The sequence below is a fragment of the Microcaecilia unicolor genome, chromosome 3 (genome assembly GCF_901765095.1).
Source record: "Microcaecilia unicolor chromosome 3, aMicUni1.1, whole genome shotgun sequence".
Classification (NCBI taxonomy): Eukaryota; Metazoa; Chordata; class Amphibia; order Gymnophiona; family Siphonopidae; genus Microcaecilia; species Microcaecilia unicolor.
In genome coordinates, this window is record NC_044033.1 from 218,046,653 (window position 1) to 218,165,614 (window position 118,962).

The 118,962-nt window shown below is 43.2% G+C and overlaps 1 protein-coding gene and 1 pseudogene across 1 annotated transcript; both read right to left on the reverse strand.

The window, feature by feature from the left end:
• Positions 1-9,976: 9,976 nt before the first annotated feature.
• Positions 9,977-45,130, reverse strand: LOC115464366 (vomeronasal type-2 receptor 26-like). Its single transcript, XM_030194753.1, has 5 exons — positions 44,919-45,130; positions 39,170-39,461; positions 25,081-25,308; positions 15,136-15,262; positions 9,977-10,875 (listed from the first exon to the last, which is right to left on the reverse strand). Exons 1-5 carry the CDS (start codon positions 45,128-45,130, stop codon positions 9,977-9,979), a joined length of 1,758 nt encoding a protein of 585 aa, XP_030050613.1.
• A 12,928-nt stretch (positions 45,131-58,058) lies between these two features.
• On the reverse strand, positions 58,059-118,365 carry LOC115464367 (annotated as a pseudogene).
• Between the last annotated feature and the right edge of the window lie 597 nt (positions 118,366-118,962).

A 118,962-nucleotide genomic window follows, 5' to 3' on the forward strand; every position in this document is an offset into this window, starting at 1 on the left:
ATAAACTGGTTATCTTTTACTTATCTTTATAGTGTCAGGTCCCTTAGTCAGCATCAAATTGGCATGTAGTCTGACATATTAGAACCCCTTTACAGCCTCTATTGGGCTCATTTTCAAAAGAGAAGGATGCCCATCTTTCAACATAAATCGGAAGATGGACGTCCTTCTCCCAGAAACGTCCAAATCGGTGTATTCGAAAGCCGATTTTGGACGTTCCCAACTGTACTCCGTTGCAGAGACAGCCAAAGTTCAAGGGGGCGTGTCGGAGGCGTAGCAAAGGAGGGACTTGGGTATGTCTAACACTTGGACGTCCTTGACCCATAATCAAAAAAACAAGGACGTCCCTGATGAGCACTTGGACGTTTTCACCGGGCCTGTTTTTATTTCAGTGAAGGCACAAAAAGGTGCTCGAAATGAGCAGATGACCACCAGAGAAAATCGGGGATGACCTCCTGTTTCTCCCCTAGTGGTCACTAACCCCCTCCCACCCTCAAAAAACATCTGTAAAAATATGTCGTGCCAGTCTCTATGCCAGCCTCAGATGTCATATTCAGGTCCATCACAGCAGTAGGCAGTTCCCTGGAGCAATTTTAATGGGTGAGTGCAATTCAGACAGGTGGACCCAGCTCCACCCCCCCTACCTGTTATATTTGTGGAGAAAACAGCGAGCCCTCCAAAACCCACCACAAACCCACTGTACCCGCATCTAGGTGCCCCCTTCACCCGTAAGGGCCATGGTAGTGGTGTACAGTTGGGGATAGTGGGTTTTGGGGGGTTTTGGGGGGTTCAGCACACAAAGTAAGGGAGCTATGTTCCTGAGAGCATTGTATGAAGTCCACTGTAGTGCCCCCTAGGGTGCCCGGTTGGTGTCCTGGCATGTCAAGGGGACCAGTGTACTACAAATGCTGGCTCCTCCCATGATCAAATGGCTTCCATTTTGTCTTTTCTGACATGGATGTCTTTGGTTTTGAAAAATCGCCGAAAATCAGAAATGACCATGTCTAGGGACGCCCAAATGTAGGGACGACAAAATTTAAGGATTTGGACGTCCCTGATGGTATATTTGAAATGAAAGATGGACCAGTTTCCCTGCCCCTGGATTGGGACTTTTTGCAAGGACGTCCAAATCAAAACTTGAACGTCCCTTTCAAATATGTCCACATGGTGCAAGCAACCACAGCATTGTAATCTTTGAAGTCATTGGTAACCCCAACGAGGTAAGATGACTTTTAAAATTTGGAGGGAGGTGTACCGGAACTCAAAGGAAGGGAGGGAGGTTCCTGGAGGGAGGAATGGAGGGGGGCCCTGCAACTTGGAGGGACCCTAGAACTCGGAGGGAGGGGGGCCCTAGAACTTGGAGGGAGGGGGGCCTGCCCCGGAACTTGGAGGGACGAACCTCTGGAACTTGGAGGGATGTGCTTGGAACTCAGAGAGAGGGAGGGAGGGAGGGGGCCTGGAACTGGGAGGGAGGGAGGGAGAGGTGGGAGGTAGGGAGTCCTGGAACAGGGAGGGAGGGGGCCTGGAACTCGGAGGGAGGGAGGGGAGGGGGCCTGGAACTGGGAGGGACTGGATGATGCAGTCCCAAAGGTGTTTTAAGGGATAGGGAATATTCACATAACAAAGTCCAAGATAGCAAGGTCTGTCATGTTTTGGAATACAGTACAAGCAAATGGACTATCACAGTTCACAATTCAATTTAATTTAAAATAATGCAATTAAAAATAAATTGACCCGCGCGAGGCAGGCCAGCTAAGAACCAGAATCGGCGCTGAGCCTGGATATTCAATGTCGGGTCATTTTCAGTAACCAGCATTGAATATTTGGGGGGTTTTGGCTGACTTAAACTTAACTGGCCAAGTCAATATTCAGTGCTGGGTGATTAAGATTATAATGGCCAAAGATAGGCCTGCTATTTAGGAGGCCCTATTTGGCTGCCAAATTTAGCTGGCCAAGTGCTGAATATTCGCTGCTATCTGGTTATATCATGCAATATAGCTGGTTAGCCACTATGGGCTAGATTCTATATATGGTACCTGAAAACTCCGCACAGATAATAGTTACGCCTAGGCGCATTCTCTAAAGTACGCCTAAATTTTATAGAATAGACTTAAATTTCCATGTTAAATTTAGAATACACCGAGGGGTGCACCAGGCTACTATATTTGGTTGCATCCATTAAGGCCACGTTTTACTTGGAGTAAACTTCCATGCCTAATCTAGGCACAGATCGGGTGTATTCTATAACAACATGCATAGATTTTAGAAATGCCCATGCCCCACACATGGCAATGCCCCCTTTTTAACTATGCAAATTATCATTTAGGTGCATCACGTTATAGAATACACTTAAGCCAGTTGTGCACATAAATCTCAATTAATGCCAATTGCTACTGATAATTGCTTAATAACATCCAATTAACAGCGCTGATTTACTCGGGAGGTGGTGGGATGAAAACGGTAATGGAATTCAAACATGCGTGGAATAAACACAAAGGAATCCTGTTTAAAAGTGTATATCATTAGGACCAGATGGTATTGACTTCATAGTTCTGAAAGAATTCAAATATATTAGTAGCAACCTATTATTTAAAACAGTCGCAATATCTAATAGCTGGAAATTAGCCAATATAACCCCAAATGGAAAAAAAAGACCTCCAAGGATGAGTTAAAGATCAGCTCAGGTAAAACTGATAAAAGCTGTTCTAAAAAAATAAATTATTGACTATAGTTCATTTCAGTAGGTAACAGATTGTTATTACATGTTGCTCTTTTACATCCAAAATTAAAGATATTGAGGGATTGTAATATACCAGGGGGCATATTGTATGTTGTCCTGCACTGCCTACTTGAAAGTGTAGGCAGAGGAATACCATGTCCACAGTTCTGCTTGCAGAATTAATACTGATTTCAATCCCAGTCCCACTTGCTGAAAATGCAATCCAAATCCAATTCACAGATGTGCTTGCCAAAATGCAAGCCAATTTGAACCCCAAAAGAGATTGTTCTCTCTTTTGGCTTCCTTCTGCCAGAGAATCCTGTATCACCACTGCCTTTCCTCTCAGGGTGAGGAAGAGACAATCCAAAAGTTCCTCTTGTACTGGCCAGGGGAGAAACCCCCAAGGGTCCCAACAGTTTCTCTGACTTCTGGCATCTTTCTCTGAAACTCCCAGATTCTTTTGTCAACCCTCAATGTTCCTCATATAATTTATCCATGCAAATCTCATTCAAAAGAATCTAGGCTGTTTCAAGGGTTCTTGTAACATAAATCAATAAATGATATAATTGTCCTTTCAAACGTACTAGAATTTCTATAAAGTCAACAGCAATGTTCTGTTAGCAAAAGAACTGCCACACAGTCGGAGGAAATGGACAGACTGAATTGAAGACATCCGCAAGATAGCTAGGAAACGGGAAGTACTACTGATAGGTGACTTCAGTATGCCAGATGTTGATTGGGGTGTCCCGGCTGCGGGGTCGTCTAGAAGCAAAGAGATCTTAGATTCCATCCAGGAAGTATTGTTCTGGCAGTGGGTATTGGAACCGATGCGGGATGGAGCTGTTCTGGACCTGGTATTTTCGAATGGTTAGTACGTTTCTGACGTCAAGGTGGCAGACCATTTGGCATCTAGTGATCATCGTATGGTATGGTTCAATATTAAAACAGAAGAGAGGGCTCACTCGAGATGGGGGAATTTCTCAAGGATCAGTTAGCGAGATGGGAACAGCTGAAGGATGTAGAACAGCAATGGACAAGACTGAAAGGAGCTATATTAAAGGCGATTAACTTTCATGTTAGAAAATTACATAAAAGTAAGAGGAAAAGAAGGCCTCTCTGCTACTCGAATGTAGTAGCTGAAAAGATAAGGGAAAGGAGGCTAGCCTTTGCACGTTATAAGACGACTCAGAAAGATGAAGACAGGAAAGAATACCTAAATAAGCAAAGAGAGGCTGGAAAAGCTATCAGGATAGCGAAGCAGCAAATGGAGGAAAAGATAGCTAATACGGTAAAATTGGGGGGAAAGACCTTTTTCAGATATGTAAGTGACAAGAGAAAGTGCCATAATTGTGAGGCTCAAAGCTGAGAGAGAGAAATATGTGGAAGATGATAAGGAAATGGCTGAACTGCTTAACAATTATTTTAGCTCTCTGTTCATGAATGAAAGACCCGAGGTAGGGCTGCAGAAAACAAAGGCTAAAGGGGATGGATGTATGGTAGACCAAGACCCGTTTACAGAGGACTGTGTTCGTGAGGAGCTTGTCAAACTAAAAGTAGACAGAGCGATGGGGCCTGATGGGATACACCTGAGGGTGCTTAAGGAACTCGGAGAAGTTCTGTCGGCTCCGCTGACGGACCTCTTTAATGCTTCCTTAGAAACTGGAGTGGTCCTGATGGACTGGAGAAGGGTGGATGTGGTTCCTTTGCACAAGAGTAGATGTAAGGAAAAGGTTGGGAATTACAGACCTGTCAGTCTGACCTCACTGGTGAGTAAGCTAATGGAAACGCTTCTAAAAAGGAGGATTGTGACATTTCTTGAACTACATGGAATGCGAGACCCGAGGCAGCATGGCTTCACTAGTGGCAGGTCATGTCAGACGAATCTGGCTGTCTTCTTCAACTGGGTGACCAAACAGTTGGAAGTGGGAGGGGCGCTTGATGTGGTATAATTGAGTTTCAGCAAAGCCTTTGACTCGGTTCCGCATAGGCGACTGATAAATAAATTAAGTGCCCTCGGTGTGGGACCTAGAGTAACTGATTGGGTAAAAAATTGGTTGAATGGTAAGAGACAGAGGGTGGTGGTAAATGGAGCTTGTTCTGAGGAAGAGGAGGTCGTCAGTGGAGTACCGCAAGAATCGGTCCTAGGGCCGGCTCTTTTTAACGTCTTTGTGAGTGATATTGCGGAAGGGCTGTCTGGTAAGGTTTGTCTCTTTGCGGATGATACTAAACTCTGCAACAGGGTGGACACCCTGGAGGGTGTGAATGACATGAGGAAGGACCTATCGAAGCTAGAGGAATGGACCGATATTTGGCAACTAAGGTTTAATTCCAAAAAATGCAGGGTCATGCACTTAGGTCGCAAAAATCAGAGGGAACGATACAGTATAGGGGGTATAGTAGTGTGCGAAGGAAAAGCGAGACTTGGGGGTGATTGTGTCTGATAACCTTAAAGCTTTCAAACAAGTAGAAAAAGCGACGGCCAAAGCCAGAAGGATGCTTGGGTGCATAAAGAGAGGCATGACCAGCAGGAAAAAGGAGGTGATAGTGCCATTGTATAAGTCTCTGGTGAGGCCTCATTTGGAGTACTGCATTCAGTTCTGGAGACCGCACCTACGGAAAGATTTAAACAGGATGGAGTCGTCCAGAGGGCGGCTACGAAATTAGTAAGCGGTCTTGAATGCAAAAATTATAGGGACAGGCTTATGAACCTCAACATGTATACACTGGAAGAGAGGAGGGCGACAGGAGACATGACAGAAATGTTTAAATATCTCAAGGGCATTTATATACATGAAGAGAGACTTTTTTAAATGAAGGAGAGCTCTGGAATGAGGGGGCACCGGCATACGACAAAGTTAAGAGGGAATAGGCTTAGGAGTAATCTAAGGAAGTATTATTTCACAGAAAGGGTGGTGGAGGCATGGAATGGCCTCCCGGTGGAGGTGGTGGAGTCCAGGAATTTAAAAAGTCATGGGATAAGCATGTGGGATCGCTTAGGAACAGGAAGAATTAGGGGTTACAGGGGATGTGCAGACTGGATGGGTCATATGGCCATTATCTGCCATCATGTTTCTATGTTTCTACAGCTTTTGTGTATAATTCAAAAACCCCTGAATCAGACTGTTCGCGAAAAATGTTATGTTGTTTGTCCCTGAATAAATGGTTTTCACTATAGAAATACAGAGCTCAGTTGATTTCTTCTGTTTGCACTCTGTTTTAATCATATTTTCCTGTGGTGCACTTGCATCTATTTTTCCTAGCTAAATTTAGTTGGCCAAATTATAAGCAGATCAGGGAAAGTGGTCAGGTCATGGCAAATTTGAATAATAATAATGTATTAGGAACAGATAAGATTCTTTCAATAGACTCCCAATCGAGGGTCCTTGGTATTATACTAGATTCTAATTTGACTTCTGAGGCCAAAATAATCTTTAAAAGATTTAAGCTGTGTCAATCAAGCAGTATTCGATCATCTCTGACCCAAGACAACTTTAGAATTGTGGCTCAGGCTGTTTATTTATTTATTGATTGATTGATTGATTTCAAATGTAATAACAAGCATAACTTGTTAGTGAAATACAGCCAAAGAAAAATACACAGTCAATGTCAAATTAACTAATTTACCAAGAAACAATTTGGCTTCCTCAGACCACTAAATTTAGAAAATGGGGACAAATGAATAGAGAAGTTTACATGTGGAAATTATAAATGTATTTATTTATTGCATTTGTATTCCACATTTTCCCACCCATTTGCAGGCTCAATGTGGCTTACATAGTTTTAATAACATTGTCATTTTAGGGTATCAGATACAGTTAATATTGTGCCAAGATTAAGTAGGGAAGAGAGAAGAGGAAGGGAGTGATTAGGGTAGTAATAGAAGGTGGGTTTTTATAACTGAGTAGGTTGGTGAGGTGGATTAGTGAGGTTATCGGTTCTCGTTGTAGGCTTTGTCACAGTCAGTGTCTTTCTCTCTCTCACTCTCACAAAGTCTTTCACACTATATCACATTCACTCTCTATGTGCAGCTTTATAAGACATGGATGCACATAACTTTAATAGACTTAACCAACTGAAGGAAATTTTAAGGGAAAGGGAAATGGGACATGATATGCTGCCTTTCTAAGGTTTTTGCGACTACATTCAATGTGGTTTACATATATTCAGGTACTTACTTTGTACCAGGGGCAATGGAGGGTTAAGTGACTTGTCCAAAGTCACAAGGAGCTGTAGTGGGAATTGAGCTCAGTTCCCCAGGATCAAAGTCTACTGCACTAACCACTAGGCTACTCCTCCACTCCAACTTGACCTCTTACTAGTTCTCTATTTAAAAGAGAGAAGAACCCAATAAAGTGGGATGGAGTACCTCATAAAAGCACTGAAAGACCGTACAGTACAATTTAAAATAAGACCTCGCTACCACAGATAATGAATTACGTTTAAGAAAATATGGAGATATTGGTTCATCACAACATAGTGAAAAAAATTAATCTAATCGCTAAATTTTGAACTGTCTGAAGTTTTTTCAAAACCATACTGTACATCCTATATATATAATGTTGCAATAATCTAACTTGAAAAGAAACATTCTACTACAAGTCTGAAACAGAATAAGTCAAAATTTCTTTGTCATACTTTTGTCAACAAAAAGAACTCTTTACAACTTTATTTAATGATCTATAACTAAATACAGACAATATACATGTCATTTTATAAGTTAAACATATAGCGGTCTGCTCCCACCTGCCATGATCCATCGTGGCTGCTTGGATGGGAGCACTTGGTTTCTACATGGCTTGGACTAGAGGGAAAGGGAGGAGAAGGAGGCTGGGAGGGGGATCATGGCAATAAAAGCACATTAAAAAATTTAATCGGGTGCTGGCCAATATTCAGTGCTGGCACCTTCATCTCTTAGTGGCCTAATATATGACAGCTTTTGAGCTGGCCTAAATTAGGCCACTGAGCAATGAGGGTGATAGCATTGAATATTAAAGGCACCCACATAACACCAGACTGCCCCCTAATTCAACCTCCCATACTGTCCTTGACCTCTGAATTGTTTTAATGACAGTCAGAGGTAGAACCGGTCTTAGGCCGAGGCGACCAAGGCGGCCGCATAGGGCCCCGCGCTTAGGGGGGCCCCGTGCGGCGAGCCTCAGTCAGCCTCTTCCCAGGGCCGGTCCAACACAGACGGTAAACAAGCAAGGTAAGCATGGCATGGCGCCACCGCGCCATGGTTACCGCCACCCTGCCCGCCCTGGCGCCCTCTTCTTCTCCCCCCAACCAAGGAAGGATTATTTTTCTTTTAAATTTACCCTCCATCGCTGGAATCCAACTCAGCAGCATAACTGAAAGCGCTCCTCCCCTCCCGAGTCCCCCCGACGTCTCTAGCAGAATGCAGAAGCTCTTCCTGATTCTTTCATTCTCACTGTCCCGTCCTCGAGGGACATGGGTGGATGGCAGGAGAGGGGGGTTTCCTGACATAGGTGGATGGCAGGGGAGGGCAGGGAGGACAGGAGGGTCACTGGACATGGGTGGATGGCAGGGGAGGGGGGTTTCTGGACATAGGTGGATGGCAGGGGAGGGCAGGGAGGACAGGAGGATCGCTAGACATGGGTAGATGGCAGGGGAGAGGGATTTCTGGACATAGGTGGATGGCATGGGCGGGCAGGGAGGACAGGAGGGTCGCTGGACATGGGTGGATAGCAGGAGAGGGGGGTTTCTGGACATAGGTGGATGGCAGAGGAGGGCAGAGGGGACAGGGGGGGTTGCTAGACATAGATGGATGGCAGGGGGGACAGGAGGGTCACTGGACATGGGTGGATGGAGGAGAGAGAAGAAATGCTGGACATGGATGGAGGCGAGGGAAGAGTGAGGAAGGAGATGAGGTGAGGGAAAAGGAAGAGAGGAGAAAAAGTGCATATGGATATAGAAAATAGGCAGAAGCTGGATCCACTAGACAGTGAAGTCTGCAGAGGACCCAGCTTTTACTTGTGGATGTAGGGCAAGAAATGAAGAAGAAAGGCGGAAAGTAAAGAAATAAATGGAAAGGAAGCCATGGAAACGGAGTTAAGAAGACAGATAGCAGCACAATTGGATACTGAGCCAGCATGATCAGAAAAACAAAGTCACCAGACAACAAAGGTAGAAAAAACTATTTTATTCAGGATTTATTAATTGGAATATGTCAGTTTTTGGAAATGTGCATCTGTGATATTTTTCATGTAAGTTTCAACTTTTGTAGTATTGCTGCATACTGATTCTGACTTCTTGAGGTTACTTTCCAGTTCAGCATTTTGCCTTCATGTGTTTTTCAGGTGTGATCAAGGAAGGTGCAGTATTCTGCTAGCGTATAGTTTGCAGCCATTTTTGTTTTGTTTTGTTTTGTTTTTTTTCACTAGGTTATGCACTGGTGTTTTAGAGCCCGGTGTAATTACAGTTGGCTTTCCATGCCACGCATAAGGTTGTAGATCGTCTTGTCCTTGGAATTAGTGCTGTTTATGGTTTCATGATAGCATTGTGCTTATTATTTCAATCAGTTTTTTTGTACAAGTTTAGCGTCATTTGTCTTTATTTGAAATTTCATAAATAAAAAAAATTTCTAAAAATGGAATAATCTTACCAATGGGGTGGGGCTAGGGTAGGGGCGGAGCCAGGCTAGGGCGTGGCTATGGTGGGGTGGGGCTAGGATGGGGCCCCACCAAATTGGTCTGCATAGGGCCCCGCACTTGCTAAGTCCGGCCCTGGTCAGAGGAAATAATCAGCGGTACTTTCTGGTTTAGTGCCACTGAATATCGGGTGATATGTGGTCAAAGGGAATTTAAGAGGGCAGGAGATTCTCTTACCCATTTAATTTGCTTTGAATATCGGGCCCTTTGAGTAGTAGGGTTCTAGGAGTGAATTCACTACTACTACTAACTAACTAACATTTCTAAAGCGCTACTAGGGTTAAGCAGCGCTGTACAATTTAAACATAGAAGGACAGTCCCTGCTCAAAGAGCTTTAATTCAAGACTAAGGGATAGAAAAACATAAGCATTAATTATCATATGAATTAAAGATCTAAATCAAAGACAGTTTCACAAATTTGAATAAAGAGGTGTGGTAGCCGTGTTAGTCCACTTTTAAAGGTAATCAATAGAAATAAAACAAAATAAAACATGTAAAAGAATTACATGTTTTATTTTGTTTTATTTCTATTGATTGCAAATTTGAATGAACACAGCTTTATCTTCCATAGAATTTCAAAAAAACATTCATTTCAGTTGTTTTTTGTAAGATATTTCCTACTATTCATATCAGGCCACAATAGGATAATGCAGCATTTGGGTATAAAAATGCATCCCAGCAGTCCAGCACTGGAAGCTTGTATGGCAAATATCTCCACTGCTACCATGTATTTTCCTCTTGTGCTCAAATATGTTGGGATAAAAGTCAACCAAACACTGCAGAACACCAACATGCTGAAAGTAATGTACTTGGCCTCATTGAAACTGTGGGGTAGATTTCTTGATAAGAACGCAGTGATGAAGCCAATACCAGCCAGAAATCCTAGGAAACCCAGAACACAGTAAAATGCAATCATTGATCCTTCATTACATTCAATTACTATTGCCCCAGTTTCTGATTGCATGTTATGATATGGGAATGGGGGAGCAGTAAACAACCAGATGAGACAGAGAGTAAATTGAAAAAGAGAGCAGGAAAGTATTATAGTATATGAGATCCTGGAACCCATCCATTTTCGGAGCTTGCTTCCAGGCTTGGTTGCATGAAAGGCCATAACCACAGTGATGGTTTTTGCCAGTATGGAAGAGAGTGAGATAGAGAAAATCATCCCAAAGGTAGTATGACGGAGAATGCAGGTCACGGGTTCAGGACGGCCAATGAAAATCAAAGAGCATAGAAAGCAGATCATAAGGGAGGTGAGGAGGATATAGCTGATGTCTCGGTTATTGCCTCTCACAATAGGTGTGTCTCTGTAATGAATGAGGATTCCCAGAATGATTGCATTGATAAAAGAGAAGAAAATGCTGCTGGTAGTCAAAGCCATCCCCAGAGCTTCTTCATCGGACAGGAACATTATCAATTTTGGGATACAGGTATCTCTCTTGTGATTGGACCAGTGGTCTACTTGACATTTCATACAGTTGTCCATATCTGAGGAAGATGAATATTGTCTCAATATCTCATAAACATTATTGGTTTTGGGATAGTGCATGAACATTAAATTAATTCTCTATACTTCAGGCTACAGCAGATAATGTTGTTCTTATCCTGATGTTTAGAATGGTGAAGCAGTTTTGATGCACATCAACCAGTTACAAATCGAAATCGGTATGTACAGTAGACAGACACTTTGCTAAGAATAATTTCAACTCATCTCACTAAATAAAAAATACATAGCTGCTATTGTTTCCTCTATATCTTACTCCTTTTTTTACTTTTGTTTTTCATCTATTTTCTAGAAAGTGAGCAACATTAACACTGTAAGATTGATATCCAAAATGATTTAACCAGCCGTAAAAGGCTTCTGGATGGTTAATTCATTTGTGCAGGGCTATCTGCTGATATTCAGTGGCACTGGCTGGTTAGTGGGTCCAAAAAGGGGGCACGGCTATAGGAGGGTCATGGGAGGATCAGGGGTTTTCCTTTAATTTATATGCATTATTATGCATTAAAGAGGGTCAATACCTAATTTAGGCACAGGGGTTTATAACAAGTTTTTATTGGTGTAAATGGTCACGCCTCAGTGTAGTTGTGTATCTTTCCACAAAGTGCTATTCTCTAAATGGCACCTAACTAAGCACTGGACCCGATTCTATTTATGACACATTAAATCTAGGCACGTCTTAAATTCAGATGCGGTTTATAGAATACACTTATGCTGGGTGGATGTTTATAGATTTATGTGCGGCTTTTACGCTAGTGCAAAGCTGGTGTAAATGCCTGCGCTTAAATCTACGTGCATATGCCTGAATAATATAACAACACATATAGATTTTTTTAATATTTTATTTATCGTTTTTATACATAGTAAACAAGTATAAACTTGTAAAGAAAAATCAACTATTACAATTAAATCTAAAGATATTATTCATAACACAAATTAAATATTATAGCTTCATTTAAAGTCCACAACAGGAGTCCAAGATTCCTAAATAGGAGAAAACAGGTAATAAACTTTAGAAATCAAATTTTGAGATACAGACGAGTTTCTATTCAACTTTACTTAACTAGGAGCTCTCTTAGATGTTAAAAAAGATGACAATTGGTCAGGATCAAAATAATCATATTTCACGGCTTGACAGGAGATTAAACATTTACAAGGATATTTAAGGTAAAAAGTTGCACTAAGTTGAAGTGTCTCCTGTCTCATCTTTAAAAACTTTTGTCGACGCCTTTGCGTTTCCCTCGCTAGATCTGGAAAAACACGAGTTTGCAAACCATGAAAGGTTTTTTCTTTATTCTGAAGAAACTTCTTTAAAATCCAGATCTTTTCCGAAGGTAACGCTACTGTGGCCAACATAGTAGTTGGTGTTATCTGTTCTGAATCCGACATTTCAAGAAGGGCAGAAACATCCAATGGTTGTGCATTCTGAATATTATTCCTTTGTAAAGGATCCAAACCCTTCACAGGTATATAAAAAAAACCTGTGAAAAGGGTGGCATATCTTTATCTTCTATCTCTAGAATTTCTGAGGTAATTTTTTAGCATCTCCCGAGGGGAAATAAATGGTTGTCGTGGAAAATGTATAAAACGCAGATTATTAGATTTTGAAGTATTTTCCAGCATTTCTGATTTTCTCCTTAAATTAACCAAGTCTTTAAGCATTGTTGTTTGCTGTGATTTCAAATCTAAAACATCCTTGTCCTGTTTAGCCAGATCTGCTTTAACTATTTTCAACTCATTCTCAATTTCTGTTACCTTCCCATCTAATATCACAACTTCATTTCTTATTTTCCTCATCTGGGGGCACAAAAACTTCCCCATTTCTGCAATCAACTGCCATAGATTATCCAATGTCACTTCATCTGGTTTCTGAAAAAGTTTAGCAAATGCAATGCTCTCACTCTCTTCCTGTGAAACATGTTTCTCACCTTCCAATGTCCCTTGCAACTCCTCCTGTGTTTTTCCGGCAGTGTGAGATAACAGGAAAGAAGCTGACAAATCTCCCATGTTCTCTGTTAAGGCTAACACTGCCTCCTGTCCAGTTCCACCCTGTAACACTTCGGTATTCAGGGCTAAGGACTCCGCCACCGGAGAACTACTTCTCACAGGCTGGGGAGAAGGGGCCCTTGCGTCAGGGCTCAAAGAAACTTCCTGTTCAAGGTTCAGCTCCTGGTCTCCTATCCTGGGCTGTTCCAGCGAACCGCTCACCGAAGCTGCTGTCAAAACCTGAGCTCGTTGCAGATAAGATTCAATCAAGCCAGAAGATATCAAAGGTCTTTGCTGCTGGGTTGCAGTAGCAGCAGCTCTGCCCCTTCTCTTTGGCATTACAAGGTAATTAGAGAGTAACAGTAAAATCTGGAGGAGCTCTAAAACACGTCAATCTCAGTCAGCGACCATCTTGGAACCGTTCACACATAGATTTAATTGATGGAACAGAAACACCCAAAGCTCCTTCTCTGACCACACCCCCTATATTGGCTGCACCTATTAGAATTAATTAAGTCCAATTAGTGATAATGGGTTTGGGGGGGGGGGTCTTTTACTGAACTGAACATTGCTGATCATTTTAAACTGCACCGTTCAATATTGCTTTTTGAGAGTTCTCTGGCATTAGGAGCTTCTATGGCTAAACAATATACGACTCAAAAGACAGTGACTGCCTCTTGCTATTGTTGACAGGGTTTCAGATTTGTTAGCATTTGGCTGCTATTAATCCTCTGATGCAGACACTCATTTTCATTCCCATCGAGAGAGACAAGGAGAGATGGATGGTTGATAAGAGGGTAACATAGCATAAGAATTTCATGGTTTATAATGGGATTTTTAAAAAAACAGATCTTTGTTAAGTCCTGTGTTATTATTATTTATTATTTATTACATTTGTACCCCACATTATCCCACCCATTTGCAGGCTCAATGTGGCTTACAGAGTGTTATTATGACATATTCATAATGTTGTGGGAATTATTATGTAATGTAATTTTCCTCAAACTACAAAATAAGAATGATCTCATCAAGAAAAATGGATGAGTATGACCAATACAGATTTTTTAGTTTCCATAATGTTTTGAATACTTCTGAGTTTCACACAGCAGGAGCTATGGAGGGGCATTTTCGCTATAACATCCATATCTGAATCCAGACATTTTTCTGAAAATATTTCAATCTAATGTCTAACACACAGGCATAATCAAATGAGCAAAGCATCTAAATTTCTGGTTTGATTATGGCTTTGATGACGCCCATTTAGGTGAGAGAAGTGTAAGGGAAGGGATGATTTGGTGCCCTTGGAGGGGAGGGGAGGGGAAGGAGATGATGCCTATGGAGTGGAGGGGAAGGGATAGGAAAGGATGAGATGGTGCCCAGGGAAGGAGAGGGAAGGAAGGGAGATGGTGCCCATTCATATCATGAGATAAATTGTGCAAATAAAAACATTATTTGCACTCAATTGTACCATTGAAACTTTTAATTGATGTACAGCCCTAATATATATTTAAAAGCTCTAATTACTGACACATTAAATCTGGACTTAGTTCATGGGAAGGGAGGACATGGTGCCCATTGAATGGAGAGGAGAGGAGGGCAAGGAAAGGAAGATGATAAAATAAAATCAGATAATAAAGGTACTAAAAAATACATATTATTTTGGTAGGGCTGCACAATTAGTGCTGCCACTCAGAGCTGCCAGGGGACAGGGAAATACGTAGTGTACATGGCTGGTATATATAATTTCTGTGTTGCAGGAAAACTCACACAGCTGTCGCAGAGCCATGTATTTACTGTCACTGTCACATCTTTGGGGGATGGGAGGGGTCAGTGACTATTGGAAGATTTAGGGGGAGTCATGCCTTCATCCCTACAATGTTCAGTTGATCATTTAAGGCAATTTTTTCAGACTTATTCATGACTAGAAAAAGTCTAGATAATAACTTATTTCTATTCTGCCCTGTTTTTTTTTCTGTTCTGCCCTGTTTTTTTTTCTGTTCTATTATAGCAGAAAAACATCCAGATGTAAAGCCAACCCAAGTCTCACCTAAAGCACACCTCCAAGATGCCCCCATGCAATTTAGATGAACTGCAGAATGAAACATCCCAATTCTGAGTTTTGAACATCATGATTTAGATATTTTGGTGAGAAAAGGGTCCATCTACCACTTTGTGCCACTTTTGAGAAGTTTTTCTCTTTTGAAAATGAACACCATAGCAAATAATCCACAGTCACTGACATGCCACATGATATCACTCACCACTTTGGTTTGAGATTTCTCCCTGTGGACACGGAATACAGTCAAAGCAGCAGATGGGCTCTCCTTTCCTGGTTAATTTCATGAAGCCAGGAGGGCAACTCTCACTGCATTTGGCTTGTGGAGGTGTCTGAATATTGAAAGAAAAATCTGGGTTATTTGACATAACCTTCACCAATGATTGTTAAAATGCAGGTTGCTATATCTATCCACCTATGGAACAATTCATGCTTTCAAGCATCTGGAATCTGAAATTTAGCTTGAAATGGCAATGTCATGTGTACTGATCTTTCTTATTTTACAGGTTACTGTGAGTGAACAGTGTGTAAAATGTCTGTAAAATGTACTGGGTGCTTTCTGAAGTGTATACTGTAGTTTGTCCAGTAGGTGGTGCATGTTTATATTTCGAAGCTGCTGCAGATCCACGGCTAATCTCTTTCTTTAAGCCTTTTGAAAAGGCAATCTGCAGTATACTTTTAAAACTTCCTGACTGGGCTCTGAGGCCCATAAGCTTTTTTCATTTGGATTGTATTGTTTTTTCCCCCAGTCTCAACTCGGGAGAAGAGAGAGAGAAGGCTCTTTGCTGAAGCCCTGTAAAACTGCTATATTTGATAACTGGTGAGCAGCTATATATCCTGATCTCCCCAAGTACTTTCGAAATATATTTTTTATAGAATAAACAAAATTGTTTGTTCACCCTGCTTGCCTGTACTGATAAAGAATTCTGTTGGTTAGTGTGTTGGGTCTGTGAGTGCTTTCTGGGAACTGTGGGACCACTAGGAGTGAGGCTTCAGGAACCTATAAACCACTGGGGATAATTGGAGAGTGGGAGACTCGCCCAAATGTGGTTGTGACCCAGTCGGTGGAAGGAGGGTGCTAGGACAGCTGCAGGTGGACTTGAGCTTAATGAGAAAGCAGGAAAAGAATATGCACATTGTCCCCTTCAACTCCTAAGCAGCTTGCAGATCAAAGGAAAAAACTCAATTTGGAGTGCCTGAATACAAATGCTAGAAGCCGAAAAAATAAAAGATGGATAAGTTAGAATATATGGAGGGGCATAATTGAACAAAAACGTCTATCTCCATGGGCGTTTATGTCCGAGAACGGGTCCGTGAAGGGGCGGACAGAACCGTATTTTCGAAAAAAATAGACGTCCATGTTTTATTCGACAATTTGTGAGCTGGGCGTTTTTGTTTTTCAGTGATAATGGAAAATGAAAGCGCCCAGCTCAAAAACGAATAAATCCAAGGCATTTGTTCATGGGAGGGGCCAGGAGTCGTAGTGCACTGGTCCACCTCACATGCCAGGACACCAACCGGGCACACTAGGGGGCACTTTTACAAAAACAAAAAAAAAGGTAAAAGAGCTCCCAGGTGCATAGCACCCTTCCCTTGGGTGTTGAGCCCCCCAAATCCCCCTCAAAACCCACCGCCCACAAGTCTACACCATTACTATAGCCCTAAGGGGTGAAGGGGGGCACCTACATGTGGGTACAGTGGGTTTGGGGGGCGGTTTGGAGGGCTCCCATTTACCAGCACAAGTGTAACAGGTGGGGGGGATGGGCCTGGGTCCACCTGCCTGAAGTCCACTGCACCCCCTAATAACTGCTCCAGTGACCTGCATACTGCTGCCAGGGAGGTGGGTATGACATTTGAGGGTGAAAATAAAAAGTTGTGAAACGGCATATTTTGTGGTGGGAGGGGGTTTGTGACCACTGGGGGAGTCAGGGGAGGTCATCCCCGATTCCCTCCAGTGGTCATCTGGTCATTTAGGGCACTTTTTGGGGCCTTATTCGTGGAAAAACAGGGTCCAGGAAAAGTGCCCTAAATTCTCGTTAAAAACGCATATTTTTCTTCCATTATCGGCGAAAGGCGGCCATCTCTGATCGCCTGATAACCACGACCCAGTTCCGCCTTCACCACGCCTTCGACACGCCCCCATCAACTTTGTCCGCATCCGCGACGGAGTGCAGTTGAAAACGTCCAAATTCAGCTTTCGATTATACCGCTTTATTCGTTTTTGTGAGATAAACGTCTATCTCCCGATTTGGGTAGCAATATAGGCGTTTTTCTTTTTCAATTATAAGCTGGATAACAGTAAATGCTGAGGTATATATAATATTAAACTTCAAAACCAAAGACAATGAACAATAGTATGCGCTAATAGTACTACATACACTATATGAGGATGTTATTTCTTAATATTCTATTTTTCTTTTTTTCTCTTTTTTTTCTTCTCTTTTTTCTTTACTAATAAAGAGAACCCTCAGGAGACACCACTGTTTAAGGCAATATCATTGATTTTTGCCCAGTGGCTTAGCACCTCTTCATAGGGCTATCTCTTAAGTGTGAATATAAGTGCTATTGCAAACATACAAGAGTGCTAAAATTCAATGTGCTCAAAATAGGCAAAAAATAAATAACTTATCTTAAATACATGCAAACTTCTTATTTGTTTTTTTCTTTTGTTATGGAATCGCTGTACAAAGTCTCTCTCCGTCTCAAAAGTTTACAGTCCACAAAGGCTTCCCCTGGTTGCGCCCGACACCGCGGGTTTCAATAATTTCCTAAGGGACTCGGGTTAATCGCCATATCAAATACTCCATTCAACAGAGTCCTGTAAGCTGAGACACCAACACTGTTCTTCCGGGGCGCTATTTAAAGGCTATAACCAGCTGTCGCTTTGATGACGTCACTCAGCTAGGTCACAGCAGCTAGACGTATTCAGTAAGGGCATAGGCTTGGGCTTCAGTTCTTCCTTCACTGGAGGTATATAATAGGCATCTCAGAGACTTGGTGGAAAGAGGACAATCAATGGCACACTGTGTTAACAGGGTACAAATTGTATCGCAATTATAGAGAGGATTATGGAGGGGGGTTGCACTATATGTTAAAGAGGGAATTGAGTCAAATAAAACAAACATTCCACACGACTCACATAGCATCGTGGAATCATTATGGAAAGAAATTCCATGTGTGAAGGGAAAGAGTATTCTAGGGCTGTAGTACCGTCCGCCGAGACAGAACAAACAGATGAATGAAGAACTGTTTACAGAGATTAGGAAAGTTGGCAAATTGGGCAATGCTATAATAATGGGTGATTTCAGTTACCCTAATATTGAGTAGATAAATGTTACGTCAGGGAGTTCCAGGGATATAAAATTTCTAGATGCAATAAATGACTACTTTTTGAAGCAGCTGATCCAGGAACCGATGAGAGGGGGAGTCATTTTGCATCTGGTCCATGGTGGCGTGCAGGGCATAGTGTGAGAGGTGGCGGTGTTGGGTCCCCTGGGAAACAGTGATCATAACATGATCAAGTTTGAGTACTATCTGGGATGAACCCGCAAAAGAAATCTACTGTAGCTGCATTTAATTTTCGAAAGGGTGACTATAATAAAATGAGGAAAATGGTAAAAAAGAAACTAAAAGGATTGGCTGCAAAGGTTAGGACACTAAACAGCTTATTTTCGAAGGAGATCGTCGGCCACCTTCCAACACAAATCAGGAGATGGCAGGCAATCTCCTGATCCCGGCCAAATCGGTATAATCGAAAGCCGATTTTGGCCGTCGCCAACTTCTTTCCGTCGCAGAGCCGGCCAAACTTCAAGGCAGGGTACAGAAGGCAGGACGGGGGCGTGGTTACAAGATGGACGGCTTCGCCCAATAATGGAAAAAAGATGGCCAGCTCAGACAAGCATTTCTCCAGCTGCACTTGGTTCATTTATTTTTAGGACCAAGTGTCGCGTCCCTTACATCTGACGCTCTCCTCGCGGCGATGCCTCGCTCAGGGTCCGCAGGAGGAGGCGCTGGCCAGAAGGATCGGGCCATCGCTGGCCATTTGCGGCGCTCCAGAGGGGCTCTGCCAGCCACCTGGAATACACCGGCTCGTTGCTACTGGTCGGTGGCGGTTGGGGAACACCGGCCATCTTGGCAGCGCCAGCATCCCCGAGGGAGAGAGTCTCTTCCGGGCGCGGGGCCCGGGAGCACCAAGGACACTCCTCTGACATCCGGATTGGCCGTTCACGGCTGGACACCGCCCCCATCTTTTGGCCGGCCAATCCAGAGTTCCTTGGGCTGGCTGAGGGCTCCACCCCCCGTCAGCTGTTTCTTGTCTCTCTGATGGGGGGGGCTATTTAGGAGCAGCTTCTGGCAGCATTCATGGCTTCGGCTTCTACTTGTGTGGATTCCTGGGTGCTGTGATTCTTCTTTGGACTGATTCCCGTTCTTTGAACCCTTGCTCGGACCTGGACTGTGTTTTTGCTTACTGCCTGCCATTTGGACCTTTGCCTGGAACTGGACTTTGCCTTTTGCTTGCCGCCTGCCTTTGAACTCTTGCCTGGACCTGGACTGTGTTTTGCTGGCCGTCTGCCTTTGACCCCTTGCCTGGACCTGGACTGTGTTTACTTGCCGCCTGCCTTTGTAGCCTTGCCTGGACCAGGACTGTGTTTTGCTTGCCACCTGCCCTTGAACCCTTGCCGAGACCTGGACTGTGTTTAGCTTGCGGCCTGCCTTGAACCTTGTCCTGGAACTGGACTGTGTCAGGTGCCTGCTGCCTATCCTGAGTTCAACTCGGACCTCCGCCGGGGTTCCAGTCCTTTTTCCTCAGGTAAGACAGGGATTGTTCGGCTGCTGAACGCTGTTTGGCACAGGGGCTCACATCTTATTACTGCAGGGCTTGACACCAAGTCTCAAAAAAGTGCCCCAATTGACCAGATGACCACCGGAGGGAATCGGGGATCTTCTCACCTTACTCCCCCAGTGGTCACCAATCCCCTTCCCAGCCTCAAATGTCATACCCAGCTCCCTGACAGCAGTATACGGTCCCTGGAGCAGTATTTAGTGGGTGCAGTTTACTTCAGGCAGGTGGACTCAGGCCATCTCTAAAGCCATGCCAAATTCTGACATATGGCCGGCTCCAACCATATTATCGAAACAAAAGATAGCCGACTATCTTTTTCGATAATACGGTTCTGCCGTTGCTTTACAGTGCTGGCCATCTATTTGGCCGGCTCCGTTTGATTATGCCCCTCCACATCAGGCATGGACATTATTCAAAAATACTATCTTGGAAGCCCAGTCCATATGCATTCCACGTATTTGCAAAGGTGGAAAGAAGAGAAAACGTCAGCCTGCATGGTTAAAAGCTGAAGTAAAAGAGTACATTACAGCCAAAATATTGTACTTGAAAGAATGGGAAAAGGACTCAAATGAAGAAAATAAGAAGCAACATAAGCACTGGCAAGTCAAAAGGAAAGCATTAATAAAGAAGGCTAAAAGAGAATATGAAGAGAAACTTGCCACAGAGGCTAAAACTCACAGTAACAACTTTTTCAGGTACATCAGAAGGAGAAAGTCTATGAGGGAATCTGTGTGACCGTTACATAATGAAGGAACAAAAGGGGCGCTCAGGAAAGACAAGGCCATAGCAGAGAAACCGAATGAATTCCTTCTGGAAGAAGAAAATGTAAGAGATCTGCCTGTACCATAAATGGTTCTCAAGGGTGATGATGTGGAGGAATTGAAAGAAATGTCAGTGAACCTTGAAGATGTACTGAGCCAAATTGACAAATTAAAGAGTAGTAAATCATCTAGACTGGATGTCATACATCCAAGGGTAAACAAAGAACTCAAGCATGAAATTGCTGATTTGCTGTTAGTAATATGTATCCTCTCGTTAAAACCATCCATAGTACCTGAAGACTGGAGGGTGGACAATGTAGCACCAATTTTTAAAAAGGGTTCTAGGGGTGATCCGGGAAATTATAGATCGGTAAGTCTGACGTTAGAGCCGGGCAATATAGTGAAAACCATTATAAAGAATAAAATGATAGAACACGTGGAGGGGCATAATCGAACGCAAACGCCTATCTCCTTGGGCATCTATGTCCAAAAACGGATACGTGAAGAGGTGGGACAGACCGTATTTTCGAAAAAATGGACATTTTTGAGCTGGGCGTTTGTTTTTTTAGCGATAATGGAAACTAAAAACGCCCAGCTCAAAAACGTCCTAATCCGAGCCATTTGGTCATGGGAGGGGCCAGGATTCGTAGTACACTGGCCCCCCTGATATGCCAGGACACCAACTGGGCACCCTAGAGGTCAGTGCGGTGGACTTCAGAAACAGCTCCCACATGCATAGCTCCCTTACCACGGGTGCTGAGCACCCAACCCCCCTCCCCCCAAACCCACTACCCACAAATGTACAATACTACCATAGCTCTTAGGGGTGAAGGGGGCACCTACATGTGGGTACAGTGGGTTTTGGAGACCTCCCATTTACCAGCACAAGTGTTACAGGTAGGGGGGGATGGGCCTGGGTCCACCTGGCTGAAGTGCACTGCGGTACCCACTAAAAGTGCTCCAGGGACCTGCATACACACAGGCCTCTAGGACTTGTTGCTGCTATATAACATTGGCACATCAGTTGACACCTGAAGACTAATCTCTCCGAAAACGTCCTTTATTGGAATAAGCACGCTTACTCACAGTTAACTGCAGATCAGAGGTTGTGCCCCACTGGCAACGAGGCTCCCTGGTACTGAGAAGAGCAGTAGGTCAGAGCTGGCAGAATGCTGTACAATGCCCTCTTTCAGCCACATTCAAGGTAAGAACTAAGTTCTGTAACGTGGCTAACACGTGAAAGAGATTTAAAACTGGCTTACAAAAATGGCAACTACCTCATGGACTACTGGAAACAAAACAGGGCACACTCTGACCCAGTAAGCAGGGGGAAAAGCACCATGGGAGTACAGCATACCAACTACCAACATCGTGAGCATTTACCACAAGCTAGTGGAATCACGGAGCCCAATACCCTACACCCACCACAATGCATTGCTGATGTGACTCTGCAGTGCGCATAACAGAAAAGGTGTCACACTCACCCGAGAGCCACATCAGAACCAGGGAAAGGCTGTCACAGGATAGAACACATTATACTGTCATGGAGGTGGGTACGGCATTTGAGGCTGGCATACAGGCTGGAAAAAACATTTTTAAAGTGGGTGTTTATTGGTGGGAGGGGGTTAGTGACCACTGAGGGAGTCCGGGGAGGTCATCCCCGATTCCCTCCAGTGGTCAACTGGGTAGTTGGGGCACTTTTTTGGGACTTGTTCGTGAAAAAAAAGGGTCCAAAAAAAGTGACCCAAAATCGCGGGTAAAAATGCCTTTTTTTTCGATTATCGGCTAAAGACGCCCATCTCTCCTCGGCCGATAACCATGCCCCAGTTCCGCCTTCACCACGCCTCCGACACGCCTCCGTCAACTTTACCCAAAATCGGCTTTCGATTATACCGATTTGGGAGCCCACGGGAGAAAGATTCCTATCTCCCGATTTGGGTCGCAATATAGGCGTTTTTCTCTTTCGATTATAAGCAGGATAGACAAACTTGGTTTAATGGGACAGAGTCAGCATGAGTTCAGACAAGGGAAGTCTTGCCTCACCAATTTGCTTCACTTCTTTGAAGGCATGAATAAACATGGATTAAGGTGAGCCAGTTGATGTAGTGTATCTAGATTTTCGTGAAGCTATTGATAAAGTTCCTCATGAGAGACTCCTGAGAAAATTAGAGTCATGGGGTAGGAGGCAAGATTCTGGTGTGGATTAACAATTGGTTGTTCGACAGAAAACAGAGGATAGGGTTAAATGGTCATTTATTTCAATGGAGGAGAGTGGAGTGCAGCAGGGATCTGTATTGGGACCGGTACTATTTAACATATTTATAAATGATATGGAAATCGGAGCGACGAGTGAGGTGATCAGATTTGCAGATGATACAAAACTATTCAAGGTTGTTAAAACATGTGCGGACTGTGAAATATTGCAGGAAGACCTTAGGAAACTGGAAGACTGGGCGTCCAAATGGCAGATGAAATTTAATGTGGACAAATGCAAGGTGATGCACATTGCAAAGAATAATCCGAATTACAGTTACCTGATGCTAGGGTCCACCTTGGGGGTCAGTGCTTAAGAAAAAGAATTGAGTGCCATTGCAGATAATACGCTGAAATCTTCTGCTCGGTGTGCAGCGACGGCCAAAAAAGCAAACAGGATGCTAGGAATTATTAGGAAAGGGATGATAAATAAGACCAAAAATACTAGAATGCCTTTGTATTCCTCCATGGTGCGTCTGCACCTTGAGTATTGAGTTCAGTTCTGGTCTCCGTATCTCAAAAAAGATATAGCAAAATTAGAAAAGGTTCAAAGAAGAGTGACTAAAATGATAAAGGGGATGGAGCTCCTCTCGTATGAGGAAAAGCTAAAGAGGTTAGGCCTCTTCAGCTTGGAAAAGAGAAGGCTGAAGGGAGATTTCCTTGAGGTCTATAAAATCCTGAGTGGTGTAGAACGAGAAGTAAATTGATTTTTTTACTTGTTCAAAAGGTCAAAGACTAGGGGACATGCAAGGATGTTACATGGAAATACTTTTATAACAAATAGGAGGAAATATTTTTTCACTCTACGAATAGTTAAGTTCTGGAACTCTTTGCCAGAGGAGGTGGTAACAGTGGTTAGCTTACCTGGGTTTGAAAAAGGTTTGGACAAATTCCTGGAGAAAAAGTCCATAGTCTGCTATTGAGACAGATATGGGAAAGCAACTGCTTGCCCTGGGATTTGTAGTATGGAGTGTTGCCACCATTTGGGTTTCTGCCAGGTACTTGTGTATGTAAGTGGCAGTGTTGTAACCCCAGGTGGGTGGCTAGGCATTTTGTGACAGTTACATTTAAAATTGAAGCCCCTCCTCACATCCACTCATGCTGCACCCTTCTTCCTTTCAATAATTCAGAACAGTCCCAAGTTAGTTCTGAACTGGCAAGTTTACTTGAAATTTCAGTACTTATAACATTGACAAGAATTAGGCAGAGGCCAACAGCAACTGCCTATTTAAATGATATTCTCCTCCTCCTCCTCCCCTTCAACTGTCTGTAGGGATGGACAGCTCAAAACATGTTGTTTGTGTGTGTGTTTTTTTTAAATAGTGTACCTTCTTTCCAAAGAATGGGCACAAAATGCAAAGATGGCTTAGTATTTTAGAAAGAATGTACACGCCTGAAAATGTTTTACATGTGCAATGGTTGACACATGCACCTTGTTTCATTCATGTCCATGCTATTGGAAAAAAATGTGCAATCTTTCTAAGAGGTCAACTAGCCACTGCAGCTGCCACAGCACAATGGGCTACTCTCTCACGGACTACTAGACTACCAGGGAATTTGTGTGTGAGGAGGTGGAGGATGGGAGGGATGGGGCCATTAGATCACCAGGGCAATTTTTTAATGTTAGTGGAAGGAGGGTTAGGTCAGGTTGGAGTCATTGTTAAGCTGGGGAGGGGGATTGTTTAGATAGGGTTTTGACTGGTACATAAAGAAGTCCAGAGAATGGTAGTCAGGTTGTACAGAAAGAAGGGGTGCTGTTAGACAATGATCTTCTCAACCAACTCTTCTATGCTGCCCCAGACCTGGTGAAAAGTTTCCCTTGGCCAGGGAATAACAAATGACCACATTAGCATATTTTTAAATGTTAATACCTGTAGTGAAACCCATTGCTTGGATTTTAAAAATGAGTTAAAGCAACGCTTTGTGAATCTATCCCCTTTTGTCCAGATCATCCTTCTATACCACTTTAACCATTCTGAACCTTACCCCTTAGATCCAACAAAGACCGCCATATCAGATGCAATTTTTATAGACTTTTGTCTATCTAGCTAAATCTTTACTTTGACAAATAAATCGGTTGAAAACTGATCTTCTCCTCTCTAATCTAGTCCCTTTTGGAACTTTTCTAATATCCTCATCCAGAATTGTTCTTTATCAATTCAAAAACTAATTGCAAGGTCTAATGCTCTATTATTTTTGCACCAAGTAAAATTGTGATAATACGGTTAACAACATGTAAGATTCAACACGGTCCAGTGTCTTCCTTCCTTCTCTAATATTTCTTAAATCTGACCTGGGTGAATTTACTGTCCCATACAATCGCCTTCTCATTGATGATGAAATCCTGCCCTTGGGAAGCATAAGGATTATAACTTCCAACAATTTCACGATGCTGCTCTCGATTGGGTAGATAGACCACATTTATAATATTGTAATCAGTGTTCATTTCTCTATTCTCATTAAAACAGATCTCTTCATCCAGATTGTTCTTAAAGTGGACATTCTTCAGATAATGATGAAGCTAAAAATTAGAATTTCAATAGAGAACTTGTCAAGTGAACTTCCAACATCAACATATTTCTGCTCAACTTTATTGCTATTATTAATATTATTATTATATAATTATGTGCACTGTCTACTAGATTTTAGAGATTGGATGTAGATGTCTAGGTATTGGTTCAAAGAAGAGCAACAAAAATGATAAAGGGGATGGAACCCTCTCAAATGAGGAAAGGCTACAAAGGTTAGGAATCTTCAGTTTGGAAAAGAGACAGCTGAGGGAAGATATGATTGAGGTCTACAAAATCGTGAGTGATGTTGAACTAGTAAAAGTGAATTGATTGTTTTACTCTTTCAAAAAGTACAAAGACACACAATGAAATTACATGGAAATACTTTTAAAAACAGGAGGAAATATTTTTTTCACTTGGCAAATAGTTAAGCTCTGGTTAGGGGTACTCATTGCTAGAGAATGTGGTCACAGTGGTTAGATATCTGGGTTTAAAAATAGTTTGGAAAAGTTCATAGTCAGCTACTGAGACAGACATGGTGAAGCCACTGCTTGCCCCAGGAATGGTAGCATGGAATGTTGCTACTATTTGTGTTTTTGCCTTGTACTTGTGACCTGAATTGATCACTGTTGGAAACCGGATACTAGGCTAGATGGAACATTTGTCTGACCCTGTATGGCTATTCTTATGCTCTTAGGTATCATCATAGGTATGGTTTGTGCCAAGTAGTGCTGCTTTTTGAAGTTTCACACTACTGTATCTTTATCTAAACATAAAATTGAGAGCCACTTTGAACCGAAACCAGTTTTAATGCATAAATAAATACATTAATTAATACCTAACACAATGGAGGACAACCACAGTCCTCGAGGTCTACAAACCAGTCTGGTTCTCAAGGTCTCCACAATGAATATGTATATGTTTGATTTGCATGTAATGGTTCCACTGTATGCAAATAGATCATATGTATATTTGTTGTGGAAATCTTGAAAACCCGACTGGGTTGTGGTCCTCGAGGAACGTGGTTGCCCACCCCTAGCCTAATTTGTTTAGATAGTGGTCCAGATTATTGGGGGTTGCACCAAAGGTATTGATTACTATTGGCATTACTGTTGCCTTTTTCCTCTACAGACATTTCTCTTCAGCTCTTCTGTCACTCAACGATTCATACCTGCTTTTTCTTATCTTAAACCCACTGTTAAATCATGTTTTATATGTGCTAGGAACTTGTCCATTTGTATCCTAAAATCCCTTAGCACATAATATACCAGACTGAGCAGTGTTTGAAAAATAGTACAGGCAGGTATGAATCATTGACCGTATGATTATTATGAAAATATTTTTAAAAAATAAAGAGAGAGGGCTATAGAAGAATTATATATTTAAAATCTGATCAGATTTCATAGTCTGAAAAATGGAGAGCATGAAAGAAAAAAGAAAAACAGAAAGAAAGGGAAAGAAAGAGAGTGATAAAAGCTAGTAATATTGAGGGTGATTGTCAAAGCAATTTAGCAGGATAAACAGTCATTTACTTGGGTGAAATAGATGAGCTAATAATCACCATTTTCTGGCTTGCTAATAGTTCAGAAAGATCATTTTGCTAGAAAATTGCTGGATTTGAATTGCATGTGACTTATGCTAACAAAACTACCTTGTGTGTAGAACCAGAAGAACTACAAAAATGTATAGATGTAATGTGCTACATCTATATTGCAATGCTTTGCCTACTTTCTCTGCAGCAATTTCTCCAAGTGGATTAGTTTTGCGCATACCAAGACAGGAATGAACCTCAATACTAAACCAAAGAGAGCTTCTTTCTGGAGTTTATAAGACGTAGCATGTATAGGCAACTTATCCAAGTGCACTTAGAAGTTCTTTTTGATCAAGCCGGAGGCACCCAAAACAATGGGAAATATGTCTGCATCTTTCTGCCTCGTTTTCTTAGTTTCAGACTGCATTTCTTGATACTTGAGGATCTCCCCTCTCTCTCCATCATTCACCAAGTAATCACTTGGGACCGGCACCTCTAAATCATTGCCATTCTATTGTTTTTCTCTTTTACTACTAAATCTGGTTTTCTGGCATCATTTTCTCTGCCATTAAGATGAATCAACATGTGCAATCGGTATGATGGCAACTACCTCAGGAGACAAAGATGAATCATTTCAATATACACTATATACCTTCCTAGCACTTTAAGAAGAGCATGTACTCAATATGTGGTCTGTGTTTATTATCCAAACAATATTTTATGCCCACATCTATACACTCTGTTGGAAGACTTTAATGATTTTCTTTCTTGAATAGCTGGACCTTATTTTTCAGTGATATATGACCCTCGATACTGTCAACTCAAACTGGAGGTCACTGTGAATCTTTATGTGGAATATCTACCTTGCTTTGGAACTGACTTATGTAACATACTATAAGTATACTATAGATGGGTTTTTGGCATGCACCAAATGCAGAATTAACGCCAGGCGTACGGGCTTGCCCTTACGTGCCTATAGTGCAGTGTTTCAATTTCGATTTCCTTGAAAATGTTTGGTGAAATATGATAATATACAATATTTTTTTCATCCCTCAGAAGACATAGATTGTTTCTGAATGTTAAGAAATTTGCTTCTGATGGAGTAGCTCCAGTACCCACTGCCTCTGCTTTATAAGGCTGGAAGAGATTATGGTCTGTTGTTTGACTGCGAAACCTGCTTGCAGTTGGTTTTGTTTTTGTTTTTTCTTTTCTCCTTATTTAGCTCCCTGGCTATTGCATTCTCTGTACTCCCCGTTATTTATACGCTAAATTTATATAGAAAACAGTACCCCCCTGTTTATTAAGCTGCACTAGTGGCTGGTACTATGCTAATGCTGACACAGCCCATTCATGTAATGCAGCTTAGTAAACTGGAGAGGAGGGATAGTATTGTTTTTGTTTATAATAATATATACTTTTTCTTTTTTTATATATTTCTAATATGTTTTTTCTTCACTAAGGGCCCCTTTTACTAAGCTGCGTAGGCACCTAAGCACGTCCAACATGCGTCAATTTGGACTTACCACTCAACTATCATGTGGCCCTTGCGGTAATTTCATTTTTGATGCGCATTCACTACGCGCACAGGAAAATAATTTTTATTATGTGGCAGAAACCATGCGGTAAACGCCATTCTACATGCATAGATGATTACTGGACAGTTAACGTATGAGACCTTACCGTTATAGCTGGTGGTAAGGTCTCAGACCCAAAATGGAAGCACACCAATTTTTATTTTGCCACACGTCAATTTTCAACAAAAACAAAAAGGCCTTTTTTACAGGCGTGCTGAAAAATGAATCTACGCATACCTGAAACACTCGCCTACATTAGCGCAGCCCATTTTTCAGCACACCTTAGTAAAAGGACCCCTATATTTCTCGTGCATGAGTTACCTTGTAATTATTTTCAAAAATTAGTAAGTACAAAAATAATCACGCTAACTTGCTTATAATCGAAATAGAAAAACACCTATAATGTGACCCAAATCGGGAGATAGACGTTTATCTCACAAAAACGAATAAAGCGGTATAATCGAAAGCCGAATTTGGACTTTTTCAACTGCACTCCGTCGCGGATGCGGACAAAGTTGATGGGTGCATGTTGAAGGCGTGGTGAAGGCGGAACTGGGGCGTTGTTATCGGCCAATCAGAGATGGGCACCTTTCGCCGATAATGGAAAACAAATATGCGTTTTTAGCGAGAATTTAGGGCACTTTTCCTGGACCCTGTTTTTCCACGAATAAGGCCCCAAAAAGTGCCCTAAATGACCAGATGACCACTGGAGGGAATCGTGGATGACCTCCCCTGACTCCCCCAGTGGTCACAAACCCCCCTCCCACCACAAAATATGCCATTTCACAACTTTTTATTTTCACCCTCAAATGTCATACCCACCTCCCTGGCAGCATTATGCAGGTCACTGGAGCAGTTATTAGGGGGTGCAGTGGACTTCAGGCAGGTGGACCCAGGCCCATCCCCTCCCACCTGTTACACTTGTACTGGTAAATGGGAGCCCTCCAAACCGCCCCCCAAACCCACTGTTTCCACATGTAGGTGCCCCCCTTCACCCCTTAGGGCTATAGTAATGGTGTAGACTTGTGGGCAGTGGGTTTTGAGGGGGATTTGGGGGGCTCAACACCCAAGGGAAGGGTGCTATGCACCTGGGAGCTGTTTTACCTTTTTTTTTTTTGTAAAAGTGCCCCCTAGGGTGCCCGGTTGGTGTCCTGGCATGTGAGGGGAACCAGTGGACTACGAATCCTGGCCCCTCCCACGAATAAATGTCTTGGAGTTATTCATTTTTGAGCTGGGCGCTTTCGGTTTCCATTATCGCTGAAAAACAAAAACGCCCAGCTCAGAAAAAGATAAACGTCCATGTTTTTCGAAAATACGGTTCGGTCCACCCCTTCACGGACCCGTTCTCGGAGATAAACACCCATGGAGATAGACGTTTCCGTTCGATTATGCCCCTTCACGTGTGTCACATTATCGGCACTGATTTTTAGGTGCTCCTTATAGAATTCACCCGAATGTGAATGAATAGTTATGAAAAGAGTCTCTAAATTATAAAGAGAAACCAGGTGCTGGATAACATGAAAAATACAATGTTCCTGAAATTGGAACTAAAGTTAACTTTAAATCTTTCAAGAAATATAATCAAATATGGCAGTTCTGTATCAATATTAGAGATCATAGAAAGAGGCCCATGAAAATAATTGTAGCAGTAGGTTACTTTATCAAAACCACCAAGTTCACTTACATTTGCCTTTTCTCATTTGTTGGTAGAAAGAAACAAGTTATGAGAAAAGTTAAGTGAGCTGTTGACACATAACTATAAAGTTGTGTATATAATACAAATAGCGAGCTACATTAATTTAAATCATATTATAAAGAGAAGTATTAGAACATAAATTAGACTAGATTTGTTTTTTCTAAGGCCCAGATTTAAGTCTAGTCTTAACATAGAGAGTATCAGAATGCCGAGTCTATTGCAGTGCAATCCAGCATAGTGGGCAGTAGTTAGATGATGAAAACGTGAGAAGCTTGATTGTATTCAGTTATGAAATTCATAGATGGTTCTTATAATATCCTATTGATTGTATCAATGAAACCGAATATAAAGTAGTCACGAGCATTCTCGTTGGATAAAGCAACCCAAAATTTGTACCCAGATCCTTTAGATTAGCTCTTATATTTAAAAAATTCAGAGTGATTGTCTTAGCAAGATCAGGTACAATCAATATTGTCTTATCTTGAAACAGAAACAGATTTTTTGTTTTTTTTTTTATTTTTAGCCATTGTTAAAATCCTTCAAGTGTGCTGGTATTGCAGGACTTTTTTCACTATGGATCTTCGATGTCTATTTCCTGTAAGCAACCTAGAAGGAACTAAATATGCTCTTTCTATTTCCAGTTCAGGTTCAAAGGAGAGTTCCAGAATTTTCGGTAACCATGCGATTAGAAATATAATCATATCATTTCACTCAGATAATGCTGGTAAACTCAAGATTCTGATGCTACCTCTTCTGCATCTGATTGAAAGCTCTTCCAGGTCTAGTTGTAATTTTCTGATCAATGTTCTTTTATTTCTTAATGAGTTGCATGCTGAACTTGGCAGTTTTGTGTTCCAGATCATCTAATTTATGATGAGAAATATTTAGTTTTTGTTTATGTTTTTAGCTCTTTTTGTATCTTATAATGTCTTTTGCTTTAACACCATTATATAATTCACCACCATGTAACACAAATCTTCTGTAAACCTAATGTATATGCACTCCTATTTCCAGTACCCATGATGTAGTGTAAGCCACATTGAGCCTGCAAAGAGGTGGGATACGAATGCAATAAATAAATAAATAAATGAATATCTCTGGTGAGCTCTAACTACAATATCCTTAAGCAGCTGTATCTCAATAAGGACTGGATCTTCAGATTTAGCGTTCTTGGACTCAATCATGATAGAAAAGAAGGGATCTTATTTGTTAGTATGTTTTGTGAAAAAAATCCAGCAATTTTTCTAGGACAATTGTCTCTGTTCAAAGGATCTCATAATGATGTCTGGGTCAAGCTCCCTAGCAAAGCAGAGTAGAGTGAGTTTTTGTTGAGCTAATATACTAAAGTAAATTACTATTTATCCTGGTAAATTGCTTTGACAATCACCATCAATATCTCCAGATTGATCCCTCTTTTTCTTTCCCTTTCTTTCTCATGTCTCTGGTTTTCTTTTTCGTTAATTCTCTCTGTTTCTTCTGTAGTCCTCTCTATTTTTTTAGTGTTAACATAGTAACAGATTGCTGAGTCTAACACAGTGCAGTCCATCATAGTGGCCAGTAGATAGAAGATGAAAACATGAGAAGCTTGATTGTATTCAGTTATGAAATATATAGATGATTCTTACAGTATCCGTTTAATTGTATCGATGAAACGGAATATAAAGTAGAACAATTGAAAAGTCAATGGCAGCAATGATAGAGTTAGCCAATTATACAAAACAGGAAACTTAAAGTAACCAGTATGGAAAAAAAAGTTATTTTTACCTGGCAGTAGAGCCATTGAGCTGGAGAAAGGGTCTGGGCTGCATTTTGTGCCAGGGGGCGGGTCCGTCACGGGATCGCGATTTCGTCGCATTCCGCATCATTCCGAGATCGCCTTTGGTGAGCCAGAAACAGGACAGGCCTGAAGGAAAAGCTCTGAGATCCTTGGGGACATAGGAGGCCGCTGAAATCGGGTCTGCAGCGTGCGGATGTGCGATGATGTCATCAGTGACGTCAATCGCATAGGAGTGACATTCTGATGTATACCAATGATCCCGTTTATAATTTGGAGAAATGGGAAACACTCAACCACAAATGTTTTAATAAAAATAGTGTTGTGAAGTTTGGGATATCCCTTAAAAAGGGTCAGATATAAAAATAAAAACAGCAGATGGAATTGGGGGATGTTTGTAATTGCGCATGCGCGACGCTCGTGCATGTTGCACAATTTTAATTAAAAATGTCTTAAAGATCGCTGGGAGTGCAGGGGGGTGTTTGAAGCACCCTTAGTTGCCATGGTAATGGGGGAAATGGCACGAATTCGGATGCATGCGCAGCAGTGTCAATGGAGACCTGCACTGACACTAGCAAGTTTAAAAGTACTGAAAATGCATTTTAATATTATTTGCATGGGTTTTAATGGTGGAAGTTAGCTGGCTGATACTGATACTTGTTTGCTATAAGGTTAATCAAGCTTAGTTGGCATGCAAATCAGTCCGTTTTTGAAAGGTTCTAGTTTGGGCAGTTGAGGTTCAATTTTCATGAAAGGTTTTATAGAGTAAACATCAGGGCATGACTATAATCTATACTGTGAAGTTTGAATCCAAAACAAAGGTTTTATATATGGTTTTTATCCTAAAATACCTAATAGAATCTCTGTATGGAAAACTGAGCTTGAATAGAGCTTTCTGATTGGTTACACTGCTCTTGTTAGAGATCTGCTTAGTGACAGTTAGAGGAGATCAACGGAAGATCCTGATGAAGGAAGATCTGTTTCCTAGTGTGTCTGTGTGTGAGAGGTCTGTCCAATTCATTGTATTTTCTATAATTAAACGCATAACCCAAATCCACACCCACGCTCTACCCTGAACCTCCCATTAACCTCCGATTTTTATGACCCCTTTTCCAGGACGTGCATAAAATTTAGGCAGAGATCATGCACCTAAATTCTTGAGTGTACATCTTGATTGATTCCAATTAGCACCAATAATTGCATGTTAAAAAGCCAATTCTTGGTGCAAATTGGCTGAGATGTACACTCCTTTTATAGAATGAGGGATATATGTGTAGAAAAGGTGAAAAGAATTCCATTAGGCATGCTTTTTATACTTTCCCCAGTTCTTTATCTATTCTTATAAAGAACCGTATCATGAAAAACATTCTGTGATCGTGGGGTTTCAGTGCCTTTCTGAGATCATAGAGTCTCCTTTTCCTCAGTCTTTCCTTTCACATTTTGTTTTGTGTCACTTTTTCTTTCTTCTGAACAACACAACAAATGATCATAGGTGGTCGGTGGCCCAACTGTTTGGGGAGGCTAAAGGGGGCGGGGTTAGGGGTGGGACCAGGGGTGGAGCTTAAATCCATAGTTGTCTGATAACACATAGAAAAAAATAAATAAATAAAAATAAAAGTCACAATTAATACCTTTTATTAAATTTAGATATTAGATATGTATCATATGTCAAAGAATAAAGTGGTTGCTCGAAGCATATTCTAAGCACAATCGCTCAACTGCAAAACACTATGCACAACTTTGTGCAAAAACACACTCAGAACCTTACTGTACCATAAATATTACACTGGGCAGAACCTAATACACCAATATACCACCCATACGCAGGGCCAGTCTTAGCAAGTGCGGGGCCCTGTGCAGACCAATTTGGTGGGGCCCCATCCTAGCCACGCCCCACCTAACTCCACCCACCCTAGCTCCACCCCATTGACAATTAATACATTTAATTAAATTTAGATATTAGATATGTATCATATGTCAAAGAATAAAGTGGTTGCTCAAAGCATATACTAACCACAATCGCTCAACTGCAAAACACTATGCACAAATTTGTGCAAAAACACACGCAGAACCTTACTGTACCATAAATATTACACTGGGCAGACCCTAATATACAATATACCGGCCATACGGAAAATGCAGACCATCAACAATATGAAATAAGGGATCATGTCAAAATTCTCATGTAGAGCCACAAAACACCTTTTTAGGGTGTATAGTGTTCACAATGAGCTCCTTTTATTAACGACCATATATAGATCCTTCAAGAGGTAGTGTGTCATGATTTAGGCTCTACACCCTTTCTGATGTTTTGGTGCCACCTCAGTAAGGCCAACACACAATCTCTCCACTGCAAAACACTATACACAAACTTGTGCAAAAACACACTCATAACCTTACCAAACCATAACAGCACTAATTCCAAGGGCAGGACGAGCTACAACCTTATGCGTGGAAAGGCAGCACTATAATTACACCGGGCTCTAAAACACCAGTACACAACCTAGTGAAACAAAAAAAAAACAAAACAAAAAAGGCTGCAAATACTACACGCTAGCAGAATACTGCACCTTGATCACACATGAAAAACACATGACACAACAGATATGAAGGCAAATTTCTGAACATAGTAACATAGTAGATGACGGCAGAAAAAGACCTGCACGGTCCATCCAGTCTGCCCAACAAGACAACTCATGTGTGCTACTTTTTGTGTATACCCTACTTTGATTTGTACGTATGCTCTTCAGGGCACAGACCATATAAGTCTGCCCAGCACTATCCCCGCCTCCTAACCACCAGCCCCGCCTCCCACCCACCGGCTCTGGCACAGATCGTATCAGTCTGCCCAGCACTATCCCGGCCTCCCACCACCGGTCAAGAAGTCAGACTCAGCATGCAGCAGTACCCCACATGCACTCCATTCACACAAGTCCTCTGCATGCACTCTACTCCCCACCCTCCAATGTACCCTTCTGACGTCAGTCCTCTGTATGCACCCCATTTCCACCCTCATGCACCCCACTGACATCAATCCTCTGCATGCACCCTCCATGCACCTCATTCATTCACTGATGTGAGTGGGGTGCAAGCAGATGACTGATATTAATGAATCAGTCATCTGCTTGCACCCCACTCACATCAGTCCTCTGCGTGAACCCCACTTCCAACCCCTGTGCACCCCACTTCCCATCAGTCCTCTGCGTGCACCCAACTCCCATCCATCCTCTAGGAGATGAATCGCACTCCTCATCTCCACTCGCATCGCTTCTCCATGTGCATCTCTCCCCCTGCAGCCCCCTCCCCATGTACCAGATTTGACCAGAACACCTGCGATGCGCCTGGCGGAAACTCACGTGATCCTGAAGAAGGGTCTCTCTGTCCTCACCATAAATCTCGGGATCCAGCGGGGTCTCCCCACAAACCTGTGGCACGGCAGGAGCAGGAGCCCGCAACACAGGCAACAGCAGCAGCAGGCAGCCACCAAGAACACAACAAACGGCATGGGAGCTCCGGCCGCAGTGCCCTGCCCTGCCCTCTCATTCCGCAGCCGGAACCAGGATCGCACGCTCATTCTGCATGCAGAGCGGGCCCGCCCCCTGCTAACCTGATCGAGGGAGCTGTGCCACCAAGCTCGCCAGCTTCAAGTTCTCCCTTTCCTGTCTTTACACAGTGTCCGTCCCGCCTTCGCGGAAACAGGAAATACGTCATCGTAAAGGCGGGACGGACACTGTGCGAAGACAGGAAAGGGAGAACTTGAAGCAGTGTCTTCACGTCGCTCGCTGCTACTGAAAGAAAAAGGGTTCAGCACTCTTGCGGGGGGGGGGGGGGAACGGAACGGAGGAGGAGGAGGGAGGAACGAAACGGAGGAGGACTGCCGGTCGGGCGAGAAGGAGGCGTGCCACGCAGGGCCCCCTTGACCGCGGGGCCCTATGCGGTTGCCTCGGTCGCCTCGCCTTAAGACCGGCCCTGCCCATACGGAAAATGGAGACCGTCAACAATATGAAACAAGGGATCATATCATCACAATTCTCATGTAGAGCCACAAAACACCCTAATTCATGTTTAATGTGGGATAAAATGCCATAAATAAGTAAATAAATATAAACTTTTAATGTTGAGCACCTGATTCTCAAAGTGGACATATTCCAAACACTATAATGAAAATAAAATGATCTTTTCTACCTTTGTTGTCTGGTTGTCCGATTCTGATGCTATCTGTTCTCAGTGCAGGTCAGGAAGTCATCCTCCTTAAATATATCCCTGGCTACCCAGCCAAACCCCCCCCCCCTCCCCCTCCTCTCCCAGCAGTAAGGTAAACAAACCATAAACCAATTTCTACAACTGGTTACACAAGGCTAGAGAGCTTTCACTGCAGCTCCTGCTGTGAGGAATGAGGTAAATCAACATTTTAAACCTCTCAGAGCACAGCAGGGGAGGCTTAGTCTGTCGGAGCCTCTTATACCAGGCGCCTATGCAAATGATGTTACCTTCCATGGCAAGTAATCAGATAATTTCCACATTTCTGTAGTCCTTGTGGTGGTGTTTCTAGAGCCAGACATGAGCATGTCATGCAGTGCGTGTGCCAGGGAATACACAGCGTTATATACACTATTGCTCATCCCAACATAGCTGGTGTTACAAGGTAGAACATATGACAATTTTACATCAGGACTGCAGGATCTTTTGATGTTTTTTAGACACTGGCGGTCACATAGGCCTGTCCACCACATCTTAGTGTGATGATCACTTGGAAGCAGGGTAAAGTTCACCTCCTGTATAAATTTTGTAAAGCTTGGTATCTTTTTCTTTACAATTGCAAATGATAAGATGGTGTTCGTTATATTAAATTTTTCTATAGCTTTCAAAAAAAAATTCAGTTCAGTTTTGCAGATCCATATCTTCCCAGGGTTAAACACAAGAAGGGGTAGATAGAATAAATTGTCTTCATTAGAACAGAGAATGATCACTTTAATTGATGGCATGTCCATTATTATTTTATATATTTTATCCATTGTCATTAAATTGCTCCCACTGAAGGTTTCTATGAATGCAGCGCAGCCACCGTTTTGCTCAATCCCTTCTCTCAGGATTTGAAGCATCCTCAGGCTGTTTTCATCATCAGATGCAATGATACCAACCCAGGTCCATCCAAAATGCTTCAATAAGCTGACAATCTCAGCACAAAGGTGCAGTTCACTGGGGACAGTTCGGTAGAAAAAAGGAAACTTAAATGTGTCACTCATTAAAAGATTCTGTGAGATGAAACTGATCTGTAAATAAAAATAAATTAATAATAATATTTATTTATTTATTTATTAGGATTTTTTTTCCGCCTTTTTGAAAGAATTCACTCAAGGTAGTGTACAGTAAGAATAAATCAAACATGAGCAATAAACAATTACAGCAGTAAAAATATTCAAATAACAAAGTATGGCATAGTATACTGCTTAAAATGTCAACACAATACGAAATAGAACATTAAAATTGACATCGTAGGATGTAAGCAAAGATGGAACATATAGATAGGAAAGAGAATAATTAATGCAACATCATCTTTGCCATGTTGATATCACATTTTAGATAATTTCTATAAGTTTTTAAGCTCCTATATTTAGGTGATTTTTCAGCAGAAACATTAGGATTCTATATTTCACTAAAACTAGGTTAAAATGTTACGAACCTAATGAGTCCTTTCACAAAGCGGCAGAAAGCCCACCATGGCCTTACCCCATGCAAATTTGGAGCTACTGCCGGCCCAACGGGAGCAGCAGCAATAGCTCTAGCCCAGCGTATGCCATTTCCCACGCTGGGGAAAACAGAGCAGTATTTTTTAGCAGCGCTAACCCAGAAGAAATTGGTCAGTGCCACATGGTACTCGGTTACTGCTGGGATAGCGTGAGGGCCCTTACTGGCACTTCAGTGGGTGGCAGGAAATGATTCCCCTCGCATGGCCACACGGTAAGAGCAGTCTTAACACATGGCCATGGCTATCTTCAGCCTTTTTTACCTGGAGCCCGCCTCTAGTGCTGGGCCTTTTTTACCGCAGCATGGTAAAAGGACCTGCAAATTAGAGAGAACCTGTGAGACCGCTTTATCCACTGCCTTCTGACATCATACATTGATGTGGATGCCTGTTCCAGCTTGCCACGCTGTGGGGTCCTGCATCCTGGATACATCTGGTTTGAGAATCTGAGAGAACGCTTTATCCACTGTCTGTGCATAGTTCTCACTTATATGAGCCCCAAATTTTTAGTGCTATTTTTTGAATTCCCTCCTTATTGATTAGCGCAGGAATAGTATAAGAACATAAGAGTAGCCATATTGGGTCAGATCAATGGTCCATCTAGCCCAGTATCCTGTTTTCCAAACAGTGGCCAAGCCAGTTGCATGTGAGTTCTTAAATCCTAATTTTTTAAACGCTGCACACTAATGACAACATCAACGCATGGTCATTAATGCAAAAATTAGAAAAAGGCCATTTTATGACTGTGGTAAAAGTCCATCAAGCCCAGCATCCTGTTTCCAACAGTGGCCAATCTAGGTCACAAATACCTGGCAAGATCCCAAAAAAGTACAAAATATTTTATACTGCTTATGCCAGAAATAGTGGATTTTCCGCAAGTCCATTTAATAATGGTCTAAAGACTTTTCCTTTAGGAAGCCGTCCACGCCTTTTTTAAACACTGCAAAGCTGACTGCCTTTACCGAATTCTCTGGCAATGAATTCCAGAGTTGAATTATACGTTGAGTGAAGAAACATTTTCTGCTATTCGTTTTAAATTTACTACATTGTAGCTTCATCGCATGCCTCCTAGTCCTAGTATTTTTGGAAGGCATAAACAGACGCTTCACATCTACCTGTTCAACTCCACTCATTATTTTATAGACTTCTATCATATATCCCCTCAGCTGCCTTTTCTCCAAGCTGAACAGCCCTATCCGCTTTAGCCTTTCCTCGTAGGAAAGTCATCCTATCCCCTTTATCATTTTTGTCGCCCTTCTCTGCACCTTCTCTAATTCCACTATATCTTTTTTGAGATGCGGTGACCAGAATTGACCTTAGCACACAGGAAAAATCCATGAAAGAGCATTCTAACTCCACTTTGTAACACAGCTTAGTAAAGGGCCCCTTGGTAAGCCAAACGTAGGCACTGAAAAGAAGACCTAAATGCAATTAGCCACACTGCCTCCTCCCAATGGTCTTTTTAATTCAAACTGATGCATCACAGGTTCACCATTTTTCACTCTTTCCTAATGGATTATACAGTAAAAGAAAACAGAACAGGCCCTTTACCTGTGGATAGTGGTACATCCTGAACATATTGGACATCTGTCTTGATTCCTCTGATTGAAGACCTTCAATGATAGCGGCCAATGTGCCAGATGTTTTGCAGCGATAATTAGGAACCCATACGTCCATACCAGTAAATATATTTATGGCAGCCCCAAAAGCAAAGAATGAATTGCGGTAAGATTCATAAAGATGAAACCCTAGGGTGATGTCAGGTAAGAGCTCTGAGCTATTGTTAATCTCCTCCACTGCAGAAACAAATGCCAGGTAGTCAAAATAGTTTTCTTCATTATAACTGTATGGACAATGAAGATCAGATAATTAATTAATCACTCACTGAAAGAGGAAAACAAACTGTGGAACTATTTTCAAAGCCAGTGGTCAGTGTGTGTTTTTAAAAGCCAGCTGCAGAGATTGAAAAATAAATATATTAAGCACTGCTATATGGATAGGCAGTGACACTGAATATACAGATTAATCTCAGGCTGTCAGCCATTATCCTTATAGTTTTAGGCCTAAACTTAAATGCACAGACTATCTGTATACAGGATGAATATCACCACTATAGGAGCAATTCTATAAAGCAGACCCTGAACATAGATGACTGGAGGGCTACTGGTAGTCGCCTGCCCTCCTTTATAGAAAACTAGCATAAGTGAGTATTTACTTTTATGTGTACATACTTCATTCACAGAGCCGGGGAAAATACTCACACCTAAATTGTGGAGATATGCACTGTAGTTTCATTGTGGATATATGGAAGACTGGCTGGTGTGCCTCCAGGACCAGGTTTAGGAACCACTGAACTGAAAAGACATACATTACTGACTCCAAATCATCATGATCTAAAAAAACTTTAGCCAACAAATCATTTACAAGGTGGCAAAAGAATGTTGAATCATTCTTGATATTTTGAAAGACCTAGATCCCAAATATCTGTGGCCCAGTTGCTTAAACGTTCCCTGAGTTCCAACTACTTGTGTCAAGGCAGGTACTGGCTCTGGATTACTGAACTATAAAAATCCGGACCTCCTGATATTCAGTGTTTAAGTTGTAAATCAGAAACCCAGCCCTGCACCAAAGACATCCTTGACCTAACTACCTCATGTAAAACAGCACTTCCCTTAGCATCTAGAGCAAGTACCTGAATATTGTCATCATGCATATAAAAATGCATATGCATAATGGAGCCAAATACAGATTAAACAAAAGGACAACAATGAGCTTTGCATAAACCTACACAATAATGGCCATGCATGGGAACAAGCCATACTCACTGCAACCTCCACATTAAAAACTGCAAAACTGACTCCATGCTGCTCTCCTTTTATGGACACACTTCATCTAGCACTTGCAACAGTATAGAATGGTTGATAGCCTTGATGTTGTAAATAAATGTATTTAATAACACAAAATCCTCTGTCTAGCCAGCAATCATTTGTCATCAAAACCCGTATCAAAAAACTTCAATAATTGAGTAGCCACCACTTTCTTGATTATATTCCCTATGAAAGGATGCTTAGAAATTGGCTGGTAATTCTCTGCCCTATGGAAGTTAAAAGTGGGTTTCTTAAGAATAGGACAAAGTGCTGCATATTTTAAATCTGAGAGAAAACTCTCCTTTAGTTCCAGACTCCGTTCCTTTTGTCTCGCCGCACCTTATGCCTGGAATGAGCTTCCTTAGCCGTTACGTCTAGCTCCATCCCTGGCCGCCTTCAAATCCGGGCTAAAGGCCTACCTGTTTGATGCTGCTTTTGACTTCTAACTTGTCACTTGCTCGTAACTTTTATCTTGTCTTCCTCTCTTCAATAGTTCCTTTCCCTATGTGTCCTCCTGTCTGTCCTACCCTTATCCTTATTGGTCCTGTCTGTCTGTCTGTCCTGATTTAGATTGTAAGCTCCTTTGAGCAGGGACTGTCTTTTCTTCATGTTCAATTGTGAAGTGCTTTGTACAACTGGTAGCGCTATAGAAATGATTTATAGTAGAAGTAGTAGTTATCTCTCTAATTCTGTAAAAAGTGCTAGAAATCATTCATCCATCCAATTTGGACACACATTTTACCTGAATAATGATCCAATTAGTGCGGATAATTGGCATGCTAACAAGCAAGCAATTAATAGTGGTTTTAATTAAAACGTTCATGCATAAATTTAGGCACAGGATCCAAGTGAAATTATATAATAAGGGGTATGCATGCCTAATTTAAGTGTGATGATTGGCACCACATTTCAGTTGGTGGAAATGGCCACACCTTAAAATATGCATGATTCCCGGCTATAAGCACAAATTCTATTAACCACACCTAACCTTAGACGCAGCTTATAGAATACCCATCATATATTGAATCTATCCCTATGTATAAATGTGAGCCCTGCCTGTGACCCACCCTGACTCCACTCATGTGCTACCTTTAAACAATGCACTATTAAAGATAGTCATATAGTTATAGAACAGTGAATAACCAGAATATTGGTATTTATGTATGAACATACGACTGAATATGCCAATACACTAATCACTTACATGCATATTTGTTACCTAAATCTTGGCGCTTTGTTTATAGAATTGTCCAGCATAGGGATAAGTATTATTACTGCCCTGGCTCAGTCCTTCCCTCGCCCCCAGGTTATATAGATGTCATGAGGCCGATCACTCAAAAATTCAACACCTACTATCTGTATGCTGTATTGAAATTATATGGAGAGAGAATTTATGTGGTTGCGTACTGTTGGTAATCACATAAATCCTTCTGAAAATTGATCTACAAGTCATTAATTATAGTCTTTAGAGAAATATGTAGATCCTTCCATCTCATAACAAGTAACAGGTTGTAAATCGCTTGTTTGCTCTTTCCGAAAATACTAGGACTAGGGAGCACACAATGAAGCTACAAAGTAGTAAATTTAAAATGAATCAGAGAAAGTGTTTCTCCACTCATTGTGTAATTAAACTCTGGAATTTGTTGCTGGAGAATGTACTAAAAGCAGTTAGCTTAGAGGGGTTTTTAAAAGGTTTGGATGACTTTATAAAGCAAAAGTCAATATATCATTATTAAAATGGACTTGAGGAAAATCAACTGCTTGTTTTTAGGTTAAGGAGCATAAAATGCATTCTTGTTTGGGATCTTGCCAGGTAGTTGTGACCTGGATTTGCCACTGTTAGAAACAGGATCCTGGGCTTGATGGACCTTCAGTCTGTCCCAGTATGGCAATACTTACTGTATGTACTTATGAAATGTTACTCTCTATATAGTTCAAAATAGATGTCTTTTACTTTCTCTCTCTTCAGCAAGTAAATACCCCACTCAATGGCTACATGGATACTAATGGAGGAAGTTATCAATGTGAGCTACCATTAAGATGGGTAATTCTACTGCTAACTCCTGTTGTTTGAGCAATTGTCCCATTTTTTAAAGCCCCTATTGAAACCTTTTACTTAAATTCCACAAAGTAAAAGCAAAAAAGAAAAGTGTTACATGTCTAGTGGTATCAAAATGTATGAATGAAGGTGGAGGTATAACCACAGAGGAGTGATAAGATGTGATCAGACCTATCTGTATGAAAAAACAGTTAGATTATGGTATTTTGTACTGATTGAAGGAGTAACTGTGGGAAGATGACATGCTCAGTGTTATAGTAATCCAGCTGAGATATGATGTGAGCATGCAGGAACATAATCTGAGATTCCTGGTCAAGATAAGACCTGATTTATCTAAACTGCTGCAATGTTATTGAGCAGATATAAATAACATTAGAGATCTGAGGTTCAAAAGAGAGGATTAAGAAATATGTTGAAAAGAAGGGGTGACCCCAAGGGACACCACAGGTGAGAGGGAGGGGTGGACAGAGTAGAATGGGCACAGACTGAGAAGAACGATCACTAAGAAAAGATTTGAACCACTTTAATATCCTGCCAGAGAGCTCATAATTCACAAGATGGCCGAGAAGAAGCTTGTGATCCATGAGATCAAAAGCCAATGATAAATCTAAAGAATATGAGGCATATAATTTGACCCTTATCAAGGACAGAGGAAATCTCACTCAAGAACCAGTCAGAATGGACTCCATGATATGGTCTGCACAAATGACAAATAGGCGTGGATGGAAAATATTTGTGGCTTCAGCATGGCATAGGAAGAAAACTTCTCAATCAGTTTAGAAGGCCTATAAAATGCTGGAATTGAAAGGTCAAGTGAAGGGGATTAACCAGGACACTGATGGAACCAAATGAACTTTCATAATTCAAAAGCAAAAGAAAGAGGAAATTGAATTGAAAATTTTCTGTTTACAGATCTGTAAAAGGTACCTAAAAAGAAGGTTAGATGCCACTGAATATCAACGGATTTCCCATTACAAGAGATGTAAAGGGCCAAGGGCCATTTTATGACTATTTAAATCACTTGGATTACCGACCTCTTAGATTTTTATGGGGTTGACAAAATTTGCTTATATGACATTTTCAAGTTTTGCACTAGTTTTGCACATTTCATACCTTGAGCTAAGTAAAAATTCAAATGAGCAGTTTTTCCTCTGTCTACCTGGATAGTGTGAAGTTGACATTCAGCAGGGTGGTCTCTGGATAAAGATAAGCAAATGACTGACCCATTTGCCTTGATGAAGAGTAGCCTAGTGGTTAATTCAGGTCTGAGAACCTGGGAAACTGGGTTTAATTCCCACTGCAGCTCCTTGTAAATCTGGGCATGTCACTTAACCCTCTGTTGTCCCAGGTACAAAGTGAGGACCTGTATATAATAGTAAACCATTTTGATAGTAACCACAGAAAAGCAGTATTTCAAGTCCCATCACCTCTCCCTTTCCACTTGTTTCAATCACACTATCTATATGTAGTCCTAAACATAAATGGATTTTATCTGTATACATTAGGACAGCTATTTATTATCCTACTAAAATAGCTAAATTTGTTCTAAAGGGGATAAATATCGCAACTGTCCATTTGAATTTAAGCTAAGCCATGGGAAGAATTCTGTTGTCATCTCCTTTTGTACATATAACTCAGAGACGATATCTTGATATCTGACCTAATTTACCAAAAGACTAATGTGGTTAAACCAAACATTAGCTGCTTAAATAATTTTGAATATCTATTTCTGTGTGTTTTGGAAAAGGCAATTAATTTTCTGACAGACCCTGATTTATGACTGTAAACCCTCAGATCATAATTAAATTCTTAGCATCCCAATGAATACAGATAGACAAATGTAAAATCCCAAGAAGGACTCCCTTATCTAAAGATCCTTCATTAAGATACAAATCAAATTTGCAATTGAACTCAGAGTCCATCCTAAACATGTAATCATGAGATGAAAATAGTAATGGAATTCAAACGTGCGTGGGATAAACATAAAGGAATCCTGTTTAGAAGGAATGGATCCATGGAATCTTAGCGGAAATTAGGTGGTGACGCCAGTAATTGGGAAGCAAAACCTGTGTTGGGCAGACTTCTACGGTCTACGCCCTGATCATGACTGAATAGATAAGGATGGGCTGGAGTATAAATTTTAAGGGGTTTCGACGTTAGCTTCAGAACTTAGTACAAGTAGTTCTGCTGGGTAGACTTCTAGGTCTGTGCCCTGAGATAGCAAGGACAAATCAAACTCGGGTATAAAATATCACATACCATGTAAAATGAGTTTATCTTGTTGGGCAGACTGGATGGACAGCACAGGTCTTTATCTGCCGACATTTACTATGTTACTGTGTCGCCATGTAAACTAAGCCACTCTGCTACTTACACATACGTATTTCTCCATGTGGGAAAAGCTGTATAGGACAGTGGTTCTGAGATTATTAAATTGCTTATTGTAACAATTCCCCCAATCACGATGTCTCCATCCTTGTGGTATCCTGGTTTTAAATGTCCATATTTCATTGGTGTATACTGGCCCTCAGTGGTCTTCCATTGGATGTAGCAAGGTATCAAAATCAAGACCAGAGTTGCTGCCATCTTTGAGGTCGTAAAGCACCTTTTCTTATGAAACAAACTCCTGCTTGCCCTTCTCTGCAGTTGTGGTATGAGGGAGGAAGTTTCAGAGGTCTTGGATATTAAAATAAAGTGCAGAAAAAGTCATATTATGACCAAGAATTTTCAAACTGCACACCAGTAAATCAGTTGTCTTAGACACATATGAGGTTGAGGAAAGACAGAAAAGTCTGTATTATTAGCTGTGATTCAGCAGATGGTGAAGGCACTGTTAAATCTTTATAGAGTCCAACTCCTGAAAGATTCAGCCTCAAGGGATGTCTTCTCCAACGATGTGTGTTTAGCATTAAATATAGGTTGTGATTTGTGGTTTTTGCTTTCTAATATAGTCTATATAAATTGCACATTCATTAGAAAATTATTAATTATATACAAAGTCTTAGAAGAAATAATTATAATCAATCTTTGTGGGTTTTTTGGCATTTTTCTTCCTTTACATATTCCTTCATATTGTTTTTATAAAGTAGTGTGGTTGTCATGTAAACTTCATGATGGATAAAACAATATACTTGACAACTACAAAGAGAGATTCAGACAGAAATAGAAATCACAACTTTTCTGCAAACCAAACCAAAACAACCTTGTGCCTGTCTGGTCTTGGGCCAGACTAAGGAGGTTGTCAGCATGGGCTTGCTCTTGACCAGATAAGTGTTAAGGCAGGTTGAGATCTGATCACAGGAGGTCTCTATTCTTTTAATGGTTCATCTCTTGAATAAACTGTTTATCTTTTACTTATCTTTATAATGTCAGGTCCCTTAGTCAGCATCAAATTGGCATGTAGTCTGACATATTAGAACCCCTTTACAGCCTCTATTGGGCTCATTTTCGAAAGAGAAGGACGCCCATCTTTCAACATAAATCAGAAGATGGACGTCCTTCTCCCAGAAACGTCCAAATCGGTGTATTCAAAAGCCGATTTTGGACATCCCCAACTGCACTCCGTTGCAAAGGACGGCCAAAGTTCAAGGGGGCGTGTCAGAGGCGTAGTGAAGGCGGGACTTGGGTATGCCTAACATTTGGACGTCCTTTTCCCATAATCAAAAAAACAAGGACGTCCCTGACGAGCACTTGGATGTTTTCACCCGGACCTGTTTTTATTACGATGAAGGCACAAATAGGTGCCCGAAATGATGACCTCCCGTTACTCTCCCAGTGGTCACTAACCCCCTCACACCCTCAAAAAACATCTGTAAAAATATTTCATGCCAGCCTCAGATGTCATACTCCGGTCCATGACAGCGCATGAAGGTCCCAGGAGCAGTTTTAGTGGGTACTGCAGTGTACTTCAGACAGGCAGACCCATGCCCATACCCCCCCACCTGTTACATTTGTGGAAGAAACAGCGAGCTCTCCAAAATCCACCTCTAACCCACTGTACCCACATATAGGTGCCCCCTTTACCCTTAAGGGCTGTGGTAGTGGTGTATAGTTGTGGGTAGTGGGTTTTGGGGGGCTCCACACACAAGGTAAGGGAGCTATGTTCCTGGAAGCATTTTATTAAGTCCACTGCAGTGACCCCTAGGGTGCCCTGGCATGTCAGGGGTACCAGTGCACTAGAAATGCTGGCTCCTTCCACATCCAAATGGCTTGGACATCTTTGGTATAAAAAATCACTGAAAGTCAAAGATGTCCAAATCCAAGGATATCCAAATCTAGAGACGTCCAAATTCAAGGACGTCCTTGGATTTGGACGTCTTTGACGGTATTCTCAAAATGAAAGATGGATGTCCATCTTTTTTCGACAATACATTTTTCCCTGCCCCCAGATTTGGACATTTTACAAAGACATCCAAATCGTAACGTGGACGTTTCTTTCAAAAATGCCTCTCCACGTAACTTTGTAAGTCTATGCGCTCTGAAAATACACCTCTATATAAGTGTATATCATCAGGACCAGATGGTATTGACTTCAGAGTTCTAAAAGAATTCAAATATATTAGTAGCAACCTGTTCAAAAAGGCCTACCCTACCGACCCAACCTAATTGCCCAGACTCTGCAACACAACAAACCCAAAGCACGAAATGGACAAAACATAGCTCTTCCACTCAAAGATGCCATAACTGTGTTTGTCGAAGACAAAAGGGGTTCGCAGTTTCCACAAAAATTCAACAACAGAAGGAAGTGGAAAACACAACTTCAAGAGATCAATCCAAGACACCAGGGTAAGATGCTCCAGGATAAACTTACATAGTAACATAGTAGATGACGGCAGAAAAAGACCTGCATGGTCCATCCAGTCTGCCGAAGATAAACTCTTGTGTATACCTTACCTTGATTTGTACCTTTATTAGGACCCTACATGGTCCGTGTTTCGGCTTTTAAAAAAGCCTTCATCAGGGGTCGATCAGTGGGTGCACAAAGTATACACTGATTGACAGTGGAGCCAATGAAATATCGTCTCTAAATAAAATGAAGTGTACTGCCTCGCACCAACAAGATTCAATTTGAAAAAGTTTGGCACCAAAACCCATCCAATCCAATAACTGTGTTTGTTCCATTCCAATCTATACTACCCAACATTACTTTGTATTTGTTTTTCTCACCGGATTTGTCTTTCTTACCGGAATCGGCAATCACCTTTCCAATAATATGTAAGCCACATTGAGCCTGCGAATTGGTGGGAAAATGTGGGATACAAATGTAACAAATAAATAATTTAAAACAGTCGCAATAGCTAATGGCTGGAAGTTAGCCAATATTACTACTACTACTACTATTAAACATTTCCATAGCGCTACTAGACTTACGCAGCACTATACAAATTAACATGAAAAGACAGTCCCTGCTCACCAGAGCTTACAATCTAAATTGGACAGACGAACAGACAGCTAGGGGTGGGGAATTGCAGTGGTAGGGGTGATAAGTGAGGGTGTTGAGTAAGAGAGTCTTGGTTAGGAGTCGAAAGCAGTAGCAAAGAGGTGGGATTTAAGCCTAGACTTGAAGACAGCCAGAGACTGAGCCTGATGTACCGGCTCAGGGAGTCTATTCCAGGCATAGGGAGCAGCGAGATAGAAGGAACGGAGCCGGGAGTTAGCAGTGGAAAATGGAAAAAAAAGAACTCAAAGGATGAGTTAAAGATCAGCTCAGGTAAAACTGATAAAAGTAGTTCTAAAAAAAAATTACTGACTATAGTTCAGTTCAATAGGTAACAGATTGTTATTACATATTGCTCTTTTACATCCAAAATTAAAGATATTGAGGGATTGTAATATACCAGGGGGCATATTGTATGTTGTCCTGCACTGCCTACTTGAAAGTGTAGGCAGAGGAATACCATGTCCTCAGTTCTGCTTGCAGAATTAATACTGATTTCAATCCCAGCCCCACTTGCTGAAAATGCAATCCAAATCCAATCCACAGATGTGCTTGCCAAAATGCAAGCCAATTTGAACCGCAAAAGGGAAAGGGAAAAGGGGCTTGATATACCACCTTTCTGAGGGCTTTGCAACTACATTCACAGTGGTTTACATATATTCAGGTATTTATTTTGTACCAGGGGTAATGGAGGCTTAAATGACTTACCCAGAGTCCACTGCACTAACCACTAGACTACTCCCCTCTTTTGGCTTCCATCTGCCAGAGAGTCCTGTATCACCACTGCCTTTCCTCTCAGGGTGAGGGAGATACAATCCAAAAGTTCATCATCTACTGGCCAGGGGAGAAATCCCCAAGGGTTCCAACAGTTTCTCTGACTTCCAACATCTTTCTCTGAAACTCCCAGATTCTTTTGTCAACCCTCAAAGTTCCTCATATAATTTGTCCATGCAAATCTCATGCAGATGAATCTAGGCTGCTTCAGGGGTTCTTGTAACATAAATCAATAAATGATATAATTGTCCTTTCAAGCATGTACAAGAAATTCTATAAAATCAACAGCAATGTTCTATTAGCAAAAGAACTGCCACAGCTTTTGTGTATAATTCAATGACCCCTGAATCAGACTGTTCACGAAACATGTTGTTTGTCCCTGAATAAATGGTTTTCACTATAGAAACACAGAGCTCAGTTGAATGCATTTGTTATACTGCCATTCTGTAGAACAACCAATGCATTCTTTCTTTGTCTCTAATGGTGAGTGTGTGTACTCTTAGGTATGAGCCCTTACACTAGTTTAGGGTGGCCAACTGGATCCAGATTTGCCCAACAGGGTTGATCCTGTCCTGGGTTTACCCCATTGCATGCAGAGACTTATAGGATGTCTTAGTGAGGAAGAAAATAATGGTAATCAGTGAAAGTGTTCTTTTGGGTTGTATGTATCTTCCTTTACATATTCCTCAGTTTTAAACAAAAGAATATATATTTCAGTCTTCAAGATGGACAAAACAATAAACTGGAAAACATTGGACATAGACAAACCGATATTCAAAACAAGTTAACTGGCCGGGAACGGCTGCCGACTGGTTAACTCACTTGTTGGTGGCTAACTGGTCATTTTCAGCAGCACTTAACTGCTTATCACCGCTGAAAATGTCTGTTTAGTGATCTTAAAGAAGGCTATGTCATGGGCACTCTGGGGTAGTTTTGTGGGTGTGACTGGTTGAAGTAGAATATTCAGAACTTAACTAACTAGGATAAGTGGATAAATAGTACCACATAAATAGCAGTCCTATCTTTATCTGCTAACCCATGACCAGTTAAGTCTGAATATTGTCTTAACTGGTCATTTGCTTGCTGGCATTACAAAAGCAGGAAATTCAATGACGTGGCCTACTCAAGGCCTGCTGGAATTGAATTTCTGATTTTACCACCAGAGTTTTAGAGATATGGTGAGAGTTTAGAAGAAAAGAGAGATTTTTATGACATGCGTCTGTTTAATAAATCTGCCAGTATGGGTTGGTGTGATGGAGCCAGGGAACCTAGTAAGTTAAAGTCCAATTTCTCTTCCTGGGAGGAGAGAGGTTTTGGGGATGCAACCAGATCTTTAGAGGCTTGTTGTTGGAGAAACTTTCAGCCTATATTTTCGGTAGATGGTGGAATCACTTCAGGATTCTTGGCCTACGTGGTCAGTAAGCAGTGAAATCTCTTTTGGACTTTTGGCCTCCATGGTCAGTATGCAGCAGAATCACTGGAGAAATTTTGGTTTACCTGGTCAGTAGGTATTTTTCACAGTTTGCTACTGGCCTTCATGTGTTAAGTCAGGTTCAGGTTTACTCATAGGAGTTCTGTGATATGAATGGCTCATTTCATAAATAGAGTGTGATTATCTTTTACATATTATTGTGTTAAGTCATATAGCCTACATCACGTTGGTGTGTGGTCAGACAAATTAGACCCCTTTTCAGTCTTTATATGGGCACAGGTAGCTACAGCATTATAATCTTTGATGTCATTGGTATTTGAGTAGGTGCTTGTTTAGCAAACATAATGAGTGGTAAGGTGGCTGCCTGTTAAACTTGTGGTGGTAACTGTGAGCCCTCCAAAACCCACCACAAACCCACTGTACCCACATCTAGGTGCCCCCCTTCGTCCCTAAGGGCTATGGTAGTGGTGTACAGTTGTTGGGAGTGGGTTTTAGGGGGCTCAGCACACAAGGTAAGGGAGCTATGCACCTGGGAGCTTTTTCTGAAGTCCACTGCAGTGTCCCATTAGGGTGCCCAGTTACTGTCCTGGCATGTCAGGGGGACCAGTGCACTATGAATGCTGGCTCCTCCCACGACCAAATGGCTTGGAGTTGGTCATTTCTGAGATGGGCGTTCTCGGTTTACATTATCGCCGAAAATCGGGGACAACCATCTCTAAGGTTGACCTAAATGTTGAGATTTGGGCTGTCCCGACCGTATTATTGAAATGAAAGATAGCCACCCATCTTTTCAATAATACGGGTTTCCCCGCCCCTTCATGGGGACGTCCTGTGAGGACGCCCTCTGGAAAACTTGGGCGCCCCATTTAATTATGCCCCTCCACGTGACCCGTGAAGGTTGTATAGCTGCATTCTGTTTGTGAAGGCGAGGCACCTCTTCAGGTTTGTTTCAGCACCATGGCCATAAGGAAGCAGTGTTCTGATGGTGCCAGAGTCACTGTCACAATATCAACTTTATTGGTATGGATTATCGCAGATTGACATTTCACTAATTTTGTCTTATGTAGCCAGTCTTGGAGGTATGCTTTGGTCTGTTAATTGTGGTAAGGTGCAGTAGATTGCTATTATATGTGATGCTGGGTCACTAATGCAGATCCAATGATGTATTTATGAGAGAGTGAATTAAAAATGACAAAGTCCAAGAGAACTGGGGCTGCCATGATCTGAACACCTGCAAGGAGGTGGACCATCCAGGGTCACCCTGACTGCTGTACAAAGCGAGCTTTTGGTCTGAAGAATACACCTTGTTCCTTGGCAGGTGAGCAACAGTGCTGCTGTACATGAGTGTGCACTCTGCCTGCTGAATGTCATTGGATAATTGATACATTGGCTGAATGCTGTGCAGGCTGTTGTAGGGAGAGTTAATGGATCCCCTTGGCATAGCATCTTACATGTCCCCACAACTCACCAGGTGATGACATTACAGATGTGCATGTAGGCATAATTGCAATAGGGCTTCATACCTCCCTGAAGGTCACTATAGTGTATTCTTTTTTGTGATGCCTGTCAGGGATTGTATGAGCACAATAGCTATGAGAAACCTGTATTGTGGTAGAACCAGTGTAGCTGACTCACTATTGATTGTACTGACAAAATTTCACTGATGTTGTCTTCTATAGCCAGTCTGAGATGTATGCAATGTGCCTTGGTCTTCTCTTTGTGGCAAGATGCACTAGATAGCTATTAGCTGTGATGCTTGGTCACTAATGCCAACTCAAAGACTCATTTGAGAGAGGGAGGATTCAAAAGACAAGATCTAAGAGAACAGGGGCTGCCCCATTGTAGAGCATCATGAAAGCAAGTGGACAATCCTGAGACACATTGTTGCTGGGCAAAAAGAGTTTTTGGCAGGTGAGCAAAAGTGGTGCCATATAGGAATTTGAATCCTGCTCTATATCATTAGATAAGTAATACATCGGCTGGATATTGTTTATTATAGTTATACATTTTATATTGATGGTTGAAAATATGATCACCCCTCCCTTACAAAGTTCATTAGATACGTGAAATTATTATTGTGTTCTGTTTTTGTGACATGTTTTTGTCTACCATACTGAAGATTTTTAAAGTGCAATTAAAATAATAAAATTTAAAAAATGAGCAATAGACAAAAATTGAGGTGGTGGTGATGAAATCTGTATCACATAGCAATAAATTCAAGTGGATCCCCCTCCATCTTCCACATCTCTACTCCAAGTCATTTCATTGGTGGTGTGATGCAAGGATTGGCTCTTGGTTTGACTCTCTTTATCACTTTTTGTGAGTGATATTGAGGAAGTGTTAAACATAGTAACGTAGTAAATGACAACAGGTAAAGACCTGAATGGTCTAGCCAACCTTCCCAACAGTCACTCTAATCAATTAATTCATGATTAAATGTGATGTCTATGTGGTCTTTTTTTGGCATTTCTGGGACATAGACCATAGAAGTCACTTGGCACTGTCCTTACGTTCCAACTACTGGAGGTTCCATCAAAGGCCACTCCAGCCTATCCGAATCCATCCTGACATTTGCAGCACACAGACCCTAAAAGTCTGCTTAGCAAATGTCTGGTAAGGTTTACCTCTTTGTGAATGATACCAAAATATACAATAGGATAGATATCCTGGTGGGATAGATAATGTGGGGGTTAGACTCCTGCCTACAAACCGAGCTTGGCTGACAACATTTTATAATCCACATTTTGGACAAGACTTCAATTCAGCATAAAATTTAGTCTATATTGGCCAAAGTCTGCACATCAGCACAGAAACTGCTTGTGGTCCACATAGCTAATGCTAGGATTGCTGAAGTCATAACATCATCTGCATTCAACTCAGTGGCTGGCTAATTGAAAGTAACTGGCTAGACCCATGTCAGTCTGGCTTCAGTCTTAAGTACGAAACAAAGAGAGTTATTGTGTCTGTTCTTGATGATCTGCACAAAAACTGTGACAGAGGATCTGCCTCTATATCAGAGTTGCAGGAGTTCTCAGCAGCCTTCGAAGCTCTGGATCATAATATCATGCTTACAAGACTGGCAGAAACAAGTAACAGTGGTAAAGTACTCATGTGGTTCAAATCCTATTTGTCAGACAGACAACAATCAATTCTGTTCAGCAACAGCACATCATTAACTTGGGCACTAAGCTGTGGGGTGCCACAGGGATCCATATTGTCTCCCATTTTATTTAGTATCTACCTCAAGTCTCTGGCTGATCTGCTTCAGTCAATAGACACAAAATTGTACATCTGTGCAGATGATGTGCAACTACTCATACCCATTGAACTAGATCTACCTACAGCTCTGAGTAAACTGTCTGCCTGCCTAACTGCAACGCAGGAATGGGCAAACAATAAACTCTGTCTGAACTCAAGCAAAAAAAGAGATTCTTTGGTTATCTATCACATGAGGACAAATACCTGACTTCAAAATACCTTTTTGGAAATATGAACTACCCCTAAAATCAGGAATCTCATAATACTGCCAGACTCATCACTCACTTTGATCCCGCAAATTCAAGCAACCTTGAAAAATTGTCTCTATTCTACCAACTATGGCAGCTACAAAATCTCTCTCCATATATTGAAAAGACAAATCTGACCAAAGTGGTCCATGCCATGATAACATCACGACTAGACTACTGTAATGTCTGGTCCATGCCATGATAATATCACGACTAGACTACTGTAATGTCTTATACACTGGTCAAACCAAAAAGAGTTTGCATCAGCTCCAACTAATTCAGGATTCTGCAGCACGACTGCTAGAAGGCTACAAGAAGCATGACCACGTCACATCTTTCCTGCAAAAACTACACTGGCTAACAGTACTTTTCAGGGCTAAATTTAAAATTCTGTTTGGTTTTCAAGGCCCTCAGACACCTTTGAGACCTCTAATAGAGAGTTGTACAGGACAGAAATTTGACCCTTCTCCACCTGTCCGCACTAACCCATCTCCGCCCATCCCCACTGGAATCACCTCCATTCCCTCCCGTTCCTACAAGTAATCTCCTCCATCCTCGCCCATCCCCATACTAAAATAATATGACGTGATAAAATAACCCAACTTAACAGTAGCCCATGTTGAGGACTTCTCTCAGTGCATATGAAGATTTCAATGCTGTCAACCATACTGTCCCCTCATTAAAAGAAATTGTACAATGTGATACCCGCCAGTGAGCCTTCTCAGGAGTAGCCCCCATGCTCTGGAATTTACTCTGAGTGGCTACATGTAACTTGAGACCACCTCTACTTCAGAAATCAGGTAAAACTCTGGCTCTTCTTCCAAGCCTTTAATTCGTAGGGGGACTGGCTATACGTTCATTCTGCACCTGGACTAGCTTGCTACACTCACTGTAACTTAAATCAGTTCCTTATATCTTGTTTAACTGTACAAAGAACTTGCCTCGAGTTTAGCCACCCATATATTTATCCCAACTGACTCTGAACCGTCTTTTTTTAATTACCTCTGTCGAAGCGCCGCCATTTAAAGCCCTGCTGCGTGCTGGCTGGCCGTCTCCAGGCTTCCCCTGCTTGATTCGGATGATGTTCGTGCCTTAGTCCCGCCTTCATTCTGACGTCATTTCCTTTTTCGCGAAGGCAGACTAAGGCACGAACATCATCCGAATCAAGCAGGGGAAGCCTGGAGACGGCCAGCCAGCATGCAGCAGGGCTTTAAATGGCGGCGCTTCGACGGAGGTAATTAAAAAAAGACGGAGGGGGGCGAAGGACATGGTTGTACTTGCTTTGGAGCGGCAGGGGAGGGAGGAGAATCGCTGGATGGGTAGAGGGGGGCAGGGGAGAGGCCTGCTGGGCATGGGTGGGTAGAGGGGGGCAGGGGAGAGACTTGCTGAGCATGGGTGGGCAGAGGGGGGCTGGGAAGAGACTTGCTGGGCATGGATGGGCAGAGGGGGGCAGGAGAGAGAATTGCTGGGCATGGATGGGCAGAGGGTGGCAGGGGAGAGAACTGCTGGGCATGGATGGGCAGAGGGAGGCAGGGGAGAGATTTGCTGGCCATGGATGGGCAGAGGGGGGCAGGGGAGAGAACTGCTGGGCATGGATGGGCAGAGGGAGGCAAGGGAGGAGAACAGCTGGCCATGGATGGGCAGAGGGAGGCAGGGGAGAGAATTGCTGGGCATGGATGGGCAGAGGGAGGCAGGGGAGAGATTTGCTGGCCATGGATGGGCAGGGGAGAGAATTGCTGGGCATGGATGGGCAGAGGGAGGCAGGGGAGAGAGCTGCTGGGCATGGATGGGCAGAGGGAGGCAGGGGAGAGAATTGCTGGGCACGGATGGGCAGGGGAGAGAATTGCTGGGCATGGATGGGCAGAGGGGGCAGGGGAGAGAACTGCTGGGCATAGATGGGCAGAGGGAAGCAGGGGAGAGAATTGCTGGGCATGGATGGGCAGAGCAGAGAATTGCTGGGCAGAGGGGGCAGGGGAGAGAAGAGAATTGCTGGGTATGGATGGATAGAGAGGGGCAGGGGAGAGAGGAGAGTTTCAAGACATGGATGGCGGGGAGAGCAAGAGAAATTCTGGACATGGATGGAGGGGAGGGAAGGGAGAGAGAAGAAATGCTGGACATGGAGGGAAGATAGAGGAAGAAGATTAGATGAGGGAAAAGGAAGTGAGGAGAGAAACTGCACATGGATGGAGAAAATAGGCAGAAGCTGGATCCACTGTACAGTCAAGTATGCGGAGGACCAGAAATGAAGAAGAAAGGAGGAAAGAAAAGAAATAAATGGAAAGGAAGCCCTGGAAATGGAGTCAAGGGAACAGATAGAGAGCAGCAGAATCAGATACTGGACCAGCATGATCAGAGAAACAAAGTCACCAGACAACAAAGGTAGAAAAAAAATAATTTTATTTTCATTATAGTGTTTGGAATATGTCCACTTTGAAAATCAGGTGCTGAACGTTAAAAGTTTATGTTTATTTACTTATTTATGGCATTTTATCCCATATTAAACATGAATTAGATTGGAACCTGGGATCATTTAATTTTTTTTTCCTGGAGACAGTAATGTGTTGGCCGCTGCCCCCCCCCCCCCCCCCCTCCGGGGTATAGCCAGCTCTGCAATTTTTTTTGGGGGGGGGCACAGAGGTGGACGGGGGGCGCAGGGGTGGACAGGGGCGCAGAGGTGGATGGGGGGGGGCGCTGAGGTGGACGGGGGGGGGGGGGGCGCCGAGGTGGACCGGGGAGAGAGCCTGTTGTTAAAAATTTACCAGCACACCACTGCTTAGAAGTGAATCATTTTCAACAACAGTTCACTAATTCTTGCTATTCTAGATTACTTCAATTGTAATTGTTATTGATCTTCCTCAAAAGCAACTAGATAGGCTAAAGCAGTTCAAAATGCAGTGACCAAGTTGATTTTAGGGTGGGTGGGAACAAAGTATGACCATGGGATGCCTTGTCTGATTCAACTTCACTAGTTGCCATAACTAGCCAAAACTGAAATTAAAGTTTTAATTTTTATTTTTAAAATTCTTTATGGTTTAAATCAGGGCTAACTGAAAGTTTTTATGGTAATATATACCCCCTCACAGAAATTTATGCTCAGTTCATGATTTCAATAATTAATAATTAGGCCATCAAGAAATGTCTGTCGAATGGTAGGAACAGAACAATAGACATTATTGGGTATCGGGGCTGAATTATGGAAATCCCTTCCAGGAGAGTTTACATTACATTGCATTATATATCAGATTTATTCTCCTCAAAAGCCTGTATAGTTCTGTGTGGATCACAATAACAATAACCCAAACAATAATCCAGGAATTACAATCTACATCATAATGAGAGATATACATTTGAAGTTTGTAGATGTTTTAAAAAACTTAAGTAGTCCTTAAGAGCATGAACTGAAATAGGAAAGGAATTCCAAACTTAGGTAGCTTTATAAGACATGGATGCACATAACTGTCTAATAGACTTAACTGAACCAACTGAAGGAAATTTTAACTTGACCTCATACTAGTTGCCTATTTAAAAGAGCGAAGAACCCAATAAAGTGGGATGGAGTACCTCATAAAAGGACTAAAAGATCGTAGAGTACAATTTAAAATAAGACCTCGTTACCACAGATAATGAATGACGTTTAAGAAAATAAGGAGATATTGGTTCATCACAACATAGTGAAAAAAATTAATCTAATCGCTGGCCAATATTCAGTGCTGGCGCCTTCATCTCTTAGTGGTCTAATATATGACAGCTTTTGAGCTGGCCTAAATTAGGCCACTGAGTAATGAGGGTGATAGCATTGAATATTAAAGGCACCCACATAACACTGGGCTGCCACCTAATTCCTCCTCCCATACTGTCCTTGACCTGTGAATTGTTTTAATGACAGTCAGAGTAAATAATCAGCGGTACTTTCTGGTTTAGTGCCACTGAATATCGGGTGATATAAGGTCCAAGGGGATTTAAGAGGGCAGGAGATTCTCCTACCTATTTAAATTGCTTTGAATATCGGGCTCTTTGAGTAGTAGGGTTCTAGGAGTGAATGCAAGACTAAGGGATAGCATTAATTATCATATTAATTAAAGATCTAAATCAAAGACAGTTCCACAAATTTGAATAGAGGGGAGTGGTAGCCGTGTTAGTCCACTTTTAAAGGTAATCAATAGAAATAAAACAAAATAAAACATGGAAAAGAAAATAAGATGATACCATTTTTAATGGACATAACTTAATACAACCTTCGAAAGCTAATCAAGAAATGTATCATCTTATTTTCTTTTCCATGTTTTATTTTGTTTTATTTCTATTGATTACAAATTTGAATGAACACAGCTTTATCTTCCATAGAATTTCAAAAAAACATTCATTTCAGTTGTTTTTTGTAAGATATTTCCTGCTATTCATATCGGGCCTCAATAGTATAATGCAACATTTGGGCATAAAGATACATCCCAACAGTCCAGCACTGGAAGCTTGTATGGCAAATATCTCCACTGCTACCATGTATTTTCCTCTTGTGCTCAAATATGTTGGGATAAAAGTCAACCAAACACTGCAGAACACCAACATGCTGAAAGTAATGTACTTGGCCTCATTGAAACTGTCAGGTAGATTTCTTGATAAGAACGCAGTGATGAAGCAGATACCAGCCAGAAATCCCAGGAAACCCAGAACACAGTAAAATGCAAAAATTGATCCTTCATTACATTCAATTACTATTGCCCCAGTTTCTGATTGCATGTTATGATATGGGAATGGGGGAGCAGTAAACAACCAGATGAGACAGAGAGTAAATTGAAAAAGAGAGCAGGAAAGTATTATAGTATATGAGATCCTGGAACCCATCCATTTCCGGAGCTTGCTTCCAGGCTTGGTTGCATGAAAGGCCATAACCACAGTGATGGATTTTGCCAGTATGGAAGAGAGTGAGATAGAGAAAATCATCCCAAAGGTAGTCTGACGGAGAATGCAGGTCATGGTTCAGGACGGCCAATGAAAATCAAAGAGCATAGAAAGCAGATCATAAGGGAGATGAGGAGGATATAGCTGATGTCTCGGTTATTGGCTCTCACAATAGGTGTGTCTCTGTAATGAATGAGGATTCCCAGAATGATTGCATTTATAAGAGAGAAGAAAATGCTGCTGGTAGTCAAAGCCATCCCCAGAGCTTCTTCATCGGACAGGAAAATTATCAATTTTGGGATACAGGTATCTCTCTTGTGATTGGACCAATGGTCTTCTTGACATTTCATACAGTTGTCCATATCTGAGGAAGATGAATATTGTTTTAATATCTCATAAACAGCATTGGTTTTTGGATAGTGCATGACCATTAAATTAATACTCTATACTTCAGACTACAGCAGATAATGTTGTCCTATAATTTCTTAATGTTTAGAATGGTGAAGCAGTTTTGATGCACATCAACCAGTTCATAGGTGCCCGGTATAAGAGGCTTGGAGAGGCTAAGCCTCCCCTGCTGTGCTCTGAGGGGTTTAAATTGTTGATTTACCTCTATCCTCACAGCAGGAGCTGTAGTGAAAGCCCTCTAACCTTGTGTAACCAGCTGTAGAAATTGGTTTATGGTTTAATTTGTTTACTTTACTGCTGGGAGAGCAGGGGGGTTTGACTGGAGGTGTCCTGGGTTGCTAGGGAGATATTTAATGAGGATGACTTCCTGACCTGCACTGAGGACAGATAGCAGTAGAATCGGATACTGGGCCAGCATGATCAGAAAAAGTCACCAGACAACAAAGGTAGAAAAATTCATTTTATTTTCATTATAGTGTTTGGAATATGTCCACTTTGAGAATCAGGTGCTCAACATTAAAAGTTTATATTTATTTACTTATTTATGGCATTTTATCCCACATTAAACATGAATTAGGGTGTTTTGTGGCTCTACATGAGAATTGTGATGATATGATCCCTTGTTTCATATTGTTGACGGTCTGCATTTTCCGTATAGGTGGTATATTGGTGTATTAGGTTCTGCACAGTGTAATATTTATGGTACAGTAAGGTTCTGAGTGTGTTTTTGCACAAAGTTGTGCATAGTGTTTTGCAGTTGAGCAATTGTGCTTAGAATATGCTTTGAGCAACCACTTTATTCTTTGACATATGATACATATCTAATATCTAAATTTAATAAAAGGTATTAATTGTGACTTTTATTTTTATTTATTTATTTTTTCTGTGTGTTATCAGACAATTATGGATTTAAGCTCCACCCCTGGCCCCATCCTAACCCCGCCCCCTTTAGCCTCCCCAAACAGTTGGGCCACCGACTGCCTATGAACCAGTTACAAATTGGAATCGGTATGTACAGTAGACAGACACTTTGCTAATTCAACTCATCTCACTAAATAAAAAATACATAGCTGCTATTGTTTCCTCTATATCTTACTCCTTTTTTTTCTTTTGTTTTTCATCTATTTTCTAGAAAGTGAGCAAAATTAACACTGTAAGATTGATATCCAAAAAGACTTAACCAGCCGTAAAAGGCTTCTGGATGGTTAATTCATTTGTGCAGGGCTATCTGCTAATATTCAGTGGCACTGGCTAATTAGTGGCTCCAAAAAGGGGCCAGGCTATAGGAGGGTCATGGGAGGATCAGGGGTGTTCCTTTAATTTATATGCATTATTATGCATTAAAGAGGGTCCATACTTAATTCAGGCACAGGGATTTATAACAAGTTTTTATTGGTGTAAATGGTCACGCCTAAATGTAGTTACGTATCTTTCCACAAAGCGCTATTCTCTAAATGGCACCTAACTAAGCACTGGACACGATTCTATATGTGACACATTATATCTAGGCACGTCTTAAATTCAGATGCGGTTTATAGAATACGCTTAGGCTGGGTGGATGTGTATAGATTTATGTGTGGCTTTTACGCTAGTGCAAAGCTGGTGTAAATGCCTGCGCTTAAATCTACGTGCATAGGCCTGAATAATATAACAACACACGTAAATTTAATTGATGGAACAGAGACACCCAAAGCTCCTTCTCTGACCACACCCCCCATGTTGGCTGCACCTATTAGAATTAATTAAGTCCAATTAGTGATGATAAGTGGGTTTGAAGGGGGGGGGGGGTCTTTTACTAAACAGAGTATTGGTAATGATTTTAAACTGCACCATTCAATATTACTAAACAATATACGACTGCCTCTTGCTATTGTTGACAGGGTTTCAGATTTGTTAGCATTTGCCTGCTTTTAATCCTCTGATGCAGACACTCATTTTCATTCCCACCGAGAGAGACAAGGAGAGATGGATGGTTGATAAGAGGGTAACATAGCATAAGAATTTCATGGTTTATAATGGGATTTTAAAAAAACAGATCTTTGTTAAGTCCTGTGCTGTGGGAATTATTATCTAGGGCAATTTTCCTCAAACTACAAAATAAGAATGATCTCAACAAGAAAAATGGATGAGTATGGCTTATACAGATTTCTTATTTTCCATAATTTTTTGCATACTTCTGAGTTTCACACAGCAGGAGCTGTGGAGGGTCATTTTCGTTGTAACATCCAGACGTTTTTCTGAAAATATTTCCATTAATGTCTAACACACAGGCATAAATGAGAAAAGCATCTAAATTTCTGGTTCGATTATGGCTTTGATGTTTTCAGTCTCAATACATCCATCTGTAAACACCATTTTTGAAGAAAAAAAAAAAAAGGTTCCAGGAAAAAACATAGAAAAACAAGCCATAGGGAGGTCTGTCCAGCAGCATTCCCACTGAACTGACCACACCGACATCCCAGCAGTGCAGAGAGGCAGCTTAGTGGTCAGTGCAGTGAACTTCACATAAAGGGATCCAGGTACAATTCCCACATAAGCCTTTTCATATTGTATAGTGAACCTTCCAGGAACAGAGAAAACCTACTGTACTTAAAGGTCCACCATTTCCTGACCCCTGCAGTGAAAATAGTGCTGCTTCTCACCCTGCCCGCAGTGTCTCTCTGTAATAGGAAGTTCCACCTCAGATCTTCCTGTTGTAGAGAGATGCTTTGGGATGGGTGAGAAGCCAGTGGCATACCTAGGGTAGATGACACCCGGGGCCGGTCATTTTTTAACACCCCCCTCCAAAATCCAGTACTAGGCATACCGAGAATACAAAACACTCAGGACCTATAGAGCAATTCTACCATACCATTAGCAGTCATTTCTACGAGTCACACAAGGAAAACGAAAGCATCTTAAACACTACAGTGAGCACCAGAACATCAATTCACCTATTGTAAAACGAAACCAGACAGAATAGTACAGATCCTCGATCCTGCACAGTCAATGCCAACTGAAAGCCATGTCTTTTTCACAAACACAGATACACCCTAATCCACTATAGAATAAGTAATCATAAACTTTCTATTTAGAGAAAAATTAAACTGAACCCCCAAGATGCCAGACTCTGCATGCAATGCAACACCACAGAAACAGAAAATGTCCCCTAGTACTGTGTAAAATATAAAGACAGCAGATGTCAATTTGAAAAAAACTAACAAATACCAATCACCACTTTACAAATTAACAAATAGAAATAAAACAAATATAGAAAATAAAATACCATTTTATTGGACTAATACATTTAGCTGTCAGAGGCCAAAGCCTTCTTCCTCAGGTCAATACAGTATAGTGCTGTTACAGTATCCTATCCTGACCTGAGAAAGGGGATTTTGCTCTCCGAAAGTTAGTCAAAATTTATTAAAATTAGTCCAATAAAAAGATTACCTTATTTACATGTTCTATTACAAACATTTATTAACACAGCTACAATACTACTTTATCCTAAAGCAAAAAAAAAGTAAAAATATATATTTTATTTACAGTTTGTTGTCTCTGGCTTTCCTCATCTTCTTTTTATTGTCTTCCTTCCATCCAGCATCTGTCTCCGGTCTCTCTCTGCCATCCAGTGTCTGCCCTCTCTGCTGATCCCTCCATCCAATGTCTGCCCTGTCTCTCTGCCCCTTCCATCCACCATCTGCCCCTTTCTAACCTCTCTCTCTCCCCCTTCCATTCATGTCTGCCCTTTCTATCCCTTCCATCCACTGTCTGCCCTTTCTCTCTGCCCCTTCAATCCGCCATCTGCCCTCTCTCCCCCTTCCATTCACCGTCTGCCCTTTCTATTCCTTCCATCCACTGTCTGCCCTTTCTCTCTGCCCCTTCAATCCACCATTTGCCCTCCATCCATCCATCCATCCATCCATCCATCCATCCATCCACAGTCTGTCTTCCCTCTCCCCCGCTTCAATCCACCATTTGCCCTCCCTCTCCCCCCCATCCATCCAGGGTCTGCCCTCCCTCCCTCCCTCCCCCCCATCCATCCATCCATCCATCCAGGATCTCTCTCTGCCCCTTTTTTCAGCCCCCAGTTCCAGCCCCCTTATCCCATCTGCCCCTAGTTCTAGCCCCAGCCCACATCTCCCACCTGCCCCCCTTTCAGCCTCCAGTTTCAGCTCCACTGAACCCCCCCCCCCCCATCTGAAACTCTTTTCTTCCCTCTCCCATCTGAAACTCCTTCCCTCTCCCATCTGAAACCCCACTCTCCCATCTGAAACTCCTTCCCTCCCTCTCCCATCTACATAGAAACATGCAGGCAGATAAAGGCCATATGACCCATCCAGTCTGCCCATCCCCTGTAAACCCTTACTCTTCCTTTTGCTAAGCAACACCACATGCTTATCCCATGCCTTTTCAAATTCTGAACCAGTTCTCGACTCCACAACCTCCACCAGGAGGTCATATATTATGTGAATGTTGGTAACATGGTGGTTCAATTGACACTATCATATCCCCCTTCCCTCAAGATAATTTCACACAGAGTAAGCTGATAGCTTGAACAGCAAAAATTGGGTACCACTGGTTTAGTACCTACATCACTGTTTATACATTTAAACTTTCAATTCAGTGGAGCACCACCTGCCCTCATATTATGATTTTCAGAGACAGGCATGTTTGCAAAGATTAAAACACGTTATGCTCTTCAGCGTATAAATCACTTCCATTCACCCATCACCTAAGTTTCATCAGTGCCGTTTAATTACACACTAATACAACAGAGCACTGACTCAAACATACGAAAGAAGAGGCTGTCCAGTACACGCTAAGAAAGTGTAAAGTTCAGAAACGGTTAACACACAATACTTTTTTTTCCCCCCTGCAAGCCATCTATTCAAATTCAGGGGGGAAAAAAATTCCAGTACGGCTCGGTTCACTTCACACAGGCTGCATTTCCCAAAGACCAAGGTCACAACCTTCAGGCCCTTCCCTCACAGTTGTCCCGCAGCCACGCCTCACGTCTGTGCCCAGTGCGCTGCTTGTAAACGAACAAAGTAAATCTCTCTTAGTCGTCGACTCATCGGGCCTTCCCTCACTGGGTCCAGCCATTGCGGAGGGCGGAACCCAGTGAGGGAAGGCCCGACGAGTCGATGACGAGATTTACTTCGTTCGTTTACAAGCAGGGCAGGCTGCCTGCCACGCCGCTTGCTTGCAGGAGATGAGTGCTGCTGACTGCAGCGCCGCCAGCGTCAACGGAGCACCCCCCTCACCCACTGGCACCCGAGGCGGACCGCCCCCACCGCCCCCCCCCCCTTGGTAAGCCACTGTGAGAAGCAGCACTGTTTTCAGAGCAGCCTGCAAGGGTGAGGAGCAGGGAGAAGGAGCCGCAGAGGAGAGGGGGGCCTGTTGGAGTGCCTTGCTGGGAGAGGTAATAAGTGGTGCCAAAGACAGAATGCGACCACAGCGGGGGGGGGGGGGGGGGGGGGGGTGGGCATAGAAGAATGAGGAAGCAGATAAAAGACAGATAGAAATATTAAGACCAGGGCGGGGGACATGGGAGAAAGAGGAAGCAGAAAAAGAAAAGAAGACAAAGAAAGATTCAGACAGGGTGGGGAGGGGCACGGAAGAAAGAGGAAGCAGATAAAAGACAGAAAGATGGGGACCACATCAGGTGCCATGGGATAAAGAGGAAGCAGAAAAAGATGACAGAGAGAAATATATGAACCGGGGAGGGGGCGGGAGAAAGAGGAAAGAGAGAGATGTGGGGGGCAGGGAAGGATGCTGGAAATAGGGGAGGGAAGGAAATGGAAGGGAAACAATGGTGATCATGAAAGGAGATAAGGGAGGAGATGGTGCCCATTTAAGTGAGGGGAGTGTAAGGGAAGGGATGATTTGGGAAATACGTAGTGTACCTGAATGTAGCTCACCTACAGCTACTACTGAACGTGCGATTGAGAATTTTAATCAATGGGTGTCCCTACTATATATATATATATATATATATATATATATATATATATATATATATATATATCACACAGCTGTCACAGAGCCATGTATTTACTGTTACTGTCACATCTTTGGGGGATGGGAGTGACTATTGGAGGATTTAGGGGGAGTCATGCCTTCATCCCTACAATGTTCAGTTGATCATTTAAGGCAACTTTTTCAGACTTATTCATGACTAGAAAAAGTCTAGATAATAACGTATTTCTATTCTGCCCTGGACCTTTTTTTCTGTTCTATTATAGCAGAAAAATATCCAGATGTAAAGCCAACCCAAGTCTCAGCTAAAGCACACCTCCAAGATGCCCCCATGCAATTTAGATGAACTGCAGAATGAAACATTGAAAATCATGATTTAGATATTTTGATGAGAAAATGGTCCATCTACCACTTTGTGCCACTTTTGAGAAGTTTTTCTCTTTTGAAAATGAACACCATAGCAAATAATCCACAGTCACTGACATGCCACATGATATCACTCACCACTTTGGTTTGAGATTTCTCCCTGTGGACATGGAATACAGTCAAAGCAGCAGATGGGCTCTCCTTTCCTGGTTAATTTCATGAAGCCAGGAGGGCAGCTCTCACTGCATTTTGCTTGAGGAGGTGTCTGAATATTGAAAGAAATTCTGGGTAATTTGACATAACCTTCACCAATGATTGTTAAAATGCAGGTTGCTATATCTGCTCACCTATGGAACAATTCATGCTTTCAAGCATCTGGAATCTGAAATTTAGCTTGAAGTGGAAGTGTCATGTGTATTGATCTTTCTTATTTTACAGGTTACTGTGACAGAGCAGTGTGTAAAATGCTTGTAAAATGTACTGGGTATTTCCTGCAGTGTATTTCTCTATTTTGTCCAGCAGGAGGTGCATGTTTATATTTCGAAGCTGCTGCAGATCCATGGCTAATCTCTTTGTTTAAGCCTTTTGGAAAGGTAGTCTGCAGTATATTTTTAAAACTTCCAGACTGGGCTCTGACTGGCCCAGAAGCTTTTTTCATTTGGATTGTAGTGGTTTTTCCCCCAGTCTCAACTTAGGAGACGAGAGAGAGAAGGCTCTTTGCTGAAGCCCTGTAAAACTGCTATATTTGATAACTGGTGAGCAGCTATATATCCTGATCTCCCCAAGTACTTCCCAGTGGCGTAGCCAGACTGCCAATTTTGGGTGGGCCTGAACCCAAAGTGGGTGGGCACAAAATTTTCTCTCTACCCCCCCCCCCCCCCCCAGCAAAATGTAGTCACACTCAGATGCATTTGTCACACAGGGTAAAGTGCTGCTTTTCAGTGCATCAGATTTCAGAAAATTTATTTAATAGCCTAACGCCCTTTTCAATGAGCTTTCAGAGGCCAAAACCTCCTGCCTCAGGTCAGTATAATGCTGTTACGGTATCCTCTCCTGACCTAAGGAAGGAAGTATTGGTCTCTGAAACTTTATTAACACCATATTACTTTATCCTAAATTAAAAATAAAATTATTTTCTTTACCTTTGTTGTATGGCCATTTACTTTTTCTCATTGTGTTGCTCCCAGTCTCTAGATTCTGCTTTCCTTTGTTTTCGCTTGACTCTTCTGCCAGGGTTTCCTGGCCATTTGTCATTTTTCTCTCCTTTTTCTTTGCTTTCTTCAATATTTTTCTGCCTCTCTCTGTGTCCAGATTTAATTCATTCTTACTATCCATTCTTTAATTTCCTTCATCTACTTATGGCTTTTCATCTTTTTCTCACCCTTGTTCTCCCCATGCCCCTTCCTCTTATTCTCCAATCTTTCACTACTCCCCTTTCCATGCAGCAGCTCTCCTCTTTCTCTCCCCATCCTTCCAGTGTCTCCCCTCTCTCTCCCCATCCTTCCAATAGTCTCCCCTCTTTCTTTCTGCATCCTTCCATCCAGTGTCACCTCTTTCTCCCTACCCTTCCATCCAGCGTCTTCCTCTTTCTCTCCCCATCCTTCCACCCATCTACCCTCTCTCCTGATCCTTCCATCTAATGTCTCTCTCTCCCTCCTTCTAACCAGTGTCTAGCTCTCTACCCTTTTCTGTTCAGTGTCCCTTCTCTCTCCACATCCTTCCAGTCTTGCCCCTTTCTCTCTGCATCCTTTCATCCATCTCCCCTCTTTCTCTCCCCATCCTTCCATCCAGTGTCTCTCTTCCTATCCATCCGTTTTCCCTCTTTCTCTGCCATCCTTCCATCCGTTTTCCCTCTTTCTCTGCCATCCTTCCGTCTGTTTTCCCTCTTTCTCTCCCCATCCTTCCGTTTTCCCTCTTTCTCTTCCATCCTTCCGTCTGTTTTCCCTCTCTCTCCCCATCCTTCCGTTTTCCCTCTTTCTCTGCCATCCTTCCGTCTGTTTTCCTTCTTTCTCTTTCTCTCTCGATCCTTCCGTTTTCCCTCTTTCTCTCCCATCCTTCCGTTTTCCTTCTTTCTCCCCAGTCCCCATCCTGCCATCCGTTTTCCCTCTCTCTCCCATCCTTCCGTTTTCCTTCTTTCTCCCCAGTCCCCATCCTGCCATCCGTTTTCCCTCTTTCTCCCCAGTCCCCATCCTGCCATCCGATTCAGGCCCGCCAGCCCCAGCTACAAAAAGAAGAAGCGCTCAGCTGATTGAGCTGAGCGTCGCCGCCAACGTTAACAACGAGAAAAAAATGTAAAAAAAAAAAAAAAAAAATGCGGCACCGTAGGCAGCCTCGAAGCATTGGCTGCTGGCTCTGCAGGCTCCTCCCGTCTCTTACGTCACTGCCCCTGCTTCGCTCCAGGGGCAGTGACGTAAGAGATGGGAGGAGCCTGCAGAGCCAGCAGCCAATGCTTCGAGGCTGCCTACGGTGCCGCGCTTTTTTTTTTTTTAACATTTTTTTCTCGTTGTTAACGTTGGCGGCGGCGCTCAGCTCAATCAGCTGAGCGCTTCTTCTTTTTGTAGCGCCGGCCCTGCTGCTCAACAGAAAAAGCAGCAGTGGCCGGCAATGGGAGTGGGTGGGCCAGAGCTGAAATTGGGTGGGCCTGGGCCCACCCAGGCCCACCCGTAGCTACGCCCCTGGTACTTCCTAAATATATTTTTTATAGAATAAACACAATTGTTTGTTCACCCTGCTTGCCTGTACTGATAATGAATCCTGTTGGTTTGTGTTTTGGATCTGTGAGTGCTTTCTGGGAACTGTGGAACCACTAGGAGTGAGGCTTCAGGAACCTATAAATCACTGGGGATAATTTGAGAGTGGGAGACTGTCACTCGCCCAAATGTGGTTGTGAGACAGTTGGTGGAAGGAGGGTGCTAGTTTACAGTATAAGTGACAGCTGCAGGTGGACTTGAGCATAATGAGAGAGCAGGAAAAAAATATGCCCATTGTCCCCTTCAACTCCTAAGCAGCTTGTAGATCAAAGGAAAAAACACAATTTGGAGTGCCTGAATACAAATGCTAGAAGCCAAAAAAATAAGATGGGAGAGATAGAATATATAGCACTAAATGCTGAGGTATACATAATAGACATCTCAGAGACTTGGTGGAAAGAGGACAATCAATGGCACACTGTGCTAACAGGGTACAAATTGTATCGCAATGAAAGAGAGGATCAAATTGGAGGGGGGTTGCACTATATGTTAAAGAGGGAATTGAGTCAAATAAACCAAACATTCCACACAACGCAGATAGCAGCATGGAAACATTATGGAAAGAAATTCCATGTGTGAAGGGAAAGAGTATTCTAGGGCTGTAGTACTGTCCGCCGAGACAGAACAAACAGACGGATGAAGAACTGTTTACAGAGATTAGGAAAGTTGGCAAATTGGGCAATGCTATAATAATGGGTGATTTAAGTTACCCTGATATTGAGTAGATAAATGTTACGTCAGGGAGTTCCAGGGATATAAAATTTCTATATGTAATAAATGACTACTTTTCTCTCCTCTGCCTCTTCGAATAGCGGTCATTTATCGTCCCCCTGATAAGTCCTTTTCATCCTTTCTCAGTGACTTTGACGCCTGGCTTGCCTTCTTCCATGATCCTTCCTCCCCCTCTCTCATCCTTGGTGACTTTAATATTCCTGCTAATGATCCTTCCAACTCTTATATTTCCAAGTTACTCGCTTTAACGTCGTCCTTTAATCTCCAACTATGCTCCACCTCCCCCACTCATCAAAATGGTCACTGTCTTGATCTCATCTTCTCCTCCAACTATTCACCTTCTAGTTTCCTTGCCTCTGATCATCCCTCCTCTGATCACCATTTTATAACTTTCACACTTAAATCTCCTCCCTTCCAGTCCCGTCCTATCCTATCTAATTTATCTAGGAATCTTCACGATATTGACCCTTCATCTCTATCCTCCCATGTTTCAAACCTCCTCTCTACTGTGGCACCATCCACGTCTATCAACGAGGCTGTTTCTTCTTACAACAATACTCTATCCTCTGCCTTAGACACTCTTGCACCTTTGATGACCCGCCCTGTAAGGCGTACAAAACCCCAACCTTGGCTGACTTCTAATATCCGCTACCTACGTTCCTGTACCCGCTCCGCCGAACGCCTCTGGCGGAAATCTCGGGCCCTTGCTGATTTCTTACACTTTAAGTTCATGCTGACCTCCTTCCAATCTGCTCTTTTACGTGCCAAACAGGATTATTATATCCAACTGACCAACTCTCTTGGCTCTAATCCTCGACTTCTCTTCACCACATTGAACTCTCTCCTCAAGGTGCCCCCTCCCCCAACTCCCCCTTCATTATCTCCTCAGACCCTTGCTGAATTCTTTCACAACAAGGTTCAAAAGATAAACCTTGCTTTCTCTACCTCACCAGCTCTCCCTCCACTAGTCCGTTCCCCTCTCTCTCCTTCCCCTCATTCCCTTTCCTCCTTTCCTGAAGTTACTATTGAGGAAACTACACTTCTCCTTCCTTCCTCAAAATGTACCACCTGTCACTCTGATCCCATTCCCACCCACCTTCTTAATGCCATCTCACCCGCTCTTATTCCTTTTATCTGTCACATTCTCAACCTCTCACTTTCCACTGCCACTGTCCCTGCTGCCTTTAAACAAGCTGTGGTCACACCTCTCCTTAAGAAGCCTTCACTTGACCCTACTTGTCCCTCTAATTACTGACCCATCTCCCTCCTTCCTTTTCTCTCCAAATTACTTGAGCGTGCTGTTCACCGCCGATGCCTTGATTTTCTCTCCTCACATGCTATTCTTGACCCACTACAATCTGGTTTTCGCCCTCTCCACTCAACCGAAACTGCGCTTACTAAAGTCTCCAATGACCTATTACTGGCTAAATCCAGAGGTCAATATTCCATCCTCATTCTTCTTGATCTTTCCGCTGCTTTTGACACTGTCGATCACAGCATACTTCTCGATACCCTGTCCTCACTTGGATTCCAGGGCACTGTCCTTTCCTGGTTCTCTTCCTACCTCTCCCTCCGCACCTTTAGTGTTCACTCTGGTGGATCCTCTTCTACTTCTATCCCTCTGCCTGTCGGCATACCTCAGGGTTCTGTTCTTGGTCCCCTCCTCTTTTCTATCTACACTTCTTCCCTTGGTTCATTAATCTCATCCCATGGCTTTTCCTACCATCTCTATGCTGATGACTCCCAAATCTACCTTTCTACCCCTGATATCTCACCTTGCATCCAAACCAAAGTTTCAGCGTGCTTCTCTGACATTGCTGCCTGGATGTCTCAACGCCACCTGAAATTAAATATGACCAAAACCGAGCTTCTCATTTTCCCCCCCAAACCCACTTCCCCGCTCCCCCCGTTTTCTATTTCTGTTGATGGCTCTCTCATTCTCCCTGTCTCCTCAGCTCAAAACCTTGGGGTCATCTTTGACTCTTCTCTCTCCTTCTCTGCTCATATCCAGCAGACCGCCAAGACCTGTCGTTTCTTTCTTTACAACATCCATAAAATCCGCCCCTTTCTTTCCGAGCACTCTACCAAAACCCTCATCCACACCCTTGTCACCTCTCGTTTAGACTACTGCAATCTGCTTCTTGCTGGCCTCCCACTTAGTCACCTCTCCCCTCTCCAGTCGGTTCAAAACTCTGCTGCCCGTCTCATCTTCCGCCAGGGTCGCTTTACTCATACTACCCCTCTCCTCAAGACCCTTCACTGGCTCCCTATCCGTTTTCGCATCCTGTTCAAACTTCTTCTACTAACCTATAAATGTATTCACTCTGCTGCTCCCCAGTATCTCTCCACACTCGTCCTTCCCTACACCCCTTCCCGTGCACTCCGCTCCATGGATAAATCCTTCTTATCTGTTCCCTTCTCCACTACTGCCAACTCCAGACTTCGCACCTTCTGTCTCGCTGCACCCTACGCCTGGAATAAACTTCCTGAGCCCCTACGTCTTGCCCCATCCTTGGCCACCTTTAAATCTAGACTGAAAGCCCACCTCTTTAACATTGCTTTTGACTCGTAACCACTTGTAACCACTCGCCTCCACCTACCCTCCTCTCTTCCTTCCCGTTCACATTAATTGATTTGATTTGCTTACTTTATTTATTTTTTGTCTATTAGATTGTAAGCTCTTTGAGCAGGGACTGTCTTTTTTCTACGTTTGTGCAGCGCTGCGTATGCCTTGTAGCGCTATAGAAATGCTAAATAGTAGTAGTAGTAGTAGTAGTAGTAGTGGAGCAGCTGGTCCATGAACCGATGAGAGGGAGAGTCATTTTGCATCTGGTCCTTGGTGGCGTGCAGGGCATAGTGTGAGAGGTGGTGCTGTTGGGTCCCCTGGGAAACAGTGATCATAACATGATCAAGTTTGAGTACTATCTGGGATGAACCCGCAAAAGAAATCTACTGTAGCTGCATTTAATTTTTGAAAGGGTGACTATAATAAAATGAGAAAAATGGTTAAAAAGAAACTAAAAGGATTGGCTGCAAAGGTTAGGACACTAACCAGCTTATTTTCGAAATCGGGAGATGGCAGGCGATCTCCTGAACCCGGTAAAAATCGGTATAATCGAAAGCCGATTTTGGCCGTCGCCAACTGCTTTCTGTTGCAGAGCCGGCCAAACTTCAAGCAGGGTACAGAAGGCGGGACGGGGGCGTGGTTACAAGATGGACGGCTTCGCCCGATAATGGAAAAAAGATGGCCAGCTCGGACAAGCATTTCTCCGGCTGCACTTGGTTCATTTATTTTTAGGACCAAGTGTTGCATCCCTTACCTGTGGCGCTCTCCCCACAGCGATGCCTCGCTCAGGGTCTGTAGGAGGAGGCGCTGGCCGGAAGGATCGGGCCATCGCTGGCCGTTTGCGGTGCTCCAGAGGGGCTCTGCCAGCAGCCTGGACTACACCGGCTTGCTGCTGCTGGTCGGTGGCGGTTGGGGAACACCGGCCATCTTGGCAGTGCCAGCGTCCCCGAGGGAGAGAGTCTCTTCCGGGCTCGGGGCCCGGGAGCACCAAGGACACTCCTCTGACGTCCGGATTGGCCGTTCATGGCTGGATGCCGCCCCCTTCTGTTGGCCGGCCAATCCAGAGTTCCTTGGGCTGGCTGAGGGCTCCACCCCCTCCCCCCCCCCCCCGTCAGCTGTTTCTTGTCTGTCTGATTGGGGGGGGGGCTATTTAGGAGCAGCTTCTGGCAGCACTCATGGCTTCGGCTTCTACTCGTGAGGATTTCTGGGTGCTGTGATTCTTCTTTGGACTGACTCCAGTTGTTTGAACCCTTGCTTGGACCTGGACTGTGTTTTTGCTTACTGCCTGCCATTTGGACCTTTGCCTGGTCCTGGACTTTGCTTTTGCTTGCCATCTGCCTCAGAACCTTTGCCTGCATCTGGACTTTGTTTTGCTTGCCGCCTGACTTTGAACCCTTGCCTGGACCTGGACTGTCTTTACTTGCCGCCTGCCTTTGTACCCTTGTCTGGACCGGGACTGTGTTTTGCTGGCCACCTGCCCTTGAACCCTTGTCGATACCTGGACTGTGTTTAGCTTGCAGCCTGCCTTGAACCTTGGCCTGGAACTGGACTGTGTCAGGTGCCTGCTGCCTATCCTGAGTTCAACTCGGACCTCTGCCGGGGTTCCAGTACTTTTTCCTCAGGTAAGAAAGGGATTCTTCGGCTGCCGAACGCTATTTGGCACAGGGGCTCACATCTTATTACTGCAGGGCTTGACACCAAGTCTCAAAAAAGTGCCCCAATTGACCAGATGACCACCGGAGGGAATAAGGGATCTTCTCCCCTTACTCCCCCAGTGGTCACCAATCCCCTTCCCACCCAAAAAAAATTAAAAAAAATTTGCCAACCTCTATGCCAGCCTCAAATGTCATACCCAGCTCCCTGACAGCAGTATACAGGTCCCTGGAGCAGTATTTAGTGGGTGCAGTGCACTTCAGGCAGGTGGACCCAGGCCCATCCCCCCTACCTGTTACACTTGAGGTAGTAAATGTTGAGCCCTCCAAAACCCCCCAAAACCCACTGTACCCACATGTAGGTGCCCCCTTCATCCCTAAGGGCTATGGTAGTTGTGTAGAGTTGTGGGGAGTGGGTTTTGGGAGGGATTTCGGGGGCTCAGCACACAAGGTAAGGGAGGTATGCACCTGGGAGCAATTTTTGAAGTCCACTGCAGTGCCCCCTAGGGTGCCCTGTTGGTGTCCTGGCATGTCAGGGGGGGGCCAGTGCACTACAAATGCTGGCTCCTCCCACGACCAAATGCCTTGCATATGGCCGGGTTTGAGATTGCCGGTATTAGATTCCATTATCGCTGGAAACCGATGCCAGCCATGTCTAAAGCCAGGCCAAATTCTGACATATGGCTGGCTCCAACCATATTATCGAAACAAAAGATAGCCGGCTATCTTTTTCGATAATACGGTTCTGCCGTTGCTTTACGGTGCCGGCCATCTATTTGGCCGGCGCCGTTCGATTATGCCCCTCCACATCAGGCATGGACATTATTCAAAAGTACTATCTTGGAAGCCCAGTCCAGATGCATTCCACGTATTTGCAAAGGTGGAAAGAAGAAAAAACGTCAGCCTGCATGGTTAAAAGCTGAAGTAAAAGAGTACATTACAGCCAAAATATTGTACTTGAAAGAATGGAAAACGGACCCAAATGAAGAAAATAAGAAGCAACATAAGCACTGGCAAGTCAAAAGCAAAGCATTAATAAAGAAGGCTAAAAGAGAATATGAAGAGAAACTTGCCACAGATGCTAAAACTCACAGTAACAACTTTTTCAGGTACATCAGAAGGAGAAAGTCTATGAGGGAATCTGTGTGACCGTTACATAATGAAGGAACAAAAGGGGCGCTCAGGGCAGACAAGGCCATAGCAGAGAAACCGAATGAATTCCTTCTGGAAGAAGAAAATGTAAGAGATCTGCCTGTACCGGAAATGGTTCTCAAGGGTGATGATGTGGAGGAACTGAAAGAAATGTCAGTGAACCTTGAAGATGTACTAAGCCAAATTGACAAATTAAAGAGTAGTAAATCACCTGGTCCGGATGTCATACATCCAAGGGTAATCAAAGAACTCAAGCATGAAATTGCTGATATGCTGTTAGTAATATGTAACCTCTCATTAAAATCATCCATAATACCTGAAGATTGGAGGGTGGACAATGTAGCACCAATTTTTAAAAAGGGTTCTAGGGGTGATCCGGGAAATTATAGACCAGTAAGTCTGACGTTAGAGCCGGGCAATATAGTGAAAACCATTATAAAGAATAAAATGATAGAACACGTGGAGGGGCATAATCGAACGCGAACGCCTATCTCCTTGGGTTTTATGTCCGAAAACAGGTACGTGAAGAGGTGGGACAGACCGTATTTTCGAAAAAAATGGACGTTTTTGAGCTGGGCATTTGTTTTTTTTAGCGATAATGGAAACTAAAAACGCCCAGCTCAAAAACGTCCTAATCCGAGCCATTTGGTCATGGGAAGGGCCAGGATTCGTAGTACACTGGCCCCCCTGATATGCCAGGACACCAACTGGGCACCCTAGAGGTCAGTGCAGTGGACTTCAGAAACAGCTCCCACATGCATAGCTCCCTTACCATGGGTGCTGAGCACCCAACCCCCCTCCCCCAAAACCCACTACCCACAAATGTACAACACTACCATAGCTCTTAGGGGTGAAGGGGGCACCTACATGTGGGTAGAGTGGGTTTTGGAGACCTCCCATTTACCAGCACAAGTGTTACAGGTAGGGGGATGGGCCTGGGTCCACCTGGCTGAAGTGCACTGCGGTACCCACTAAAAGTGCTCCACGGACCTGCATACACGCAGACCTCTAGGACTTGTTGCTGCTATTTAACATTGGCACACCAGTTGACACCTGAAGACTAATCTCTCCGAAAACGTCCTTTATTGGAATAAGCACGCTTACTCACAGTTAACTGCAGATCAGAGGTTGTGCCCCACTGGCAACGAGGTTCCCTGGTACTGAGATGAGCAGTAGGTCAGAGCTGGCAGAATGCTGTACAATGCCCTCGTTCAGCCACATTCAAGGTAAGAACTAAGTTCTGTAACATGGCTAACACGTGAAAGGGATCTAAAACTGGCATACAAAAATGGCCACTACCTCATGGACTACTGGAAACAAAAGAGGGCACACTCTGACCCAGTAAGCAAGGGGAAAAGCACCATGGGAGTACAGCCTACCAACTACCAACATCGTGAGCATTTACCACAAGCTAGTGGAATCACGGAGCCCAATACCCTACACCCACCACAATGCATTGCTGATGTGACTCTGCAGTGCGCATAACAGAAAAGGTGTCACACTCATCCGAGAGCCACATCAGAACCAGGGAAAGGTTGTCAGAGGATAGAACACATTCTGCTGTCATGGAGGTGGATACGGCATTTGAGGCTGGCATACAGGCTGGAAAAAATGGTTTTAAAGTGGGTGTTTATTGGTGGGAGGGGGTTAGTGACCACTGGGGGAGTCTGGGGAGGTCATCCCCGATTCCCTCTAGTGGTCATCTGGGTAGTTGGGGCACTTTTTTGGGACTTGTTTGTGGAAAAAAAAGGGTCCAAAAAAAGTGACCCAAAACCGTGGTAAAAATGCCTTTTTTTCGATTATCAGCTAAAGACGCCCATCTCTCCTCGGCCGATAACCACACCCCAGTTCCACCTTTACCACGCCTCCGACATGCCCCCATCAACTTTACCCATTTCCGCGACGGATTGCAGTTGGAAACGCCAAAAATCGGCTTTCGATTATACCGATTTGGGCGCCCATGAGAGAAAGACGCCCATCTCCCGATTTGGGTCGCAATATAGGCGTTTTTCTCTTTCGATTATAAGCAGGATAGACAAACTTGGTTTAATGGGACAGAGTCAGCATGAGTTCAGCAAAGGGAAGTCTTGCCTCACCAATTTGCTTCACTTCTTTGAAGTCATGAATAAACATGTGGATTAAGGTGAGCCAGTGGATGTAGTGTATCTAGATTTTCATAAAGCTAATGATAAAGTTCCTCATGAGAGACTCCTGAGAAAATTAGAGTCATGGGGTAGGAGATTCTGGTGTGGATTAACAATTGGTTGTTCGACAGAAAACAGAGGATAGGGTTAAATGGTCATTTATTTCAATGGAGGAGAGAGGAGTACAGCAGGGATCTGTATTGGGACCGGTACTATTTAACATATTTATAAATGATATGGAAATTGGAACAACGAGTAAGGTGATCAAATTTGCAGATGATACAAAACTATTCAAAGTTGTTAAAACATGTGCGGACTGCGAAATATTGCAAGAAGACCATAGGAAACTGGAAAAATGGGCGTATAAATGGCAGATGAAATTTAATGTGGACAAATGCAAGGTAATGCACATTGCAAGTAATAATCCGAATTACAGTTACCTGATGCTAGGGTCCACCTTGGGGGTCAGCGCTTAAAAAAAGATCTGAGTGTCATTGTAGATAATGCGCTGAAATCTTCTGCTCGGTGTGCAGCGATGGCCAAAAAAGCAAACAGGATGCTAGGAATTATTAGGAAAGGGATGATAACTAAGATCAAAAATACTAGAATGCCTTTGTATTCCTCCATGGTGCGTCTGCACCTTGAGTATTGAGTTCAGTTCTGGTCCCCGTAACTCAAAAAAGATATAGCAAAATTAGAAAAGGTTCAAAGAAGAGTGACTAAAATGATAAAGGGGATGGAACTCCTCTTGTATGAGGAAAGGCTAAAGAGGTTAGGGCTCTTCAGCTTGGAAAATAGAAGGCTGAAGGGAGATTTGATTGATGTAGATTGGTGTAGAACGAGAAGTAAATTGATTTTTTTACTTGTTCAAAAGGTCAAAGACTAGGGGACATGAAAGGAAGTTACATGGAAATACTTTTATAACAAATAGGAGGAAATATGTTTTCACTCTACGAATAGTTAAGCTCTGGAACTCTTTGCCAGAGGAGGTGGTAACAGTGGTTAGCTTACCTGGGTTTGAAAAAGGTTTGGACAAAAAGTCCATTCTCTGCTATTGAGACAGATATGGGAAAGCAACTGCTTGCCCTGGGATTTGTAGTATGGAGTGTTGCCACCATTTGGGTTTCTGCCAGGTACTTGTGTATGTAAGTGGCAGTGTTGTAACCCCAGGTGGGTGGCTAGGCATTTTGTGACAGTTACATTTAAAATTGAAGCCCCTCCTCACATCCACTCATGCTGCACCCTTCTTTCTTTCAATAATTCAGAACAGTCCCAAGTTAGTTCTGAACTGCCAGGTTTACTTGAAATTTCAGTACTTATAACAGTGACAAGAATTAGGCAGAGGCCAACAGCAACTGCCTATTTACATGATATTCTCCTCTTCCTCCTCCCCTCCAACTGTCTATAGGGATGGGCATCTCAAAACATGTTGGGTGTGTGTTTTTTTTAAATAGTGTACCTTCTTTCCAAAGAATGGGCACAAAATGCAAAGATTGCTTAGTATTTCAGAAAGAATGTACACGCCTGAAAATGTTTTACATGTGCAATGGTTGACACATGCACCATGTTTCATTCATGTCCATGCTATTGGAAAAAAATGTGCAATCTTTCTAAGAAGTCAACTAGCCACTGCAGCTGCCACAGCACAATGGGCTACTCTCTCACGGACTACTAGACTACCAGGGAATTTGTGTGTGAGGAGGTGGAGGATGGGAAGGATAGGGGCCATTAGATCACCAGGGCAATTTTTTAATGTTAGTGGAAGGAGGGTTAGGTCAGGTTGGAGTCATTGTTAAGCTGGGGAGGGGGATTGTTTAGATAGGGTTTTGACTGGTACATGAAGCAGCCCAGAGAATGGTAGTCTGGTTGTACAGAAAGAACGGGTTCTGTTAGACAATGATCTTCTCAACCAACTCTTCTATGCTGCCCCAGACCTGGTGAAAAGTTTCCCTTGGCTAGAGAATACCAAATGACCACATTAGCATATTTTTAAATGTTAATACCTGGAGTGAAACCCATTGCTTGGATATTAAAAATGAGTTAAAGCAACACTTTGTAAATCTATCCCCTTTAGTCCAGACCATCTTTCTATACCACTTTAACCATTCAGAACCTTACCCCTTAGATCCATAAAAGACCGCCATATCTGATGCAATTTTCATAGACTTTTGTCTATCTAGCTAAATCTTAGACAAATAAATCCATTGAAAACTGATCTTCTCCTCTCTAATCTAGTCTCTTTTTGAACTTTTCTAATAACCTCATCCAGAATTGTTCTTTATCAATTCAAAAACTAATTGCAAGGTCTAATGCTCTATTATTTTTGCACCAGGTAAAATTGTGATAATACAGTTAACAACAAGTATGATGCAACATGGTCCAGCGTCTTCCTTCATGCTCTAATATTTCTTCAATCTGACCTGGGTGAATGTACTGTCCCATACAATTGCCTTCTCATTGATGATGAAATCCTGCCCTTGGGAAGCATAAGGATTATAACTTCCAACAATTTCACGATGCTGCTCTCCATTGGGTAGATGGACCAGATTTATAATATTGTAGTCAGTGTTCAGTTCTCTATTCTCATTAAAAAAGATCTCTTCATCCAGATTGTTCTTAAAGTGGACATTCTTCAGATAATGATGAAGCTAAAAATTAGAATTTCAATAGTGGACTTAATTGTTGTTAACTTCCAACAACATATTTCTTCTCAACTTTATTATTATTATTATTATTATTATATACACTGTCTACCAGATTTTAGAGATTGGATGTAGATGTCTAGGTATTGGATCAAAGAAGAACAACCAAAATGATAAAGGGGATGGAACCCTCTCATATGAGAAAAGGCTACAAAGGTTAGGACTCTTCAGTTTGGAAAAGAGATAGCTGAGGGAAGATGATTGAGGTCTACAAAATCGTGAGTGGTGTTGAACTAGTAGAAGTGAATTGATTTTTTTGCTCTTTCAAAAAGTACAAAGACTACGGGACACTCAATGAAATTACATGGAAATACTTTTAAAAACAGGAGGAAATATTTTTTTACTTGGCAAATAGTTAAGCTCTGGTACTCATTGCTAGAGAATGTGGTCACAGTGGTTAGATATCTGGGTTTAAAAAAAGTTTGGAAAAGTTCATACTCTGCTACTGAGACAGACATGGGGAAGCCACTGCTTGCCCCAGGAATGGTAGCATGGAATGTTGCTACTATTTGTGTTTTTGCCTTGTACTTGTGAACTGAATTGACCACTGTTGGAAACAGGATACTGGACTAGATGGACCATTGGTCTGACCCAGTTCTTAGGTATCATCAGTAGTGCTGCTGTTTGAAGTTGACACTACTGTAACTTCATCTAACCGTAAAACTGAGAGCCACTTTGAACTGAAACCAGTTTTTGAAAAATAGTGGGATACAAGAATGCATAAATAAATATATTAATAAATAACACAAGGGAGGACAACCACAGTCCTTGAGGTCCACAAACCAGTCCACTGGTTCCACTGTATGCAAATAGATCATATGTATATTTGTTGTGGAATTCTTGAAAACCCGTCTGGGTTGTGGTCCTCGAGGAATGTGGTTGCCCACCCCTAGCCTAATGTGTTTAGATACTGGTCCAGATTATTGGGGGTTGCATCAAAGGTGTTGATTACTACTGCCATTACTGTTGCCTTTTTCCTCTACAGACATTTCTCTTCAGCTCTTCTGTCACTCAGCGATTCATACCTGCTTTTTCTTATCTTAAAACCACTGTTAAATCTTGTTTTATATGTGCTAGGAACTTGTCCATTTGTATCATAAAATCCCTTAGTACATAATATACCAGACTGAACAAGGTTTGAAAAATAGGACAGGCAGGCATGAATCACCTACCTATTGATACCGGGTAACCCTATGATTATTACGAAAATATTTTTTAAAAACTAAAGAGAGAGGGCTATAGAAGAAATATATATTTAAAATCTGATTAGATTTCATAGTCTGAAAAAATGGAGAGAATGAAAGAAAAAAGAAAAACAGAAAGAAAGGGAAAGAAAGAGAGGGATAAAAGCTAGTGATATTGAGGGTGATTGTCAAAGCAATTTACCAGGATAAACAGTCATTTTCTGCCTTGCTAAAAGTTCACAGAGACAATTTTGCTAGAAAATTGCTGGATTTGGAATGCTTGTGACTTATGTTAACAAAACTACCTTGTATGTAGATCCAGAAGAACTACAAAAATGTATAGATGTAATGTGCTACATCTATATTGCAATGCTTTGTCTACTTTCTCTGCAGCAATTTCTCCAAGTGGATTAGTTTTGCGCATACCAAGACAGGAATGAACCTCAATACTAAACCAAAGAAAGCTTCTTTCTTGAGCTTATAAGACGTAGCATGTAAAGGCAACTTATCCAAGTGCACTTAGAAGTTCTTTTTGATCAAGCCGTAGACACCCAAAACAATGGGAAATACGTCTGTATCTTTCTGCCACGTTTTCTTCTTTTCAGACTGCATTTCTTGATACTTGAGGATCTCCCCTCTCTCTACATCATTCACCAAGTAATCACTTGGGACCGGCACCTCTAAATCATTGCCATTCTATTGCTTTCCTCTTTTACTACTAAATCTGGTTTTCTGGCATCATTTTCTCTGCCATTAAGATGAACCAACATGTGCAATCGGTATGATGGCAACTATCTCAGGAGACAAAGATGAATCATTTCAATATACACTATATACCTTCTTAGCACTTTAAGAAGAGCATGTACTCAATATGTGGTCTGTGTTTATTATCCAAACAATATTTTATGCCCACATCTATATACTCTGTTGGAAGACTTTAATGATTTTCTTTGTTGAATAGCTGGACTTTATTTTTCAGTGATATATGACCCTCGATACTGTCAACTCAAACTGGAGGTCACTGTGAATCTTTATGTGGAATATATACCTTGCTTTGAAACTGACTTATGTAACATACTGTAAGTATACTATAGATGGGTTTTTGGCATGCACCAAATGCAGAATTAACGCCAGGCGTACGGGCTAGCCAGGTGGTAATGTCGATTTGACATGTGCTACACATGTGTAGGCCCTTATGTGCCTATAGTGCAGTGTTTCAATTTCGATTTCCTTGAAAATGTTTGGTGAAATATGATAATATACAATATTGTTTTCATCCCTCAGAAGACTTAGATCGTTTCTGAATGTTAAGAAATTTGCTTCTGAGGGAATAGCTCCACTATCCACTGCCTCTGCTGTATAAGGCTGGAAGAGATTATGGTCTGTTGTTTGACTGCGAAATCTGCTTGCAGTTGGTTTTGTTTTTGTTTTCTCCTTATTTAGCTCCCTGGCTATTGCATTCTCTGTAATTCCCGTTATTTATTCGCTAAATTTATATAGAAAACAGTACCCCCCTGTTTATTAAGCTGATCTAGTGGCTGGTACTATGCTAATGCTGACACAGCCCATTCATGTAAAAACGGGAGAGAAGTATTAGAACATAAATTAGACTAGATTTGTTTTTTCTAAGGCCCAGATTTAAGTCTAGTGTTAATATAGAGAGTATCAGAATGCCGAGTCTATTGCAGTGCATAGTGTGCAGTAGTTAGAAGATGGAAACGTGAGAAGCTTGATTGTATTCAGTTATGAAATTCATAGATGGTTCTTATAATATCCTATTGATTGTATCAATGAAACCGAATATAAAGTAGTCACAAGCATTCTCGTTGGATAAAGCAACCCAAAATTTGCACCCAGATCCTTTAGATTAGCTCTCATATATAAAAAAGATTTCTGATTCAGAGTGATTGTCTTAGCAAGATCAGGTGCAATCAATATCGTCTTATCTTGAAACAGCAACAGATTTTTGTTTTTTTTTAATTTTTAGCCATTGTTAAAATCCTTCAAGTGTGCTGGTATTGCAGGACTTTTTTCACTATGGATCTTCGATATCTATTTCCTGTAAGAAACCTAGAGGGAACTAAATGTGCTCTTTCTATTTCCAGTTCAGGTTCAAAGGAGAGTTCCAGAATTTTCGGTAACCATGCGATTAGAAATGTAATCATATCATTTCCCTCAGATATTGCTGGTAAACTCAAGATTCTCATACTACTTCTTCTACATCTGATTGAAAGCTCTTCCAGGTCTAGTTGTAATTTTCTGATCAATGTTCTTTTATTTCTTAATGAGTTGCATGCTGAACTTGGCAGTTTTGTGTTCCAGATCATCTAATTTATGATGAGAAATATTTAGTTTTTGTTTATGTTTTTAGCTCTTTTTGTATCTTATAATGTCTTTTGCTTTAACACCATTATATAATTCACCACCATGTAACACAAATCTTCTGTAAACCTAATGTATATGCACTCCTATTTCCAGTACCCATGATGTAGTGTAAGCCACATTGAGCCTGCAAAGAGGTGGGATACAAATGCAATAAATAAATAAATAAATATCTCTGGTGAGCTCTAACTACATTTAAGAATGTCCTTAAGCAGCTATATCTCAATAAGGACTGGATCTTCAGATTTAGAGTTCTTGGACTCAATCATGATAGAAAAGAAGGGATCTTATTTGTTAGTATGTTTTGTGAAAAAAATCCAGCAATTTTTCTAGGACAATTGTCTGTTCAGATGATCTCATAATGATGTCTGGGTCAAGCTCCCTAGCAGAGCAGAGTAGAGTGATTTTTTGTTGAGCTATTATACCAAAGTAAATTACTATTTAACCTGGTAAATTGCTTTGACAATCACCATCAATATCTCCAGATTGATCCCTCTTTTTCTTTCCCTTTCTTTCTCATTTCTCTGTTTTTCTTTTTCGTTAATTCTCTCTGTTTCTTTTGTAGTCCTCTCTATTTTTTTAGTGTTAACATAGTAATAGATTGCTGAGTCTAACACAGTGTAGTCCATCATAGTGGCCAGTAGATAGAAGATGAAAACATGTGAAGCTTGATTGTATTCAGTTATGAAATATGTAGATGATTCTTACAGTATCCTTTTAATTGTATCGATGAAACGGAATATAAAGTAGAACAATTGAAGAGTCAATGGCAGCAATGATAGAGTTAGCCAATTATACAAAACAGGAGACTTAATGTAACCAGTATGGAAAAAAAGTTATTTTTACCTAGCAGTAGAGCCAGTGAGCTGGGGAAAGGCTCTGGGCTGCATTTTCTGCCAGAGGGCGGGTCCGTCACAGGATTGCGATTTCGCCGCAATCCACATCATTCCGGGATCGCCTTTGGTGAGTCAGCAACAGGACAGGCCTGAAGGAAAAGCTCTGAGATCCTTGGGGACGTAGGAGGCCGCTGAAATCGGGTCTGCAGCGTGTGGATGCGCAATGACATCATCATTGACGTCAATCGCATAGGAGTGAAGTTCCGTTGTATACCAATGGTCCCGTTTATAATTTGGAGAAATGGGAAACACTTAGCCACAAATGTTTTAATTAAAATAGTGTTGTGAAGTTTGGGATATCCCTTAAAAAGGGTCAGATATAAAAATCAAAACAGCGGATGGAATTGGGGGATGTTTGTAATTGCGCACGAGCAACGCTCGTGCATGTTGAGCAATTTTAATTAAAAATGTCCTAAAAAACGCTGGGAGTGCAGGGGCGTGTTTGAAGTGTCCTTAGTTGCCATGGTAATGGGGAAAATGGCGCGAAGTCGGACACATGCGCAGTAGTGTCAATGGAGACCTGCACTGACACTAGCAAGTTTAAAACTACTGAAAATACATTTTAAAATTATTTGCATGGGTTTTAGTGGTGGAAGTTAGCTGCCTGATACTGATACTTGTTTGCTATAAGGTTAATGAAGCTTAGTTGGCATGCAAATCAGTCCGTTTTTGAAAGGTTCTAGTTTGGGCAGTTGAGGTTCAATTTTCATGAAAAATTTTATAGAGTAAACATCAGGGCATGACTATAATCTATACTGTGAAGTTTGAATCCAAAACAAAGGTTTTATATATGGTTTTTATCCTAAAATATCTAATAGAATCTCTGTATGGAAATCTGAGCTAGAATATAGCTTTCTGATTGGTTGCACTGTTTTTGTTAGAGATCTGCTTAGTGACAGTTAGAGGAGAGCAACGGAAGATCCTGATGAAGGAAGACATGTTTCCTAGTGTGTCTGTGTGTGAGAGGTCTGTCCAATTCATAGCATCTCTCTATATAAAACGCACCTCCAACGTTCGAATGAAGCCTCACTTACCCAACGTTCCAAAAGTGAAGGTGGTGAGATCGCTTTGTGTCTGCCCCGCCCACGCGTCAAACATGACGTCGAGGGCGGAGCGTCAGGGAAGGAGGCGGCGCTCCTGACGTCTCTAGCCTTCCCTTCGCTGTGTTCCGCCTTCTTCTGACGTCAAGGATGACGTCAGAAGAAGGCGGAACACAGCGAAGGGAAGGCTAGACGTCGGGAGCGTCGCCTCCTTCCCTGACGCTGCGCTGCCAGAACCGCCATGGAGGTAAATTTAAAAAGAAAAAAAAAACAAAAAGAGATGTTGGGGGGAGAGAAGAGGGTGGGCAGTAAAGTTGAACAATGGGAGCGGGAGGGCAGGGGAAAAACGACAGCATGGATGCGAAGGGGGGGCATGGATGCGAAGGGGGGGGAGAAGAGGCCGGGCCAGGCTGGGACATGGGAGAGAGAGGAGCATGGATGCAAGGGGGGGGACATGGAAGGGAGACAGGGGAATTGCTGGTAAAGGATGAATGGAGGGGGCAGGGGACAGAGGAGCATGGATGGGCATGGATTGGGAGGGCAGGGCTCAGGGAGAGAGGGGAATTGCTGGAAAGGGATGAATTTAGGGGGCAGGGGACATAGGAGCATGGATGGCCATGGATTGGGAGGGCAGGGCTCAGGGAGAGAGGGGAATTGCTGGAAAGGGATGAATGGAGGGGGCAGGTGACAGAGTAGCATGGATGGGCATGGATTGGGAGGGCAGGCCTCAGGGAGAGAGGGGAATTGCTGGATAGGGATGAATGGAGGGGACAGATGGGCATGGATGGATATGGATTGCAGGGCAGGGCTCAGGGACAGAGGGGAATTGCTGGATAGGGATGAATGGAGGGGGCAGGTGACAGAGTAGCATGGATGGGCATGGATTGGGAGGGCAGGGCTCAGGGAGAGAGGGGAATTGCTGGAAAAGGATGAATGGAGGGGGCAGGGGACAGATGGGCATGGATTGGGAGGGCAGGGCTCACACTCTCTCTTATATACAATGTCTTTCTGACTCACACTCTCACACACTCTGTCTCACACTGTATCACATTCACTCTCTATGTGCCACACAGTCACTCACACACTCGCTTGGTCTCATATACTCACTCTCACAGAGAATCTGTGTCTCACACACACTCTCTCTCGCACACACACACACACTCTCTCACACTGTGTCTCACATACACTCTTGCACACACTCTCATTCTCACACACACACACTCTCACAAACACACTCACACCCAGACTCACTCTCTCTCTCACACACACATACTCACACTTTCACTCTGTCTCTCACACAGTCACTCTCACATACACTCTCCCAAACATACACACTCCGAGGAAAACCTTGCTAGCGCCCATTTCATTTGTGTCAGAAACGGGCCTTTTTTACTAGTTTTCTATAATTAAACGCATAACCCAAATCTACACCCACACTCTACCCTGAACCTCCCATTAACCTCCCATTTTTGTGACCCCTTTTCCAGGACATGCATAAAATTTAGGCAGAGATCATGCACCTAAATTCATGAGCATACATCTTGATTGATTCCAATTAGCACCAATAATTGCATGTTAAAAAGCCCATTCTTGGTGCAAATTGGCTGAGATGTGCACTCCTTTTATAGAATTAGGAATATATGTGTAGAAAAGGTGAAAAGAATTCCGTTAGCCATGCTTTGTATACTTTCCCCACTTCTTTATCTATTCTTCTTATAAAGAACCATATCATGAAAAAACATTCTGTGATCGTGGGGTTTCAGTGCCTTTCTGAGATCATACAGTCTCCTTTTCATCAAAGTCTTTCCTTTCACATTTTGTTTTGTCTCACTTTTTCTTTCTTCTGAACAACACAACAAATGATGTTACCTTCCATGGCAAGTAATCAGATAATTTCCACATTTCTGTAGTCCTTGAGGTGGTGTTTCTAGAGCCAGACATGAGCATGTCATGCAGTGCGTGTGCCAGGGCGTATACAGCGTTATATACACTAATGCTCTTCCCAGTGTAGTTGGTGTTACAGGGTCGGACAAATGACAATTTTACATCAGGACTGCAGGATCTTTTTATGTCTTTTGAACACTGGCTGTCACATAGGCCTGTCCACCACATCTTAGTGTGATGATCACTTGGAAGCAGGGTAAAGTTCACCTCCTGGATAAATTTTGTAAAGCTTGGTATCTTTTTCTTTACAATTGCAATTGATAAGATGGTGTTCGTTATATTAACTTTTTTTATAGCTTTCAAGAGAAAATTCAGTTCAGTTTTGGTGATCCATATCTTCCCAGGGTTCAACACAAGAAGGGGTAGATAGAATATATTTTCTTCATTAGAACAGAGAATGATCACATTCATTGATGGCATGTCCATTACTATTTTATGTATTTTCTTCAATGTCATTGAATTGCTCTGACTGAAGGTTTCAATGAACGCAGTACAGCCACCATTTTGCTCAATCTCTTCTCTCAGGATTTGAATCATCCTCAGGTTGTTTTCATCCTCAGATGCAATGATACCAACCCAGGTCCAACCAAAATGCTTCAATAAGCTGACAATCCCAGCACAAATGTGCAGTTCACTGGGGACAGTTCGGTAGAAAAAAGGAAACTTAAATGTGTCACTCATTAAAAGACTCTGTGAGATGAAACTGATCTGTAAATAAAAATAAATTAATAATAATATTTATTTATTTATTTATTAGGATTTCTTTTCCGCCTTTTTGAAAGAATTCATTCAAGGAAGTGTACAGTAAGAATAAATCAAACATAAGTAATAGACAATTACAGCAGTAAAATATTCAAATAACAAAGTATGGCGTGGTATACTACTTTAATGCCTAGATAGGGACCACTGGTGAAATATTCTAATTCTAATGTTGTATTACCACGTGGTGTTCAAAATATTCTGCTTCCAACAACTGCTGCTGTTGATTTACAACAGCAGCAGTTGTTGGAAGCAGAATATTTTGAATACCACGTGGTAATACAACATTAGAAGTGGTATACTACTTACAATGTCAACATAATACGAAATAGAACATTAAAATTGACATCGTAGGATATAAGTAAAGATGGAACATATAAATAGGAAAGAGAATACTTAATGCAACATCATCTTTACCACGTTGAGATCACATTTTAAATAATTTCTTTAAGTTTTTAAGATCCTATATTTAGGTGACTTTTCAGCAGAAACATTAGGATTCTATATTTCACTAAAACTAGGTTAAAATGTTACCTAATGAGTCCTTTCACAAAGCGGCAGAAAGCCCACCATGGCCTTACCCCATGCAAGTTTGGAGCTACTGCCGGCCCAACGGGAGCAGCAGCAATAGCTCTAGCCCAGCGTATGCCATTTCCCACGCTGGGGAAAATAGGGCAGCGCTAACCCAGAAGAAATTGGGCAGTGCCACATGGTACTTGGTTACTGCTGGGATAGCGCGAGGGCCCTTACTGCCACTTCAGTGGGTGGCAGGAAATGATTCCCCTCGCATGGCCACACAGTAAGAGCAGTCTTAACACATGGTCATGGCTATCTTCAGCCTTTTTTACCTGGAGCCCGCCTCTAGTGCTGGTAAAAGGACCTGCAAATTAGGGAGAACCTGTGAGACCGCTTTATACACTGCCTTCTGACATCATACATTGATGTGGATGTCTGTTCCAGCTTGCCCCAGTGTGGGGTCCTGCATCCTGGATACATCTGGTTTGAGAATCTGAGAGACCTCTTTATCCACTGTCTGTGCATAGTTCTCACTTTTATCACCCCCAAAATTTTAGTGCTATTTTTTGTATTACCTCCTTATTGATTAGCGCAGGAATAGCATAAGAACATAAGAGTAGCCATACTGGGTCAGATCAATGGTCCATCTAGCCCAGTATCCTGTTTTCCAAACAGTGGCCAAGCCAGTTGCATGTGAGTTCTTAAATCCTAATTTTTTAAATGCTGCACACTAATTACAACATCAATGCATGGTCATTAATGCAAAAATTAGAAAAAGGCCATTTTATGACTGTGGTAAAAGTTCATCAAGCCCAGCATCCTGTTTCCACCAGTAGCCAATCCAGGTCACAAATACCTGGCAAGATCCCAAAAAAGTACAAAATATTTTATACTGCTTATGCCAGAAATAGTGGATTTTCCCCAAGTCCATTTAATAATGGTCTAAAGACTTTTCCTTTAGGAAGCCGTCCACACCTTTTTTAAACACTGCAAAGCTGACCGCCTTTACCACATTCTCTGGCAACGAATTCCAGAGTTTAATTACACATTGAGTGAATAAACATTTTCTGCTATTTGTTTTAAATTTACTACATTGTAGCTTCATCGCATGCCCCCTAGACCTCTATGTGTTAGGTGGGGAGAGTCTGATAGGTACGGGCGGAGAGAGGAATCTTGGGGTGATAGTATCTGAGGATTTGAAGGCGACGAAACAGTGTGACAAGGCGGTGGCCGTAGCTAGAAGGTTGTTAGGCTATATAAAGAGAGGTGTGACCAGCAGAAGAAAGGGGGTGTTGATGCCCCTGTATAAGTCGTTGGTGAGACCCCACCTGGAGTATTGTGATCAGTTTTGGAGGCCGTATCTTGTTAAGGATGTAAAAAGAATTGAAGTGGTGCAAAGAAAAGCTACGAGAATGGTATGGGATTTGCGTTACAAGACGTATGAGGAGAGACTTGCTGAACTAAACATGTATACCCTGGAGGAAAGGAGAAACAGGGGTGATATGATACAGACGTTCAAATATTTGAAAGGTATTAATCCGCAAACGAATCTTTTCCGGAGATGGGAAGGTGGTAGAACGAGAGGACATGAAATGAGATTGAAGGGGGGCAGACTCAAGAAAAATGTCAGGAAGTATTTTTTCATGGAGAGAGTAGTGGATGCCTGGAATGCCCTCCCGCAGGAGGTGGTGGAAATGAAAACGGTAACGGAATTCAAACATGCGTGGGATAAACATAAAGGAATCCTGTGCCGAAGGAATGGATCCTCAGGAGCTTAGTCATGATCGGGAGGCGGGGCTGGAGGTTGGGAGGCAGGGATAGGGCTGGGCAGACTTATACGGTCTGTGCCAGAGCCGGTGGTGGGAAGCGGGACTGGTGGTTGGGAGGCGGGGATAGTGCTGGACAGACTTGTACGGTCTGTGCCAGAGCCGGGGTTGGGAGGCAGGACAGACTTGTACGGTCTGTGCCAGAGCCGGGGTTGGGAGGCAGGGCTGGGGAGGTGAGGATAGTGCTGGGCAGACTTATGCGGTCTGTGCCTGTGCCAGAGCCGGTGGGTGGGAGGTGGGGCTGGTGGTTGGGAGGCGGGGATAGTGCGGGGCAGACTTATACGGGCTGTGCCCTGAAGAGCATAGGTACAAATCAAAGTAGGGTATACACAAAAAGCAGCAAATATGAGTTATCTTGTTGGGCAGACTGGATGGACCGTGCAGGTCTTTTTCTGCCGTCATCTACTATGTATATCATATCTCCCCTCAGCTGCCTTTTCTCCAAGCTGAACAGCCCTAGCCGCTTTAGCCTTTCCTCGTAGGAAAGTCATCCTTTATCATTTTTGTCGCCCTTCTCTGCACCTTCTCTAATTCCACCATATCTTTTTTGAGATGCGGTGACCAGAATTGACCTTAGCACACAGGAAAAATTCATGCAAGAGCATTTTAACGCCACTTTGTAACACAGCTTAGTAAAGGGCCCCTTGGTAAGCCAAACGTAGGCACTGAAAAGAAGACCTAAATGCAATTAGCCACACTGCCTTCTCTCATTGGTCTTTTTAAATCAAAATGATGCATCACAGGTTCAGCATCCTTCACTCTTTCCTAATGGATTATACAGTAAAAGAAAACAGAACAGGCCCTTTACCTGTGGATAGTGGTACATCCTGAACATATTGGACATCCGTCTTGATTCCTCTGATTGAAGGCCTTCAATGATAGCAGCCAATGTGCCAGATGTTTTGCAGCGATAATTAGGAACCCATATGTCCATACCAGTAAATATATTCATGGCAGCCCCAAAAGCAAAGAATGAATTGCGGTAAGATTCATAAAGATGAAACCCTAGGGTGATGTTGGGTAAGAGCTCTGAGCTATTGTTAATCTCCTCCACTGCAGAAACAAATGCCAGGTAGTCAAAATAGTTTTCTTCATAATAACTGTATGGATAATGAAGATCAGATAATTAATTAATCACTCACTGAAAGAGGAAAATAAACTGTGGAACTATTTTCAAAGCCAGTGGTCAGTGTGTGTTTTTAAAAGCCAGCTGCAGAGGTTGAAACATAAATATATTAAGCACTGCTATATGGGTAGGCAGTGACACTGAATATACAGATTAATCTCAGGCTGTCAGCCATTATCCTTATACTTTTAGGCCTAAACTTAAATGCACAGACTATCTGTATACAGGATGAATATCACCACTATAGGAGCAATTCTATAAAGCAGACCCTGAACATAGATGACTGAAGGGCTAGTGGTAGTCGCCTGCCCTCCTTTATAGAAAAGTAGCATAAGTGAGTATTTACTTTTATGTGCACATACTTCATTCACTGAGCCGGGGAAAATACTCACACCTAAATTGTGGAGATATGCAGAAGCCTAGCTAGGTGGAGCGCAGGGGGAGCGGTCACTCCCCCAAGTGGATTTCTAGAAATATGGCGCCTATGCGCATGAATGCTTCTGCTCTGAGTCCTGCCTTCCTTCCCGCGCAGAGTCCGATGCTGACTCTGAGGAGTCTGCGCCGCTGCCAGACGGTAGACTGATGCTTAGAGTCAGTGCCTGCCCTGCTGCTGCTCAGCTGCCTCTGTTCCGCTGTGAGCGCCGTCCGTCCGCCAGGAAGGGAAGTAGGGAACAACACAGCAAACCGCGGAGGAGGACGCAGGGAGGGAGAAAGCTGTCGACATCACCTCATATGATCCTACGTCTTCCTCCTCAGCCTGTTAGTCCACTTCCCCCCTCCGCGCACACAGTGCAGTTGTGCAGGTCGACGCGGTGTTTGGCAGGCTCCAGGCAGTGAGCAGAGCAGAGAGTCTGAGCCCAGCTGTCGACGACACTCACACGGAGCCTGCCTCTCTCGGCCTCAGCTTCAGCTGAGCTCTTCGTCTTTGTGAGGGACAATGACCATCATCATTCTGGACTGGGCCTCTGTCAGCCTGGGGATGGAAGGAATTTGGTTCTTCCTCCGTGGCACTAGCTGTTGTTTGTTTTGTTAAAGATATCCCAATTCCCCCACTTCACATGGCAACCCAGAATGAATCATTTGATATATTCTCAGAATATATCAAATGATTCCAATCCACTCGCTATGCTACAATTCTGACGTGTCTGGCATTCCTATCTAGTTCCAGTTGGATAGGCAGTGCCTTAAAAGATGGAGGGCAAAGATTTTGTTTTATTTTTTACTTATTTGATAGCTTTTTAATTTATTTGAAAGCTTCCCATATTTAGATATAATCATGAAATAAAAATTGAGCATCACTAAAACATTTTAAAAATTATTATAGCTGGTAGAAACCGCAGTTATAATATCTGTATTTTGTGCTAATTTTTCTACACTGTTCTATACAATACAGAGATGGCAAAATTTCAGTGATAATATCCTGTTTCTTGATCTTAACTGTTGCTGTAATCTGCCTTTGGGACGCCCAGTGCTATAAAGATGGAATATGCTGAAATTAAATGAAAGTAAAATTAAACTCTTCTTTCATTGTGACACATGGAATCATATCTGCATCTGAAGTCTGTTTTGGTGACCCTTTACTAGGCGAAAACATCTCTGCACAAATACAGGGTGTGAGGGGGAGTCCCTACAGCCTTCTTGATGTCGGACTTGAGGGGATAGGACTCCTAGGAGGAGGCAAGGGAAACAAGGAGTTTGCATAGGTGGGGCAACCTGGACAATATTTTGGAGAAGACTCAAACTGACACATTGCACAATAAAGTGGAAAAGAATCTGAGGTTTATATTGCGTTACTTCCCAGGGTGGGCAACCTGATGACTCCCAAATCTACCTTTCTACCCCTGATATCTCACCTTGCATCCAAACCAAAGTTTCAGCGTGCTTGTCTGACATTGCTGTCTGGATGTCTCAACGTCTCCTGAAATAAAACATGACCAAAACCGAGCTTCTCATTTTTCCCCCCAAACCCACCTCCCCGCTCCCTCCATTTTCTATTTCTGTTGATGGCAGTCTCATTCTCCCTGTCTCCTCAGCTTGAAACCTTGGGGTCATCTTTGACTCTTCTCTCTCCTTCTCTGCTCATATCCAGCAGATCGCCAAGACCTGTCGTTTCTTTCTTTACAACATCCGTAAAATCCGCCCCTTTCTTTCCGAGCACTCTACCAAAACCCTCATCCACACCCTTGTCACCTCTCGTTTAGACTACTGCAATCTGCTTCTTGCTGGCCTCCCACTTAGTCACCTCTCCCCTCTCCAATCGGTTCAAAACTCTGCTGCCCGTCTCGTCTTCCGCCAGGGTCGCTTTACTCATACTACCCCTCTCATGAGGTTGCTTCACTGGCTCCCTATCCGTTTTTGTATCCTGTTCAAACTTCTTCTACTAACCTATAAATGTACTCACTCTGCTGCTCCCCAGTATCTCTCCACACTCGTCCTTCCCTACACCCCTTCCTGTGCACTCCGCTCCATGGATAAATCCTTCTTATCTGTTCCCTTCTCCACTACTGCCAACTCCAGACTTCGCGCCTTCTGTCTCACTGCACCCTACGCCTGGAATAAACTTCCTGAGCCCCTACACCTTGCCCCATCCTTGGCCACCTTTAAATCAAGACTAAAAGCCTACCGCTTTAACATTGCTTTTGACCCATAACCACTTCTAACCACTCGCCTCCACCTACCCTCCTCTCCTCCTTCCTGTACACATTAATTGATTTGAGTTGCTTACTTTATTTTTGTCTATTAGATTGTAAGATCTTTGAGCAGGGACTGTCTTTCTTCTATGTTTGTGCAGCGCTGCGTACGCCTTGTAGCGCTATAGAAATGCTAAATAGTAGTAGTAGTAATCTACCATTTAATTTTGTGCAGTGTGTGAGACTATGGGAAGTATATACAGAAAAGGGCCCACACAAAAGTGATTTTAGCCACTCAAGAAGTTTGTTTCCATCATTTTGGGTGTGTGTATTTCTGCATGTGCCTAGACCAATGGTTCTTAACCAAGGAAGTGTGTTGTGGACCAGCAGCATGCACTCCTGCTGCTGGTGTTGCTAGAATCGTGGTTGATGAGCACAGGTCTGCTGCTGTAACACAGCAGAGGGGTCAGCTCCAGTGGCCCCAATGCTCCACTCTTCAATCATGAAACTGACAACACTAGCAGCAGACTCTAAAGCAGCCACCAGTGTCCCTAGGCTTGGGGCACATTAGCAGTGCCTTGACATTTCTAGGAATGTCTAGTTGTACAAAAGTCTGCTCCCCCAGACGTCAAAACCTAGCTACGCCTCTGGAGATATGCACTGTAGTTTCATTGTGGATATATGGAAGACTGGCTGGTGTGCCTCCAGGACCAGGTTTGGGAACCACTGATCTAGCTCCTTGAACTGAAAAGGCATACATTACTGACTCCAAATCATCATGATCTAAAAACAACTTTAGCCGACAAATCATTTACAAGGTGGCAAAAGAATGTTGAATCATTCTTTGTATTTTGAAAGACCTAGATCCCAAATATCTATGGCCCAGTTGCTTAAACGTTCCCTGAGTTCCAACTACTCGTGTCAAGGCAGGTACTGGCTCTGGATTACTGAACTATAAAAATCCGGACCTCCCGATATTCAGTGTTTAAGTTGTAAATCAGAAACCCAGCCCTGCACCAAAGACATCCTTGACCTAACTACCTCATGTAAAACAGCACTTCCCTTAGCATCTAGAGCAAGTACCTGAATATTGTCATCATGCATATAAAAATGCATATGCATAGTGGAGCCAAATACAGATTAAACAAAGGGACAACAATGAGCTTTGCATAACCCTACACAATAATGGCCATGCATGGGAACAAGCCATACCCACTGCAACCTCCACATTAAAAACAGCAAAACTGACTCCATGCTGCTCTCCTTTTATGGACACACTTCATCTAGCACTTGCAACAGTATAGAATGGTTGATAGCCTTGATGTTGTAAATAAATGTATTTAATAACACAAATCCTCTGTCTAGCCAGCAATCATTTGTCATCAAAACCCGTATCAAAAAACTCCAATAATTGAGTAGCCACCACTTTCTTGATTATCTTCCCTATGAAAGGATGCTTAGAAATTGGCTGGTAATTCTCTGCCCTATGGAAGTTAAAAGTGGGTTTCTTAAAAATAGGACAAAGTGCTGCATATTTTAAATCTGAGGGAAAACTCTCCTTTAGTTCCAGACTCTGTTCCTTTTGTCTCGCTGCACCTTATGCCTGGAATGGGCTTCCTTAGCCGTTACGTCTAGCTCCATCCCTGGCCGCCTTCAAATCCGGGCTAAAGGCCTACCTGTTTGATGCTGCTTTTGACTTCTAACTTGTCACTTGCTCGTAACTTTTATTTTGTCTTCCTCTCTTCAATAGTCCCTTTCCCTATCCAGCTTATAATCGAAAGTAATCGCCGGCTATTTCCCGACACAAATTGGGATATGGCCGGCGATTTCGCAAAAGCGGCGAAAAGCGTTTAATCAAAAGCTACATTTGTGATAGCTTCGCCGCTTTCCCTTCGCCTTGCCGGAGAAAGTTCAAAGGGGCTTGTTGGCGGCAAAGTGAAGGCGGGACATGGGCAGGCTTGGGCGTGGCTACCAGATGGCCGGCTTTTATGGACAATGGAAAAATAAAACCCGGAGATAAGCAGTATTTCGCCGGGTTTATTTGGTCCTTTTATTTTCACGACCAAGCCTCAAAAAGGTGCCCCAACTGACCAGATGACCAACGGATGGAATGGGGGATGACCTCCCCTTACTCCCCCAGTGGTCGCCAACCCCCTTCCACACTAAAATTATTAAAATACAAACCTTTTTTGCCAGCCTGTATGCCAGCCTCAAATGTCATACCCAGCACCCTGACAGCAGTATGCAGGTCCCTGGAACAGTTGTTGTTGGTTGCAGTGGACTGCAGAAAGGCAGAGCCAGGCCCATCCCCCCCTACTTGTTCCACTTGTGGTGGGTAATGTTGAGCCCTCCCAAACCCCCCAAAACCCACTGTACCCACATGTAGGTGCCCCCCTTCAGCCCTTAGGGCTAGGGTAATGGTGCACACTTGTGGACAGTGGGTTTTGGGGGGGATTTGGGGGACTCAGCACACAAGGGAAGGGTGCTATGCACCTGGAAGCTAATTTGGTTGATATAAAAGATGTTTGAAGTGCCCCCTAGGGTGCCCGGTTGGTGTCCTGGCATGTGACGGGGACCATTGCACTACAAATGCTGGCTCCTCCCACGGCCAAATGCCTTGGATTTCGCCGGCAGTTTTTTCCATTATCGCGGAAAAACAAAACTGGCGATCTCAAACCCAGCGAAATCCAAGGCATTTTGCCGGCCCACACCGTATTATCGAAAAAAAAGATGGCCGGCCATCTTTTTTGAAAGTACGGTTCCAGCCAGCTGTTGCGCCGCCGCCAAAATAGATCGCCGGCGACCTATTTCGCCAGCGACGTTTGATTATTCCCTTCTATGTGTCCTTCTGTCTGTCCTACCCTTATCCTTATTGGTCCTGTCTGTCTGTCCTGGTTTAGATTGCAAGCTCTTTTGAGCAGGGACTGTCTTTTCTTCATGGTCAATTGTGAAACGCTGCATACGACTGGTAGCGCTATAGAAATGATTTATATTAGAAGTAGTAGTTTATAAGTTATCTCTCTAATTCTGTAAAAAGTGCTAAAAATCATTCATCCATCCAATTTGGACACACATTTTACCTGAATAATGATCCAATTAGTGCAGATAATTGGCATGCTAACAAGCAAGCAATTAGTAGTAGTTTTAATTAAAACGTTCATGCATAAATTTAGGCACAGGATCCATGTGAAATTTATATAATAAGGGGTATGCATGCCTAATTTAAGAGTGGTGATTGGCACCACATTTCAGTTGGTGTAAATGGCCACGCCTTAAAATAGGCATGATTCCCGGCTATAAGCACAAATTCTATTAACCACACCTAACCTTAGACCCAGCTTATAGAATACCCATCATATATTGAACCTATCCCTATGTATAAATGTGAGCCCTGCCTGTGACCCACCCAGACTCCACTCATGTGCTACTTTTAAACAATGCACTATTAAAGAATATTGGCATTTATGTATGAACATATGACTGAATATGCCAATACGCTATTCACTTACATGCATATTTGTTACCTAAACTTGGCGCTTTGTTTATAGAATTTTCCAGCATAAGGATAAGTATTATAACTGCCCTGCCTCAGTCTTTCTCTCGCCCCCAGGTTATATAGATGTCATGAGGCCGATCAGGCAAATATTCAACACCTACTATCTGTATGCTGTATTGAAATTATACGGAGAGAGAATTTATGTGGTTGCCTACTGTTGGAAATCACATAAATCCTTCTGAAAATTGATCTACAAGTCTTTAGAGAAATATGTAGATACTTCCATCTGATAACAAGTAACAGGTTGTGAATCGCTTGTTTGCTCTTTCTGAAAATACTAGGACTAGGGGGCACACAATGAAGCTACAAAGTAGTAAATGAATCGGAGAAAATATTTCTTCACTGAACTCTGGAATTTGTTGCCAGAGAATGTAGTAAAAGCAGTTAACTTAGTGGCGTTTAAAAAAGGTTTGGATGACTTCCTAAAGGAAAAGTCCAAATATCATTATTAAAATGGACTTGAGGAAAATCCACTGCTTATTTCTAGGATAAGAAGCATTTTTTGGGATCTTGCCAGTTAGTTGTGACCTGGATTTGCCACTGTTAGAAACAGGATGCTGGGCTTGATGGACCTTCAGTCTGTCCCAGAATGGCAATACTTATGTACTTATGAAATGTTACTCTCTATATAGTTCAAAATAGATGTCTTTTACTTTCTCTCTCTTCAGCAAGTAAATACCCCACTCAGTGGCTACATGGATACTAATGGAGGAAGTTATCAATGTGGGCTACCATTAAGATGGGTAATTCTACTGTTAACTGTAGTGGTACAAAATGCATGAATGAAGGTAGAGGTATGCAGTATATCATGTCCCATCACCATTCCCTTTCCACCTGTTTCAATCACACTATCTATATGTAGTCCTAAACTTAAATGGTTTCTATCTGTATACATTAGGACAGCTATTTATTATCCTACTATAATAGCTTCATTTGTTCTAAAGGGGATGAATATCGCTACTGTCCAGCTGAATTTAAGCTAAGCCCTGGGAAGAATTCTGTTGTCATCTCCTTTCATACTTATAACTCAGAGAATATATCTTGATATCTGACCTAATTTACCAGTTTGCTAGCCCCAAATTAAAGAAAAAAAACTAATGTGGTTAAACCAGACATTAGCTGTTTAAATCATTTTGAATATCTATTTCTGTGTGTTTTGGAAAAGGCAATTAATTTTCTGACAGACCCTGAGTTATAACTGCAAACCCTCAGATCATGATTAAATTCTTAGCATCGCATTGAATACAGATAGACAAATGTAAAATCCCAAGAAGGACTCCCTTATCTAAAGATCCTTCATTAAGATACAAATCAAATTTGCAATTCAAGTCAGAGTCCATCCTAAACATATGAATCATGAGATGAAAATGGTAATGGAATTCAAACGTGCGTGGGATAAACACAAAGGAATCCTGTTTAGAAGGAATGGATCCATGGAATCTTAGCGGAATTTAGGTGGTGACTCCGGTAATTGGGAAGCAAAACCGGTGCTGGGCAGACTTCTACGGTCTACTCCCTGATCGTGACTGAATAGATAAGGATGGGCTGGAGTGTAAATTTTATGGGGTTTTGATGTTAGCTTCAGAACTTAGTACAAGTAGTTCTGCTGGGTAGACGTCTACGGTCTGTGCCCTGAGATAGCAAGGACAAATCAAACTCGGGTATAAAATATCACATACCATGTAAAATGAGTTTATCTTGTTGGGCAGACTGGATGGACAGTACAGGTCTTTATCTGCCGTCATTTACTATGTTACTATGGTGCCACGTAAACTAAGCCACGCTGCTACTTACGCATACATATTTCTCCATGTGGGAAAAGCTGTATAGGACAGTGGTTTTGAGATCATTAAATTGCTTATTGTAACAATTCCCCCAATCATGACGTCTCCATCTTTGTGGTATCCTGGTTTTATGTGTCCATATTTCATTGGTGTATACTGGCCCTCAGTGGTCTTCCATTGGATGTAGCAAGGTATCAAAATCAAGACCAGAGTTGCTGCCATCTTTCAGGTTGTAAAGCAGCTTTTCTTATAAAACAAACTCCTGCTTGCCCTTCTCTGCAGTTGTGGTATGAGGGAGGAAGTTTCAGAGGTCTTGGATATTAAAATAAAGTGCAGAAAAAGTCATATTATGAAAAAGAATTTTCAAACTGCACACCAGTAAATCTGTGAAAGACACATATGAGGTTGAGGAAAGACAGCAAAGTCTGTATTATTAGCTGTGATTCAGCAGGTGGTGAAGCACTGTTATATCTTTATAGAGTCCAGCTCCTGAAAGATTCAGCCTCAAGGGATGTCTTCTCCAGCTGTGTGTGTTTAGCATTAAATATAGGTTGTGATTTGTGGTTTTTGCTTTCTTAATATAGTCTATATAAATTGCACATTCATTAGAAAATTATTAATTATATACAAAGTCTTAGAAGAAATAATTATAATCAATCTTTGTGGGGGTTTTTGGCATTTTTCTTCCTTTACATATTCCTTCATATTGTTTTTATAAAGTAGTGTGGTTGTCATGTAAACTTCATGATGGATAAAACAATATACTTGACAACTACAAAGAGAGATTCAGACAGAAATAGAAATCACAACTTTTCTGCAAACCAAACCAAAATAACCTTGTGCCCGTCTGGTCTTGGGCCAGACTAAGGAGGTTGTCAGCATGGGCTTGCTATTGATTTGTTTTCTTAAGTTTACTTCATACTTACCAAAGGCAAGCTTAACAACATAGGAAGACATCACAGTACAGCTAGTATGCAGGCATTCAGAGGTGGGGAGAGCAGCACTTCGTGACACATGGCATGTGCCTTCACGGGTTACTGGCTTCTCCGAGGCACTGCTTAGGTAGCAGACCTTTCATACTTTTTTTGGTCCCATAGATCCCTATGAGCCACCTGCAATTTCATCAAATTTGCCACATACATCCAATTATGTCCAAGTTCCAACTTTCTTATCTCTCATCTAATTATGACCAAGTTTCAACCTTAGTAAGTTTTCTTATCTCTCATCCAATTAGGACCAAGTTTCAATCTTAGCAAGTTTGCTTATCTCCAAGCTTCGCTCATCCTTAAATTTAACTTTTCTGCACCTGGCCCAATTATTTTTTATAGTTTCTCAGAATGCCTATGTCCAGCTGTACACAATCCTTCCCAACTTTGTAACTCTGCCAGGGGCGTAGCCAGATCTCGCCAGGAGGGGGGGGCCAGAGCCCGAGGTGGGGGGGCACTGTTTAGCCGCCCCCCCCGAGCTGCCGCCGCCGCCGCCACCGCCACCACATCGGACCCCCCCTGCCGGCCTGCCCACGATCCCCTTCAACCCCCCTCCCGCCACCAACTCTCCCCCGCCGTCGCCGCCCGCCCTGTCGCCGCAAATGATACCTTTCTTGAAGAGAGAGTTCCTTCCGCGCTCGAGTAGCGCCTTTCTTCATAAGAATATCATGGCGATCAAATAAACGGAGTAAGAGTTTTAGAATTGTTACAAATAAGAATATCATATAGGATTAGAAGTGGATAATTAGATAAAACATAACATAATGATATCAGGACAAGATATAATATTCAGTAATGAGGATGTAATTAAAGTAAACAATTTAGAAGAGTTCCATAATAGTTGTATCTGGTGTAGTTTAGGAGTCAATTCATTATGGAGGATCTTTTTTGTACGTCTTTTTGAACAAGTAAGTCTTCAGTAATTTCCGGAAGGTTGTCAAGTCGCGTGTTGTTTTTATGGTGATCGGTAATTCATTCCATAGTTGTGTGCAAATGTATGAGAAGCTAGATGTATGTATAGATTTGTATTTAAGTCCTCTGCAGTTGGGGTAATGGAGGTTTAAGAGAGTACGTGATGAACTTTTGTTGTTTCTCTCTGGTAAGTCTATTAGGTCTGACATGTAAGATGGGGCGTCTCCATAAATAATTTTATGAACTAAGGTGCAAATTTTGAATGCAATTCAATCTTTTAGTGGGAGCCAATGCAATTTTTCTCTAAGGGGTCTGGCACTTTCATGTTTCGCCTTTCCGAATATCAGTCTGGCTGCGGTGTTCTGGGCAGTCTGGAGTTTCTTAATGGTTTGTGCCTTGCATCCTGCATATAAGGAATTACTATAGTCCAAATTACTCAGTACCAATGATTGCATTAGTTTGCGGAATGTCTCCCTTGGGAAGAAAGGTTTCACTCCTCTAAGTCTCCACATTGCATAGAACATTTTCTTTATAACATTTTTCGCATGGTTATCTAGGTTAAGATTTCAGTAAATTGTTACGCCTAGGAGTTTCAGGGTGTCCGCAACAGGAAGAATATGGTTTGGTGTATTTATATTGGTATAGTAAATCTTTATAGTTTTGTCCTATTTTGGAATTATAATATGACCTTTTAGATTGTCTGATGGTGTATTTATATTTTCTTAACATTAGTTTCCATGCAGTGAATGTTTGTTCATCTTTCTTTTTATTCCATGCGTGTTCAAGTCTCCTTGTCTGGGTTTTTAGTTTTTTCAGGTCGTCGTTAAACCAAGGGAGTGAGTTATTTCTTCGCGATGTTCTTGTTTGTATTGGTTCTATTGTATCAAGTATGCTCTTGCATCTCATGACCCAGTTTAAAAGGTATTGATTGGAATCTAGTTTTTCTTCCTCCATTGCATGGATATCTTTAGTTTAAAATGATCTGACCAAGGTACTTGTGTCCAAATTATATCTGTTATTGTAAGGATTTGATCAGGGGAAAATTTGTGTGTGATGAGGTCAAGCGCATGACCTTTGATATGGGTTGTTTGAGTATTTCTCCAAGTGAAATCCCAGAGTTGGAAAAATTCTTTGCATTTTTGTGTGTTCTTTGCATTGTAGTCTTCTAGGTGCAAGTTTATGTCTCCTAGTATGAGCAGATTAGAATTAGATAAGCAAGCATTTGAGATGAAATCCATAAGATGTTGTTGACATTCTTGCCGGTTTCCTGGAGGTCTATAAAACAGAATAATGTTTAGATGGTCGAGTAATGTAGGATGGTTGATATTAAGTGAGGCAATTTCGAGTTGAGGAGTAATGGATTCTGCTATAGTTGTTACTATGAAGTGGGGTTTATACATTTTAGTGCAATGCCTCCTCCTCTCTTTCCAATTCTAGGCCAGTGGGTTATTTTTATTTATTTATTTATCAAAATTAATCAAAATAATGGGACTTGCTTATCTTCTTTTATCAAACCTACTATTCACAGCAAGAAAATTCCCCTCTATTTCTCTATTGGTAGAAGCGTCGGCTTCAGACCCTCAGTGAGCTCATCATAAAGTTTTTAGCTCACTGACTCGAACCGGCGGCTGTTATTTCTCATATAAAGCCTACCTCGAGAATCCTCATTAGCCAACCGCTTCTACTTGTCCAAATTATGACTTTTTTTCTTTTTTTCTTTTTCTTTTTTAACAGTGTCACTTTATATTCAACTTAAAAGGTACACTTATCTTCTGCTGCTTCCCATATAGGACTTCCGGTACGCCCTACAGCGAGCTCCCGTTTCGCCACTAGCTTCTTAAGGAGCAGTACCGTTACAAATTTACGAGCTTCCTATACTTTCAGTCTTGCATATTGTGACATTTATATCCCACAATATTCCCGCCCATGGGCAGGCTCAATGTGATGTACAATAATTAATAAGCAAACAACAGTACAAAGTACAGTGGACAAGGTCACAGGAGAGAGAGAGAGAGAAACCTGGAGGGCAAAGATCTTTTAATATTGGATCATTTTGGAAATGAATCCAGGTTTCATTAATAATTAAAAAATCTAGGTTATCATCAATGATCCAATCTGATAATATTGTTGACTTGTTAACAGCTGATCTAGCGTTTGTGTATCCAATTTGGATTTTTTGAAAGGGATCAGATAAGTTAGGGATTATGTTGATTTTTAGTTGTCTATTGACTTGTTGTAGAGGTTTACTATGATCATTATTTCCTTTGTTTTGATGTTGTTCAGGTGAGGTGATGATTCCATTGTTTTGGTTGTTATTATTATTATGGCGGTGAGTATTGTATTTGGATGGTCGGTAAGGCATGAAAATTGTAGGAATACTGTTAGTTTCTGGTAGGGGGGTGGAAAGCATGTGGTGAATTAGGGTGAGTGAGTAGATGATGAAGAATAGATTTGTAATATTCATCTTGATATTATTTCTTGTGAATATTGGGTCCATTATAATTCAAACAGTAATATTGCACAAAAATGGGCGATTGAGAAAAAAAAAATTTCAAAGAGTAGAGGTTAATATTTGTTGAACTTTAATGTTAATGAAGACAAATTAGTAGCGAAGAATGATTTAACGAGGAGGATTATTTCATAATTGATCTTCAGGATATTGACTCACTCGCGTTCACTTAATACTGCAGTACCATTAAATAGGTGCAATGGGGTATCGTATTCGACACAGTTGTAGAAATAGTTGTTCAGATTAGACAGTATCTAATAATACCGATAGTTTTCTTGTAGAGGGTCTATAATAGTGACACTACTAAGCCATTAACAGTAATTATAAAAGCAGTATATTGACTGCCTAAAATTTCATCAACTAAATGTAGTTGTCTGCAGTTAAAACAACAATTTTTTTTAGATGTACACAATCAGCAGTGTTATGAAATCCAATAAATTGACTGCCTAGAAAGTACTTCAGCTAAATGCAGTTGTCTGCAGTTAAAGCAAATGACAATTTTTAGACATATATAATCAGCAGTCTTTAAGTTTAACTGTGAGATGATTGCCTAGAAGTTACATCAGCTAAGTGTAGATGTCTGTAATTAAAGCAAATAATAATTTTGGATGTACACAATCGGCAGTATTTAAGTTTGGCTTTAAGATGAAAACAGTGCTGTATAGTACCAAATTAGTACTTCTGATGGTAATACTGCTGGTAATACGATTGAAATAAAGTGTAATTAAGCTGTGCTATTATCTAAGATGGCTGCTACGAGGCTGCAATGATGTAGTTAAGAACAGTGACATGTAGAAAGCATAACATCATTATAGTGGAATATAACAGGAATCCATGATAATGATAATGGCAATAGAAAACAAAATAGATGTTTAGATGTAGTTTACGTTGGTGCTAAACTTTACAGTATAAAATGACAAGGAGTTTATATTGGTTAAGGAACGCGTGAATGTGTTATCTGGCAGCGAGTCGTTCAGGCTACGGATTGCACGCTCTAGGTATCGTTACTGTAGCTGGTCCGAGCCTGCTCCGCTTAAAAAACCTTTGCTGCTCCGCAGCCTCGCTCTTCAGTGCTCCCTCAGCTGTTCTTACTCGTTTCGGTGCTTCCGGCTCCCTTCTCAGTTCGCCGCACGCTGCAAGAGTCACCGCCGGTTGAGCCACACTGTTCAGCTGTTTTAAATCTTTACTACTCCGCAGCCTCGCTCTTCGGTGCTCCCTCAGCTGTTCTTCGTTCGGTATTCCTGTCTCCCTTCCCAGTTCACTGCACACCCCAAAAGTCGCCGTCAGTCGACCACACTGTTCAGTTGTATTACCTCACACCTCGATCGCGTGCACGACACCTGTCTCTCATCCAGCCATCAAGCTTTCCTCTCGGTGCTAAGTGGAGGCTGCCGACGATCTGGATGCAAGTGGGATTCAGGACTGGTAGGCCAGTATTGTAATCCTGGGGTCAAAGTCAAGCGGTCAGCGTTGTGCTTCGAGGACGGGAGAAGCTACGGTCAGATCATAGCGACTCACAAGACCTGTCCAAAAGAGGATGTCCTCGTGATGGTTTCACTCCGCCGTTCTGCCTGGCGAGTTCGTCGTCCTGGGCAATAACAGTTGTAAGTGGGTTTCAGGATTGGCAGGACTGTATTGTAATCCTGGGGTCAAAGTCAGCGGTCAGCGTTGTGCTTCGAGGACGGGGGAAGCTACAGTCAGACCATAGCAGCCCACACGGCCCGTCCAAGGAGGATGCCCTAGTGGTGGTTCCATTCCGCCGTTCTGCTTGGACATAATCTTTGATGTCATTGGTATCTGAGTAGGTGCTTGTTTAGCAAACATAATGAGTGGTAAGGTGGCTGCCTTGACCGTTGTTGCTAAAATGTGTTCTTCCAGAGTAGGTATAGATACTTGCAACCATTAATAGGTGTGAGGAAAGCTCTAGATTCAGACAGTATCTACCAAGGATGTGCATATGGGACCAATTGTGATAAGGCCTGAGGTCTCCCTGTTCATGCCATCCCCTTCAATTCCCTCATTATCTACAAGGCCACCAATCTCCTCCCCCAATAGAAGGTTGACTATCAGGCTTATTTTCGAAAGAGAAGGGCGCCCATCTTCCAACACAAATCGGGAGATGGGCGTCCTTCTCTCAGGGTCACCCAAATCGGCATAATCGAAAGCCGATTTTGGGCGCCCACAACTGCTTTCCGTCACAGAGATGACCAAAGTTCTTGGAGGTGTGTTGGAGGCGTAGTGAAGGCGGGACTGGTGCGTGCTTGACAGATGGGTGTCCTCGGCTGATAATGGAAAAAAGAAGGGCGTCCCTGACGAACACTTGGTCGACTTTACTTGGTCCATATTTTTTCACGACCAAGCCTCAAAAAGATGCCCTAACTGACCAGATGACCAACGGATGGAATCGGGGATGACCTCCCCTTACTCCCCCAGTAGTCACCAACCCCCTCCCACCCTCAAAAAAACTTATATATATATTTTTTTTGCCAGCCTCTATTCCAGCCTCGAAGTCATGCCCAGCTCCTGACAGCAGTATGCAGGTCCGTGGAGCAGTTTAAGTGGGGGCACTGCACTTCAGCCAAGCGGACCCAGGCCCAACCCCCTACCTGTTACATTTGTGGTGGTAAATGGGAGCCCTTCAAAACCCACCTGAAATCCACTGTACCCACAGGTAGGTGCCCCCCTTCACCCCTTAGGGCTATGGTAGTGTTGTACAGTAGTGGGGAGTGGGTTGGGGGGGGCTCAGCACCCAAGCTAAGGGAGCTATGCACCTGGGAGCAATTTCTGAAGTCCACTTCAGTGCCCCCTAGGTGCCCGGTTGGTGTCCTGGCATGTGACAGTCCTACCAGTGCACTACGAATGCTGGCTCCTCCCACGACCAAATGGCTTGGATTTGGTCGTTTCTGAGATGGGAGTCCTCGGTTTCCGTTATCGCCGAAAACCGGGAATGACCATCTCTTAGGACGACCTAAGGACAACTATCTCTAAGGTCAACCTAAATGTTGGAATTTGGGCGTCCCGAAACGTATTATCAAAACGAAAGATGGACGCCCATCTTGTTTTAATAATACGGGTTTCCCCGCCCCTTTCCCGGGATGTCCTCAGAGATGGGCGCCCTAAGAGATGGTCGTCCCCGTTCGATTATGCCCCTCCACTTGACCCCTGAAGGTTGTATAGCTGCATTCTGCTTGTGAAGGCTAGGCACCTCTTCAGGTTTGTTTCAGCACCATGTCCATAAGGAAGTAGTGTTGTGATGGGGCCAGAGTCGCTGTCATAATCAGGCTTATTTTCAAAAGAGAAGGACGCCCATCTTTCGACACAAATCAAGATGGGCATCATTCTCACAGAGTCGCCCAAATCGGCATAATCAAAAGCCAATTTTGGGTGGCCCCAACTGCTTTCCATCGCGGGGATGACCAAAGTTCCCGGAGGCATGTTGGAAGCATAGCGAAGGTGGGACTGGGACATGCTTAACATATGGGCGTCCTCGGCCGATAATGGAAAAAAGATGGGCATCCCTGATGAACACTTGACCAACTTTACTTGGTTCATTTTTTCTTATGACCAAGCCTCAAAAAGGTGCCCGAACTGACCAGATGACCACCAGAGGGAATAGGTGATGACCTCCTCCCCTTACTCCCCCAGTGGCCACTAACCTCCTCCCACCCTAAAAAAAAACCCTTTAAAAATATTTTTGCCAGCCTCAAATGTCTTACCCAGCTCCCTGACAGCAGTATGCAGGTCCCTGGAGCAATATTAGTGGGTACTGCAGTGCACTTCAGGCAGGTGGACCAAGGCCCATCCATCCCCCCCCCCCCCCCCCCCCCACACCTCTTACACTTGTGGTGGTAAATTTGAGCCCTTCGAAACCCACCCGAAACCCACTGTACCCACATGTAGGTGCCCCCCCTTAACCCCTTAGGGCTATAGTAGTGTTGTACAGTTGTGGGGAGTGGGGTTTGGGGGGGCTCAGAACACAAGGTAAGGGAGCTATGCACCTCTGAGCAATTTCTGAAGTCAACTGCAGTGCCCCATAGGGTGCCTGGTTGGTGTCCTGGCATGTGAGGGGGATCAGTGCACTATGAATGTTGGCTCCTTGCACAACCAAATGGCTTGGATTTGGTCGTTTCTGAGATGGGCGCCCTAGGTTTCCATTATCGCCGAAAACCGGGAACGACCATCTCTAAGGACAACCATCTCTAAGGTCGACCTAAATGCTGAGATTTGGGCATCCCCGACCGTATTATCGAAACGAAAGATGAACGCCCATCTTATTTCGATAATACGGGTTTCCCTGCCCCTTCACAGAGACATATATATGCATATTGTGTATATGTGAAAAGGGTCGGGTGGGGTGCGTCATACTCATCTATATAAGGCACGTTTCACACTCCTGCAGGCATGTGCACATCAAAGACGTCTATGCTTACGAGGGCGTCCACGTGCTGATAGGGGCCATATATGGAATGGTCATCCATATATGGAGCTGTGCATGAAACGACGTCCCTCACGCAAGGTCGTCTATATAAGGCACTTGTTTTCCAACACATGGAAAAATGGCACAGCGACGGGAGCCGAACTTCGGGCAGGAGGAGAGCCTGTTGCTGGTGCGCCTGTGCCTAAGGCACCGGCACAGGCTCTTTGTCCAACACCACCACCTGCCCCCCAGGCTCCAGGCCATGCGAGCCTGGTCCCGCATCAGGGACAGGCTGGAAAGGTAAGGTTATGGGCCAACCCCCCTCCCCTCCTGTACCTACACATATAACAGCTCCGTCATCAATGTTACCACCAGTAACTGGAGTGTCCATGCAAGGATCATGAGTAATATAGGAACATGCACAATCACTAATAAATTGTATGTTATTGAAACGACGACCATTCCCACATCCCTACAAGAATGTATTTCGTTACTTATGTGACAATTATGTTAGTGTTATGTGACAATTTCGTTAGTTATGTGAAGGCCACATTTTCCAACCCCTCTTTGCAGCCTCTATGTGGCTTACAACGCATCCGAATAGTGGAAACATGAGACCAATGAAACTTATACCATACTGTATAACATGGTCATGATAACACATATAAAGTAGTTTAACAAGCATACATTATAATGTATACAAACGGTACTTTTTGGCCTCATGCCCACCTCTCTGGCATCATCTGCATAGGAACCAACTCGGTGGCTGCTGTGGGTGCTTGACCACCCCCAATATAAAAGAAATGCCTTGTATGTATGGAGGGAGGGGTAATCTCCACTGGGGGTTCCACCCCCCAAAATGGTAAAAAGGTGGCTCCTATGATTCAGTACCAATGGAGGTGGTTCCCCCCCCCCCCCCAACACCGTTACCCCTCTCTCTCTGGTATTTGAATACCAAATGAATGTGTGCAGAGGACACAAAGGACCATCCCCCCCTGACCCCTGCTCTACAAACTTATATCTTACAGACGGTTTGGAGTGCACCGGGACCTGGAGTCCCTTAGGAGGCGGTTCCGCCGTGTGAGGCGTGAGAGGCCCGACCTCATCCGGGCGGTGCGAAGGCATCTCAGGGCTCGCCGTAAGTATTCAAAAACAGGACACCTGTACAGATTTGTAAATACACTTCTTGAATAATGTGAATGTGTTGTACAATATCAATTCCCATGTGCCTAATAGCCAACTAGTAAGTAATAACATATCTGTCCCAGATCAAGGATGCGGGTTGCAGGGGTTCTCCCATGAGTGTGGCTGCAACTTCCGACCATCCCCCTGAGATGATATGCCTCACTTTACTATTCCCCTTTCTGTGGTGGCTGATTAGTGGCCATGATGCGCCTCCTGCAGCAGCTGGTAGATGGCCAGCAGCAGCTAGTAGTTGGCCAGCACCAGCTGCTGCAGGAGGTGAGAGCCCTACGGCAGGGCAATGAGCAGCTCCAGGGCCCACTAAGGGTACTGCTGGGCCTGCTCATTGCCCTGCTACAGAGGGCCTTAGTCAGAGGGCGTGCCCGCCCTTGATTTAAATTGGGGGGGGGGGGGGGACTGTTGGGTATGTGGGGAGTGGGTGGGGGAGGGAATTGTTGGGGTTCTGTGGGGGGGGAGGGAATTGTTGGGGTTGTGTGTGTGGGGGGAGGGAAATGTTGGGGTTCTGTGTGGGGGGGAGGGAATTGGTGGGGTTGTGGGGAGTTGTGGGGGGGAGGAGGGCATTGTTGGGGGTTATTTTGTAGGGGTGGGGGTGGGGGGAAATAAATGTTTTTCTTACACTATAACTATCAGGGTGTGTGTGTGTGTTTGTCTCCTTTGTGCATTACATATAAGCAAATGGTGCTGTTGAGTTGAGAGGAAGGAGGCAGCAATATGCATAGCATTAAATGTGCTGTGTGAATTAGAAGGTGATGTATGTCTGAGAATGTTGGCCATACAGAAGGCCACCTGTTCATTCCAACCTGCATGGCCATATGTGCAGGGGGGTTGGGCCGGGGAGCCTGGATGAATATTTGTGTTCATGAATATAAATGGCCAGCCAGCATCTCTCCCTCCCTCCCTCCCCTCCACCATACTGACCCACAACACAGAGTGCCATCAATAAGAGATTAATTGTGTACCACGTGTGATCTGCCAAGTAGACACTTCCACATAACCCCAGGTACCACATACACAGTGTTTGCTGTCTGATGGTCACATATCCTTACCCACAAGCCACATTGGTGGGGGGGGGGGGGGGGGGGAGGGACCAAGAAGGACCTACAAACAGCTGGCTCATATTTTCACATTCAATACATCAGCTATGGTATATAATGCTGAGGAGAAAAGGGGAAACAATGGGAAACCCAATAGATGGATGGTTACTTCATCACAGTTGCAATGTAATACTTGTGTGTTAGAGAAGGGCACAAATAAAAATGGTACTCATTATTTGCAGCTGTGATCACACTTTCTCCAGTAGTAGATCAAGGTGTGTTACATTCAGGTATTTTGGGTTTGTGTCAGAGTTTGTCCCTGAAGTGATTTGCCTTAGGTGGGATTTGAACTAGCAACCTTATGATTATAAGTTTGGTGCTCTAACCAGTAGGCCACAGCAGCCACCAGGATTTAGCCACCTGCAGGTACTTTGGGTTGGGACCTGTACACACAGCCCTCTCCCTCACCACCACGTCTTAGGCCTCAGTGGCAGTACCTGTAGCCACCTTGAGCATTTTGTCCAGGCTACCGATTAAAAAAAATGTTCATGTTCCCTACTACCTATGGAGGAATTTAGGAAGGTGTTCCATAATGTCCTAAACACATCCATTGCATAAATCATTCTCCCCTTCCCACGCCTATGGACCTTGAGAATGGGTGGCCACTTCATAAATGGGGACTAGGGTACACCACATAAACAAGGAAGATGGAACCTACCGGGAACCAATACAGCAGTTCCAACAGCTGGGCCACACCACTGAGGACCTGCCAACCCCACAGTACAGTGCACAGGAACCTGGTGAAAAGAGAGCTACCTAAGATCTGACTCCAGACTACATACAGTGAATGCACACTCCTTGACTATGAGCACAAAGAGAAGAGGTGGCAGACAAATGAGAGCTTACCATGAACGTCTGTTTCAAGACTGTGTAGTGCGCCTTTTATCTTCTGGAACATTAGCTGCACATCTCCCTGATTGAAATGACCCTTACCGAGGGGTGCTTGATTTGGGGCGAGTGTAGCAAATTCGTGGCCCCCACACACTGCCTGCTACAACCAGGCAGAGAGAATGGGAGAAAGGAAGGGAGCATCAGGGGAAGTGGAAGAGAGGAAACGGAAGGCGTGGTGGCTGAGGGCCAGCAATAATCCCCCCCCCCCCCCTAAATACAAAGGTGTACCCAAGTATACATTGCTAAACACAAACCTTAATATAAGTGAGGGTAAAACCCTGTAAATGATTATTACGAACAACCGGCAAGGTCTCAGTGCAGGAAATGGCAGGTTAAATGGCAATGAAGAAAGGGAAGGCAGGTGGAGACGCCCATACTTATCTACTCATAATCGAAATCATGTGCTCCTAATTGCTATCTCAGCTGGGCATGCTTAGGAATTTTGTGTATAATTGAAAAACAAACGCCCATATCAGAAACGCCTATTCCCCCGTCTCAATGGGCGTTCTTGGCGACTATATAAACGCCCACTCCGTATTTTCGATAACCCCATTGGTACAATGCCGCCGCGTATGCCCCCGACCCGGAAGGGTAATTTTTCAGAAGGTGAGGTGGAGCTCCTGGTGCAGGAGATACAACAGCGGCACCGGAGTCTGTTTGCTCCCACAGGGCAGAGGCTGGCTGCAACCACAAAGCAGCGCGAATGGGAGGCAGTACAGGACAGCCTGAATGCTGTGTACCATTCTGGGAGAGACGTGGAGGATTGCAAGAGAAAGTGGCGGAAGCTGAGGAGGGATGTCAGGAGGAAGGCGGGGGCCAATCCCCCAGGCCATGACACAGCCAACCTCACCCCCATGGAGCTGATGGTGCACTCCCTCCTACCCCAGGAGGGCCTCCACGGGATTGGCTCCCTCGACACCTCGGCCCAGGCTGAGGACTCAGGTAGGTGTTTCATTATGCAGTTGGGGTATCTGTTGTGCTGCAGTACACTTGTGTTATAGAAGTTGGGGCCAGGGGGAGGGAGGTGAGGAGTGGGGGGCAGGAGGAGTGGGTGGGGGGGAGTGTCTTTGGCTGTCTTTATGTACATTAACAGGCCACCTTTATGATGCTGTTGTGACCTGGTAACCCCTACTAACTAGCTCTGTACCCTTACTCCCTATCCCTACCGTTGTCATTGGGTTTCCTCTTTCTTGTCCTATGTGCGCATCTTAATTGAATTGTAAGCTCTATTTCAGTAGTGGTAGTGTTCATGTGTGTTATGGGAGCAGACTGGGTGGGTGCTGTGGGTGTGTGAGCACCCCCAATATTGAGGCAAGATCATGTAGCTGTGCAGGGAGGAGTTTTGTGCACTGGGCTTAGCACCCCCAATAATACTTTACAGTTGGCTCCTATGGGTGTGTGTAGGTTACTACTGTGGCACAACTTTGGGGGCCTTCCTTCCCTACTACTCCCTCCTATTTTCCCATTAACAAACTGTGCCTAGTTCCTTCTGTGACCTCTGTGCTCTACTGAGTGTGGGCCACATGCATTCAACTGAAGGAGCCTGTAATGGGGGTCATAAAGCAGTTCTATGCAGTCTACCAAGTCAGTAGTAACACAGCACATGCTGCAATGTTGTTCAATTTAACAATTATACAACAAACAGCTTGTCCACAATGTTGTGAGTGGTGTCCTTCTCTTGACTGATCATCCACCACCTCTACCCAGCTGCCTGTGGGGCTCTCTCTTTCACACCCGTGTCAATTCCATTCCTCCTCACCATCTCTTTGCTGGGTCATCAGGTTGGGGGACATGCCAATGTATACGAATACTGAAAGACAAAAGTGGGTTATTTGCACCAACACTATTCCTCACTCTTGTGCTATACAGGTGATGACTCAGAGGAAGCTGGCCCTAGTGGCCTGCAAGGCCAACGCCCTACACCAGAAGTCCAGCCTCAACCTCCACAGCCTGCAGCACCAGCAGTCCAGCCTCTGCCTCCACCCCCTGCAGCACCAGCAGTCCAGCCTCCACCACCTGCACCAGCAGTCCAGCCTCTGCCTCCACCCCCTGCAGCACCAGCAGTCCAGCCTCTGCCTCCACCACCACCTGCACCAGCTGTCCAGCCTCTGCCTCCACCAACACCTGCACCAGTCCAGCCTCTGCCTCCACCACCTGCAGCACAGGCACATCCTCCACCAGCACCACCAGCAGAGGCCACACCTCCAGCACCAGATGACTTTGGTGAGGAGGAGGAGGAGGGGCCAGCTCCTCGCCAGAGGCCATCCGGCCAAAGGAGGCAACTCCTGCGGCTGGCCACGGAATTACTACGCCACAACGTGCGCTTGGAGGAGTACCGGCAGCAGAAACTAGAGCTGCAGCGCCAAGCACTGGAGGCACAGCAGCGAGCCCACCAGGAACTCCTCCAGGCGCAACGCGAAGGCCACCAGGAGGTGCTCCAGCAACTCAAACGGCTGGAGCAGAGCATCCAACACCTGCGCCCTCAGGGCACAGCACCTACTCCAGCCCCCGTGCTGCTGGAGCAGCCCCTGCCATCAACTTCCTCCTCCACTGACCACCAACCACCAGCTAAGAGGTGGGCGTTGCGATCATCCGCCTCCGCACCCACTCCTGCAGCACCCACCAAATCTGCTCCCATTCTGGGTCCTGAGGCCAGACTAGAACCAACAAGGTGGCCGGATTTCCACGGCGCAGCCGAAGCCGCAGGCTGCTGTGGGGATAGGGAGGAGGTCACTGGGAGCAGCACCTCAGAAGAGGGTGAACAGACTTCCCGTGCAGCACCAGCTGCAAAGGAAGGGCGTGGGAGGGGTAGGAAGGGAGGGGGGAAGGGAAGGGGAAAGTGATGGGACATGCTGTAGGATGAGGGTTGGTGGGAGGGTGGTGGGTGTGGGAGGGGGTGGTGGTGGTGGTGGGGTTGAACACAGTAACACATGCACTTAATGTAAATAATTAAATGTACACTTACTTTCACCTAAAACTTGTTTCAATGAGTCTTTGTCTTGCTCTTACGCCAAGCTGGTAGGCATTGAGCTCTGCTCTGTGGGCTGGGGGTGGAGGGGGCTCCTCTTCCAGCTCATCTGGGGCCTCTTCTGGTGGTGGCTGTGGCTCCTCTGGGAGAGGCTGTCCTCTGCGCTGGGCCAAATTGTGTAACATGCAGCACGCCACAAAGATCTTGGCCACCTTTTCTGGACTGTAGAGCAGCTCTCCTCCAGACCGGTCCAGACAGCGGAACCGGTTTTTCAAGAAACCAAAGGTGCGCTCAATGATCCCCCGGGTGCTGCGATGTCTCCTGTTGTAGGTTTCTTCTGCCCCTGGTTGTGGGTGGATCAGGGGGGTCATGAGCCATGTCCTCTGCGGGTAGCCTCGGTCACCTTTGGAGAAAAGCAGAATGAGATAGATGAGTGTGTATTGCTTGGAGCAGGTACAGGGGGGGGCGGGGGGATTTGGATAGTGGGTTGTGGAGTGAGGTGGAGGAAGCCAGGGCGGAGGGTTGCCCAGTGGAGGAGGTATAGTATGGGTACATGCATGTTGCACTTACCTAGTAGCCATCCACCAATGAACTCCCCTCGCTCGAACCTGCGGAAGATGCCCGAGTGCTGTAGGATGTAGGCATTGTGGGTGGAGCCGGGGTACCTGGCACACACGTCTAATATCTCTCCCTGGGCATCACATACAACTTGCATGTTCATAGATTGAAATGCCTTCCTATTTCTGTAGGTGGCTTTGTGTGCCCAGGGGGGTCTGAGGGCTACGTGTGTGCAGTCTATCACACTGATGACCGAGGGGAATCTAGCAAGAGCATAGAAGGCGGCCATGTTGTTGTGCAGGGCCTGGGGGGGTGGTGGGGAAAGTTATGTAGTGTGAGGTGTGAGTTATAAAGGCATCCAGGAACTGGGTGAGACAGTGTGAAATAGAAGCCTGGGTGAGGCCTGTGTTAGCAGCTAATACGGATTGAAAACTGCCAGTGGCCAGGACAGAGAGAGAGGAAGTGATTTTGAGGTGGGCAGGGATGGGGTTATTCCTACGTGTCTGGGGCTGAAGGAGGGGTTTCAGCTGCTCACACAGCTGACGAATGGTGGCCCTATCAAACCTGAACCTTGTTAGACACTGTTGATCAGTGAGTTGTAGGAAGGTGGTGCGGGGCCTAAACACTCGGGGCCGTGAATACCTCCTGCGGTGGGTGGCCTCTTCGTGTAGCATGCATGCCACAAGTGCATTAAGTGCATCCATATCCCCACCACCAGTGCAAGTATTAGGACTAGTAGTCAAACACCAACACACACAGATCTGTCACTTCCAGCCACCACGCCCTCTGGCCACTCACTCGCCAAACAGTACAGGAACACAGACAAACGGAGGTCAGGGAATAGAGTATACACGTGGGAAGAGTGAATGGGGAGGGATAGGGGGAGGGGAAGGGGCGATGGAGCAAAGGAGTAGGAGTAAGGAACGGTCAAAGGGTAAGACACAAAAAGAGGCAGGGCACACAGACGAACATCACAGGTACTCAACACGCTCGTCTTTCTCTCTGCAACCACCACTTCAGCTCTTCCACCAACAATGTCGCCACTCTCCAACTACGCACAATCGCTAATGGGTCTAAAGACGATTTCCCCCTTGCTCTGGTCGCTTTTATTTCAGGTCCATCATATTACGCCCATCTTCACGCTCAACCAGAGCCATTTTGCTATTCGTTATACGTTGTACATGTCCACGTCGTATCACCGCCCCTAACACACCCCTGACATGCCTCTTATTTGGACGTTTTTACGTGAACGTACGAGCGACACAGACGCACTGAAACATTCGTTTACATTATATTGATTTACTCATTTTTGTGAGATAAACGTCTATCTCCCGATTTAGGTCGTAATATAGGCATTTTTGTCTTTCGATTATAAGCTGGATAGTAACATAGTAGATGACGGCAGAAAAAGATCTTCATGGTCCATACAGTCTGCCCAACAAGATAAACTCATATGTACTACTTTTTGTGTATACCTTACCTTGATTTGTACCTGTCCTTTTCAGGGCTCAGACCATGTAAGTCTGCCCAGCACTATCCCCGCCTCCCAACCACCAGCCCCGCCTCCCACCACCGGCTCTGCCACCCAATCTCGGCTAAGCTCATTAGGATCCATTCCTTCTGAACAGGATTCCTTTATGTTTATCCCACGCGTGCTTGAATTCTGTTACCGTTTTCATTTCCACCACCTCCCGCAGGAGGGCATTCCAAGCATCCACTACTCTCCCCGTGAAAAAATACTTCCTGACATTTTTTTCAGTCTGCTCACCTTCACTCTCTTTTCATGTCCTCTCATTCTACCTCCTTCGAATCTCTGGAAAACGTTCGTTTGCGGATTAATACTTTTCAAATATTTGAACATCTGTATCATATCACCCCTGTTTCTCCTTTCTTCCAGAGTATACATGTTCAGGTCATCAAGCCTCTCCTCATTTGTCTTGTAACGCAAATCCCTTACCATTCTCGTAGCTTTTCTTTGCACCGCTCCAATTCTTTTTACATTCATCGCAAGGTACGGCCTCCAAAACTGAACACTAGGTGGGGCCTCACCAATGACTTATACAGGGGCTTCAACACCCCCTTTCTTCTGCCGACTCAGTATTGATTGTACTGACAAAAGTTCACTGATGTTGTCTTCTATAGCCAGTCTGAGATGTATGCAATGTGCCTTGGTCTTCTCTTTGTGGCAAGATGCACTAGATAGCTATTAGCTGTGATGCTTGGAGGGGCATAATCGAACGGCGCCGATGAAATAGATCGCCGGCGATCTATTTTGGCGGCGACGCAACAGCTGGCCGTAACCGTATTATCGAAAAAGATGGCCGGCCATCTTTTCTTTCGATAATACGGTTTGGCCCGGCGAAATCCAAGGCATTTGGTCATGGGAGGAGCCAGCATTTGTAGTACACTGGTCCCCCTGACATGCCAAGACACCAATCGGGCACCCTAGGGAGCACTTCCAAAATTTTTTTTAAAATATACAAATAGCTCCCAGGTGCATAGCTCCCTTACCTTGGGTGCTGAGCCCCCCCAAATCCCCCCAAACCTACTCCACACAACTCTAAACCATTACCATAGCCCTTATAGGTGAAGGGGGGCACCTACATATGGGTACAGTGGGTTTTGGGGGGGGGGGGTTGGAGGGCTCAACAGCACCACAAGTGTAACAGGTAGGGGGGGGGGGGGATGGACCTGGGTCTGCCTGCCTGAAGTGCACTGCACCCATTAAAAACTGCTCCAGGGACTTGCATACTGCTGTCAGGGAGCTGGGTATGACATTTGAGGCTGGTATACAGGTTGGCAAAAAAGGTTTTTATTTTTATTTTTTTAGTGTGGGAGGGGGTTGGTGACCACTGGGGGAGTACAGGGAGCTAATCCCCCCATTCCCTCTGGTGGTCATCTGGTGAGTTGGGGCACCTTTTGAGGCTTGGTCATGAAAATAAAAGGACCAAGTAAACTCAGCAAAATACTGATTAACACCGATTTTTTTTATTCCATTATCCGCGAAAGCCGGCCATCTGGTAGCCACGCCCATGCCCGCCTATGTTCCGCCTTCACTACACCGCCGACACGCCCCCTTGAACTTTTGCTGGCTCGGCGACGGGAAAGCGGCGATGGTGTCAAAAAAGCAGCTTTCGATTATACCGATTTTGCCACTTTTGAGAGATCGCCGGCCATCTCCCGATTTATGTCGGAAGATGCCCGGCGATCACTTTTGAAAATAAGCTGTTGGTCATTAATGCCAACTCAAAGACTCATTTGCGAGAGGGAGGATTCAATCTTCATCCCTCCTGACCCTTCACAACTACCTCATTCGATCACTATACAACTTTGTATTTGTTCTCAACCGACTTGGCAAACACCTTGACAGTACTGTGTATGCCACATTGAGCCTGCAAATAGGTGGGAAAATGTGGGGTACAAATGTAACAAATAAATAAAAGACAAGGTCTAAGAGAACAGGGGCTGCCCCATTTGAGAACATCATGAAAGCAAGTGGATAGTCCTGAGACACATTGTTGCTGGGCAAAAAGAGCTTTTGGCAGGTGAGCAAAATTGGTGCTGTGTAGGAATTTGAATCCTGCTCTATATCATTAGATAAATAATACATTGGCTGGATATTGTTCATTTATAGTTATACATTTTATATTGATGGTTGAAAATATGATCACCCCTCCCTTACAAAGTCCATTAGATGCGTGAAATTATTGTTCTGGTGTGTTTTTGTGACATGTTTTTGTCTACCATACCAAAGATTATTTTAAGTGCAATTAAATTAATGAAATAACAAAAAATGAGCAATAGACAAAAATTGAGGTGGTGATGAAATCTGTATCACATAGCAATAAATTCAAGTGGATCCCCCTCTATCTTCTGCATCTCTACTCTAAGTCATTTCATTGGTGGTGTGATGCAAGGATTGGCTCTTGGTTTGGCTCTCTTTATCATTTTTTGTGAGTGATATTGAGGAAGTGTTAAACATAGTAACGTAGTAAATGACAACAGATAAAGACCTGAATGGTCGAGCTAACCTTCCCAACAGTCACTCTTATCAATTAATTCATTCTGGGACGTAGACCATAGAAGTCACTTGGCACTGTCCTTACGTTCCAACTACTGTAAGTTCCATCGAAGGCCACTCCAGCCTCTCCGAATCCATCCTGACATTTGCAGCACACAGACCCTAAAAGTCTGCTTAGCAAATGTCTGGTAAGGTTTACCTCTTTGTGAATGATACCAAAATATACAATAGGATAGATATCCTGGTGGGATAGATAATGTGGGGGTTAGACTCCTGCCTACAAACTGAGCTTGGCTGACAACCTTTTATAATCCACATTTTGGACAAGACTTCAATTCAGCATGAAATTTAGTCTGTATTGGCCAAAGTCTGCACATCAGCACAGAAACTGCTTGTGGTCCATATAGCTAATTCTAGGATTGCTGAAGCCTTAACATCATCTGCATTCAACTCAATGGCTGGCTAATTGAAAGTAACTGGCTAGACCCATGTCAGTCTGGCTTCAGACTTGAGTACGGAGCAAAGAGAGTTATTGTGTCTCTTCTTAATGATCTGCATGAAAACTGTGACTGAGGATCTGCCTTGATACCAGAGTTGCTGGATTTCTCAGCAGCCTTCGAAACTCTGGATCATAATATCATGCTTTTAAGACTGGCAGAAACAAGTAACAGTGGTAAAGTACTTATATGGTTCAAATCCTATTTGTCAGACAGACAACAATCAATTCTGTTCAGC

What these genes read in the sequence shown, in the direction of transcription:
- LOC115464366 (XM_030194753.1), bottom strand. Translation starts at nt 45,130, where the DNA reads ATGGCAGCAACTCTGGTCTTGATTTTGATACCTTGCTACATCCAATGG. An exon ending in ACATGGAGAAATACGTATGT is followed by an intron (nt 39,462 to 44,918) that starts GTAAGTAGCAGA and finishes TTGTCCATACAG; the next exon opens with TTATAATGAAGAAAACTATT. An exon ending in AGAAATCTCAAACCAAAGTG is followed by an intron (nt 10,876 to 15,135) that starts GTGAGTGATATC and finishes CATCTTCCTCAG; the next exon opens with ATATGGACAACTGTATGAAA.